The sequence below is a fragment of the Malaya genurostris genome, chromosome 2, assembly GCF_030247185.1.
Source record: "Malaya genurostris strain Urasoe2022 chromosome 2, Malgen_1.1, whole genome shotgun sequence".
NCBI lineage: Eukaryota > Metazoa > Arthropoda > Insecta > Diptera > Culicidae > Malaya > Malaya genurostris.
Genome location: NC_080571.1, coordinates 339727916 through 339872094, shown reverse-complemented (window position 1 = coordinate 339872094; position 144179 = coordinate 339727916). Strand labels below are relative to the sequence as shown.

The window sequence follows — 144179 nt, the reverse complement described above, 5'->3', positions numbered from 1 at the left end:
ATGGTGCGCGATTTTGCATTGGATACTTTTGAATAGGGTGTTGAACTAGTTTACTTGGAATTGGAGGTGGTATTATTAATTGGTTCTGCCTGTTTGGAATTCTTGCATGGTGATAATTTGCTTCTTCTAAACAAAGTCTTAGAGCGTCTTTTAGTGTTGAGGGTCTTTGTGCTCGTATTATCGGTCCTAGGGGCTCTTTTAATCCTCCTAAGAAAACTTTAAGGCCCATATCCTGATATAGTTTGATTTTAGCTAACTTTACCTGTTCGTTTACCGTGTTCAGGTTAAGTAAATTGATTAGAAGTGAAATAATGTGGGAGACTTTTCCGTAAAAGTCTTCTACTGTCGTTGTTTGCTCGAGGCGATATAGGTCTCGGCTCAAACATACTTCGTCGCGCCTATCGCTATAATGCGTGATTAAATTATTTTTAATTTCGTTCCAATCGAGGTTTGTTCCGTATAGCTCTAGCACGCTATCGGCCTCGCCTTGGATTTTACTTCGAATAGCCTGCAACCAGACATTGTAGATTGCAGTCCCTCTAGCGTTGTCAATGATCGGTAGCAATTGATCTATTGACTTTAAAAATGTATGTAATTTTATGGGGTTGCCATCAAACGATGGCAAATCTTTGATAATTTGAGGCGTTTGGAGGGATTTTAATATTTCCTCTACACGCGGTACTTGGTTTTGCGCAGCAGCGCTCGCTTGAGCAGCGAGTACTGCTTCTGCATCGCCGATTGCTTCCACTTGAAGCTGTGCGATTTGCTCGTCTTTTTCGTTTAACAGACGACGCAGCTCGCCAATTTGGTTTTGGTATTCCATTGTAAAATTTATTAAATTATGCACTTTTTGTTTCTTGAATTATTCACTTTTGTTTCTTCAATTATTCACTTTTTAAATTATTTAAAGATATAAAAATGCAGACTTACCTTTGATTTCACGATGTTCATTCGCGATCTTAGATGAGTTCTGGATTGCGATATTCACTCGCGGATGGGACTTCTTGGTTCGCGAATTTTCCCGGTTTTTAAACACAAATTCACAATATTCACTCGTGAATGCTCGATTGCGGTTTAAAAACTATTCGGTAAAATCCGCACGACTGCGCCAATTAAGTTTTAGATTATGTTAAGAGGGTTTTTAAAAAGTCAAGCGTATTGATCCAAGTCTAAATTAGAACTGATTTATTTTATGAAATGTTCGATACATCGAAGAGCCCTGTCTTTGTCCCTAAACTGCTGATTTGACGGCTAGCAACGATGGTCCTCCGGTCACGTACGGTGTTGGGTTGCGTTCGTTGGCGTTCCACTTCGGTGTTGCTGACTTCGCTGTATTGCTTGGAGCTTCTATCGATTGTCCGGTTAAGTTTGGTTGGGGAGTATCGCGTTTAACTTGCATTCTGCTCCGATTTTCACGTTTTCATAACAGAAGTATAGTTCATTTTCACACTAATTTTGATTGGGCTGCATTGGCGAAGTTGTTGGTTCCGAAAGCATCATATGTGTGCTGAAGACCTAGTAATCGGATAAATACTGTGATGTCCTGACTAATGAGACGACTAATGGTTCAACTGCCCTATATCATTTGAATTAGTCTAGATGGCAAAATGTAGGTGTGTGTCAAAATATTTGACAAATTTTTCACAATAATTGCTTGGCTAATTTGCATAAATTTCAATTCAAACGAAAAGTATTATAACAGTTTAACTGAAATTTCAATTGAATTTTAGCTGAATCTAACCACGGATTCCAGGATAATAGGGTGAAAAATGTTAAATATTTCAATTTCCATGAATATTTTATTTGAAATTTTCAGGTCTTGTTAGATCATGGCTAATTACAATTCGTTGAAATAGCTGTTGCGTTCTTTATTCTTTGGTTTCTGATAAATTGCCTTATCAAGAAGACTTCCGGAACCGGAAATATAGGGTAAAGTGTGTTAAAAATTGTAGATCATCACTAAAAAACGGGCGAAAAGCCGTAAAAATTCTAAATCGAGCTCAAATTTTCTCCAATTGAAAATTTTGTCAGTAGACGGTCAAACAAACCGTTTTTGGTTATTCTTTCAAGAATCGAAGAAAATTACAAAAGGAATACAGTAAAAATATCTGAAAATTTTTCAGTCCAAAAAAATCTTGTGATTTTACATCTTATAAGATGCACGTAAATGAAACGTCATGTTTCAAACAAATTTATACAATTTTACATTAAATGTAACATAAATTTAAAAAAAATCTATTCACATATTAATATTAAATTTGTTGTCTATTATTTTTTTTATGCAGAGTAAACTTTAAAATAGATAATTCTCATTTTTCTTTCTATCAGCTGTATTTTCCATCATGATTGATTGAATTCAACATGTTTAGGGCTCAAATTTCACTTACCGCTTCCACACGAGTAACTAGTACGACTGTATGAAGTTATATATACGATTTACCTGATCAGCAGATATGTGTTTCTGTGGCTTAATGAATAGACGGACACTCTGTAATCAAATGGTTCTTGGTTCAAATCCTAGTTGTTATCAATCGAGCTTTTATCCTTTTTATTTCGATTAATTTCCTGCATCATTTTTTTTTCAAATCCACACGAACATTTCTGTTATTTCTAATGGATACTTTTTGTTACATCTGATTCAATTCAATTTACAGGTTTCTTTCAAACTGCGAAGTGGTATCGGTGCAAAAAGTGTAGCACAGGTTTAGTGCAATTGGCAATTGGTTTCAGTACATCCTCCACTACACACGAGGCCTTTTACATTATCGATTATTTCATGTTCTAAATCAGTTTAGGTTACACGTTAAGCATGATTTAGTATTTTCAAGTATCATTTGGTGCAACATGGAATTTCAACTGGTTTTTGATTATTTTTACGTTTCGTCTTTGATTCATCAGTTCAAATTGAACTGCTTAGTGCTAAACTCGGCAGTTCAATTTGAACCGCTAAGCAGACGTAAAGTTTCTGCTACTTACAGAACACTTTTTGTTTTGCAACGAAGTGCAATGTCTTTTCTGACGTGCCGAACGAAAACGGTTTTTGATGATTCACGGCAAACACGTGCGGTTAACTAAATTAAGTTACATTGAAATAACATGAATATCTCAAACGCACGGTGTGTGGCACACATGACACAAACTGAAACTGATCGTGACCGATACTTCTTCTCTTCTATAATTCGTTTTTATTATTCAACATAATTGCCATCAGAGGCGATACAGCGATTATAGCGATCTTCCAACTTTTCGATACCATTTTTGTAGTACGATTTGTCCTTTGCCTCAAAATAGGCCTCAGTTTCAACGATTACCTCTTCATTGCTTCTAAATTTTTTTACCAGCGAGCATTCTCTTGAGGTCTGAGAACAGGAAAAAGTCACTGGGGGCTAAATTTGGAGAATACGGTGGATGAGGGAGCAATTCGAAGCCCAATTCGTTCAATTTCATCATGGTTTTCATCGACTTGTGACACGGTGCATTGTCTTGATGAAACAAAATTTTTTTCTTCTTCAAATGAGGCCGTTTTACCTATTTTTATATATATAAAAAATAGGTATAGAATTCGCTCAATTTTAGAAAATTTTTCCGAGGCCCGGAGGGCCGAATGTCATATACCAATCGATTCAGCTCGACGAACTGAGCAAATGTCTGTGTGTGTGTGTGTGTGTGTGTATGTGTGTGTGTCTGTATGTGTGTTGTCAACTAAGAGGTCGAGATCTCAGAGATGGCTGGACCGATTTTGATCAAACTAGTCGCAAATGAAAGGTCTCCCCGTCACCCAAAACGCTATTGAATGGTTTTGAGATCGGATGTTTACTTTTTGAGTTATACAAAGTTTTATGTCAAAATTTTCAGTTTTTTGACAGTATCTGTCACAATTGACCTTGAAAACAGAATATGTTTTCAGACTTAGATTCCGCACGGTAATACCTATCCAACAAGCCATAGATTGTTAAAATCCGTCGATTTTTAACGGAGATATCGAAATTTTTGCGTATGCGACTTTTCCCCCGTATTCCAGCAGTAGGAGTTTTGAGCGCTGTGTGACAAAGAAATGCTTGGGAGCAACGTAAAACACGATTTTTTAATACTGTTACATACTATTGTTTCTAAGTACCAAAAAGACTGTGTACAGCATCCTTTTTCATGACATTTAGCCTCGGACCGATTTTAGCACGGCTCGTTTTTGGCAACATAATCGTTCGAATATGGCATTTGTAAACCAGATGATGGCAAAATTTTTTTTAATTATTTTGTTTTAAACTACTTACAGCAATAAATGCTGGAACAACATAACATCCATATACCATTCGAATCAGTTCGTCGAGATCAGCAAATGCGTGTGTGACAAATAATTTCACTTAATTTTCTCGGAAAATTTCTTTTCTACAAATTCAGATTCATACGAAAAGTCGTATGCTCCCAAACAAAGTTCCTGCATTATGTTTGGTTCCGACCTCTGGTTCTGGAACTACAGGATGATATGTGAAACGAAATCAAAATTGTGTAACTCATTTTTCTCGTAGATGGCTAAACCGATCTAAGATTCAAATGAAATCTAAGAATCATCTAAGATTCAAATGGTTCAAGGTTCTATAAAACATCTTGCTTTTCAGTCAGATCCAACTTCCGGTTTCGGGGATAGCATAAAAATGTCTACTCCACATAAATTAATCAGGTTTATCGGGTTAGCAGATTTGGATAGTCGATAAAAAAGTTAACTTTTTTCAGTTTTAGTGGTATTCAGTTGTCGATCAGAAGGCACCTAAAAATTTAATTCGTGCTATGATCTCTCAAAGATGTCTTAACTGATTTTCAAATATTTTGAAACAAATGTAAACTATACAGCTACTCAGGTGAATTTATCTGACTTCGGCCATACCGCTTTTAGAATTCCGGTTCCAGTATAAAATCGTTTCTCAAAGCTCAATCGTTTTCTCAAAAAGAGCCTAATAAAATTTCAGAAACAAAAATTCAAATAGAAACAATCTTATATACAAAAATTAATTAATTTTATCCAATTATGACTTCCGGTTCTCGAATTACATGATGATGAATTTTTAAAATTCAACCGATATAGAAGATGACAATCCCGAAAAGCTTCAAAGTTGGACTCAAAACTGTTGTAATTTATTCGTCATATGGCCATACGAATCGGTTTGGGTTATGCTGGTTCCTGAATACCGGCTCTGGAAGTACCTTAAATTACCGTAAACTCTAGAGTGGAACTTACATATCATGGCATGTTTAATCGATTATCACACTTCTAGATTCAAATTCGATCCGATTTGCAGTTTCGACATTACAGAGTAATGAGTGATTAAAATCTCAAATTGTCGCTTAAAACGACGGTCATTAAAATAATGTCATGAAAACTGAAAAACAGAAGAATATTCATGCAAAAAACACAAGCGGATTGATAAAAATAGGTATCATCTCACTGCTAGGTGGATTAAACACGTTTTTTTTTAAATTTCGTCCTTCAAACGCTCTAATAACGCTATATAATAGTCACTGTTGATGGTTTTTCCCTTTTCAAGGTAGTCGATGAAAATTATACCATGCGAATCCCAAAATACAGACGCCATAACCTTACCGGCCGATTGTTGAGTCTTTCCACGCTTTGGGTTCGGTTCATCGCGTGCAGTCCACTCAGCTGACTGTCGATTGGACTCCGGAGGGAAGTGATGGAGCCATGTTTCGTCCATTGTTATATATCGACAAAAAAATCGGCTTTATTTCGATATAACAGCTCCAAACACTGCTCAGAATCATCAATTCGTTGTTGTTTTTGATCGATTGTGAGCTCACGCGGCACCCATTTTGCACAAAGCTTTCTCATATCCAAATATTCGTGAATAATATGTCCAACACGTTCCTTTGATATCTTTAGGGTGTCAGCTGTCTCGATCAACTTCACTTTACGGTCATTGAAAATCATTTTGTGGATTTTTTTCACGTTTTCATCGGTAACAGCCTCTTTTGGACGTCCACTGCGTTCATCGTCTTCGGTGCTCATATGACCAGTACGAAATTTTGCAAACCACTTACGAATTGCTGCTTCGCCCGGTGTAGAGTCTGGATAGCACTCATCAAGCCATTTTTTGGTATCGGCGGCACTTTTTTTCATCAAAAAGTAGTGTTTCATCAACACACGAAATTCCTTTTTTTCCATTTTTTTCACAATAACAAAAGTAGCTTCACTCAAATTGCAATATCTCACAAACTAATAATCAGACAGCTGTCAAATTTATACACGTATCTTTTGAAGGTTGGTACTAACTGAAAATGGTATGGATTTAATTCTAGTGGCGCCCTCTCATAGAAACGATACAAACTTTTCAGCCGATCCGTTATCTGTTGCAAATTAGTCTTCATGGTTGATTTGTGTGGCAATTATAGAGCTTCAGGAAACTTACAAAAGAGTTAAAAAGGAGTTGTTGAGGAAAATACGGCGCCCCGCTCGCAACAAATAGATCTGATACTAGAAGTCTAGAACTATATAACTGTTGTATATAAAAATACGAAGATGAAGAAACAACAAACCCCGTTATACAAATCTAACTTCAGTCAAATGCAATGCGCCCCTGTACCACGGAAATCAAGGCGCCGCATGCACAAAGTCAGCGACTAACCAATGAAATTTGAACAATTACGGCACTGACGACGACTGGCAAACTTGCATAGCAGCGAGATCTTAGGAAAAGATACTGTTAGTGATAAACATTTTTTTGTAGAAAAGTTTTGAATACCTAAAAAGGAAAGGGACATTTTGGCCAGCAGGGGCGCTTTATAACACTTTCCCCTTCTCTGTATAGACGAATAAACCTTTTCACAAAAACTTAGCAACACTTCTTTTTGTGACCGATACAGACGCCTACTGCGATTTCTTTCGAAATCGAATCATGTGTTGTTCTTAAAATTGCTTGAATAATGTTTTATCATGTTGTATTATCAAAGATAAATAATAAAGATATGTACGTGCATATAAACATTTTTAAAAAATGTGGTTCGTTCCCGGTACCTTCTGAAATGACCGCACTCACCGCTTGGTGGAGCGCGAGATTAATTGCATTGTTATCATTTCAACCAAAGTGTGCCATAAAATCTCAATGTACACAAATGAGCTACCGAATCGAAAGGGTTCTCACGGTTTGACATTTGCATTAGGAATGTATGATGGGAGCTCAACAGTGCAACCAATTTATCACCATTGGTGCCAGTTTCGCGGAGGACCGTAGATGTGCGCCAAAAAAAGATCGTGACTGTCATGTCTGGAAATTCGTTTGTGGTATTATGTTGAATAAATCGCTAGCAATAGTTTACCTAGAGGCCAGAATGTACAAAACTCCAGTGTAATCTATTGTTTCAAATCATTTTACGATAATATTCGTTTGCTTCGCCTTAATTTTACTTAAATCCTGCCGAATTAAATTTCTTAACATCCTCGGTGTGCTTTTCCATCGTCGGGTACCACTCCTTCGATCCGTAATCCAACGTCGGCATGGTTCCTCCGTAATTGGCCGGCAAACAAGTCGCATCAACGTGTTTGTGCAGCTTCTTCATGTCATCACCGTGGAAATACATCTGACGAAGAAAACGCACAACATGTTCTTAAATTCAAATGCTTAGAAATATAGTTTGAAACAAAACTCACCCGTCCCTTCAGTTTCTCCCGGACAAACGGTTTCATCAAAGTCCAGACCATGCTGAATAGCATCGGTTCCTTGACGAAGTGTACAGCCTTTATCCGTAGAGGAGCTGCATCCTGGATGAAGGTCAGCAGCCGTTTCGCCGCACCGGGTGACATTCCCTTGACCTGTTTCATGCCCAGGCCTTCGAAGTCATAAATTACGACCGCTCCCTTGATTTGCGTTTTCGGTTCCAGAATTGCCAACTTATGGACGGTATAAAGAAGGGAAAACACTTTGTCCTCACTGATGACCTTCGGATCCCAGACGTTACCCATCCGAACAATCATCAAACGACGGCCATGCTGGTCACAGTTCTTCAACACGGCCACAACGTCGGTGTTAAGAATTTCATTCTTCAGATCCACCGGCAGCAGATCCTTCAACAGGTCCGAGTGCGTCTTTTTGAACTCTGCCACGTTGCGCATCTACAGATTTTGATTCGTTCGTAGGATAAAAGATTTTTACTCGTGTTGTCAACTTACCAGTTTGATTGCACTATCCGGATAGAAGTGAGATGGCCGTAGAAACATTATCAGGAAATCGTCATCGTCCGGAAAATACAAATCCGTTGCGGCCTGAAGTAGCTTCCGCAGCTCGATCAGAGCCGCAGCCCTCACTTCTGGAGTTTCGCGTAATTCCTGACGAGCAACTTCCAACAGTTCGGCACTGGGCGGACTAAGATCGAGGTCGTACGGAGAAGCCATGATGACGAGTGCAGGGACTTCTTGCGGTCGAAGCGAATTTAGACGAACTAAGCTTTGACGTCGTGAACAATACGGTATAAGTAGTACACTAGAAGACTGCTTATCTTAGTAGCAGTGTTTTGAAGATAGATTTGTTTTGATTATATAATGTTAATTTCTGTGGCATTTGCCGTCTAGGGGGGGGGGTTTCGAAGTGCGATTAAAGACTGCTGGGCTTTCTATCGACATTTTATTTACGACAGTCTTATCGATGATTAAATCCTACTCGCAAAAAGCGAGTGCTTATCGTACTTTTTTTTCAACTGCTCAAGATATTTTTAAAAACGCAATGCACTTTGGTCGATTTCAAAGAGGATGACTTTGCTTAATGTTGTTGTCAATAAAAAAAAACAATCATTCTGGTTGCAATTGATAACAACGGAAGATTTACTTGAATCCCGTCGAGTTAAATTTCTTGATGAAATCGTTGCAACTTTCTAGCGCCGGGTACCACTCCTTGGAACCATAGTCCAGTTGTGGTTTGTTTCCACCATAATTAGCCGGTAAATGATCTGGATCAATGTGCTTCAGGAGCTTCTTCATATCGCTTCCATGGAAGTACATCTACCAGGAAAAATCACGAAGCTTAATGTCAAGTTGTTTAATCAAGTAGTGAACCTAACTTACCCTGCTCTTCAGTTTCTCCTTGACGAATGGTTTCATTAGGGTCCAAACCATACTAAACAGGGCCGGTTCCTTTACAAAATGTACCGCCTTCATCCGAAGTGGTGCTGCCTCCTGAATGAAAGTCAATAGTCGTTTCGTCGCACTAACCGATATTCCATTGACCTGCTTCATACCGAGACCCTCGAAGTCATAGATTACGACCACCCCGTTGATCTGAGTGATCGGTTCCAGGGCAGCCAGTTTTTGCATCGTGTACAGAATGGCGAAAATCTTGTCCTCGCTGACGGCTTTCGGATCCCAAATCTCACCCATTTTGACAATCACTACCCTGCGTCCTTTCTGATCGCGATTAGTCAACACCGTCACATAATCGTAGTTCAGAATTACGTCCTTCAAGTCGGATGGCATCAAATCCTTCAGTAAATCGGCATTGCTTTTCTGGAACTGAGCCACATTCCGCATCTAGGAAAATTCATCGTTAAAACGCATTCACCGCACTTAATTCCCCGGTCAAAACTTACCAACTTCAGGGCACTCTCCGGATAGAAATGCGTCGGACGCAGATAAAGCACCAGGAAATCATCGTCATCGGGAAACTGCAGGTCGGTAGCCGCTTTCAGCAGCTTTCGTAGTTCAGCGATGGCAGCAGCTTTGATTTCGGGAGTTTCGCGCAGTTCTTGGCGGGCAACTTCCATCACCTCCGCACTGGGCGGCGTTGTGTCAACTTCGAACGGACCTGGCATCACGATAGCTCTGAAGTATGAATTGGACGGTGCTTCAGGAAAATTTACTGCATTCCGGTTGCAACCATTCTCTTTAAATAGCCGATATTTGTTTGGAAAAGCTTATCTCTTTATTGGGGATTGATTTGTTGCGATTATGTAAGTTTACTGTTGTACCTAATCCAGAAATGATTAGGGCACAAACAGTCGCAGATATTTTTTTTTGTAAATTTCGTTAACGGGTGGCCTTATCAGAAGATTCCTTTTTATATCAGTGAAGTTTGACTACAGTAAGGTAAACTAGAGAATGATGGTTACTAGTAACATCAATAGAACAATTTCTAGAAAAATAAAAAAGAGGTGAAATCATGATCCGTTTGCTCCGATTTTGATGAAACTATGTATATGTTTTCAATATGACAAACCATTAATTCTAATCTCAATCTCAATCCCAATCCCAATCCCAATCCCAATCCCAATCCCAATCCCAATCCCAATCCCAATCCCAATCCCAATCCCAATCCCAATCCCAATCCCAATCCCAATCCCAATCCCAATCCCAATCCCAATCCCAATCCCAATCCCAATCCCAATCCCAATCCCAATCCCAATCCCAATCCCAATCCCAATCCCAATCCCAATCCCAATCCCAATCCCAATCCCAATCCCAATCCCAATCCCAATCCCAATCCCAATCCCAATCCCAATCCCAATCCCAATCCCAATCCCAATCCCAATCCCAATCCCAATCCCAATCCCAATCCCAATCCCAATCCCAATCCCAATCCCAATCCCAATCCCAATCCCAATCCCAATCCCAATCCCAATCCCAATCCCAATCCCAATCCCAATCCCAATCCCAATCCCAATCCCAATCCCAATCCCAATCCCAATCCCAATCCCAATCCCAATCCCAATCCCAATCCCAATCCCAATCCCAATCCCAATCCCAATCCCAATCCCAATCCCAATCCCAATCCCAATCCCAATCCCAATCCCAATCCCAATCCCAATCCCAATCCCAATCCCAATCCCAATCCCAATCCCAATCCCAATCCCAATCCCAATCCCAATCCCAATCCCAATCCCAATCCCAATCCCAATCCCAATCCCAATCCCAATCCCAATCCCAATCCCAATCCCAATCCCAATCCCAATCCCAATCCCAATCCCAATCCCAATCCCAATCCCAATCCCAATCCCAATCCCAATCCCAATCCCAATCCCAATCCCAATCCCAATCCCAATCCCAATCCCAATCCCAATCCCAATCCCAATCCCAATCCCAATCCCAATCCCAATCCCAATCCCAATCCCAATCCCAATCCCAATCCCAATCCCAATCCCAATCCCAATCCCAATCCCAATCCCAATCCCAATCCCAATCCCAATCCCAATCCCAATCCCAATCCCAATCCCAATCCCAATCCCAATCCCAATCCCAATCCCAATCCCAATCCCAATCCCAATCCCAATCCCAATCCCAATCCCAATCCCAATCCCAATCCCAATCCCAATCCCAATCCCAATCCCAATCCCAATCCCAATCCCAATCCCAATCCCAATCCCAATCCCAATCCCAATCCCAATCCCAATCCCAATCCCAATCCCAATCCCAATCCCAATCCCAATCCCAATCCCAATCCCAATCCCAATCCCAATCCCAATCCCAATCCCAATCCCAATCCCAATCCCAATCCCAATCCCAATCCCAATCCCAATCCCAATCCCAATCCCAATCCCAATCCCAATCCCAATCCCAATCCCAATCCCAATCCCAATCCCAATCCCAATCCCAATCCCAATCCCAATCCCAATCCCAATCCCAATCCCAATCCCAATCCCAATCCCAATCCCAATCCCAATCCCAATCCCAATCCCAATCCCAATCCCAATCCCAATCCCAATCCCAATCCCAATCCCAATCCCAATCCCAATCCCAATCCCAATCCCAATCCCAATCCCAATCCCAATCCCAATCCCAATCCCAATCCCAATCCCAATCCCAATCCCAATCCCAATCCCAATCCCAATCCCAATCCCAATCCCAATCCCAATCCCAATCCCAATCCCAATCCCAATCCCAATCCCAATCCCAATCCCAATCCCAATCCCAATCCCAATCCCAATCCCAATCCCAATCCCAATCCCAATCCCAATCCCAATCCCAATCCCAATCCCAATCCCAATCCCAATCCCAATCCCAATCCCAATCCCAATCCCAATCCCAATCCCAATCCCAATCCCAATCCCAATCCCAATCCCAATCCCAATCCCAATCCCAATCCCAATCCCAATCCCAATCCCAATCCCAATCCCAATCCCAATCCCAATCCCAATCCCAATCCCAATCCCAATCCCAATCCCAATCCCAATCCCAATCCCAATCCCAATCCCAATCCCAATCCCAATCCCAATCCCAATCCCAATCCCAATCCCAATCCCAATCCCAATCCCAATCCCAATCCCAATCCCAATCCCAATCCCAATCCCAATCCCAATCCCAATCCCAATCCCAATCCCAATCCCAATCCCAATCCCAATCCCAATCCCAATCCCAATCCCAATCCCAATCCCAATCCCAATCCCAATCCCAATCCCAATCCCAATCCCAATCCCAATCCCAATCCCAATCCCAATCCCAATCCCAATCCCAATCCCAATCCCAATCCCAATCCCAATCCCAATCCCAATCCCAATCCCAATCCCAATCCCAATCCCAATCCCAATCCCAATCCCAATCCCAATCCCAATCCCAATCCCAATCCCAATCCCAATCCCAATCCCAATCCCAATCCCAATCCCAATCCCAATCCCAATCCCAATCCCAATCCCAATCCCAATCCCAATCCCAATCCCAATCCCAATCCCAATCCCAATCCCAATCCCAATCCCAATCCCAATCCCAATCCCAATCCCAATCCCAATCCCAATCCCAATCCCAATCCCAATCCCAATCTCAGTGTCAATGTCAATCTCATTCTCAATCTCAACAAGTTTCGCGAATTTCAGTTTCCTCCGAGATTCTTATCTGATCTAAGGAGTGTATCGAAATAAGCTATCCACAAATTTTTCTTTCAAATTATGATAAAAAACGATATTTTATTCAAACTAAAAATTGATCCTTTATTGTACGAGGTTAAACTTGAGCATAAAGAAAACCATCCTTTTTCATGACAATTTGCCTCGGACCAATTTCAGCACGGTTTGTTTTTGGCAACATAATCTTTCGAATATGGCATATGTAAACCAGAAGATATCAGCATTTTCGAGTTGAAAGTAATTCCATAATTATTTTGATTTAAACTACTTACAGTAATTAATTCTGGAACAACATAACTCCCATATACCATTCGACTCAGTTCGTCGAGATCAGCAAATGCGTGTGTGACAAATAATTTCACTAAATTTTCTCGGAAATGGCTAAACCGTTTCCTACAAACTCAGATTCATACGAAAAGTAATATACTCCCAAATAAGGTTCCTGAATTACGTTTGGATGCGACTTCTGATTACGGAACCACAGGATGATATGTGAAACGTAATTAAAATAATGCAACTCATTTTTCTCATAGAACCGATCTAAGATTCAAATGAAATCTAAGAATCATCTATGATTCAAATGAGAGGTCTTAAAATCCTATCAAACATCTTACTTTTTAGTCAGATCCGACTTCTGGTTTGGGAGATACAGGGTGATTAGTAGGGTAAGACAAAATATTGATTTCAGCTCCACTAAACTTTTCGTGTTCCTTTTGGGTCCCATAATCACAGTGCAAAATTCTAGCTCGATAGGAGAAACTATATTTTCGCGCCCGCGGTTCAATATCTTCTAAACCATATGAGGCAGATGGTTCATGTCTTCAACAAAGTTATAGTATTTGAGTTTATCAACAATATTGTGGAAGACTTCAAAATTGTATTTCTTCAAATAAAAAAGTTAGTTTTTTGTGTGTCTTTACAGTGAGTTTTGGAACATGGTTTTTAAGTTTAAAAAAATCTTCAAACTACACCGAGCAACTATTGTGAAGACATCAAACAACTCAGATCAACCGTTGTAGCACAATAAAAGAAAGCAAACTCATATTACCACCACTAGCAGCAGTGGTGCTAGATATATTAAGGAATGAGCCATCGTTCGGACCTTGTGTCGGTTTTTCTTCAATAACATTTTTTACAGGTGTCGGATTATGTTGCAGTCTTCAAAGGTTTTCGTCCTAATTAAATTTCCTACAAAAATTACATGTCCGCAGATTTTTTGAGTATATAGGGTGACCTCCAGATGATTTTTTTGTTAAAAGTTAGTTTTCCCATACTAAATCCCATACAAACTTTGAACCGCGGGCGCGAAAATATAGTTTCTCCTATCGAGCTAAAATTTTGCATAGCTTCTATGGGACCCAAAAGAAACACGAAAAGTTTGGTGGAGCGAGAAAATAATTTTTCCCATACAACCTTGTCCCACCCTAGTGATTAGTATAAAAATGTCCATTTCACATAAATCAGGTTTATCGGGTTTGCAGATTTGGATAGTCGATTACCAAATAAATTTATTTCAGTTTAAGCGGTATTCAGTTTTCGATTCGGAAGGTACCCAGAATTTAATGCGCACTACAATTTCTCAAAGTGGTCTACACACTCCTCAGATGAATTTAACTGATTTCGGCTACACCGATTTTAGAATTCCGGTTCCAGTATCGAATCGTTTCTCAAAGCTCAATCATTTTCTCAAAAAAGCCCAAATCGAACTTCAAAAACAAAAATTACAGGACTTCAGTTCCCATACAAAAATGGTGAATTTTATCCGATTCTGGAATTACAGATGATGAGTTTCTTAAATTTATACCGATATAGAAGATGTAAATTGTTTGGCGTAATAATTTATGGCCATTCGAATCATTTTGGGCTATGCTATTTCCTGAATACCGGCTCTGGAAGTACCATGAATAATGACGAAAAACTCTAAAGTGGAACTTACTTCAACATCTCATGGAATGTTCAATCGATTGTCACACGTTAAGATTGAAATTCGATACGATTTGCAGTTTCGACATTACAGGGTAATGAGTGATTAAAATCTCAATTTGCCGTTTAAAACGACGATAATTAAAATAATGTCATGAGAACTAAAACACATTAGAATATCCATGCAAAAACACATACGGATTGATAAAAAAAATGTATCATCTCACTGCTAGGTGGATTAATCACGTTTTTACTTCTTACTTTACTTAAATTTAGGCAATCTGTATAAAATCTGCACTTTGATTCAAATCAGTATGCGAACGCAAAAATCTATACAATACAAATAAATCTGTATAAATGGCATCTCTGGCTCTACACTTTGTTTTAAGATTTGGTTTTTATTTAAAGTTCACCAAATTAACTTTACAGTAAAGTTTTAAATTCAAAGCGAAAGGTAACGGAAACGACCGAAAAAATTTTAGACGTTGAAATGATTTCAAACTGGTTCTAGAAATATTGTGTGTTGTCTCATAGTTTGCATTAGGCCGTTTTTAAGAAGAATTCTGACATTTTGAACCTGAGACTGTTATCGTGGAATATTTTGTTTTGATTGCTGTCGCCATTGCTAATTTATAGGATGAATAAAGGATCAACGATAGGATGGATAATAATCCATTGAGATGGAATTAGGATCAGCGTAGTGAACACATCATAAGTGTTTCTAGCTGTTTTATGAATATTAGTTAAATTTTCAAGAAATGTGAATCAATTCTCAACGTGGAGCAAGGCGAATGAAGCAGTAATATGAAATAATTATAGTGATTTTAGTGGCTCAATCGGGGTTTGAAAGCGACGTCCTTACAAATGAGATGAAATAGGGAGCCCTTACCCTACATCATTATTCACTGGAACAGTCTAATAATAATTATGCTCAGAAACAACGGTGAAAATATATAACAAAGTTTTCTTACAGGTTCATTGAAACCACCTTCTTGTGTTTTTCCATCTCCATCTAGAGTATCCTTCTGCATGATAGCAAGAAGAACTTTATCAAACTCCGAAAGCGTGTCTTTCTTTTTTTCAATAAGCCATTCTCCCCGCTTTGACGGTTTTGAATCGCCAACCACTTTGCCTGGGTTTTTTGTTTAAGATCCCGCCACGATAGCTCCGACTGATCTAGTGTCTTGGTAGCTCCTCCTATAGCGTTTAATATGTTGCTTAACGCAGTCCATTTTTGTTTTTGAAGATCTTTGCCTCGTGAAACTGAAATCGGTTATTGGCGAAGTCTAAATTTTCAGCCATGTAGCACCAAATGCTTCTTTTGCTCCATGGACAGGTATTTTTTAAGCCTGGAAACAACAATAAATCGAAAGATTTATTGCAATTTCACCCAATGTTATAAACTTACGCTGAGGAAGTAGCCATTATCAATATTTTGTTATCGAATAACACTTTCCCTTCGTGAACCCCCGTATTCGAACGGCATTCCAATGTTTACTGTTGAAGATTCCAAAATTAATATGGTTCACGGTTTCGGGATTTTATCGAAGCAGAAAAACGCGCGTGGGAATTTAAAATACGGACTATATTTTCACAATTAAATTGAACCTTATTTGTGAGACTAGCTTGTTAAAGTAAATTAAACTTTATTTGTGAGACTAGCTTGTCTTGCCTCCGTGATTGACTACTATCGACTCATTTGATCAGCCTTGATCGTGTTCTACTTATCCTAATGATAACGAGAGTAAGCGAATAGAGAAATAGATAAGCCGAAGTGAAGTTATATTCACCACAGCATCTTACGCTTCGTGTAGGTACCGAATCGATATCCCTTTCCGACCGCCTTGAAATGCCAGCAGTTTCAACTTAATAACTAATGACTAGCTAATACAATAATTATTTTTAACACCTAAACAACTACCTTTAAACAGTACATACTTTAACAACATGAATCTGAGGGTGGTTTGTGGTATAGATTTGAAGACGTTGCACGTTGATTCTGATGACGATGACGTCAACTCACGAATTCACTAAAATTCCTTCTTCGACGATCGATTTGTTGGATATTTTTGGTGGACTGTATGAATGATTCGAGCCAGGTTCAATCACAGGTCTACGTCGGATGAGATGGATTGTTTCTGAAATCAGATGAGAGGCAATGTTTTAAACCATAATGATGAAAAACAAAACGACTTCCCTGAAGCGGTGGCTTAGCGCCACCGCAGGCGCAAAATGCGCCGATGATGCAACGTTCTTACATTGCTTGGAAACGTTCCAGTGCGACCAATGTACATGCAAGAACGATGTTGCGATGGTGCCTCTCTTGTTGGATGGTTAGTTGATCCCGGAATGATACCCTCTATAATGGATGCTCGTATGGAATTCCTGCTGAGTAACGAGAATGTTGGTTTCTAGAACTATTACGAATGACGTCATAACATAAATGCGCGTGGAGGTCCCTCAACCTTCACTGGAAACAAGTCGCCTTGATTTCGATTTTACTGCTAATGATTTTTTGGTATTTCTAAACTAATGATTTTTTGGTATTTCGGTGACGCGATCAAATCCGTGTTGTTCAACTGGTTTGTATGTCCTGTTGCTGTCTTTCCATATGTTCATTCTTGACTGGCGTCTCGTTGTCCACACAAATTTTCGAAATAGCTCTAGTGTACAGGCCGTCCTTGGTTTTTACCTTAACCACTCGAACATTTCGTTCACCTCCGATGTGAACCTCAATGATGCGTCCCATAACCCATCGTAGTGGTGGCTGATTATCGTCCTTGACGAGCACCATCATCCCTTCAGTAAGATTTTGTTGTTGTACGGTCCACTTAGCACGGTTTTGTAAATTTGATAAATACGATGTGGACCACTTTTTTCAAATTGTTTGTATATATCTCTGGACTCGTTGCCATCTCGAAAGAGTGTTTTCTCGCAGCTCTTGTAAGGACGGTTCTAATATCGCTGACATTGGTCGGTGTATCAGAAAGTGAGCTGGTGTGAGGACGTCCAAATCAGATGGATCGTTACTGATCGGAACTAAAGGTCGACTGTTCAAGCTGGCTTCAATCTGCGTTAATAAGGTGTTGAACTCGTCTGGCGTGATGATATCTGTGCCAAGAGTTCGCTTGAGGTGATATTTCATAGACTTCACCGCTGCTTCCCACAGGCCGCCAAAGTTGGGAGCACGCGGCGGGATAAACTTAAAATTGATGCCTTCGTTTGCTGCTGCTTGTGGGATGGAGTTGGTGAATGTTTGTGAATTGAATAAGAGACGAAGTTGATCCAATTCCCTCTTTGCACCCACAAAATCGGGCAACTAAACGACGAAGTGAAGCGATAAACCCATCAGTAGTTTGATCCGACACCATTTCTAAATGAACCGCCTTTGTAACAAGACAGATAAATATTACCACATAGCAAATTCGAACATCAGTTTTGCGATGCGGGAAACGTATTCTGAAAGGACCACAATAGTCTACACCCACGCGTGTGAACGGTGGAGCTGGACAAACTCGCTCAGATGGTAAATTGCCCATGACTTGTTCTTGTGGTTTTGGATTTGCGCGAAAACAGCGCACACAGGTCCGTATAACCTGTCTACTCAAATTCCTCAATCGGAGTGGCCAAAACCGTTCTCGAATACTGCCTATTAAGAGTTGTTGGCCAGCATGCAGAAAAGTGCGATGATAGTGAGTTATTATTAGAAGTGTAAGTGGGTGATGGTTATCTAAGATCATAGGGTAATTCCTACTATAGGATATGTGAGCATTTTCAAGCCGACCACCTACAACAATGAGTCCATCAGTGAGAGTAGGACGCAGCGAGATTAGACGGGATGACGGATTCACTTCGCCTTTGAGCGTCAACTGAGATATGTCTTCAGCAAAGCTTTCTTGTTGAGCGATTTTCACGAGTTCAAATAAAGCTTCTTCACGTTCAGGATATGAAATGTATCCTACCCTCTTACTGTTGCGATTTCTACAATTAGAGACGAATCTCCGACATATCGCTGTAATGCGAACGAGAGCTGTCAATGTTGATCGCAGCATAAAAATTTCATTGGGTGGACGAGGTTAAACTAGAGTAGCTACAACAGCTTTTTCTTCCAGCAACGATTTATCATACTCTGATGTGTCCAGTAACGCTGTTTTGGGCCACGCATTTCGTGGTTTGTGTAACCATGCTGGTCCGTACCACCACATTTGATGTTCTGCTAACTGTTCAGGGGTCATTCCGCGTGATATGACGTCGGCCGGGTTTTCCGAACCGGCGATGTGATTCCAGCTAGTACGAGCAGAGATACAGCTGTCTCTCAGCATCGACCATCGTCAATTCCTGATTCTCAGTCAATTCCTGATTCTCAAGTAAGGGTTAAACTTGCAGAGCTAAAATTACCGACATTCAGTGGAAAACTAAGGGAGTGGATTCCATTTCGTGATTCTTTCGCCAGCTTCATTCACGATAACGAACATTTATCAACAATTGATAAATTCACCTATTTACGTACATCTTTGACCGGAGACGCCCTGCGGGAGATAGCATCCATCGAACTCTCAGCCGTAAATTATTCCATAGCCTGGAGTACACTGCAAGGAAGCTATGAAAATAAAAAGTTGATCGCCAAATCGTACCTAGATGCTTTATTTGCCGTCAAACCAATGGATAAGGAATCCTACGAACAACTAAATCGTATTGTAGGAGAATTCGAAACTAATTTGCTGATGTTACAAAAAATAGGTGAGGATATCGATGGAATGAGTACCATATTACAACATATGGTGTGTCAGCGACTTGATTCGAATATACTAAGAAGCTGGAAAAATCATCACAATTCAACGGAAATTCCTACATATAAAAATCTCATGGAGTTTCTGAAAGATCAGTGCATGGTACTTCGCAGCATTGTGTCTTTGAGATCGAATCAAGGAGAATCGAAAAAACCCATTCGCCTCTCTACATTCAGTCACACGAGCACTCAACAAGCGTTGCTATGCCCATTTTGTGGAAATCAGGCTCACTCCCCGTTTAAGTGTAACAATTTTACAAGGCTGAAGATCACGGATCGAGTTGACGAAGCAAAGCGTACGTCACTCTGTCTCAACTGCTTGTCACCCGGGCACATAGCGAGATTTTGTACAAAAGGAACTTGCCACACATGTGGAAGAGGTCATCATACCCTCCTGCACTCAGGTCATCTAACTTCACCGTCTAAAATAAATCAACAGTCACAACCAGCTAGGACAAATCACACTCCCGACCCGCTACCAGAACAGAAACAGTCTCAAGCTCATGAGACATCAGCATCCATTCAACAAGCTACGCGAAGTTCCGATACCGTTAGAAGCCACAATAAAGTTTCAAATGCAAATGTTAAGCCAACACACTCTCCTTGCACCACAGTATACCCGTCTACTAGCCATAATTCAGTCCTCTCGTCAAGTTCGCAACGCGTCACGACAACAGTCCTGTTATCTACTGTATCATCATTGCTCGAGCCTTGTTGGATTCAGGATCCCAACTTTGTTTCATGTCCGAGAATCTCGTCCAGAAACTCAACTTCAAGCGTCGTCGAGAATGCTTGCCAATTAAGGGCATTGGTCAAGCTAGTACCTGTTCCAAACAATCCGTAAGAACAAGCTTTTCAACACAAACATGGAAAAATATCGCGGGTTACTTTGATGCGTGTGCTGTTCAAATTTCGGTGCGGCTGGGAATAGAATCTCTTTCTCATCGATTGAACGGAATACGTTGAGAAGAACAGAAAATGGTTTTAAAGAGAAAGACATTCTACGATTTTCTTCTCTTCTCCCAATGGAATTCACCGTGGAAGTAAAACAAATAAAAAATAATCGGAACTATTGTTGTTGAAAAATCGATTATTTTCGATTTTCTTAAAAAAAATACATTTCTTTTAAATCTAATGTTTGCGTATGTTATCAATAAATGCCTACATTTTTTAGGAAAAATATGCAAATATTGTAAAGTTGAGGTTTTGTCAATTGTATACCCTTTTTACTTTTTTTAATTAATTTGATGCGTTACTGTCTAAAATCATTACTTCAGTGAATAAAAACCGTGTTTCTAGTCTATATTGCTATTATGTTGTTATCAGTTAACCTGAAAAGTCGTATTCGTTAAGAATTCTTATCTAATCGACAGCTGCACCGATGATCAGTATTTGATGGTAGTCAAAAAGAATAATTTTAAAAGTAGTTAAAGAAGAAAATCGCTCCATTGTAAACGATAATTCTGATCAACAGTTTCAATAATATCACTAACCGAAACAAGATTCCATCTGAACTCACCTTTTGTTGTTTCGGTGACGAAATCAGTGCTATTGTCGTTAAAATATGTATTTAATTGCATCACCTTAATAATTCCAATGGTAATCCGTGAAAGAGTGACTTCTTCTTTGCACTTATATTCTACCAAGAATGCATATAACGGTTCTTATGTTGTCAATTGTTTTTCCTTGCAAATTTATTTGTACTGTTAGGATCGAACCTTTCTATGAGGAGAAAAACAAATATGGCGTTTTTCATTTTAGGTAACATTTCATTTTAATGCTTACCTTACTTAATTGGTATATTGTAAATAATGATTGTTGACTTTTTAGAAAGTAACGCATCAAATTAATTATTTTCTATGATTGGTAACTGATTTGCGAAAAAACTAGTAGATCAGTTCAAAGTCTAATGAGATCCTATGTTCCCAAAATTTATTTTTGATTTTTAGTTTTCTGTAAATGATCACACTCATATCCTACCATCTGCTGCACCAATGATTATCTAAATGAGCACTTGAACTGATGCTCTTTCTCATAGTCAAGTATTATAGCCTTAACGCTTGACGATATATGGTATAGTTGGTTTATGGTATCCGTTCATGCGGGGAGTCACGGGGTGTTTTAAAAGGCAATTTTTCAAGCTTCGCCTCTTAAATTTTCTGTATCAAAATAATGTTTATTTACTTTATTCGTTTGGATCACCGTTTAACGATTCAATTTATTGTCGCTGCAATTGATAGCTGAAAATGCAACCAGCGACAATCGTTTTTATAATCCTAATGGACCGATCTATAACATCGCTACTAGTGCGCATTATAGTTTAGTATAGTACCCAATTACAATGGGCATGAATATTTCGATTTTCATCGATGCATAAGAAGTGTATATTCCAACCAAGTTTATTCACTAGGGAAAGCACTTAGCAATTTCAAACACTTTGCACACTTTTCAATTCTGTTCTTTACATGATTTGGTTACCATTTAAACATAATTTAATTCCGCAATTATTAGATTCCTTTTTGTAGGAATTTTGTAAACCTACTTGTCATATATGATGAGAATTTAGTAACAGATCATTAGACTTCAGGTAACAGACTGTATTTTGTCTGGAATCTAATCTTATATCTAATCAACTCCAAAGCAACAAAACAATTATGTCGGCGCATATAAATATGTAAACAATTAGAATTAACATTGAAAATATATTACCTGTTCCCTTGTCTATTTCATAAAGGGTGCAGGTATTAATGAGATACTAATCTGGGAAAGGGGAAAAAATTACAGTGAATGTTCAAAACACCTTACCTGTTTCCTTGTCTTATTATATCATAAGGAGTAATAATGAAATACTTACCTGGGAACATATATAAGAAAATGTTTGTCACATTTCGGTCTATACAAATCAAACAGTGAAAGCATTAACTAGTGCTCGTTTATTTGTGGTTAATTGAATTGCGTAAAGGATAAAGATTTTAGTGTTGAATATAGTTTTTACTATATTCCTGAAATGTTTACTTGTTTCTTATGCAAAAGAACGTTTCATTCGATACCAACTCTTATGAAGCATCTGTTGGATAAGAATGGTATACACAGGTTATATAGTTACCAAGAATTCGTTTGTTATCAGCCGCGATTTAATACATCTTCAGTGTTCATAAAACATTTGAAAACGCACGAATTAATTGATTCAAGCACACCTGCAAGTTCTTCATCTAGCAGTCATTTCATAGAACAATCTTTATTATCTAATAATTTATCGTCAACTGCAATTTCATGTAATCAATCCGAAGTAGACGAAACAGAAACAGTGAACATGGATAGTGAAAACAATTATTTGTCAAACTCCTTTGAGAATACCGACAGAATTGATAATGTACCATTGATCAATTTGACTACGCTCAATGAAATTGGATTGGAATTTTCTGCTAAATAAAGTGGACAGTCGCGATTCAATCGTCAAATGGTTTTTGACGTACAGAACGATATAATTGAAACGTTAATTCCAGGTATTATACATTATTTAACTGATCAACTTGAACCGTTAATATCAGAAAATTGCACTTCGAATACTAAATCTATTATAAACGATATCTCTAGAATATTTGAAGGATTCAATTCTGACAAAAAGTTTCTAACTACTTTGACCGCTTTGGGTGTGTACCAGGAACCTATAAAAATTCCAATTGAAAAAGAATTAGTCACTGTCATTTGTCAACCTCACCCAGAATCAAAAATTGAAACTTTATACAACATTTATATTCCATTAGGTAAAACTTTTAAAATGTTTTGTGAAAACGGAAATAACTTTACATTAATACGAGAATATGAAAAGCAGGCTATGAACAGTTCAGACGAGTATGCACATTTTGTGAAAGGAACGTTTTGGCAGTATAAATTAAAGCGATATGCAAATAAAAAATACATCCCATATTTTTTATACTTCGACGAATTTGAAGTAACAAACCCTTTAGGTGGAAATTCCGGTAAACAAGTTGTTGGTGGGTTTTATGTCACTGTTCCACTGCTTCCAAGACACCTTGTTGGTCGCATAAATAATATCTTTTTAGCTATGTTGTCTTATTCTAAAGAGTTAAGAGATTACAGTAATTGTAAAGTTTTGAAAAGGTTGGTTGATGAAATTATTGAGTTAGAATCAGTCCCTCTCACAATAAACACCGAGAGTGTTGCAGAGCAAATTTACTTTCTTTTGGGTGGAATACCCGTTCTGGAATGGTATGAGAATCACTTTAGAAGAAATAAAATACTTGTTATTTGGATTGATTCCCAAATTTATTCCAGTGTTGAGCTCTGTAATGTTAATAATGATGAAATAAACACTATAGTTACTAAATTATAGCACTCCAATGTGTACTCTGGAAAGCTTGCGTCGATCAAATACAACATCAATAAAAGAATACGAAGCGAACTACCAACTCTTAACAGAAGGAATGACATTGGAGAACAAACCGACACAGTATCAGGCATTAAATTGTTTTGCATATTGAATTCATTGTGAAATAAAAAATCATGTCTGCTTGATTTACATTTTTTAATTCTTGTATTGTTTGCTCACAGAAGAAGACATGTTAGCTGCAAAAGAATGATTACGTTATGGGCGGGAGCCTATAGATGAGGTCGTCAAATTTTGGAAAGCGAGCTACCGACTACGACGCAAAGAGTTTACAGCATTAAAGGGAGGAGCTGTACGTGATTTATTCAATGAAAATAGTTGGCCGATTCTACCGACAGGGTCTGAGTTGGTAAGTTGTCATTTTTAAAGTAGAACTGTATATTGCATATGTATATTTTTGCATTTTAGATCGAATACGACTATGAAATGACGTTCAAGAATAATGGGCATTTGTACGAAACATTGCCTATTTTCATCGAAAAGATTTTTATGTCGGCAAAAAAACATTTAAAAAGTCCTCGTCATATAAAAACATTGCAGGAATTCGAAGAACTTGGAAAAACCAACGAGGTTATCTTCGCATATTTGCTTTCAGGATTGCTTCGTCCTGGCCTCGTAAAACAAAAGTTTAAATCTTCTTTTCAACAGGTTGAAAAAGGTTTTGTTTTACTTGTTGAGGTAATAAACAATTAAATCAAACTATCAGTAAATATATTTTTATACCTTTTCAGAGTGAAAACGATATGTTGGGGGGGGTGGTCTTGAAAAACATCGCGAGCAGCTGATAGAGTTCAATATACCGTTACAACCAAGGGTTGTTGCCGTTGTGAACCAGCAAAAGAAAAGCTACTATGCGTACATTGATGCGGGCATTATATACAAAATGACTTCTTTGATTAGTGCCATCGATATAATTTTTAAGACATGCATGTTGACTGATGCGTCATATCCGCCGGAGGCGAGATCAGTTTGGACCTTTATACAAATATTTTATTATGAAATCACTTCTGTACATGACCGCCGGTTTCAGTGCGTAGAAGCACTACGCGCAGAACTACAACAACATTAACTTTTATTTATACCGTCATAATATAATTTATCATTTATATTAAATATTTCATAATTTTTTATACATCTTAACATACCGAATTTTCATTTAAAAAATCAATAATTTTGCTGAAGTTGAAATAACTAATCTTAATATCGAAAACAACTAAAACCGATTTGTTTTTCAATTCACATAACTGTTAAATCAAAAACAAGGTCGGTTGTTGCAACTAAAATATTTATTGAAATTGAAAGGTGTGTGTCTTGGCTAACTGACAGCAACTTTTTTTCAACCAAAAATGTTGTTATTTCAACCATCGTTTCTGTTGATCGAAAAACAGAAACGATGGTTGAAACAACTAATTTAACTGTTTAAAAAAAATGCTGTCAATTAGTGAGGATTTAGTTGGAATAACTGGTGTTGTTATTGAAACATAATTCTTTTAGTTGTTTTTGTTTTAGATATTGCAAATAGTTGAATCAACTCGAACAATGTGATTGATTTGCGAAAATAATCAAAATATACTTACTGATCTTACGTCATAATCTATTTGAAATAAGTTCGGTATGTTGAGATTCATGAAATAAATATCGTTATTAAAATGTAAACAGTATTTTATATTGACATGTCACCAAATATCATTATGGCTGGGACAACCACCGATCACTGCTGATTTCAAGTGATGTACACCAAGGAATAAATTATCATTACGAAATCAGAACTGATCTGATCTCTAAGTGATTTGGATTTTTGTATGATCATGATCATGTCAAGTCGAGATCAGTGAAGATCTAAATTCTAAAAAAATACTTCTGATTCGATCGGAAATGATTGATCTAGAAAAACGTTTTCAATCAGCAAAAGTGCCCGGAGGGGCGAGTAAATTAGCGAAATTATTAAATTTACCTAAAATGAGAATTGAAAGATGATGCCTTCAAACGGTTGAAATAAAGTTATGCACTGATTATTTTAGTCAATTTATATGAGCTTGGGTGCATCAACCGCTGGGAATTGGAATTTTGCGACGGCAATTTAATCGACCAATTAAATCGCAGCGCGTTCTATGTATTTGAAACCCTTCGCGGCTGTTACTTTTATAAATTAAATTCATGTCAAAAAGTGTTTTATTGCTAATGCATGAACATCATCATCGGTATCAAACAGCTGGAAGTAAAACAGTCTGCTGGAAGTAAATCAATGATCGAATTTGAAATATAAAATTTTTGCGCATACCAGAAAGATTACGAGATGATCATTCATTAACATTTTCCAATTTGTCACCAAATCTTTTTCAACTTAAACAAGGTTAATTTTATCACAACACCGCTGTCAGATAAACACTTGTTATCATAAATTCCTCAAATCGAATGAACACAATTTCACCAAATGCTTTAACCATCGATTTTGTTTTAATTGACATTTTGAAGCGACGCGAACAGATTTCAACTAAAAAAGTTGTCGATTTTGCAATGCGATTATTGTTTTGCTTTCAACTGTCTCCGGCATTTGACAGCATTCAAAACAACATATTTTTCAACTACTTGAATATATGCAAATCAAAACCCATTTTGGTTGAATCAAAAAGAAATTAGTTAAATCAACTATCGCAAAAATCAAAAACTGCGATATCGCGATTTTATGATCGAAGGGTTCTCCGTGCAGATTTCTCGGGAAACGAAAAGTTGTGAGTTGTGAAACAGTGGTCTAGCTTAAGTTTCAGCTGAATCGATAGTTGCACAAATGATTAGCTTCGGAAAAATCACCATCGAAATCAAACGACATTATCTTCATCGATTCGTTATTATTTCCAGCTTAAGTTAGTCCCCTTAGCCTAATCGATCTTAGAGAATAAATTATTAGTGTTTTATCAATTTTCGCACGTTTCCAATGAAACAATCAATCTACACTTCTAAGTAGCTTTGCTCTGCGTAAAAGTTAGTAGGTATTTTTTGGTTCCTGCCATCAGCACTTATCTGCTTCCCATAAATCAATTCTTCTAATATCATTAAAATCGTTTAACCTTGCTCGTAGTTGTTCGGTGAATTACGGCACAATCAAAGTGCGTTTGCGTGTCCGTACGTGTTCCATTTGCTGATGTGATCGACGTACTTCTCGATGCAAGGATACCATTCGCGTGAACCGTAGTCCAGCGGAGGCCGAGTGCCGCCATAGTTTTTCGGCAGGTCACTTGGATCGATGTACTGGTGCAGCTTTTTCGTGTCACTGCCGTGGAATTCGAGCTAAAATAAAATAAAACAAAACAAGTTGTTCGATTATTTTGTATCGCAGTAGGCGATCGTACGGTTTACCCTGTTTTTCAGCTTTTCTCCGATGAACGGCTTGAACAGTGTCCAGACCATTTTGAAAATGTACGGCTGATTGACAATGTGGACTTCTTTCATTCGCAGGGGGACGGCTTCCTGGATGAAGGTCAGCAGCAGCCGGGAGAAAGATGGCGACAGTGCACGCACCTGTTTCAGCGAGAGTCCCTCAAAGTCCATGATGATGACGACTCCGTTTATTTGCGTGGACGCTTCCAGCTGAGCGACGAGATGAACCAGGAACAGCATCCGGAACAGCTTCTCCGGGCTAACCTGCTTCGGATCCCACACTTTTCCCACGTTCAGAATCAGAATTCGACGTCCCTTGCGGTCACGGTTCGTCAACACGTTGACGATGCCGTGCTCGATGAACGACAGCTTTTCATCCTCCGGGTAGAGATTGTGCATCAGTGGGTGGTAGTTCTTCTTGAAATCGGCTATTCTTCGCATCTGCACATGTGGGGAAACAGTGGAAGAGGAAGAGAGAGAGAGCGAAAAATATACGATTAATAATCACAATGAACCTTGGACTGATTGATGCTTCTATCGCTGCTACCGAATCTGTAAATTGGTAGCCATATTTCATTTCACACGTGTTTTCTTGGTGTGGATTTGAAAAAAAAAACATTTTTCGATACGAGCTTATCAAACGAGCCGATCAATCATTCAATTATGACGATTTTTGTGACGCAAGCAAGTTGATTACCAGAAATAGCCTTGATTCAAGAAATTACTTATCGACTTCTGATTTTGAAAGGCATTTTAATTCTTCTCTCCTTGAATTAAAAAAAATCGATTTCTCAATTAGTAAAAATTTTCCGTCCAACACATTTTTGTGGGATTTGGCTCTTTTCAACAGACAGTTCAAATCAATGTTGAAAACCGAAATAAGCGAAGTGGCTTTTTGTGACAAAATGTCTGCATGTTCAGAAAGTTTCAGAGTTCCGCCAACGTTAGTTCGAGTTGTCACAAAACTCGTAACATAACCTAAATCGTAGCCTAACCTAACCGACAACCGATCGATTAATGAATTGAAAATAAGTGATAATGTTACATATAGAATCAGCGCAATATTTTGTTTTTTTTTTCTTTAGGATTTGGTCAATTGGTTGGATGTTGTGATTCCAAAGGTCACTGCTCATTCTCAGACACGAAATACATGCCACCGTCGGTTGTTCTTATCAGACTTTACTGTTTTTGTTTTTTTTTTTCATTGTTGTGACTGATTCGTTTGTTGTTTGTCTTTCGGTTACGCTCCATTTACCAACGAATCAATGATTTAGGATGCTTAATTCACCGTTTTCGGTAATAACAGCAAATTACTTAAAAATATCGAATCTCAGTACAAAGATCACACTAATTTGCTCAAACAGCACCGGAAAAGGCAAGCGCACGTGTACACAATCTTGTTTCAGTTCGTATTTCAGGGTGGCGTGTTTTGTGACATTTGGACCATTCGAATGGAAGTGAGTGATAAGGACTGCGACGATAATATTTTTGGCACTGAAAGTGATGGTTTATGAATATTGGTTGTATGAAAATAAAAACTAATCCTAGCACAGTTCTTACAATGAACTGTTTTATTTTGGTTTTTTGGGACTGGGGACCACTAGGAGATTGATAGTTCCTATTATATTCCTAAGGGCAGTGCCAGCCTAGATGTCGTGTGGAATCCGGCGGAAAAACTGAGCTTCCATGTCGACTTTTTAACCGAGGCCCGGAGGGCCGAATGTTATATACCATTCGACTCAGCTCGACGAACTGGGCAAATGTCTGTGTGTGTGTGTGTGTGTGTATGTGTGTGTGTATGTAACAAAAATATGCACTCACTTTTCTCAGAGATGGCCAAACCGATTTTCACAAACAAAGATTCAAATGAAAGGTCTCATAGTCCCATAGCCTGCTATTGAATTTCATTCCGATCCGACTTCCGGTTCCGGAGATATAGGATGATATGTACCAAAAAAGTGAAAAAAATATGCACTCACTTTTGTCAGAGATAGCTGAACCGATTTTCACAAACTAAGATTCAAATAAAAGGTATTATGGTCCCATAGATTGCTATTGAATTTCGTTTAAATGTGACTTCCGGTTCCGGAGTTATATGGTAATATGTAAATATTTGAGAAAAAGTTTACACTCAATTATCTCTGGAACAACTCAACCGATTTTCGCAAACTTAGATTCAAATGAAAGGTCCTATAATATCCTAAAAATTTGTGGAACATTTTATCTGGATCCGACTTCCGGTTCCGGAACTAAAGCGTGATAAGTGGAAAATTACCAATTTTATTAGTATTTTTCCACGAACGATGGTTAAAAACAGGTATAAATCCCATAAAACTGTCTGATAAATTCTTCTAGTTTGCAGAGCTTGTTAGTTTGTGGGCATAAAAACTTAATTCGGCACTACTGGTCCCCTCTTTTCCTGTTCCGAGAGCACCGACAGTGGAGAAGAAAAACTCCTAAAACTAAATTCACATCGATTTCTCTGCGATGCTTGAACCGATTTTCACAAATCTTGATTTGAATTAAAGTTCATACTGTCTTTAAACCTACTGTGAAATTTCATCTGGATCCGACTTCCGGTTCCGCAGTTACAGGGCGATGAGTGTCAAAGTTTTCAAATCCCCATATAGAGTGACAATATGTACAATACCGAAAGAAGAAGAAAACACAAAACGAACAAGGCGTGCTTGTTCTATTTCGTACACGTTGTGTAGTGATGTCAATAATAATAATAATAACAATCCTACTACATGTTTCATGCTGCTGATTCATGCTGTTTAGCACGCAGTAGTAACAGAAATGCAGGTTCGTTTCGTTAGATTTAGTTTAATTGGTTCAAACGAAATAGAGCATGAGATAGTAAGTATAAGTTTAACTACGTTCAAAACTGTTCCAATTTGTAGGTCATATTTGTTGGTAGCAAACGAACCAACTTTGGCTATTCCGTTCATCTGAATCCAGTTTCGAGAGAATTGGAAATAGTGATTAGAAACTGCAAAAAGGATCTCACTCACTTTTCTTGGAGATGGCCGAATAGATTTTCACAAACTTATAGGTTCAAAAGAAAAGTCTTACAGTTTCATACGGAATTCCTTAATTTGTTGTGGATACTACTTTCGGTTCCGGAACTACAGGTTAAACAGGATTTATAGAGTTTGTGAGATTAGATCCGAACAAATTATCCTATTCCTATTCAATAAACAGTTGTTTTTGCGAATTTCACGGTTATATTTATGATGTAATGAGTAATATGAGAAAGGCATCATTACACCACTAGGTGGATTAAAATAGGTTTTTTTAAATAACTATTTATTGGAATATGAGTTAAAATTAAATTATTAAGATTTAAATTGGGTGTTCAGCCACAAGTGGTGACTTTTCAGCCCTATTATATATATTTGTATATATTTGTATATTTGTATATTTGTATATTTGTATATTTGTATATTTGTATATTTGTATATTTGTATATTTGTATATTTGTATATTTGTATATTTGTATATTTGTATATTTGTATATTTGTATATTTGTATATTTGTATATTTGTATATTTGTATATTTGTATATTTGTATATTTGTATATTTGTATATTTGTATATTTGTATATTTGTATATTTGTATATTTGTATATTTGTATATTTGTATATTTGTATATTTGTATATTTGTATATTTGTATATTTGTATATTTGTATATTTGTATATTTGTATATTTGTATATTTGTATATTTGTATATTTGTATATTTGTATATTTGTATATTTGTATATTTGTATATTTGTATAACTTCATCTGACATATGTTGTCTTAATGAATAAAAACAAACAATTAAAACTTAAAAACTAAACCTAACTATCGCTATTCACTATGTGGAAATTGTCAAGTAAACGTTTATGAAACACGGTTGACGACACATTAAAATCGAATAGTTGAGAGAATTCGTTGAACCGCATACAAACTGTCCGAAAAGGCTCATGTTGTCCATACATTCTATTTCGTGGTTCAAGAGACAGGAAGTTCCGCTGGCGAAGTGATCTCTCAGATGCGTAGAGGTTTAGGCGCATGAGTAACGTTGGTCTATCTATGTCGCCCAAAAGTAGTTTGGCAGCGAAAGTTGCTTGAGCAGTTATGCGTCGTACCTCCAATGGCTCGAGATTCAACAAACGGCAGCGATCTTCGTATGATGGTAGGTTCATAGGGTCACGCCACGGTAACAGGCGCAGAGCGTACCTTACAAATTTATGTTGAACAGTCTTAATCCTAGCGGTCCAGTAAGCATGGTAGGGGCACCAAATCACAGCGTTTGACTCTAGTATTGAACGTACAAGTGAACAGTACAATGATCTTAAACAAAGTGGGTCTCGAAACTCTTTGGCTACCTTGAAGATGAAACCAAGTTAACGGTTTGCTTTGGCCAACATATCGTCATAGTGCAGTCTAAAGGTAATTTCACGATCTAGAGTCACACCAAGATCCTTTATACATTCTACTCGTGTCATGGACCTTTCTGAGATTTCATAGCCAAACAAGATAGGATCAGTTTTCCGATAGAAAGATATGACGCAGCATTTCTCGATACTCAGACACAAACAATTTTTTGAACACCAATCTACGAACTTTTGTATCATATGTTGTAGTACAAAACAGTCCGCGAGACGCTTGATAACCTTCATGATTTTTGCATCGTCTGCATAAAATAATCTGGATTCAGGTGATAATAGCTGTGAAACATCGTTCATGAAAAGCGAAAACAGCAACGGACCAAGATTGCTGCCTTGCGGAACTCCAGAAAAATTCGAGAAAACTTCAGATGTTGAAAAACCGATTTTAACCTGTACAGAACGGTTTGTCAGATACGATCTAAACCACTCTACGCTCATCGTTGAGACACCCAGTAGTTGAAGCTTGGACAGAAGTATTTTGTGATCTACTCGATCAAATGCCGCTTTAAGATCCATATACGCTGCATCGATTTGCCATCCAGAGTCCATGGTCTGCACGCATTTTGAGGTGAATATCATAAGATTCGATGTAACCGATCGTTTCGGGTAAAACCCGTGCTGTTCATTATCTATGTAGGTTCTGCTACTGGCAAACAAAATATCGTTTACGATAATTTCGAATAGCTTCGAACATGCACACAAAGACGTAATACCGCGATAGTTGGAAATGTCACGTTTATCGCCCTTTTTGTGAACCGGGAACATATAGGAAAACTTCCATCGTGAAGAAAACTCGCTTTGTAAAGTTGAAAGATTAAACAATTTCGATATTGGATAACTGAGTGCTCCTGCGCAACGTTTCAACACAGATGAAGGAATACCATCAGGACCAGCAGCGAATCAGCATCATTTTAGCATCATTTTCCCGATATATAAGAGGGAAGGATTGAAAGGAAATGGTAAGGGTTGGACTAGGAGGATGGGAAAAATTGACGACACAAAAACACATAAAAGCAGAAATAAATTCTGCACCCCTAAGGGATGCTGAACAATCTGCTGAGGATCACATTTAGTGGAAGCAGAAGGAAATTCTGAACCTCTACGAGGTCCAGAACAGTCTGCTGTTCATAAAACCTCCAACCCCCGAGAGGATTTAGAGATCTTACAAAAGCGACACCATTCTGCACTCCCGGAAGAATGCAGAACGACTCGCAGTATGTAAGAGCAGAAGTGAATTCGGTACCCCCCAAAGGATGCCAAACAATCTGCTAAACCCTATTTAAGGTGAATACAGAAGGGATTCATTCACTCCAGGAAGAACGATGAACCCTTCTGACTATAGCTCCTTACCACATTGGGTGAGAAATGAGAGAATATCCTTCAATTTTAGCTCCGCATACACAGACTCAACCATGTATGGAGAACCAAAAACCCGGATACGTAGCTGCGTCAATGCGGGACAGTTACATATCAGATGATATGAAGTACCGTAATCGCATTCACACAAATCACACGAATAATACTCAGCACGTTGAATAGTAGCCATGTGATAATTGAGTTTGCAATGTCCAGTCAGAGCTCTGACCAGAATACTTCAATGATACTTGGAGAAATGCAGTAGACACTTTGACATTTTTAGATTTAAATCTGGTAGAAATGCTTTTGTCTGAGCGCAAGTTTGCAAGCTGCGCCAGTAGCTGGCATGTTTGGATGCAGCCCAAGAACGTATCTTGTGCTTTATCCAACTAGTTGAAAGTGGTAAAGCTGGTTCAGGACCAACGAAATCATTCGTTGCACCAGCTCTAGCCAACTCATCAGCCCATTCATTTCCAGTAATACCAGAATGGCCGGGTGCCCATACGAAGTAAACAGCATTTGAAATGCTGAGGTCTTCAATTTGAGTTCGACATGCGATCACTAGATTCGACCGTGAGTCATTCGAACTGAGTGCTTTTAAGGCTGCCTGACTGTCGGAACAAAAATAAATACGTTTACCACAGATCCTCTGCTGAAGTGCCGATTGTACTCCACACAGAATTGCGTAGATTTCTGCTTGGAACACAGTACAGTATCTACCAAGTGAATGAGACTGCTCCAGCCTCATTTCACGACAGTAGACACCAGCACCAGCACGACCATTCAACAGAGAACCGTCCGTATAACAAACTATGTGTTCATCAAGTTGTCGTTCCAGACAACCAGACAACCATTCCTCACGAAGAGGATAGCTCACATGGAATGTTTTGAAAGGAAAACTGCATGTGAGAGTTAGGTCACTAGAAGCGAGTAAATACTTGCTTTGTAAAGTAAATACTCGTTTCAACACAGATGAAGGAATACCATCAGGACCAGCAGCGAACGATAGCTTTAATTTTCGAATTGCTGTCTCGACCATTTGCTCAGTTATGAGAGGAATATGGAAATTAAATATATCACGTGGTACACCAGCAGTTGCCTCGTCAATTTGAATCTGTGTTGCAGAATTGTCATGAAATGCATCCTTGAAGTGATGCGCAAATGAATCACACTTTTCCTTCTCGTTGCAGGCTGTTTGATTTCCGAAAAACATCGAGTGCGGAAGACCAGTCTCTCTTCTTTTTGAATTCACAAAAGACCAAAAAAGTTTAGGGTTTCGACGGAGATTGAGTCCAGTACGTCTTATATAGCGCCGATATAGGAACATATTGTAACGGCGGTATTGACTACGAAGATCGGAAACTACAAAATTTTCGAAGAACTGATGATCGCGTCCGTTTAAGAGCGCGTAAGCGCCTATTTGTCCACGGTGGTTTTTTAGGAGGGCGACTGACGGGAACAGTACGGTAAACAACATTTTCCACCGCATCGCAAAAATATTCTACGGCGTCATTGATATTAGTTGCACTGGAAAGTGGGAAAATGTCAGGTACCGCGGGTTCTTGTAACACATTATACTCGCCTGGAGTAGCATGTCGGAAGCCTCCACTACCATCACCGACCACAGGACCGGGACGATGACGATGGTGGATATCAGCGGCGAGCACGACTGGGTGGAGTAGTAGGGAGACTTCCTTAGTGCTTATTGCTGGGTGTCCCGGATCCGAGGTTGCGTCAACGAAGGTTGAGGAGTGCCACTGTCTAAAGGGACGGTAGGTGCACCTTTTCCTTGAGAACGTTTTACAGAATTTTCAACAAACTCTCTGAACAGAAGTCCATTCGGCCATGTTGAAGCATCTAATGATTGACTCTTCAGACCAGGATCAAGTCCGATTTTAAATGAAATAAATGTCATTTTTGAAACATCTGCCTCCTTTGGAACTAACCGTACAACATCAATATCATCGGTCACATCCATACAGCGTGAAACGATTTTTTTAACATCCGCAACACTTACTAAAGTTTGCCCATTGTTTCCACGTCGCCGTTTCACACCTAATTTAGGCCATCCGGAAGCATTTGTAAATTCACTAGTAGAACGATCAGATGCAATATTTTCAACTTGCTTACTGAGTGTCTCAATCAAGTTGAAAAGTTGATTAACTTGAGCAGATAGATCAGTCAGTTGTGTAGGTTGGGGTTGCTTTGATGCCATTAGGTCCTTGATGTAGGAGAATACATTTCTACCATCAAGTTCTTCCTTACATTTGACACAAACAAATATAACCTTTCCTTGCGAGAAAAGATCACGATTTGTGCGGTTATTGAATCCACAGCACTGCTGGCTGATATGGAAATACGAATCGCAAAAACCACATCGTACTGGTTCCAATTCGTTTCTTGGCAAGTGGCATTCTCCGCATTGTTTTTTCTCCATACTTGCTTTGCTCAAATTCGCTGGTGTTACGCACACTGTAAGGAGAAGCTGGTGATATCGCTCGCACAATTGATATAAACAAATGAACAACAGATGTTGGTTCCAGTTGATACGTTCAAATCGAGGTGTACTCCAGATGCTGGTCACAAAGTAGCGATTGACGGTTCAGTTTAATATCCAACAATAACGATAGAATATAAAATAACAGAGGAAATTCGTAATTTTATCACAACGGTAAAAACACTGTACTATTAGGTTGACGTGTTGCCAGAATGATTTGGTTATTACCATGAGGACATCATTTGCTTCCGCAATTCTGAGATTTTGTGTAGGGAAAATTCTAAAAATACTTGTATTGTGTAATGGGGAAAAGGAACTTATATACTAACTTACTAACTAATACAGAGAGCGAATCGATTCAATTGAAGATTGCATCGATTTTTGTCGGAATTTGCTTATAATATTATGTGACATTACATCTAATGGTTCTACATTTGTGAGTCTGTGTAACTGATTTGTACTAAACAAGGGAGGACGCTTCAAAATCATTTTCTGAATTTTATTCTGAATCCTTTGAAGCGTTTTCTTCCTGGTGGAACAACAGCTTGACCAAATTGGTACCGCATAAAGCATGGCTGGTCTGAAAATTTGTTTATAAATTTACAATTTTTTTTTTAGACAGAGTTTAGAATTTCTGTTTATAAGAGTATATAAACATTTAATATATTTATTACACTTTGCCTGGATTCTTTCAATGTGATCCTTGAAAGTGAGTTTTTTGTCATACGTTAAACCTAAGTATTTAGCTTGACCAGACCATGTCAATTCCAAGCCATTCAATTTGAGAATGTGATTATTGTTTGGTTTAAGAAAAGAAGCTCTTGGCCTATGAGGAAAGATAATTAATTGCGTTTTTGCTGCATTTAGTTTAATTTTCCATTTTGACAGATAATCACTGAAAATATTTAAACTTCTTTGTAGGCGACTGCAGATCACTCTTAGATTTCTACCCGTGGCTAACAGACTTGTGTCGTCACAGAATAGCGATTTCTGACAACCAACGGGTAGATTTGGAAGATCAGAAGTGAAAATATTATACAAGATTGGAGCTACGCTCGAACCCTGCGGAACACCGCCTCGTACGGACCTGAAGAGTACGATCAGTTAAATAATTTTGAATCATTTTCATCAAATAAATAGGAAACTGGAAATCAGACATTTTTGCTATTAAACCTTTGTGCCAAACACTGTCGAATACTTTTTCTATATCTAGAAGAGCAACTCCAGTGGAAAACCCAGAAGATTTATTATATATCGTTTATTATTATATCGTTTAGAAGATTTATTTGCTTTTATCATGTTCGTTACTCTGACAAGTTGATGAGTAGTTGAATGTTCATGACGAAATCCAAACTGCTCTGGTAAAAAAAAATGAATTTTCATTTATATGAGACATCATTCTCAACAAGATAATTTTTTCAAAAAGTTTACTGATAGAAGAAAGTAAGCTAATTGGTCGATAACTTGATGTTTCTGCTGGATTTTTATCAGGTTTCAGGATAGGAATTACTTTGGCGTTTTTCCATCTTTTTGGGAAGTAAGCTAATGAAAAACACTTGTTGAAAATTTTAACCAGGAGTCTCAAGGCAACATCGGGAAGATTTTTAAATAGAATATTAATAATTTCATCATTACCAGGAGTATTCATGTTTTTGAGTTTCCTAATAATTGATTTAATTTCATCAAAATTCGTCTCAATAATGTTGTCACACACTTGAGTTGAAATATGCTCATATTTCAGTGAGACTTCATTTTCAATAGGACTCAGTGCAGGAATTGGTTTCGGAGGTTTCTTAAGAACCTTAGAATGTTTCCAGAAAGGTTTAGAATATGGTTTAATTTGTTCAACTTCTTTAGCGAAATTTTCATTTCGCAAAAGAGTAAATCTATGTTTTGTTTTCCTTTGTAAATCCTTAACTATGTTTTTCATAGCAAGATCACGGGAACGTTGATATTATCGTCGACGAACCACCAGATCCAGATCAATTGTAGACGGGGTTTTCAAGGAAGAGAAACAAGTCGGATTACTGGGGTGAAGAACTGTGAAGTAACCAGCTGAGAGTTGATTATGAAGTATTTTACCATTACTGTTATTTTGCCTACAATTCCACTGGACATGCTTAGCATTTAAGTCCCGTATTACGAAAAATTTCGATCGATATCTTGTAAGTTTTTGCAAATCGCCTTTAAAGAAATTTAATTGTTCGCCGGTGCATTGGAATGGCAAATATGCTCCAGCGATGAAATAAATTCCATGAATGGTTTCAAATTCGATTCCCAAGCTTTCAATAACTTTAGTATTGAAAGAAGATAAAATTCGATGTTTAATTTGCCGTTGGACAACAATGTCAACTCCACCACCCATTCCAGTAAACCTGTCAAATCGATGAACCACATAATGTGGATTACTTTTCAATTTGACATTTGGTTTAAGAAAAGTTTCTGTCACAATGGCAATATGAATTTTGTGAACTTTGAGAAAATTATAAAATTCATCTTCACTCGATTTTAAAGATCGAACATTCCAATTTAAAATATTTAAATAATTATTTAACATCACTGTTAAATTTTAAATTCATTATAATATTATTTGCAAATTGCCATCAGATTTGAAATGCTTCAAAAAGTGATGAAGTCGAATTCATTCGGATGATCATTTGAAAAAGTTGATCTTGTAGGTAGATCATTTTATTTTCAGTTATATTGCCTAAATCAACTTCATTTAAAGAAGCGAATGGCATTGAAGGAATATTTGTAGGTGCCATTAGAAGAAGATTATTTCTCCGATCTACCTATTAATAAATTGTTTTCGTTAAAAGATGAACTGCAAGGCGGTCTTGTGTTTAGATTATTTACATTAGTAGAATTAAGTGGTAAATTTCTACCTGTTATACTAGCATAACTGATATTAGAAGAAGATGATGACGAGGTCGATCTACCTGTCAATAAATTGTTTTCGTTAGAAGACGAATTGGAAGGCGTACCTGTTTTTTGTTTTAAATTCAAAGAAATAAGTGCCTTAGAAGAATTAGGCGTGCAAGCCACGGCTTGGAGAACGAATGAACCTAAATATGAAAAGCTCTTTTTTGTTTCCCTTTCACATTCGGTGTATATTGATCAAACTTCGCTCGCATTCGCACTTTTGTTTGAGCTTTAATAGTATCAGGATTGTTGTGATGTCTATGGCTACAAAAAGCAAAAATCGTTCCGCAAAAGGACCAACATTGAAGTAAAAAGTGCTCAGTATGATAAGAGAGCCAATGAGAGATTATAAATAATATCAATCCCACTGCCGCTAATTTTAGTTTTAAGTACTGCTAAATGTTCATACGGCAGATAAATTATTTTTAATTCTGATTCATGAATGTCCACCAGTGCTTGCAAGTGCTTGCTGCTTGCTTTAAACAGCACACGCATTGAAGCAAACCGTATTGCGCAACATTATCGATCAAGCTTATCATCTTCCGAAATGAGAGAAATATGCTTCAGTGCAGTGCCCATTCATTACGAAACTTTCCTTATTCCGTACACTTGAAGGAACACAAGCTCTAACTGACTCAAAAACATGAATTATAGCTACTGGTAGTGAAAGATAACGTGGACAGTCTATTCTACAGCAGCGTGAAACCTTCTAAATTTAACTTTTTTATGCTTAAATACTTTAATGATATAAATTATTTTTACATTCAAATTCAACAGTATTCTTTGATGATGAATGGTTCACCAGCGATAGTGTGCTTGAATCACTTATACTACCGATGAATTATTTGAACGAATTGCCTAAATTTGAGAGAAAAGAGAAAGCATACTCTTTTTCATAAAGGTTCAATAGTATTAAACGTAATACGGCACGCTCGTCGGCAAGTAGGTATGGAATGGTTCGTTCTCCAATCTGTTCGCTCGTGTATATTTCCTGCATCGAAGCCGGTAACTCAGGCTGTGGGTATGAGTGCTGTAGCTGCGCTGAACCTTTGAAATGAATGGTGAAAGCTCTGCTTGTTGTCTAAGCGAACGAGCGTTTAAATTTTTTTCCCTGACAGGACATTTCAAATAATTGGATTTATGATTTCCATCGCAATTTGAACATGAAAATTTACCAGTGGTATCATTCATTGGAAAAACGTCTTTCGAATGCGATTTACCACAATTCAAACACCGTATATCCATATGACAATTTTTGGATCCATGGCCGAAGTCTTGGCAACGACGACATTGCGTTAAGTTTGCAATACGATTATGCCGTTTATAATGTTCCCAATGAATTTTAATGTGGGAAATGAAACGTACTTTTTCTAAAGTTTTCAATTGTTTACATCACTTCGATATATATATATATATATATATATATATATATGTATATATATATATATATATATATATATATATATATATATATATATATATATATATATATATATATATATATATATATATATATATATATATATATATATATATATAAAAGGTGATTTTTTTGAGGTTAGGATTTTCATGCATTAGTATTTGCTCAGATTTTTTGAGGTTATGATTTTCATGCATTATTATTTGCTCAGTATGCTCTGACATTTCATCATGAATAGACTTACTAACGAGCAACGCTTGCAAATCAGTGAATGGGCCCTAGAAAAGTTGGCAGAAAATCCGCTTTTTTATCGACAAATTTTGTTCAGCGATGAGGCTCATTTCTGGTTGAATGGCTACGTAAATAAGCAAAATTGCCGCATTTGGAGTGAAGAGCAACCAGAAGCCGTTCAAGAACTGCCCATGCATCCCGAAAAATGCACTGTTTGGTGTGGTTTGTACGCTGGTGGAATCATTGGACCGTATTTTTTCAAAGATGCTGTTGGACGCAACGTTACAGTGAATGGCGATCGCTATCGTTCGATGCTAACAAACTTTTTGTTGCCAAAAATGGAAGAACTGAACTTGGTAGACATGTGGTTTCAACAAGATGGCGCTACATGCCACACAGCTCGCGATTCTATGGCCATTTTGAGGGAAAACTTCGGAGAACAATTCATCTCAAGAAATGGACCGGTAAGTTGGCCACCAAGATCATGCGATTTGACGCCTTTAGACTATTTTTTGTGGGGCTACGTCAAGTCTAAAGTCTACAGAAATAAGCCAGTAACTATTCCAGCTTTGGAAAACAACATTTCCGAAGAAATTCGGGCTATTCCGGCCGAAATGCTCGAAAAAGTTGCCCAAAATTGGACTTTCCGAATGGACCACCTAAGACGCAGCCGCGGTCAACATTTAAATGAAATTATCTTCAAAAAGTAAATGTCATGTACCAATCTAACGTTTAAAATAAAGAACCGATGAGATTTTGCAAATTTTATGCGTTTTATTGTTTAAAAAAGTTCTCAAGCTCTTAAAAAATCACCCGTTATAATGGCAGTCTCGTTCCGTTATGAACATTAATCTGATTGCCACTTATTATGTGCGCTTAGTCTAATCGAAATCATTAGAAAGCAAAATGCAAGGAATATTTCTTTTCATTGATTCATTCAAAAGTTTTATGAATTGTTAAACTCACGCCCGCGATGACCAATACTATTCATCTGACTCCATTCAACACAATTCATCAACTGGTAAATATCAAAACTTTTTCTCCTGCCTACAGTGGCTTTTTAAGAACAGTCATATGCATTCCGTCATTGAGTCATTTGGCAAGCAATAATTTTGATACACAATTAAGCACGTGGCTCGTAATAAAGAATGGATCAAGTATGCATGGGAAATCTCCACACAAAACTACTCGCTTCCCGCCAAACGATTTTTTCAGCGATCTAGTATTCTTTTCTTCGACGGTCAAACACTTATGCAACTCGTTGCGCGCCAAACACCAATCGTAGATCTAGCAAGCATTGGTGACTTTTACAACGGAAAATTCCATTGTCCATACAAAACAGTTTTATGGATTTTTCACACTTTTTCCGGTAAGTTTCCCCGGTGGGGGTAAAAACTGTTCAAACAAAAAAAAAAAAAACATGTAAATCCGCCCATCCGTTCTTACGTGATGCAATTACAAAGAATGATCTCTTCATTTTAATATATATAGATATTACAATAAATTTTGAAACGCATGAATTTTGAGGTATAAATATTTGTTTTACTTAGAATTTAAAAATGTCTTCAACGTTATTAGTATCACAAATACATTTCAACAAAGTTAGGATCGTTTTAATGCTAAAGACTGTTCCAGAAAGTATGGACGCACTTTGATTTCGCTGTAAATAATTCACAAGTGTTAGATGTCCAGTTTAAATTTCCAGCAAGAGTCGTATTGTACAGCTTTCGAACCCTCGGCCTGATCGATGCTTCTTGTTTTGGACTACGTTTTGGTTGTTTCTGCTTCTTACAGGTTCGAAGATTCAAACGTTCTTTAGCACGAAGAACATTAGACTTCGAAGTGCCCACTTTTTTGGCCACATCCCGAACTGAAACCTCCTTCTTTTGCTCGAACGCCTTCAGTATACGTTTATCCAACTGAGGGGTAGCAGGACCTTTTTTTCGACCCGTTTTCGGTTTATCCTCAAAGGTGTTATCCTCCCCGAACTTCCTGATTGCATTTCGCACGGCTTTTTCACTTACTCCTTCCATTTTTGCTATCTTTCTCAGTGACAGTCCGCGTTCTGTGCACCATTTGTACACAATTTTTCGACGTTGTTCTGCTGAAAGTCCACGCATTTCGAAACAAACTAATGAAAACGAATAAACAACTGACAGATTCTGAACCATTGCGAAATGACAGCAGTTTTTGGTTGCGTCCATACTTTCTGGGACAGTCTTTACTACGTGTTCATTAAAGTTCAAGTGGCTGTCAAAACTGATTACCGCTCAATTTTCTCAGATATGGATTATTCGATATCAAGAATTTTATGCTCGTTATTTGAGCTTATTTCATCGGTCGCATCGAAACTCTATGCTTCGTGATGTATTTCAAATTTATTCGGTAATGGTGGTGTAATATTATAAAAAAACAGCTAGTAATATTAACATACATCCTGCGATGAATAATAATTATAATGATAAGAAAAATCCAAGCGTTGTATTGGGTTTAATCTAAATAGTGCATGAACATTATCATCAGCATCAACCAGCTGGAAGTAAAACAAAGTCTTTGGCCGCTGTAATCACTATTTGGTGTGGTATATATTTTACTAATTTTGCATTGCGTATTTTTATTACGCAGTAAAAACTGAAAAAAAAATACATTATGGGGCGGGTAGGGCTTAACACTTTTGAAAAATCATTTATTATTTTCTTTGTATTTTGTTATAGTGAAACATTTCAAGAATATTCTGTGAAATTTTTCAAGCCTGTCGGAACAAAATTCAGCAAGTGATGGGCCTTTATCTTTACTTATCTCATACTGCGAAAAAGTAAGAACTCGGCGCACAGGCCCAAGATTTCTGCTTCGATTGACTTGAAAACTTGACAAAACCCTCTTGAAATGTTTCATTTAAATAAACTAAATGGAGTAATAAATTGTTTCCATTGATTTTATACACAAAAAACTTTAAACGCGTTTTTCTCGAAAGCAGGTTTTGAAACTCCGTTTCCATCGTCTTTCAAACTACTACTGCACTAATTTTTTTTTTCAAATTTTACACACTTTCTACATATAAAAAACCAGACCCCAATGTTTTTTTTTGTTGTTTGTTATTTTGGGGAGGTTTAACAGTTACAGAATGGTGGATTTTTTCGTGAAAAATCGTAGTTTTTATTTTGAACAACCACCAAAAATAAAAATAAAATAATCTGAAACGTTGGGGTCTAGAAAAACTTCTACTCTAACTTTTCTGTCTTGATTTGTTCACTTCTGATTAGTCTGCGCTGAGATACAGTGGACACCGCAAATCATGATTTTTAAGAAGCGTCCTCAAAGATACCTCTTCACAGAATGATGCTTTTTAGCATGCAAACAATTGAGTTTATTTGCAAAGATGATGATTTTTTTCATCGTTTAGACCCATAACTAAACTTCTCAAAGATACAAAATTACAATTTTTCCACGATTTTAAAAGTCTCATTGACACGCGTTATCCTTAGTTAAAAATTCCAGTAGAATTACTGTTGTCACTAATTTTCCCGCCCCTCATTGGAATCAACTAATTTTCCCGCCTCTCATGAGAAAGATCGGCACTCATGTCTGATCTTTCTCATGAATGATTTTCTTCCACAATGCTCAAAGCTGATCGAATCGTCTCGTGATTTGAACTCACAGGAATCAGTGTTAATGATAGCTCAAAATCACTATCGATTTTGTGTGATGGAAGATCAATATTGATTTTGATCGATGTGATTCAAAGATCACTGATCAACTGATCTTAACAAGATCAGATCATTAGTGATCTTTATTGGAAAAGATCACAAGCGATCACCTTCGCTAGTGATTACAATTTGATGATATTTTGATCTTGATTTTATTTTTGCGTCATATTTCTGGAATTACAGAATCGGAAATTTGGATCTTTATGAAATTCTATTCATAATAACTTTCTTTTGAATCCAAATTCGTGAAAATCGCGCGAACGAGTTTTTGTGAGAGCATCCAAAGCTGGTTGTCTTCTGAGAATGAGAACAAATTTGTCCTAGAGCAATAAAAAGAGCGCGTATGCATAAGGTCTACTGCTACTCTGTGTAATATACAGTTCACACAATTTTAACAAATAATCGTAATTTTAGTTTTGTTACCCATTTTTTTTTAATTCGTGGTGCTCGGTTTTTCGATTCACAATCGGAAATCTTGATTCACATTTTCGTGCGCAAAATAGGCTTATTTCCACCTCTGGTACAAACTATACCTGACCTTAACACGAAAAACTGGAGTTCGAAATGCTCCTTGTTTGGCAAGCAACTTGAAGCTGTAGATCAACTAGTGGCACTTTGTTTGTTTCTAAAATTATGAACCAGGAACTAAAGCTAAAGTGGAGTGCATTGATTTTTCAATGAATAAAACTCTATTTTCAAGTTAGTGCTTAGGTATATTGAAGAATGAAGAATTGTGAGGTAAATTTATATCCAAATTCCTTACTCAAAATATGTGTATAAATAAGCTTCAAATTTACGAAATATTTTCAACTGTATATGAACCATTCGAGGATGTTGTTAATGGCAAACTGAGCCAGAATGACTCGAAGGACGAAAAAGCAGCCAAGCAAAAATAGAGTTTGGCTACTGGAAAAGTGCTTTCGAAATTGTTGGCTTGCTCAAGGAAAAAAAACCAAGGAATTGTCAATCGGTGGTGGATACATTTCTAGCATTAATCTTACTGTGAATTAATATCTAATTCTAACTCACCATTTTCAGGGCACTCTCCGGATAGAAATGGCACGGTCTGAGAAAAACAAGCAGAAAATCATCGTCATCCCGGTAGTGCAGATCGGTGGCATTGTGAAGCAGCTTCCGGAGTTCAACGGTGGCAGTTTCACGTACTTCCGGAGTTTCCCGTAATTCTCGGCGAGCGACTTCGAGTAGGGCCGCCGATGGGGGCGATGTGTCTATATCGAACGGGGCGAGGTCCATTTCGTTCCGAGGGGGGGGGGGGGGGAGTCTGTGGAGGAGACTTCACTTTAGACTTTGGCGATTCAAGCCGTGAAATTCCAACCGTTTCGCGACGCACCGAATCTAAGACTGATTGTGGTCACATTACAACCGTATCAATAAGAGCCAGTGTCAGCACCACGAAACATTGAAAGGAGCTCCTATCAGCTTGAAGAAATACTTCTTTGATAATGATAGGTGAGTGATTCACTGTAAAAATCGTCAGACGGAGCGTGTCAGGCCGGTGCGAGTCAACCTGACGCGATTAGCGAACCAGGACTCGATGAGGTCGTAGATGGATGTTTACCAATCAGGTCGGTTGGGTTCAAGATATTTGTGTGAAATACTCCCAACAGTTCTACGCTGAGCTTTGCTCGAACAAACTCTCGTGGCCGGGAATAACCGTGTGTGAATAAATATCAGCTGATAGCAATTTGATACGGCAAAAGTGTTTCTTATCAATATAGCTTTTGGGTTTCACTTTTCGCTTGAACTTGAAATTACACCACCCACTATTTGTACGTGGTATGATTGGTAATCTTCTTAGCAACAAATTCAGAAAACAATTCTCATTTCACCTGTTGTTGAGCTGACGTATTTTTAGATGCCAGTAAATGCACTACTAAATAACCATTAATCGCACTTTTGTTTTGCTTATTCAGAAGTCAAGAGTCTTGTTATCAGTTTGCCGATTGATAATCTTGAAACTCAAAGGTGCTTGGCGTTTGGAAATCAATATCACTCAAACGTTGACAACGAAGTGATGAAAGCAACCGGTTACAAATTCGTGTACAGTAGAGATGCGATTTAGCAAGCCCTTAATTGTATCAAACTAAGTGCTTGCTAAATCGTGCTCTCTCTTTTGAAAAAATTTTTTTTTTCTCTGGAGCATCTTTTTGAGATCAGCAAAGGAGCAAAGTAGTCGCTGGGGGCCAGATTATTGAGAATATGGTGGGTGAGGAAACATCCCGGAGTCTAGTTTGTTCAATTTTGCCATTGTTTCATTGATTTCATTGATCGAAATTCGGCTACATCTTTATTCTCAAATTTTGATTTAACAAGCTTCGCTTAGTGCGGGCACTATCGAAACCAGTGGCAGCTCGAAATAACGGGAGAAATGCTTATGTCGAGACTAAATAATGGTTGCGGCAGAATTATTATGCAAATAGTTTTTCACCGATGTCCCAACGTTGTCATGAAGAAAATTCACGCACTCGGGCCAGCACAAAAAATCAAAAAAAATTAGAAATAGAGTTTGAATCGCCTTTCCTCAACATGCCAATTTTCCATATGAAATTGACATGCAAGAATTTTACTATTACAATTCATGCTCGGTTATCTGTTTTTTTTTAAATCGAAAATTTGCCGCATCTGGAGTGAAGACCAGCCAGAAGCATTGCAAAAGCTCTACCAATGCATCCAAAAAAGTTATTTTTTGGTGCGGATTATTGGCATCATCGGGCCGTAATTCTTTGCTACCGTGTGATGATAGAGGATTTTTATCCCAAAATGGAAGAATTGGTCATGCCTGACATGTGGTACCCACAAGACGGTGCCACATCCCACACGGCACGCGAAACAATGATCAACTTGTGAGCCACCTTCGGTGAACAGTTTATCTCACAATTTGGGCGCGTCAATTGGCCGCCTAGATCGTGTGATTTAACGCCTTTGGGCTGTTTCTTGTTAAAGCTCAATGCTACAAGGATAAACCAGCAACGATTGACGCACTGGAAGCCAATATTGGAGCATTTTTTCGTGAAATATCGGCCGATATGTTGGAGAGAGTGTGCCAAAATTGGACCTTGCGCATGGGCCACCTAAAGAGGAGCCGCGGCTAACATTCATCATCAAACATGAAATTATATTGATCGTACCATCGATTCCAATTGAAATTTCATCAATTTTCTCAATTTTGTTGCTTATTTTTTTTTGAAAATCCTAAAAACCACCCTTTACTATATGGAATGAGAAGTCCCGGACCTAACGAAGAAAATGTCCATTTTTACCGTAAAAACTGTTTTATTCTTCAGTATAATCTCCATCTAGCGCGATACACTTGATCCATTTCTTTTGTTTCAAATATAGAGGTTTTAACCTTAAGGTCATTCGCTTCTTCAAGCCAGATAAGCTTTCTGACTTTATGTGCGGGAGTTGGTGATCGAACCCAGGAGGGCTGCGTGAAAGGCATCGACTAACCCATCACGCTATACTCGTCCCCCCTCCAACATTTTGATGCTCTATGAACAAAGAAAACATTTTCCAAGGGCTTCAAAATAGGTTTCCGTTTCTGCAATGACCTCAGCATTTGACGAAAATTTATTTCTCTGGAGAAACCTTTTCTGTTTTGGAAATAGATAACAGTCGTTGGGGGCCAGGTCTGGAGAATACGGTGGATGGTGAACCAATCTGTACCCCAAATCATTCAATTTCACCGTTGCTTTCATGCCTGAATGCGTTGGTTCGTCTTTTTCCATAGCTTCATGAAAACTAGAACTCGTCTGACACGATCAGCTGTTGTTCAAACACTAGTGGATAAATTGTGATAAAATTTGGTATTGAGCCGTCTAGAGGCTTGTTGTCAACAAAAATATACACGGTTCGAAACTATGCACGTTTTTTGCTTGTTTTTGTAAATCAGCATTAGGTTTTTAAAATCGACTCAATTTGAAATTTTCTCAGTATTTTTTTCCGAAAATTTGATTGATTTGGGGAAATACCTTACCACAACACGTTTTAATAGGATATATAATTTTTCGGCTATGAAAAAAGTAGTTTTGCCATTTTCAACAAAAAATCATACACACTTCAAGACTTGAACTGAGAACCATTGGATCGCAAAGTACGTCTTTAAATCAACTTAGCCACAGAAGCACATGTGCTTGGCTTGTAAAAGGTGCATTTAAATTCAATTTTCAGAAAAAATTCATGCTAATCTAACATTAAGTCATTAAAAATAAAATTTACCATCATTTGCCAAATTTGGTCTTTATGAATTACATCGTATGAGGAATTAAGTCACCCGTAAAATTTAAAACTTTTTGGTGTGTAGATTATTTTTGGAATAACAAATAATACAAAGTTGTTTTGTGTAACAAAGCTCACATGTCCAGAAAGTTTAGTTGATACAGAAGAGTGAATGTTGCCAACATAGGTTTAGGTCTTGCTTAAAGAAATTTTTTCTTCCTCATATGAGACTGTTTGTTCGATTTCGTTCTTCAATACTCATCTCTCTTTTTTCATACTCGTTTTAGTTTTTTGTTTCTCCCTTCTTTCGTTCTCTTTATTATCTATAAATTTATTTTTCCATCTCGTTCTTATTTTAACCGTTTAATTTTTGTTGCTTTTACTTTTTGTTTCGTTGTGGTTATTTTTGTGCGCAGCCTTTTTGCTTATACTTTTCATCGTTTTGCTTCACACTTATTGGCATATTTTTTTTATTCATGTGCAAATTTTGTGTCATATTCTTTATTCGTGTAGAACTCTCGCTTTTCACTTGTTTGTTCTTCATTTTTATGCTCCTGGTTCTCTTTTTCCTTTTGTCTCTGTAGAAAGGTCTAGAAATTTTTGGAAAAAACCAACCCCGAGATGTATGGCTGTGTTTTTGTATATGCACCTTTCAAAGGTTTAGTCGTTTTTACCGTTTCTTCGTTTTTTTATTCTTTTGCTCGCTTCTTCTTTCTAGTTATCTTTATTGTCTTTAAATTGATTGATCTTTTTTATTCTTAGTTTTTCAATTAATTTTTTGTGCTGCTTTTTTCTTGTACATTTTATAGTTAGTTTCAGTTTTGATTAACACTTAATTGCATTTTTTTAATCATTTGCAAATTTTATGTCATTTCCCGTTTTCGTGGAAAAATCTTCGTTTACACTATTATGTTTTCCAATTTTTTTCCTTTCTTTTTTTGTCGTTTCTCATGTTCGTTTTTTGTTTTGATTTAGTTTCTTTTATTTTATTTCCTTGATGTTTTAGTAACCATTTTATGTATAATTATTGTTATTCATTTTACCCCGGTTTCATCTGTTACGCTTCGTCAGACCTGCCGCTGCGTGCTTTATCGGCAGTGGAATTTTGACCATCACGAAACTCTCAAAACCTCTATCTCACGGTGTAATCTACAGGATCAACAACCCCATAATATTTCTCAAACTTTTTTTGGTTTCAGTTTCTGATTTCGGAATCATTTCATAATTTCCAGTAAATTTTGCAAATAAGTAATTTCAGCATGTTAAAATTGGGATGCCAAAACTTATGTATCGCTTTTTAATACCCATAACTTACAAAAAGTAACACATATAACGCTTCGTAACACCCAAAACTTATTTAAAAAATAAATGTAACGCTTCGTAACGACTATAACTTACACAGGGTAACGTTTCGGAATGCCTAAAACTTAATAAGAAACAACGCATGTAACGCATCGTAACGCTTGCACTTTACAAACGAGTAACGTTTGTAACGCTTCATAACGTCTATAACACATAAAAAATAACGCATGTAACGCTTCGTAATTATAGTGATTCACAAAAATGTAACCCATGTAACGCTTTGTAACGCCTGTAACTTACAAAAACGTAAAACTTCGTAACGCTCCGTAACGCCTAAAATTTGATAAAAGTAACGCATGTAAAGCTTAGCAACAACTATTACTCACAAAAAGTAACGCATGAATCACTTCGTAACGTCTATAACTTACACAAAAGTGACGAATGCACCGCTTCATAATTATTATGATTCACAAAAAAGTAACGATTGTAACGCTTTGTAACGCCTATAACTTAGAAAAAAGTAACGCTTCGAAACGCCTATAACTTACAAAAATTTAACGCATGTAACGCTTCGTAACGTTTTCAACTAACAAAATTGAAAAGCTTCGTAACGCTATAACTCATTAAACCTACTAAAAGTAACGCATGTAACGCTTTGTAATTATTATGGTACTCAAAAAAATAACGCATGAAACGTTTCTTAATGCCAAAAACTTATACAAAGTAACACATAACACGTTTCGTAACGCCTGTAACTTACAAAAAGTAACGTATGTTGTGCTTCGTTCATTAACTCAATGTTATGATCACTTTTGATGGTACTGTCCTTTCTCTAATAGTCGATGTTAATTATACTCGAGCATCAAAAGGCTAACGCCATAATTGTTCCAGCTACCTGTCGCGGTTTTGGATGACTTTCCCCGCAAGAATGCGAATATGACACCGGAGAAAAATGTTCGATCCATGTTTCGTCCATTGTTTCATAAAAAGGAAAAAATCCTTTTTATTGCGACTAAACAGTGCAGAACAGCTCTCTGGATCGTTGATGCGAACATGGCACCCATTTGGAAATGTTTTTGAACAACTGTTTATTAATTTGTTTCGTGCGCCGCACAGTGGGCTAAAACTGGAAAAAAGATGGTCAAAAGTCTGTACTGACTTTCACTGATTTTTAATAGCTAACGTGTCTTCGAAGAAGTTTTACAAGATTATTTTTAATGTGGTACACATTTTTGTTTTCTATATAGGGGTGCAAATTAGAAACTCAAGAAAAATACACGTAGAAATGTAGTCAGGTTTTGAACAATTACAGCTCAGTCAATTTTGTATCAATTATTAATATTATGTCACCATTTGATTGGAAATATTTCTACGTATTGATTTGAATGATCATAGCCATGTATTTTTAATTGTATATCATTGAAATGTTGATTAATAGCTAGCAGTGTCCTATTTTGTCTGCAAAAAATCTCCGGCATACCGGATTTCCCTGCCATAGTCGACGCTTTTGAAGGAGTGAGCGATATATCACAGGGAAAGCATCGCTCTGATTGGTCAATCGAAGCAAAAGCGAAACTGTTGGAAGCACGCGAAGCTATAAATATAAGCCAAATTATAGCTAACGTTTCAGTCCTACGCGTGGCATGTTAGAGGTAGGTAGTTGCTAGACAGGAAGACAAAAAGTTCCATAAAACGATTTGAAGCTGTAATTGGTATGCTCTGATCTTATGTCATGCAAGATCGGATGAAATTCCATGTTATGTCGTTTCGCCTGAGAAATTGACAACTACCCCAGGGTAAATTTTGAGTGTATAAGATTAATTTCTAATTTATATAAGATGAACTCGTAGAATGGTAGTAATGGTAGAGAAGCGCTATAAAGATAACTGCTTGCATACAAAACTTGAACACAAGCTAGGCGAAGAGAAGCTTAAATATTTATATCCGTATCGCAAGCATGTACAAACATATAATTGCATACATTTGGGCTATTGATGTAATTTCGTCGGATACAAAACAAATATAAATCACGACAAATAGGGTCTATATTCTGGGTTCGCGCGTTAGGTGTTGGTTCCTAATAAAGATCAATCTAAGCAGACTCTTGTGCATTTGCGGATTCAAAAGTGTGACGATTAATTGAAAATGTCGATCATTAGAAATTTTGGTTGCCTTGTTCCACATCAAAAGCTCGAACAACCCCATGGGGCTGATCCTTGTATGTCATCTCGGGTTCTCTTAAATCCAGCTCTCAGCTGTCGATGAATTGAGTGTTGCATGAGTCTTCCAGATGGCGTTCGTAAATATCTATGCTGGCCGCATCGTTCGGTCCGTGTTGGTCCGCGGGAAACACCTCCAGGCTACGAAGGCCCGGCGGGTGGCCCGCATGCTGGTTTTCGACTGGAGCGGTCTTTCGTGGGCGGTGATGGTGATGTTACGGAAGAGAATGAAAAAGAAAGTTAATATTGTGGAAACGGGGTAAAAAGGGAATGTGGGAACAAAATGTCTGAAAACGACAGAGATCTAATTAGGGGTTGTCCATAAAAGACGTCACGCCGCAAGGGGGAGGGGGGTGTTTCATAAAACGTGACCTTTTGTGACAGGGGGGAGGGCGGAGGTTTTCGGAATATGATGTTCAATATTTTCAATGAGCGCATTTTTGAAATACCTAATTATATTACTGCTTTGCCCTATTTCCTGAAAAAATCTCCACAATAAACGTTTACATTCTATAGGAAAACGTGTATTTGTTGATGTAAAAGCTTCTTCTTGTAAATTCGGAAATGACGGAAGATCAGTACCGATGTTGATCGATGTGATTTTAAATTCACTGATCAACTGATCATGAAAAGATTCTCCGGCAGTGATCTCGTTTTGATGAGGTTTTGGTTTTTATTTTCGCAGCCCTCTATGCTACATTAAAGAAATATTATTCTTTACCTAAAACAATAATATATCTTTGTACCTCTTGGAGGAATAAAACAGATGATTTAAATGTTTCATCAATTTCAACCGAATACTTTTGTTAATTTATATAAATGATATTAATAAAATTATTCCGATGATTTTGTAGTTTTAGGGATATTTTTTAATCTAATGACAGCATGTAATAAATCGATTTTTCCCTCATATTTGTATGGTTTATCATACATATTGAGAATGTATTGAGATGAATTTTATTTATTTTGAATTCGTGACATGTGACATAGGGGGGGGTGGGGGGTCTTTACTTCTGTGACAATTTGTGACAAAGGGGGGATGAGAAGTCAAAAATCGTCAAAAAAAGCGTGACGTCTTTTATGGACAGCTAATCCAATATTGCAAAAAATGAAATGAAAATTTGTACTGAATGGGACTGATAACTCGCATACTTTACATACAGACATGAGTTGATATTTTTTCACAGTTTTACTGAACAAACCCTCAACTTTTATTGCAATTTCTGAGAGTATATTGAGGATAGTTTGCATTCCTCAAGCTACCTCAAAAATGGCGGAAATCGATATGGGACTGATATGCGAGTATGGGCAGTGTATGAGACATTGTAATCTTGAGTTTATCTTTGAGTTTACTACATTTGATCAAAGCAAACCTGTCAGAGTGAACGCGTTGCGGTAAAAGTGCACCGCATCAAAACGCTTCGCATCGCTTCGCAAATCCCGTTCTCTTTGACAGCAACCCTAGGTTGATGTCCGAGTGAGCGCGGAACGCGGACCGAAGCGAAGCGATTCAATGCGATGTACTGTTTTCGCATCGCATTCACTTTGACAGGTTTGCTTTTATCAAATGCAATCAGCTCGCACGCGCGCTTGTCACTCTGACAGCAACCTTATGAAGAATTGTCCGCTTGGCTGGAATATGATCTTAAAATGGTTTTCAGTAGACTTTTGCGGAGTTTAAAGTTTTAATGCGAGATTTATGATGTGGCACTCAAAACTGTTACAAGTATTTTAAAAAAAATTATAAATGTTACTAAATAAAATAATTCGTCTTATTGGTGTTGGTTAAAAAATTGGTGGGGACGAATATTTTTGAGTTCGCCTCGGGCGCCTGAAAGGATCATTACGGCTGTTTGTGACGATGCAGTTCATTTTTTCACCATTTAATATTCTACGGAATTCGTTTTATGTGACAATCAGTTGATATTGGAACAATCTACAAAAGAAATCGATTAGTAAGGTATTAAGATGTCCAAGAAATTGTCAAAGGAATGATTCCAATTTTTCTCCTTCTACTAGAAATAGTGAAATACAGTAAATTACAATTGAAAACATGGTAACTTTATTATGAGTATACAATTTAATACACGAGCAAAAACAAACGATTCTTTAAAATTCCATGTTGAAATGATAACAATAAAAAAAACTAAATGTTGGTGTTGTAACAAAAACAATTCGATTAATTTGCAGATACAAATCCATTTGTACCGGTTCGATTAGTGATTTGGATCGAGCTTTTTTTCTGACCAGATTTCATATCTCAAACCCGCTACTCAGTCTTCGGTGCAAAGCCACACTCGTTGTATCGGCGGATGTGGTCCACGTATTTGTCCACGCATGGGTACCAATCCTTACCGGAGTAGTCAATCTCCGGCAGCTCGCCGCCGTAATTCTTCGGTAGCACTTCCGGGCTGAGGTACTGGTGGAACTTTTTCATGTCGTTCCCATGGAAGAACATCTGCAACAGAAGGAATGTGATTGGATTAGCGAAAATCAGTTTCAGTTCAATGGACAATGATGGTTTCAAAAGGCTCGGGTGATTGATGGAAAAATAACAAAACCCAAGAAGACGCAATTCCCTTTTTAAGGGGGCGGCCTACTGCGTGTGATGCGTAAATTGAATGGCAACAATCTGCTCTGACGCTTGTGTCGAAAATGTCAATCATTCGCAATAGGTCACCGATTGTGAGCAAATAGTAAACAAGAGTGACGTTTCATCTGATTGTGGTTTATTTTTAGAAGAAGGAAGTATGTCTGGAATCGTTATAAATTCGCATCTTTCACTATGAACATGGTCATTGAATAGTAGAGCGGCATCGCGATCACTTCACTAGAAGCTGTTGCAAAATAGGTCACTAAAAAAAGTGAACAGAAACAATAAAAAAGTTCAAACCGAATTGATACAAGTTCCGTTCCGTTCGTGTTTTGACCGATGCGTTTTCAAGGTCAAGTGAAGGGAGATAAAGAAATGTTCATCGACGTTCTTTGTATGTATTTGTTTGAATACAATGACTATCGAGACTATCGCTTTTAATGCAGCCTACTTGGATCCTCGACAATCAAAATTTTTATCGTCCCAACAAACATTTTTTTTTAAATCAAAAACTAATTCATCCAATGAATTTCTCCGATCCAAGAGACTACAGTAAGATAAGTCTGTCGTTTCCTTCCCTGACTACTAAGTCAATTGAAACGTCATTGGACACTATTACAAATAATAACAGCCCTTAATGGTTTCTAAAAATGTTTATTCAGACAAAATATTTTGACTACAAATTAGCTAGCACTTAAGTGGATTTTAAAATACTTCAGTCATTGGGATATTCGAGAAAAAGTTTAAGTTTGGATATTCCGAAATAATTTTGAGCTTCTTCGGAGAACGAAATTCAAGCCAAAAGCTTTAAGTGTTACAATTTCTTTTCGAAATATTTCTGCAATCCGGGATCACTGACCAGACCGAACGTGTTCCACTCGTTGATGTGGTCGATATAGCGGAACACACAGGGATACCAATCGCGGCCCCCGTAGTCCATCATCGGCAGTGTGCCACCGTAGTTCCCGGGCAGCCGGTCCGGGTCGATAAACCGGTGAATCTTACGCATGTCGCTACCGTGGAAAAAGATCTACGACGAGATGAAAAAGAGTGTGAAGATTTTTTCAGCTTAATTTGCCAAATTTCCTTCATGTCTCACCTTTCATACTTGCCAAAAAGAAAATTTTTGAATTTTGGTTTTTTGTCCAGTTTTGAAAACCAACGGGATTGCAGTTTTTGATTTAGTAATTATACTTTCTCACTTCAAATATTGCTGATTAGACTCATATTTCAGATGGTTTAAATGATTAGGGATTCAAAATTGAATTAAACACCGGCCGGGCAAAGTCTGACCGAGCGACCGAGGGTCTGTTCAATTGGGTTACCTTCTGAGTTGTGTTTTATCACATCCAGAGTAGTTCAATTGGTGAAATGGTTTCTCCGAAAAGCAAAAAATTGCGAGTCTCGAGTCAACAATGGAGTAGTTTTTTTAATAAGTTCATTCTTGTTAATTTCTCAATCAGTCTATTTTTCGTTGGTATAGATAAGATAACCTAACAATCAGTTTGCTTTCAGGCGAAAAAAGGACTACGGCCGACAAGACAAAATCTAGAAACAACGTTCACAATGAAGTTTTCAGTAACATCTGCGACGAGGACGTGTCCTTGCGTCCAATCAAAAATGTGAAGCAAAGTGAGACCTGTAACTTTCTCCTGAGAACATTTAGCCCAGAATAGAGATGGGCTAAACCGTTCATTTGAAAGATCTGCTCAGAACTTGATAGTTTTACCGAAAATACGTATTTAATGGAAGAAAAGTGCAGCTAAAGCGCATCAAACGCTTGTGGATGTTTATGGTGATAATGCTCCAACTGATAAATCATGTGGGAAATGGTATCGACGTTTCCAGAATGATTATTTCAGCGTTGAAGACAGGCCTCGCTCTGAACCACCAACAACAACAAAAAAATCGAAAACAAACAGTTCGAGGCATTACTCGATGAAGATCCGAGTCGAACACAAGAAGAGCTTGCAGAATTATTGAAAGTTTCTGATACGATTCTGTTCCATGGGAATGATTGAAAAGCAAGGTAGTTGGGTGCCTTATGAACTAAGTCGAGAGACATTGAAATTGCGATTTTTCACTTGCGAGCAGCTGATTCAAAGGCAAGAAAAAAAGGGTATTTTAAAATCGAATTGCTACTGGCGATGACAAATGGATATTCTATGATGATCCCAAGAAAAAACATATACTACGCTATGCCCAGTTAAGTGTTGCCATCGATCTCAACATCAACACCAAAGCAGAATATTCAGCAGACGCTCACAAAAGTCTTAAAAAAATAGTTGGAAACGCCACAGTGGGACATTTTGCCACACCCGCCGTATTCTCCTGACATTGCTCCTTCCGATTGCAGGTTGTTCCGAAGGATGCAGCATGATCTGGCAGGTCATTGGTTTGCTTTTTTCGTAGATATCGCAAATTGGCTTCGAACTTGGATCACCACAAAAGACGAGACATTTTTTCGAGATGGAATTCGAAAATTGCCTAATAGGTGGGAAAAAGTAGTAGTAGTAGTAATTGATTAATCTTTAATTTCATTTTACTTTGAAATGTATGAATTTTTTACTTTAAATAAACGGAAATACGGCAATCCGTATCTAGAATTCCCAAATTTTAATGGTTTTTAAAGAATATCAGAAGTCCTCATCTTGGATTATGAAACGACCTCAAACATTATTTTACTCTTCACATCCGTTCTGAAAATATTTGCCCGACATGATAAACATTAGGTTTGATTCAAAATAAATTTATTTGTAAGAGTTTATATTTACTTTTGTCTTTCGAATCTGTTCTCAGGTGCCAAAAAATCCCCATCAAACGTTTCAACAAGACCAAATTGATTGTAGAAGTATATTACAGAGAAACAAAGAGATTTTCAAGGACGGAAGCATCGGCTGAAGGAGAAGAAAGACGTCTTTTCTTATGTAAAAAATGCGAACGGAGGAAAAGAAACCCTATTCTGAGTTCACCTAGTGATGTGATAATGCCTTTCGTTTTCATCGATACAATCGAATTATGTTTTCCTTTTTGCCTTTCTCTATAGAAAGGTTATATACCATTCGACTCAGTTCGACGAGATCGGAAAATGTCTGTGTGTGTGAACTTTTCGAAGATATTTGAACGCGCTCAATTTTCTCAGAGATTGCTGAACTGATTTTAACAAACTTGGGCTCGTTTGAAAGCTACTGTCGGGCCATTAATCAAGTTCGAAGACCAAATGGCTGTGACTTTTGGTTCCGGAGACACGTAACCGACAAAACACGTTCATTTTTACCGCTCTTATACATATAAGGGTGCCAAAATTTTGGGATCACCTCTATTTTCGTTAAGCTCTAGTGCTCAAAAGTTTAAGCACCTCGAAAAAAGGCTTCATGCAAAATTTGACCTAAATCGGACATGCGTAAGGGGTGCTGCCCGGTGGTAAAGGTTTGACAATTTTCGATCTTGAAAAAGCACCGATCTTGAAATTTCCAAAATCAAAATTTTTTTTTGATGCCGAAACTCTCAAAACTGCATGAAACATCGAAATTTAGTGTCATCTAAAAAAAAATTTTTTTTTTTAAATCAACTTTCTGGGACTTGATATTTTTTTCTAAGTCCCAAAAAGTCGATTTTTTCCACAAATTTTTTTTCGAGATGACACTAAATCTCGACGTGTGAACTACTCGAATCAATCTGAATCAATTGGTGTCAAAATTAGTATCCGAAATTATTTAATAAAAGTATGAAATATATTTTCATGAGGCTGTTATGAAGGAACAGAAAGGCATTATCACACCATTAGGTGGATTAAGAAGGTTTTTTTTGTTAAGTTAGTTTAGTTGATGATTCTGAGCAGTGTTTGGCCATGTTTAAACGTAACAAACCGGAATCGATATGTGACACTGGATGAAACATGGATTCATCAATGCACTCCGGAATCAAAACGATCGTCATCTGAGTGGACAGTAACTGATGAATCTCGTCCAAAGCGTCCGAAAGCACAACAATCGGCTGGAAGGGTTAAGGCATCGGTGTTTCGGGATGTAGTGCATGGTGTAATATTTATCGACTATCTTGAGAATGGAACTACCATTAACAGTGAACATTATATAGCGTTATTGGAGCGTTTGAAGGTTGAAATTGTAAAGAAACGACCGCATATGACAAAGAAAAAATGTTGTTCCATCAAGACAACGCACCGTGTCACAAGTCAATCAAAATAATAGCAAAAATGCATGAATTGAACTTCTAATTGCTCCTACTTTCACCGTATTCGAGAGTTTTGGTTCCCAGCGGCTACTGGCAGTTCGCAGGTCTGAAAAAATGCTCGCCGGTTAAAGATAAATCGTTATACAAAAGTGATATTGAAATGTTAGAGCGGCGCTGAAATGATTGCGTTGCTCTTGATGGAGATTACGTTGATGAATAAAGTTAATTTTGAACCCAAAACATCGTGTTCTCTTTTTTAGGCCCGGGACTTTCCAGCCCATGTGTTACTACTATATTTGAATTTCAGTTAGTGAAAATCGATTCAACCACACTGTTATAAAAAAGTGAGCTCCATTTTAATGATTTTAAACACTGTTTCCGAAATTTCCGAAACCGAAAACTGGATACCGGTACAGTGAAATTCAGATCGTTGAACCATTAGATAATATTATCTACGAACTGAAACAGTTTTAAGTCCCATTCAAAATGATTTCCTCGATTTTCTGCACCTTCGATTTAAATGGCGTTTTTTTAAATAAATAACGGATCCAGTATAACCAAAACCATTTCGTATGGCCATAACTTATTAGAATATTTTACGATTTTCTAAGATGATTTGATTCTTTAAACATTTTACCTTGTAATGTTAGAACTTAAATTTTTTTATGGGGCTATCAGAGCTGCTAATTTGAGTTTTCTATCACAAAAATCTCATATGAGTCTATTTGGCTTTAGACTATCTTGATCTGTAAAATAGGGAAATTTATTAGTCAATTTAAAGATTTCGCTACTCTTCACATGGTTACTTATGAAAGAAAGAAAACTCTTGAAATTGATGTTTTAACTCTAAGCACCCTGTCTCCTGAGCCGGAAGTTTAATCTGAATAAAAATAGGGATATTCTCATGGTATCCGACGCTATTTCCATTTTTTGGTACATGTTATTCCGTAACCGGAAGTCGGATACAAATTAAATTTGAGAACTTTGTATGAGATCACAAGTGAAATGTGAACCTTCAAGACTAAATCTCCTAACACATCCCAGACCACACGCACTTAACAAAAACCCGTAAAAGCATCCTTCCACGAAAACCTAGAAACCTACATAAAAAAAAGGCGGGTGGGTAATGTCAGAGATATAATTGGATGTCGTGAATACAAAAAACAACTGACATGTTCCTTAACACTTTCGAATATCAATTAGTTGATCAATTGTATGAATTATGCAAGCATTCACCTTTTTCAAATTTTTCGCAAAAACAAAGAAGGCTTCACTTGATCTCGATTACTATGAATTTCACACAGCGAAAAGTGCACAAATCTAACCAAACTGTTCTAGATTTGCACTAAATTGAGGATATTTATCTTCGATTTGCGAGCAAGAAATCCTAATAGTTCTTTAGAAAACTTTTAAAGCCATTAGAACGGCTGATTTTGAGTGATGCTCTCCACCGTTGTTTTTTCATCAATGCAAATGACAGGCAGCTGTGACGTAATCGTTCTTGTCGGAAGCGAAACTAGCTTTGCAAACGACACAAAATACATCTGCTCGCAGTGGCGATAGAATCCAAACTGATCCAATTTTTGTTAAGAGGTTTCTTTTTACGTGATTTCGTTTGTAGCTTTTTGACTAATGGGCGGTCCTAACGGCTATAAAAATAGCAGCATATAGAATTTTAATTTCGATTATTTCATTTTGGATTCGCATTTCATTGAAAGAAACTATCCGGATGCTGTACGGTATTCATTCCTGTCTTTCAGAAAGACCAAATTGTGCAACTCACTACGATATTAAGCACTGGTCGGAACATTTTTCTACAGCAGCAGATATTTTGTACAGCAGCAGATATTTTGTTCTCTTCCTGAGAAAGCGTTCTGATTGGCTGGTGTTGACATGGGTCAAATGAGACAGGTTTTTAAATAGTGTACTATTGGAATACTTAAATACTGTTGCTATTCACGTTTAATCTGAAAAATCTCGATCCTATTGGTAGTTGGATTGTATATATCCTTTCACAGATCAGCTTAGAGCTTTAAAAATACGAGAAAGGCAAACGCGCCTTATGAATTATCCTCTTTGATACTCGTGTATACCAAACATTTCAACAAACTTATGTCGTTTTCGTTTTTAAATTGCACTACACTGGTGTAGCGAAAGCTGCACTGAAACCGTTCGTTTTTACCAATTGCACTACACCAGTGCTACACTTTTTCTGCACCGATACCACTGGTGTAGCACTCATCAAAAGTTTGGTGTAGCTCTGTGCAATGGAATCGTGTATTGTAGTCAATGGTTACTGTTTATGTTTTCGTCATTTTTGTTCGTTTATTCATGCCTCAGTGTAGCACTGCACCGGTGTAGTGCAAATTAAAAACGAAAACGCCATTAGGTTCTTTTAAAAGCTTCTGTCGGGCCATTCATCTAGTTCGTAAACCAAATGGCTGGGATTTCTGGTTCCAGAGATATGATGGTATAAATGACGTAACCGTCAAAACATATTGTTTTTCATCGCTCTAATATTTACAAGCTTGCCACCTATTTTTGGGCCGGATCAGGGTCATTTCGCCGAAAGCCATTTCGCCGAAAGCCATTTCGCCGAAAGCCATTTCGCCGAATGCCACCTCGCCGAAAGCTATTTCGCCGAAAGGGTCATTTCGCCGAATCCTGAAATCGTCTTAAAATCGTAATTAGAATTGATTTAAAATAAAGACAGATGAAAGATGATAGCGTTTACGCCCGTTTCGTTGACCTACAATTGTACTTCTTGAATAAAGATTGATTCATGTACCTTAGAACGGAGTTCCCAATAAAATTTGTTGACTATTAGCTACTAAGCATCGAAGCAATTGCATAGGTGTATCTACCAGGCAAATGTATGTGGTATTTTCCGTTTATTAAGTGAAAATGAAAAAAAAATTTATGCGGCTGCGCCACATCGTTTTGGTTCATGTGCTGTCCGACCTCGCTAACTCTCGTTCGGACCTAACTAAAGCAAAGGAACCTAGCTTTGAGTAGACCGGGCAAACCAGGATTGACCTCTCCATCGGTTCAAAACTTATGGTTTGCCATACTGAAGCCATGTACAAAGTTTCATCCAAATCGGAGAAGGTCGAGTCCGATGATCTGCTAAGCATTTCTGAAATTGCTCAGTAGTGTTTCGCCCATCACAACCATTTGAACCATTTGGCCTGATGATGCCACCGACCCATAATCCACACAAAACAGTGACTGTTTTGGGATGCATTGGTACACAGTTCGAAAAAATCTAGTGATTTTACATCTTATAACATGCACATAAATGTCGCGTCGTATTTCACTCAAATTTATATTCAAGAACATGTAAAATTATGTGATTTGAAAATCACATGGCTTGAAATCGAATGAAATAAAAAACAAAAGATCGATAGGAACAGCGCGACTCGAACCGAGAAACATTAGCTCGCAAAGCACGGCAGTAATCGACTGGGCCATATAAGCACATATCGGCTCAATGGATTATTGATGCATATAAGTCCACATAGCGAATAATGGTAGCCGAATGCAAATTACACTCGGAGTCTGTAAAGTTCTATGAGAATGGAATATTTAGTCTTTGACAAGTTAAATTGTTATGAATTGTGTCGGTTGTAGAATTACATCACCTGTAAAATTCATAATATATTTCTGTGTAGCTCTTCACTTCAGAAGCGGAAATTTTGCTTGTTGACGTAATTATTCAACCAGAAATGAGCTTCGTCACTGAAGACAATTTTTCGATAAAAAAAAAGTGGATCTTCCTCCAACTTTGCCAGCGCTCACTCATGATTAAATCATAGACCAAACGGAACAAGTTTGACAATGACACAAGACACGATTCACGCGTGATCTGTCGGAAACAGTGTTGCTAATAAGATACCAGCAAAAAATCACCCTTTGTAATAGAGTAACTGATTTGATGACCTGGTTGTAGAATTCGACCGACTCTCCGAAGCTATGAATCATTCGAGGATGTTATTAAGGGCAAATTTGAACCAAAATGACTCGTTATGTTGTCTATATATAAAAATGGATGTAAGTTTATATGTTTGTAACGCCATAACTTCCTAACAACTGAACGGATTGCCACCAAACTTAGCACAAGTACTTCTTGCATTTCAGAGATGGTTTAAGGAGTATATTTATAGGGGAGGGAGCATAGCAAGTGTCGTAAACAAGGAAAATGGAAATGTCATGGAAAAAATCATATAACTTGACACGAATCGATACGTTTTGAAGACCATAGAAACATTTTGCATACCATAGATATGACTATACTGGGGGTGGATGTAGCAAGTGCCATTAAAAAGGGGGGTTGTAATGTTTAAAACAGCATAACTCCGAAACAACTGAACGGATTGCCACCAAACTTGGCACAGATACTTTCTGCTCTTCTGAGAAGGTCATAAGATTATTTTAATGGGGTAGGGAGCGTAGTAAGTGTCCTTAACAGGGGAGTCATGAAAAAATTTGTCTGATTTGACGAGAATCGATACTTTTTTAAGACCATAAACACAGTTTGCATATATTAGATATGATTATATGGGTGGTGGATGTAGCAAGTACCTTTAAAAGGGAAAGGGGGGGGGGGGGGTTTAATGTTTGTAACGGCATAACTCCGGAACTACTGAATGGATTGCTATCAAATTTGGCACAGGTACTTCTTGCTCTTCAGAGATGATGATTAGAACATTTTCAGAAGGGAAAGTATGTATGTAGTGTCCTTAATATGTGGGGAGGGAGTCAATTACGAAATTTATATAATTTGAAGAGAATCGACATTTAGACTAGAAGGAGGGGTTTTTGAAAATAAATTTTCATCTTCCATTTTTTGCAAACAAGAGAGTTGCAAGAATTTCAAAGTCGTAATACATATTATTGCTGTTGTTAATTCGAATGCAACGCAATTTTCTTAAAATAATTTTAAAGGATTTGGTTCCATTTTGCCGGTAAATTCAAAGAACTAAGGGAAAATAATCCTAATCTGCCTATGAACTCAAGTGTATTCAAGTCTCAGCATAATTACGAAACAACCATACGGATCGCCACTAAGTTTGGCACATGTACTAAAAGTGAGACTTGATATTTTTTGAAAAGAACAGATACTTCCTACACTCCTCAGAGTAATCATGGAGGAGATCTGTAGTAAGTTCACTGACAAAAAGGAAGTTAAATCAAAATAGATCCTAAGGTTATTTTGAGGATGAGGGAGTGTAGCTCAAGTTTCACGAAAAATTGGTACTTTTTTACGATTACAGTATTTTTCGAGCAACTAAGTGAGGTTCACCAAAATATTCACAAGAGGGAGAGGGAATAAGTATTCTCAAAATTTATCTGAATTGACGAAATCATACAATCAATGTGCATTTTTTTATATAAATTGTGAAAACTGTCGACTCAAGGTGATTGAAATAAGATTACAACAACATTTGTATTAACTGAATCATTTCCTCTCCGATGAACGATCAAAATGGTTAAAGCCTTGGTAGAATAAATTATATAAAAACTTTATTCTATTGCACGAATGTAGTTATGATGTTAAACAGCATTTCGTTATAAAATAATCATTATCATATGGAAAATTTTTAGCAAATAAATGTCATAAAAATTTTTATAAAGAGGAGGAAGTAGCAAGTGTTCATAGCCATTGATGCCAATAGTATTGTAATTCGAATGTGACGAGGAAATACGGAAGTACGTTACAAGCACATATACATATGAAACTCGGAGGTTACTAAGAAGGTATTTATAGAAAGAAAGGTGTTTTAAATGTCTCTAACAAAAGGGTTCAAATATTAAACTGACCCAATTTGTCGAGAATATCGGAACATGAACAGAGTATTGTTCAATCGGGTTATGTTTCACTACAATTAGAGTATTTCACTAAGCAGGACAACTTCGAGAATTTTTTTCGGTCTTCCCTTCACGAAACATTTCCGAGCAACGCCGGGTAATTCAGCTAGTATGTAATATTAATGGAATTCAGTACTTTCAGCTGTCACTATGCAACTCTAATTTGAGAGATATTTTATATATTTTTTTCAGGTAAACAAACTGACTGTATCGTATGGGATTTACATACGATATTCTGCAATGGCCGACTGTAGAGCAAAACATCCGATTCAGATGGTATAGAATAGGATGCCCGTATTCGTATCGCGACAATCTCTAACCGAAGGAAGGATGACGAAAATTATTCTGGTGCGGGATGTGGTTGATGACTATAGGTACAGTTCCCCTACATGTTCGAAACATTATCAGATGCATTGCTCCCACGTTGTCCGATAGCAACGAGTCGCAGCAACCATGTGGTCAACAAACTTCAGTGCCTACTGGGCGAACGTCAAACGGAAAAGATCAATGGGTCATCGTCGTCTTCGTAGACAAGATTAAGCTTTACAAACACATGATGTTTACAAACACACTGACTTGTCTACACCGAAGTCTGTACATACGAAACAGTGATTGGACCAAAGTGCGTTGCTTGTGTACTTTCGATTACGAACTCGTCGGTGCTCCACAATTGCATTTGAAATTTATATTCTCATACAAAACAAAGTACACACACTGAACAGTATTGATAACGTTATCGCTATCAAAGGATTTTGTCAACTGTCGACTCGGTTGGACTTTGATTGTTGGTATGTTTGGTACTATCACTATGTACTAATGCTCAAACCAATTGACCGCTTATCGTCACTTACTCGTTTGTTGAGCTTCTCCTTGATGAAAGGCTTAAACAGGGCCCACACCATTTTGAAGATGAACGGCTGCTTGATGATGTGAACTTCCTTCAGTCGCAACGGCAGGGCCTCCTGGATGAAGGTCAACAGCAGCATGGAAAAGGACGGCGAGAGAGCCCGGACCTGTTTGAGCGAAAGACCATCGAAATCCATCACGACCACAGCGCCGTTGATTTGCGTCGCCGGTTCCAACTGGGCGATCAGGTGAATGATGTAGAACAATCGGAACAGCTGTTCGGAGCTGACCTGTTTCGGATCCCACAGGGCACCGACATTCACCAGTAGCACTCGGCGTCCCTTCTGGTCCCGGTTGGCCATCACGTTAACCACGTTGTGTTCGGTGAAGGCGCGCTTCTCGTCCTCCGGCATCAGATTATGCAACAGATTGTGGTAGTTCTTCTTGAATTCGGCTATGCGGCGCATCTAGAAATAGAACAAAAAAGATGGGGCGAATGAAAAGTAAACTTTTATATTTAACTGAAACTGATACAGTTTTGAAGTTTAAAACATAATAATAATAAGAACTTCCCACATAGATTCACTACAAGTAACGCCCGATTTTTAACGGCAAATTTGTTAGCTTATTTCAAGGATCCCGTATCAAATTACAAGAGTGATTTTCTTAGAATGAAACTCGATATGTTCATTGAATTAAATAATTATTATGCTATTATTTTGAAGAAATGTGACCTGTGTAATTTTATAGGTTAGTGCCAATATCGCAAATCGCAAGTATACCTAATCGAATAATTATTCGCATATTATTAGTCACTCAATTTTTCCATTCTATTTCATTTTGAATTCAGTTTTTGTTTGTCCTCCACACAACTCCCAAACCAAAAAAGCTTCAATTTGGAGCCCCCTGGTAGTGGACGCAACTACTCTCAGTGGAGAACGAGAAAAACAAATACACTGACAAATATAACACATGACATACAAATTTAATTTTGATACAAAGTTCGCTGAGATTCTATTTATTCTTGCTTTGATGTGCAATTTATTATTAAGATAAAGTGGAGTCCCAGTGGAAAAGTTTTCATCCATAATTTAATCACCACGCTATGTCGGAAGGGAAGTACAAATATATTAGGAAATTCGTTATTTATGGTAGTCCATTATAGTTAGTTGGACCAACAAAAAGAATCCGTCTTTGACCAAGGCTGGTAACTGCTCGAACTCGAAGTTACTACGGCGATTATGGTGAACTGTGGAGTTATGCAGATTATCATGGACGAATAGCAAAGTTTGGACATCACATACCTTATGATCAAAAAAGAACCGGAATTTTCATTTTAAAATTCCCGCGCTTGTCCAATCGGTAAACTTTTATTCTCTCAATGTTGGCAACACTGTGTATAAACATTCTGTCAAATTTTGACGCATATCGTACGATTAGTTTTTGTTTGGCGTCTATACAAAGAAGTTGAAAAATTTTCGTGTGGCGATTTTTATATTGGATGGAAATTTAGAACAACGTGCGTGCATCAAATTTTGTGTTGCAAATGGATGTAAGTGTTCCGAAACGTTGAAAATGTTAGAAAAGGCCTTTGGTGAATCGTGTCTAGGAAAAACACAGGCATACGAGTGGTATAAACGCTTCAAAGGTGGTCGTACAAGCTTGGATCATGATGAGATCCCTGGCCGCCCAACAACATCTGTTACTGATGAAAACATTGAATCGGCGAAGCAAATCGTGTTGCAAAATCGTTCTTTACCGATTAGAGAGATTGCTGTGTTGTTGGGCATCTCTTATGGATCAGCCGAACACATTTTAACTGATGTTTTGGGTTTGAAATGCGTCTCTTCTCGGCTGGTGCCAAAAAAGCTGAATTTCAAGTAATGCGCTGGCTCACACAGCGTTGGTTGTGTCGCAGTTTTTGGCCAAAAACTCAACCAATATCATCAACCAAGCACCGTACTCTCCAGATATGGCCCCGTGTGACTTTTTCTTCTTCCCCAGACTCAAATTGCCATTGCGGGGAACGCGTTTTGAGACCATGGAGACCATAAAATAGAATTCGCTGCGTGAACTAAAGGCCATACCTTCGGCGACCTACAAAACTTGTATGGAAATTTGGACCAAGTGTTGGCATGCATGTATTGCCGCAAGAGGAGAGTACTTTGATGGCGATAATAAAGAAATTTATTAAAAATTGAAATTTTGCGTTTTGCCTTTCTCATATAGAAAGGTTATGCAATCACTGTGAAAACCGACTTTTGAACCGAGGGCCGGAGGGCCGAGTGTCATATACCATTCGACTTAGTTCTTCGAGTACGCAAAATGTCTGTGTGTGTGTGTGTATGTGTGTGTGTGTGTGTGTGTATGTGCGTATGTGTGTATGTAACGTTTTTTTGCACTAACTTTTCTCGGAGATGGCTGAACCGATTTTCACAAACTTAGATTCAAATGAAAGGTCTTGTGGTCCCATACAAAATTCCTGAACATTATTTGGATCCGACTTCCGGTTCCGGAATTATGGGGTAAAATGTGTAAAAAATAGTGAAAATAACTGCACTAACTTTTCTCAGAGATGGCTGAACCGATTTTCACAAACTTAGGTTCAAATGAAAGGTCTTGAAGTCCCATATAAAATTCCTGAATATTATTTGGATCCGACTTCCGGTTCGGGAGTTATGGGGTAAAATGTGCAAAAAAAAAGAAAATATGTGTTCTAACTTTTCTCATAGATGGCGCGACCGATTTTCACAAACTTAGATTCAAATGAAAGGTCTTGTGGTCCCATACAAAATTCCTTAATATTATTTGGATCCGACTTCCGGTTTCGGAATTATGGGGTAAAATGTGCAAAAAAAAGTGAAAATAAGTGCACTAACTTTTCTCAGAGATGGCTGATGAAACCGATTTTCACAAAATTAGGTTCAAATGAAAGGTCTTGAAGTCTTATACAAAATTCCTGAATATTATTTGGATCCGACTTCCGGTTCGGGAGTTATGGGGTAAAATGTGCAAAAAAAAAGAAAAAATGTGTTCTAACTTTTCTCATAGATGGCGCGACCGATTTTCCCAAACTTAGATTCAAATGAAAGGTCGTGTGGTCCCATACGTAATTCCAGACTTTCATACGGATCCGACTTCCGGATCCGGAAATATAGGGTAAAGTGGGTTAAAAATTGTATACCATCACTGAAAATGGGGAAAAACCTAAAAAATTCTCTAAATCGACCTCAAATCTTTTCCAATTGATAGTTTTTATCAGTAGACGCCCGAGTATAATAGAATAACAAACCGGATGCAGAAAAATATTTTATTTTGTTACAAGAAACAGAAAAAAAACTAGTTTTGGTTCCAAATCCTGAAAAAAGTAGAAGGTAACAAATTTTGATATCCACTTGTTATCAATAATCGGAATGGTAAACATAAAAATTTGTTACTCATTTGATAGTTGCCATCAACGGAAAATATAAAGAAATAACTGAGTTCACATTATGGGCTATCTTTTAAATTTTATTATGTTAGTTTTTATTCTTACCAAAAAATATAACCGACAAATAAAAAGGATAATTTTGTTTTATTCCATTACTATCACAAACTCTTTTATCTGAAACTTAAAAAAACATTTGGAGATTTATGCTAGTCTCTAAAGTTTTAAATTTTTCCGTATGTCTCTTACAATTATTGATTGATATGCTGCTAATATCTGTAGTTATTTGTACTTTTTAGTCAACTTGAGTGCGAAACTTACAAGAGATGAAATTTAGTATTTCGTTTACCTGCCTTATTGTCATGTTCACACATTGTCTTATTGTATTGTTTATCTTGATGATTCGACATAAGGAGCTGAACTCGTATAGAAATAAATTATTAAAAACACGCTCTGAATTCAATTCCTGTCCTACAATGTATATGTTATCATACTCATCGGTTAGAATATTCTGTATTTGAAAGAAACAATTGTTTAAAAATATGAAAGAATCATCATATTTGAATTTTTCACATGTTAATTTGGTGCAATATCTGATTCCTTTGAAGGAAAACTTACTGTGATATGAAAAATTAGTAGCAACAATATCTTTATCAAGTATTTCTCTGTCTGCAACGAACTTAAATCTTGAATCATATCGCAAACGAGGAAGTTTTCGTGGCTCCCATAGATTATACACCCAATTCTTGATCGGTGAGTTAATAGGCATTGGTGTATAATGACAAAAACGTTTTAAACAATATTTCTTAGTTACTTGAACGACAGGATGGTTATGACCTGTTTTTAAATCCAATAACATTCCATTTCCAGACTCATACGGAAAAAGTGTACTATTCCACAAAGCTCCCAGATTCCTAACGACATCTGATAAATGTGTTTGTAAATGAACATTGTAAACCTCTTGATCAGTGCCATAAAGATGTGCAAATTCTTGAGCAAATTCCACTTACATTGTTTCACATGTTTTTACAGTTTCAACTGAAATGTTTGTTTCAAGCAATTGAAATAAACTCGATGAAAACTTCTTGAAATGTTCCATGTTGATTTTTGGTATTAAACCATAAAAAAAGGGTAAAAACAGTATAATGCGATGCACTCCCATTCACTAGCTTTAAATTTTGCTACCTCGTCAAGTTTTCGCGGATGTCGTGGGAAAACGCTAGGAAATCTTATGCTGATTAGTCTTTCCTCAACTACGTTTCGATTGATTCCTAGGTCACTTGTCACAATCTGATTCCACATTTGTTTGGTCACTCCTAGGAGCGAAGCATGCATATAATCAACACCAAATCCTCGAATAATGTCAAAGTTCGGTAGAATTACCGGTAAACCCTTTATACCTGAAAAATAAAATTTCTGTACATACGATTAAAATATTACCATTTCTGCCTACCAAACAGTTCTTTGGCGGTATCCTGTGCAATTATCATATGTTGTTTAGTACTACTGTGATCCCTTTTTTGGCATTTTCGGTATGGATAGCGAACTTGTTTACCGATTGCTACTCCTGGATGAAGACATAAACTACATCCGAAATAGCCGTTGAATTGTTTCATGTTTTGGATTTTACATCGACAAACTGAATCGACACAACACTGGAGAACTACAATCTTGTATAAAATATTGTCTATGAACATTCCTTCACGAAGTTTCCTCATTTCTAAACAAAAATTTTGAAAGAAAAGTGGCATGTTCGGTTCACCATTAGAAATCCATAATGCAGCCAGAATTAAATAAAGGATACATAGGTGTTTTCATTGAACACTCAAACACTTCTACACCATCCGTATTCACTGATAGAGTTATAAATCTTCCGTCTTCATTATCGATAATCTCTTTTGCAACATATCCGTTTCTTATATCACTGAGGTTATATTTTAATATTTCTTTGGAATATTGTTGTATTTCTTTCTCATACCTTTGGACTGTTTCACGGATTTGACATTCGATCGGGAATGTTTGAAGTAGTCAAATTCTTGACTATAACATTGATTCATAAAGCAACGGAAATTTTTAACAGGTTTTTTAGTCCCAAGATTGGATTGACAATTCTTACAAAAATATACCCTTGTTGCGTCAAATTTATCGGGAAATGCAGATGTAAAACTTGAAAAGGTTTCTGAAAAATTTTCTTGCCGACGATGACGTTCATCATTGACAGTAGATCTTCCAATGCTTGTTGGGTCAATTGATGTCTTATATAGAAGTTCAGCAACATAAACATAACATCGAAAGTTTGCAAGCTATTCGTCAGTTTTAAAACTTCATTGAATTTTCCAGACACTTCCTGTAATAGAAATGCTTCGTTTTATTATTGAAACCTCTGAAATGAGTATTAGGTATTTTTAATATTCCTGAGTTCAAATGTGCTTTCCAATTTTGTGTTCATGCAAATTTGGGAAAAATAATTGATAATCACCTCTCCAAAGAAATAATTCAAGTGTGAAGTTTCACCGGTTGAGCTAAGTTCTTCGGACACCTCTGATTCCCCAAACGATGTGTGTTGTGATAAAATCACTCCGTCTTTTTGATTTTGAATCTTGATTTTGCTACTAGGTGTACCGATGCATATTACTTGAGATGCTGTAAAAATTGGATTAGCACACATAATCATTATACTTATTTTTCGACTGTATTTTAAATCAAATAGAACGTATGGATCTTCTGTGCGTACTCGCATTTTGTTCCCAACTAAGTTCATCCGAAGTAATGTCACTCAATGACAAATTTGGAATCCTCGATGTGTATGGATGACTTTCTACGTCATTGATAAAACACATGTTTCGTGTGCGCCTCTGCGGAAGATCAAAATAATCATAAATTGATTGAGTTTTCAAAGTCACTTTGCTAGATTTTATGAGAAAAAATAACTGGTCAACCAGAAGCCTGCTATGTAGAAGGAAGCAACATTTGAAAATATTTTCCGGATAGATATGTTTGACGATTTTGTTTGCATATCAATGAATTTATAAATTGTTTACGCACGTACACTAAGGTTTTTATTTTCAGGCACATCACTCAATCAAAGTGCATTGTACATTGTAACTTACACACCTTTTTTACATATTTCTTGCCGTACCACGGAAAACTGAGAAAATTATGTTTAGGACGACGATTGCTCATGCCTACGAGTAATTGAATGCCTTTATTAGAACTTATTATTACATAGTGTTCCACAAATGGTAGAAAACGAATATGAATCAGTCCTCTGACGGGTGATCATGAAATTGGGGTTGGAACCGGCATATTCTTGTCAACGAGCTCATATAAATAAATAGTGTGAGCCAGGGAAGCCATGTCATGTTGTACCAATATCTGTGAAGGTAAAGGAGGCTTTAAATTTTGCTTGCTAAATCGATTTTGCCGAGCTAAAGGTTTCACGAATGTGCACCATCATATAATCTGTTCAAATTGGTGTTAAATAACCAAAATATGTGTTTAACAATTCTATGTGTCTCATAGAAATCTGTGCAACAATTCAAAAATTTGTGTTGCACAGATTAATCTATGATACTGGCATCTCTGGTGCATGCATATATGCAAAGACATCATATTAACAAGATATCCAGCTTTCACATTTCCCGAACAAATCATTGGCAACAACATTTTTTGCGAGCATGGCGCCCTCAGGCGAGTTCGCATCGAATCTCGTACACAGAAGTAGGGAAGAGAAATGTCAAATTCGTGCGCGCCAAAATAGTAGCACTGCGCACCCATACAATTGACATGATATGTTGAATGTGACACCGTGCGATGGCGTTGCTGAACTGAAGATTGATTTCGCTCCAAGCTGACAGGGTCTTATATATGCCAATTCAGAATACACGCTAACTGAAAATATTCATATTATGAGTAGTTTATTAATTATAGCCAGAGAAAATGAGTTCAGTCAGAATTAAGATATGAATTAGATAAGTTATTTCGATCTTTTTAATGTGTGGATATGTGAGCTAGCTCTGGAAAACTACACGAAAGTGACCCTGTACAAGAATGGGCAGAACTTTATCACGAATATCTCTTGATGTACTTAACCCAACAACATATTTTTTCTACAAGTTATCGGAAATGTGATCAGGAATTTGTGATAAAATTTGGCAATTGAGTTTTTGAGTTTTGTTTAGCTCTTGAATTGTGGTCCAGTTTCTGAATTCTAAAAACCGGTTCTTTTTAGAACTATTAATATATTCCCAAAGAGCTATACGAAGCTTTCCTACTATGTAAATCTATCATTCCAGTTGGTTCAGGTCCAGAGCTCAGTTCCAGTTACAGTATCAATAATTCAGTTCAGTATTGAATCAATTGCGGGACGTTTGCAGAACCAGTATCCCTTCAACGAAAATCGATTGCGTCATTCAGCTGCAGGTCGTTTGCATTGGAGCAAAATACAACAAAAAGCGGACAACAATGGGGAACATTATGCAAAATCAGCCCTTTTAATGGCTCCAAATGTTATCTAAAGATTGTTTCTTTGCAAATCGGAGATTAAAATATCAGTGTAGTGCAAATCTAGAAGATTTTATTAGCTTTATGGAATTTTCTAAAGCAAAATTTGCAACAGTGTTTGCTGTCGTTTATATCCGAACAGTGTTTAAGATTATAGAGAACTACACAACTTGGCCCTTCTGTCTGGGTGTCAGAGGTTCCGTACAGTATTTTGATCATTTTTGTACTGAAATATGCAAATCCGAAATGGAATAATCGGCATCAAAATTCCGTATGTTGCTATTTTTGACTTCATTCGTTCCGCATTGTTTAATTGTATGATAGAAAATATTTGTTGCCAATAACTCAATCTTTAGTAGAAATGCACCGCTTCAATTCTGGAAGTAGTAAAAGTTGCGAAATTCACACAATCAACTAATACGAACGATTAATATTTTTATTCGTATTCACGTCCTCCAATTATGTCTGTCATATTACTCATCTCCCATCTGGAAGGTACGCATCGCAAAACTTCGGAAATATGCATAAAAGCAAATAAAAATCTCAGTGTGCCTCTTTTTTGCAGAAAATTACGACACTTCGATTGTGCATATCATATTTTAAACTCCTTTTGGTGGATAACTAATCGTTAGCAAATATTGTTGAAATTCGGAAGTTCAAGGAGAAGAGTACATTTCACTAAAAATTCTATATATTTAATTTAACGTGCATAATTAAAATTGTCGGAAAAACAACGGTCACGTTTTCCTATCGAGGTCAGTTTTTCAACTGGTACAGCATGAAGAAGAAAAAGACAAGAGTTGTGAAGCAAAATACAAGCCTGCGTTTGAAATCGAACCGTGACAACATTGCATTTGTCGCTGATATAGTTCGATCTGAGCAAGAGGTAAAAATATTTATTTTTTTCGAAAAACTTTCAACTATATATAACCTCATTTTTTCGCAGAATGTTCATCAGCACAATGTTTCAGATGCAACGGGAAAGTGCGATTCCCCTCAGGTTCGTAACAAAATTATTGTTGTACGTCTTCGTTATACTAAGTATTGTTAATTTGTACAGAAATTTCCAAGAAAAACGGCCATAAAATCTGATTGTAGTAAACGGTCTCCGAAACCAAAACAAACAGAAAGTCAACATCCTATACCAGCTACCGGCTCCCGATCAGGTGGAGCTCGCTTGCAACAACCTGATTTGAATAGCTCAAAGGAAAGTGTATGTTCACCAAAAAAGAGGTCGAAGTTGGACAAACTACAGGGTGATTTTTTAAGAGCTTGAGAACTTTTTTAAACAATAAAACGCATAAAATTTGCAAAATCTCATCGGTTCTTTATTTTAAACGTTAGATTGGTACATGACATTTACTTTTTGAAGATAATTTCATTTAAATGTTGACCGCGGCTGCGTCTTAGGTGGTCCATTCGGAAAGTCCAATTTTGGGCAACTTTTTCGAGCATTTCGGCCGAAATAGCCCGAATTTCTTCGGAAATGTTGTCTTCCAAAGCTGGAATAGTTACTGGCTTATTTCTGTAGACTTTAGACTTGACGTAGCCCCACAAAAAATAGTCTAAAGGCGTCAAATCGCATGATCTTGGTGGCCAACTTACCGGTCCATTTCTTGAGATGAATTGTTCTCCGAAGTTTTCCCTCAAAATGGCCATAGAATCGCGAGCTGTGTGGCATGTAGCGCCATCTTGTTGAAACCACATGTCAACCAAGTTCAGTTCTTCCATTTTTGGCAACAAAAAGTTTGTTAGCATCGAACGATAGCGATCGCCATTCACTGTAACGTTGCGTCCAACAGCATCTTTGAAAAAATACGGTCCAATGATTCCACCAGCGTACAAACCACACCAAACAGTGCATTTTTCGGGATGCATGGGCAGTTCTTGAACGGCTTCTGGTTGCTCTTCACTCCAAATGCGGCAATTTTGCTTATTTACGTAGCCATTCAACCAGAAATGAGCCTCATCGCTGAACAAAATTTGTCGATAAAAAAGCGGATTTTCCGAATGGACCACCTAAGACGCAGCCGCGGTCAACATTTAAATGAAATTATCTTCAAAAAGTAAATGTCATGTACCAATCTAACGTTTAAAATAAAGAACCGATGAGATTTTGCAAATTTTATGCGTTTTATTGTTTAAAAAAGTTCTCAAGCTCTTAAAAAATCACCCTGTATATCTCGATAACCATTCAGAATCTGATGAAGAATGCGAAATGGAAGAACGGAGAACGCAAAATTGTAATACACTTGGCATAAAGAGGTCTTGCAGAGTACGGCTACGAAAGAAAAGACAAATTTGTTCATGCACACCATGCATTGCAAATCAAAATTCGGAATTTAATCGAAATTCTAAAATTACGAAAACCTTGATTCGCTGTTCTTCAGTGGAGGTATGTAAAAAAACTTTCCATACATAACATTTACAACAGTTGTTTTGTTCAGAGTTTTTCTAAAAGCGCTTCGGTGAGGCTTCAAGATTTTGATTCTACTGATATTTCAATTGAAGCAACACCAACGAATAAATCTGTAAATAAAAATATTACAGTAAAATCAGATAAACTGCGTCAACGATATCTGAACTCTGATTATCCCAGCAACATAAAAGAGACGGCCGTGACGAATTTAGAGGCAAATCAACAGTTTGAAGGCATATTTGCTGGAAAATCCAAACTGAACACAGTTAATTCGCGACGATCAGCTATTACGAATTCGATATGTGACTCAGATCTATTGAGAGAAACGAAGACAGCTAACGTAGTTGGAAAACATCCACCGGTAAATTTACTTAAGTGAAAAATAGTTATAGTTTTTTAAGTTTCATGTAGAATATTTGCAGATTAACAACTCTTCTGTCACCAATAATGCGAAAGTTGTTACAAGAATAGAATCAAAATTAATAAAATCTTCGGATACAGACTTTATTTCATTGGATGATGTCAACGGCGAATATTTCGTTTCTCGTTCTAAATTACCTATGTCTAAAACAATTCGAACAATCATTAGAGATACCACAAAGAAAAAAAATCGTATGCAGTCTATATTGACCCCCTTAAGTAATAGGGTATCTCCAGCAACCAACAGCTTTACAGATTCCTCAACTGACGATATGGCTAACGTTGGCGATTACTCTTCAAAAGGTTATTAAACCCATTTTTTATAGTATCATTGGTTAATTTTTTGATTATTCACTTAATCGATTTCAGGTTGCGTCAATTGTAAGATACTTAGTAAAAGAATTCTAAGTTTAACAAAACGTTTAACAAAGATTACGACAGTATATCGTGATTTACGCATTAAATCAAACCGTTTAGCATGTGCATTAACATCTCGTCTATTGCCAAGTAAAGACAATTTCAATTTTAAGACAGTTCCCGGGTATCCATCTGCGGAAAAATTAACTCAGCTCTCGAATCACGCTGGAGATAGTGATTTCATTTTCATTAAACTTGTAATGAAAGAACTCTGGCCACAGGGATTTCACGGCAGAACTGTAACTGGTAGAGCATCTAATAATCCTTCAGGTCGACCGATTGATGTCAGCAATGCTAATTCATCAGTTCATATGCCCTTGGCAAACGATAGTTCTGAGAAAGAACCACTTGAGAAAGAAAAGGTCAACTATGTTAAAGGTAAAATTTTTGAAGTGTGCATGAGAAAATCATTTATGTTTTTACCTGTTTTAGAACGCCTTTATGAAAGGAAAATACTGACTGGAATGGATCCAACGACTGCTGCACAAGAATCTGCGAGACAATCCGGAAGACATATGGCAATAGTAATTGCATATTATGCCAAAATGGGACATTTTTGAAGTTGAATTATAACAAATAATATGCGTTGAAATATTACTTTAATAAATGGATTGAAATACAAAATTATATTGTTTGACTTGAAACAAAATTTGACATATTAAACCAAAAACAAAATAAGTTATATTTCTGTTACTGATCATAGCATAAAGTAACAAGTTTCTAGCAAAATTTGTTATCACACGCAAATCTGAAATTGTTCTTATTTTGTTACAGATGTATTAACTTTTGTTATTTTCTTGATAAGTTTCATGAGTTTTTTGTTATCAGTTATGTTATTTAAGCAACTAACGGATCCTTAATTATAACAAACTGTGTTACTGAAACAAAGTAGCAAAACATGTTATTATTTTGCTACTTTATTTTGCTCGGGCGGTCAAACAAACCGATTTCGGTTATTCTTTCAAGAATCGCAGTATTATATATGATAGTATGATCGATATGAGAAAGGCATCATTACACATCTAGGTGGATTAAAACAGGTTTTTTAATAAAATTCCGGTTTGTTTTTCTATCATAAGGAGTAGGGTAAGGGCTCCCTATTTCATCTCATTTGTAAGAGCGTCGCCTCAAAACCCCGATTTAGCCACTAAAATCACTATAACTTTTCCATACTACTGCTTCATTCGCCTTGCTCCACGTTGAGAATTAATTCACAATTCTTGAAAATTTATCTAATATTCAAGAAACAGCTAAAAACACTTATGATGTGTTCACTACTCTGCTCCTTATTCCATCTCAATGGATTTTTATCCATCCTATCGTTGATCCTTTATTCATCCTGTAAATTAGCAAAGGCGACAGCAATCAAAACAAAACATTCCACTATTACACTCTCAGGTTCAAAATGTCAGAATTCTTCTTAAAAAGGGCCTAATGCCAACTATGAGATAATACACGATATTTTTAGAACCAGTTTGAAATCATTTCAACGTTTAAAAAATTTTCGGTCGTTTCCGTTACCTTTCGTTTTAAGGTAGCGCTTCGCCGTGGTCAGGTCGAAGCGAGACAACTCACTGCTTCCTCTTGTTTTGTCGCCGAAATTCACCCTAAATTGCAAATTTCTCCAATACTAACCCGTTTCACGAAAAATCAAAAACATACGATTGTAGGTAAATGATTTTACTATGCATGTTTTTCTTTCGCGAGATTTCGTGCGAGTTTTGTTAAACATTTTGTTTTCTTTTTTCCTTTTCTCGCTATAAACAACTCGCATATGTGGGGATAAGCTACGTTTTCAACACAGCGTCAAAGCTAGTAGCGATGAAAATCATTACTGATTTCTGGTTCTACTGAAACATGAATAGAAATTATTTTACAAAGTAGTAACACTTACTTACATTTTCTACTCATCTATATTCAACGTTTACGCAGAGAGAACGGACAACGAAAACAAAAGAAATGTTGTTAGCGTCTACCGCATGTGGCATTTTGCACACCCCAATGCATGCGTTGACATTGTGTGCGTGCGAAAGAATAAGGAAAAACTCATTTATTTTTATAACTCGCACGAAATCTTTCGATAAATATGTTTATCAGGCACAATTTATATACGAATCGATAGAAAAATTAATTATCTAGAATCGTATGTTCTTGGAATATTCGTTTTCTTCCCCGTTTTCTCACAATGTTGCGTAAAGTGCGTGAAACCCCGGGATAGGCAGCGAACTCCCGTGACCACGGCGAAACGCTACCTTTAAATTTAAAATTTTATTGCAAAGTTAGTTTGGTGGACTTTAAATAAAACCAAAAACGGAATTGTTACTATTTAGGCATTAGCCCTTCTTAAAACAAAGCCCAGAGCCAGAGATGCCATTTATACAGATTTATCTGTATTGCATAGATTTTTTCGTTCGCATACTGATTTAAATCAATGGACAGATTTTATACAGATTTCCTAAATTTAATACAGATTTGTACAGGTTCATAAAAAGTGAGAAGTAAAAAATTAGATTTTTCTCTCTGAGTATCTATTAGTGTTTGATTGCAGTGATTTTTTAAAGTTTATCAATCAACGGACAAATCACATGTTAAAGTGGAAATCTTTTGTGCAGCTAATTGATTATGATTAACACCATTTTATTAGTGAAAACAGATAGAGCAGATATAGACTTTCTATGCAAAGTAATATATATTTTCTTTCATCTCATATTTTTGAAGACTTTTATTGCATGTCGGGTAATTTTTGAAGTTTTTAATCGTTAACTAAACAAGTGGCAAGTGAACATTACTAATTATGTTTTTTACTAATCATGTTTTGAGACGATTCGATTAGTAGATATTCAGAAACATGACGAACTGTAAATCTTGAGACAAAAATGTGTCCTAAATTGAAAAGTGAGTTTATTTTATATGAAAAAAAAAAACGATCACCGAAGAATTTAAAACCATTTCTTTCAATGGAAAAGTGTGACAATAGCTTTTATAATCATTTTGAAACATTTCACAGTTTGGTTCAGGTAGGTTGTAAAATATTATTCATGTTTATTTTTTGTTTATTTGTTTATGTTGAGAGCAGGGAAAAGCCCGATGGAGATGAAATTTGGCAATCTCTCTCTCCAGCCGGCATAAAACCTCCTCATCTGTCGTATTAACAGATTACAATGATCCAACAGATACAATAAGGCTTAACACTAACAATAAAAACTTATAATTAAAACTAAACCTATAACCCTATATCTAGTTGATGACACCAAGCACTACAGGGTAGCAATAGTGTTCTTGCTTCAACTGGCAGAGAAAAAGGGATAGGTAAATGGATGATGAAGGTAGGTGGAGGGGAGGGAAAGTAATCGTGGTCGAACAACGGGGTTAGAATCGGCATGTAGATCTAACTAGTGGTCGAAAAGATGGTGGAAGACGGAGGAAAGAAGGAAGTGCGAGCGGGTTAGTATTTGCAAGCGAATCTGATTAGTTTCCAATAGAAAAAAAGAGGACGAAGAAAATGAGAGGGGAAGCGAAATGGTTAGTATCATCGGGCGAATCTGATTAGTTTCCAACGGTGATAAGAGAAATTTTTGTATTTTTGTTCAACCATCACTAGGTTGAACAAAAATACAAACGGTTACAGACAAATCCTGATCCAAAGTTAATCTGACAAGTGGCAATGAAACAATCGTTTGATCATATTTCGAGATAGATGAAAGTCGAAAACATTGGAGCAGCTATTGAATGTCCTGCACATACTGGAAAATGGTTCATTGGAACCATAATTTGTTCGTGCAATGGGTAAACTCAAGAAACGATGAGAGCGTAGATTACGTCGATGAATGTCCAGATTAATCAATTGCAGAAGTTCGGGATAATCGATAAGTGATTGTAATAAATCAGCAACAAAAACGGCTTTGGAGACATTCCTAAGAACAGATAGCAGATCCAGGGCTTGTTGACATTACAACGATCTTTGTAGCTAGGAAGATTAGTGGGATCCCTCCAAGGTAAATTGCGCAGAGCGAATCTAACAAATTTACGCTGGATAGCTTCGATGCGTGCAATGTCGATTTGATAGTGAGGTGCCCAGACAACAGCTGCATATTCTAGCGTCGAACGGATAAGAGCACAATATAATGCCTTAATACAGTATACATTAGTAAAGCTCTTGGTAACACGAAAGACGAAACCCAAGAGATACATCGGCTTTATTTCCCTTCTTGAAAACTGGGAAAATAAATGATTTTTCCAAATATTTGGAAATGTTCCTGATCTAAGAGAAATATTGAACAACATCGACAGTGGAATAAGAAAACTCTTTGAGCACTTTTTTAATACTAATGAAGGAATACCATCCGGTCCAGCTTTGGAAGATGATTTCATCTTAATACACGCTTTTTAAATCATAGCAGTTGTTATGAAAGGGTGAGAACTAGTTGGAGAGCGGCTAGGACCATTGATGATATCTTTGGAGATCTGATCACTCGAAAGAATTTCATTGGAGAATACACTGCTGAAACCGCGACTGAAATTTTTTTCGGTAATAGTGTGCCATCTAGTGGCTAGTAGTCATTACGGTGTTAGCGTTATTTCAGTGACAGAGCGCCATATAGCTGCAAATGACAGAAACCAATTCAACCATTTATGTTGGTTAAAAACAACGTTTTATTTCTCTAATTCAACTAAAAAATTAGTTGAATGGATATGAAGTGTGCCTTAGCTAAGAAATGACAATTGGTGAATTCAACAAAAAAAAATAGCCATTTCAACAAATATTTTATTCTTATCAAGGGAATTAGAATTAAAAAATCTAAATTAGCAAAAGTAAGATTTTTTTAGTTGTCTCAAAAAATAACTAACTAAAATCAGAAAATCAACTAATATTTTCGCCAAAATGCTGATATCGGCCTTTCCGTGTTCTTATTATCCATACTTGTATTCACAGTATCACTTCATTTATAGATGAAGGACGTAAAAAATAGAAAAATCACAAACACGACGAACAATTCTTATGGGACAAAGAGATGAGTTTACAGGAATAACTTTAGCAATTACCGATATTTGAATAGCATTTGTTGAAAATATCACAAACTTCCTTGTTGTCATTATTTTGTTGCCCCTATCGATCAAGTATAGTATAGTTAGTCCGAACGTAGATTTAATTTTATGTGCATGCTATAATATTTACAAAAAAATTCTCTGTTGCTTCAAATTTTAGGGAAAGTTATCGTATTCTGTGACAGTAAAAACGTTGGAACTCATATTAAAAAAAAAACGCCTGTCCTGCACGGAGAAACACAAGACTTGCGATTGGGTAAAAACAAATCTCTCGGATGATGCAACTCGGATGATGCAAGCATTCGAGTGAAGCGGGGCTTGGTTAGGAAACAGTACCGATTTCGCTCAGCACACTGTCACTCATCTGGTAAATCTGAAGGTTTAGAAGTGCTTTCTAGAGCGGGGCTTTGAAACTTGAAAATCAAGCACGAGACCCACTTTCATATGTCGTTTTCGCTTGATGCCAAACCTAACCCAGTTTCCACCCTAACTGCTGTCAAACCGTTTGTTTGAAGCTAGTTTCGAACCTAGTTTTAACGTTGTTGAATTGAAAATCGAGTCAGTTTCGAACCTGGTTGTTATATCAGATTTGCTCAAACCCCCGTTGCTAAGTGTGAAATCAACACAGTTTCGTGAAAAGTGTTTGTATGATGAAACTACCCTGGGTCAGTTTCAGTTTTCTCAAGCAAAAACGACAATAGCGAATTGACGAAGGGAACTGACAACGCCTGCTTTGACTGTCACTAACAACATCCCAACGCAAACCGTATCTGATCATGTCTGAGTTATCATAATGCAAGCCTGTTTACCATTTGAGATGGCTTGTAAACAAAAAGCTTTGATATAATTTGTTCCCTCACAAAAGTTTTCAATGAAAATCATTCGATGAAATTACAATTACATCTTGCTTTTAAGATTTGGATGTCCAAAACAAAAATCAACTGGCGTTTGTGAACATCATTTAGTAAATTGTATAGCTTTTCCATGACTGCGTTTACCATATAATTTCGTAACAAGTACTTTTAGGATAAATCTTGGGAGCATTTGATCGTCATAAACCGCTTTACGAAAAATTTGTAAGGCTTGTTTGTGACAAAATCCGCACACCCCTAAATACGTATATTTATAGAAATCTGTATAAAATGTTCAAAACGACGTATGTAACAATGAGAGATTCTCTTTGTTTACTTTCTCTTCCGATTATTGCGAAGTATTCCTGCTTTTTTCGGTAATTTCTCCAGAGCAGATGAAAAGATGATAGCTTTAGTTATTGTTATCTGTAAATGATTGGAGAGAAGGATTGCTAAGAATGCCGTAATAATCAAAAGAGGAAGTAAACAAAGAGAATCTCTCATTGTTACATACGTCGTTTTGAACATTTTATACAGAAATACTTTATCAACGCGTGACATGTTTCGCAGACTGATGACGTATGTCTGTTCATTGTGTAAAATCTGCACCTGTCAGGAAGAAAACTTGTGGAAATCCTTCTTAATCCTCCATCCTCGACCATATTGGTATTGCGAGCTAATCAAACAACCTACTAGTAGCTATCAAACGAGTGTGTCTTTCAAAATCGTTCCTTTTATCTCTTTTATCTTTATTTGTTGCGTTGAAAAAGACTGGGATACGTCACATGTATCAGTGCATTTTTCGAGACGAAAATGTTCGCCATAACTCTTTCAAATTTGAATGACATTGTTAGCTTTCAAATAAGCCTAAGTTTTTCGAAATTTGTTTAGTCATCTTCGCGAAAACTCAGCCGATGAAAAGTATGTAGTATGGCTAGTCGTTTACGTTACTTATACCATTATATGTCCGGAACCAGAAGTGACAGCCATTTTGTCTTAGAATTTGGTCCATAATTCAATAGTGACTTTCAAATGAGCCTAGAATTGTTAAAAATCGGCTAAGTCATCTCTGAGAAAATTGAGCGGTAAAAAACAACGTGTTTTGTCGCTTACGTCACGTATTCCATTATATTTCCGGTTTGGCAGGCAATATGCAGATGTGGCCGAGTAAGCCAAAGCTTTATCCCTACCGAAATGGTAAACAAGTAAATGTGAAGTGATTGTAACTATTCCTACACCGTCATGATACTTTTTCGCTATTCTGCCATGAGTTGGTATCTTGTCACTACACACCAAAGATGTTTCGGAATGGTATAAAGCGAATGGAGTTCGGGTTGTTCCGAAAGAGGCAAATCTACCTAACTGTTCGCAGTTGGGTGTTGGGCTCTGACAAAGATAGAACTTTCACAATATAAACAACAAGAAAAGAAACAGTTTCAATCCACCTAGTGGTGTAATGATGCCTTTCTCGTATTACTCATAACATCAAAAATATTACTGTGGAATTCGCAAAAACAACTGTTCATTGAATAGCAATAGGAAAGTTTCTTCGGACAAGTCTAACAAAATCTACAAATTCTGTTTAGTCTGTAGTTTTGAAACCAAAAGTAGTATCCACAACAAATTTAGGAACTACATATGAAGCTGTAAGACTTTTCTTTTGAACCTATGTGAAAATCGATTTGACCATCTTGAAGAAAAGTGAGTGAGATCCTTTTTGCAGTTTTTGATCTCTATTTCCAATTCTTCCGAAACCGGATTCAGACGACCGAAATAGCCGAAGTTAGTTCGTTTACCAGCAACAAATATGACCTACAAATAAGAACAGTATAAAACCTATACTAACTATCTCATGCTTTATTTCGATTAAACCAATTAAACGAACTTTAACAAACGAAGCGAACCTGCGTTTTTGATACTTCTGCATGTGTAAGTCAAGCTAAGCAGCGTGAGTCAGCAGCATAAAACATGTAGTAGGATTATTATTATTATTATTATTATTATTAATATTATTATTATTATTATTATTATTATTATTATTATTATTATTATTATTATTATTATTATTATTATTATTATTATTATTATTATTATTATTATTATTATTATTATTATTATTATTATTATTATTATTATTATTATTATTATTATTACTATTATTATTATTATTATTATTATTATTATTATTATTATTGACATCTCTGCACTACCGGCTGTGAAAATTGCATATATTTTAAAATAAATTTCAATTAATTGACATTCTTTTTCATTCTTTCGGTCGCACTTATCATAAAATAGCTAAAAATTTTATCAACCGCAACACTGTCTTTTGCCAATATCACATACTAGTAGCAGACCTCCGTAACCGTTTCGTTTTCTTTATATCATGTAAATAATTTTATATATAAATTTCTTGGGATGCCGGAAACCGAACACCTTTTTGGAAATGGCCAAAATTTATCACTTTACTTACTTGATAATGAAGATTTTTTCAATCAAATGAATCAACTTAGTTGCTTAGCTAGGGACTTTAGCTTACCATTGATGTATATATGTCCGCATAATATGCACTTAGTCAGAAGTTATAAGGTTAAAAGAAAAGGGTGTCGGTAACCGAACACTCTCCCCTATAACTGTTTTTGACTTTCGTTTGAGAAAAAACTCATGAAATGGGTAATTTTCCACTTATCACGCTTTAGTTCCGAAACTGGATGTCGGATTCGGATAAAATGTTCGACAAGTTTTTGGGAAACTATAAAACCCTTTCATTTGAATCTAAGTTTGTGAAAATCCTAACTCTGGAATCGGAAGTCAGATCTGAATATGACATTCGGCACTCCGGGCCTTGGTTAAAAAGTCGGTTTGCACAGTGCGCTATGGTCCAAAACGGGTAATTAGCGTGACAAAAATATTTTCACAATTAAATATTAGATTTTTGTAGTTGGTGCCTTCACAAAAGTTATTTGTGATCGAATTGCGCTCCTTTTGATGAACAATGTTACTGGGGTGGTCCTCATTTAGATTGAAATCTGAAATCTAACTTTCTTAATTGAACTCAAAAATGATTTTGTTGTACAATAAAGTTGTAGGTAATTTTATTATGAGCAACTTTGCTGGGAAAACCACCTTTCTACTTTTTATTTGATCGAGTTACATAAATTTTTCCGAATAAAAGTAGGGTTAAAAATTCACTTTTTTTGTTGTAACTTTTTTGTGAAACGTTCTACGGAAAAGTTGTCGTCAGAAGAGTTGTTAAACCAATCATTGCGCACAATTTTGCTCAACCAAGGATTTTCATATGAGCTAACAGTAAAAAGTTTTGATTATTTTTTCATCAAAAACTAGTCAAGCTTCAAATATCAATATTCATTAGATGTCAGATCGATAAATATGTATCTTATATAGTATAGTTTTTGTGTGTCTCATTTCTCGAACGGACAATGTATGGAACACTTGTAGAACTAATTTGATACTATCATTTTGTTGAAGGAAGTGTGTTAATACGTTAAGGCATTTAAGAGTTATGCAATGTTTTTGGGGTTTTTGAAGGTATTTTTAAAACTAATTTAAATAAATTAAAAAAATAATACCCTTCCAATTTTTCTTAAATTTTTACTTATTTTATGACCTTTCAGGAACCGCATAGGATACATTTTTATCGATCTGGCATCTAATGAATATTGATATTTGAAGCTTGACTAGTTTTTGATGAAAAAAATCATAACTTTTTACTGGTAGCTCATATGAAAAACTGTGACTGTGAAAAAAAATTGTCTGCGAATCATCTAATAGTATGAAATTCCTTTATCAGAGAAAAATTTCACCTCATTTTTTTTTTATTTCTGGTGAAATAATTTGTAACATTGTGCATAGTTTTGTCGTCGATCGTAGGTTCAATTCTATAGCGCATTATACTTCTCCACCGGAAAAGAGAGTAATTCCATCATTCGTTAATTTACCAGTTTTAAGTAAAAAAAAATCTATCAACGATCAAATTTAGAAAAACCCAATCTTAATCTAATCATGCAGCTCACAATGGAAACTAAGCGATATTCAATTACTGATAGATTATGGTCGCTTCCCGAAGTCTGGTGGCGATTAAAAAAGCATATATCAACATACAACAAAAAAAATGAAATCCCGGATCAACTCGTATCAAAGTCCATCGCATCGCATTACTCCGATCGACAAAAGCTGATAAATCATCGCAAAAATGTTATTGTTTAAAGTACGTATTACGTCAGTGCGGTTTCATTCAACCGGTAACAGACCGGCCGATAGTTCACTGAATTGAATGAGCAGGGAAGCCAAGGGGGGCGACGAAATTGAGCAGAACCAAGTCAAGTCGTCTGTGGTGCAAAATCACGTACGTGTGGAGATTTGGTGAGCGAAACGTATCGCCTTGGTAACATGTGGCACTGCTGTGACATGTATGACAACTGTATCGCAGTAAGCGCTGATAAGACAAACCAATCAATCGGGTTTTTTTCTCTCGGAGAGATTAAGGAATAGTGACCATTGACTTTACCGAATTCGATTCCGTTTCACCTTTGGACTTACCATTTTGATAGCACTTTCCGGGTAGAAATGGCACGGGCGCAGAAAAATCAACAGGAATTCGTCGTCATCCTTGTAGTGCAGATCGGTCGCTTCCTTTAGCAGGCTGCGCAGTTCTTTGATAGCCGCTTCGCGTACTTCCGGTGTTTCACGAAGTTCCTTGCGGGCTACCTCGAGTAGTTCGGGCGTTGGTGGTTCGGTGTCGATGTCGAATTTTAACGGCATTTTAAAACCAATAGCAATAACTGTCAAAACTACTAAACACTAATCTCGTTCAGAGCACCAAGTCCTGAGCAGGACCACTAAAAAGCGTTTTTTTTTCTACGGCGATCCGTTCAGAGGGAAGCCAGATTAGCAACTGCTTAACCAACTCCCGACGTTAATCACTTACTAGTCGAAGACACATTGAGTTCCTATCTCATCCAATCTGAACAGTAGAAAAGGAAAAACTTTTCACTTAGAATATGTAAATATAAAAACACACACACAAACACAAGAAAGCTCGGACCGTTCGTGGTTTATCAGTTCCAAATCCCCTCGCCAGCACCAGGATGGTGTTGACCAATCGGACCTCCAAAGTTCAGTGGAAGAAAGTACGCTTATCCTTATCGCATGCAGCGCGAACCAGCTATTGAACGCTTCGGCGGAACGTTCTTATCTGTCTGCCCCCCAACACTTACACTCTTTCCCTTGTTGTCTGAATGCGCCAGACCTCGGTCCTATTGGTAAATGTTCCGAGTAGCTCAAAGAAGGTGATAAGCGCAACTGACGAGGAAACAAAGTGCGTCCAAAAGCCGAAGCCATCCGCCACATTCGAGAAGGCGCTAAGGCGGAAACTCCGGAACAAAGAACGCAGCCAGCTCATCGATTTGCGATCCTTTGTTGTGAAGGAATACCGCCCTGGAATCCAATTACACTTTCTTTCAGGTCGACCGATCGATCGATCGATGGATCGATGTTTTATTAATGCATAAAAAGCGTTGAAGGTTTTGTAACTGCTCGGCTTACGGATGATTCAGTCGTTAAACCCGAGCAGTGGCTGATAATGATTTGCACATATCTGATGAACCGATCGCTAATCAGTTTGTTCTGTTTCGTTATGACTGTCGCATTCTGGATCTATCTTTGTTCCGGTAAATCGAAGTGTCAATCGAAGTTTTGTTTCGATCGTTTCTTTTTTGTGCGTATGTCGTAGCACTCAGTTAATCATTTTAGTATGAAAAAAAGATGAAGACTTCGGGATGGATCAGTTGCTAAAAATATCTCTTTTTCCCGATTTGTAGGAATTTCTTTTAGGTTGGTTCTGGCCCTAAAGGCGAATGACCACAAGGTTAAAGTTTTTATAATCTAAGCTAAAACAATCCTGACTGTAAAATCAGTTTCGGCTTGTTCAGTTCAACCGGGACTTACCAGCTATCGGAATTTTCTTCTGTTCAATTAAAAGAAAACTGTCGAATTCAATGGAAATCAGTTCATTTCATCTTGACTGGTACAAGTTGAATAATAATCTAGGCCTGCTGTGATATTTGAATTTTTCACCTCAACCCAGGCAGCTTTGAGAAGAGAACATGTTTTTATATGCGAGGATCGCAGTAGGCGTTCGCGTCGGGAGTGAAAATTTTTCGCTCAAGTCAAAGTTTTCTCGTAAAAAATAGTTTTCGTCGGTTATTAATATCGAAAGAAGTGAAATCCGAACGGATCAAATTTCCACGCTCTCCGGTTTTCGAGATGTTTTGCAGGTTTACACCGGTTAAACGGATCGAGAAACGAAACAACCATTTAACAAATACGCAATGACGGGAATTAATATCCGTAGGAAGAGTTTATCTAACGGTTTGTATCAGCCTGGAACCACAACCAGGAATATCCGCTACTGAACAGCAAGATTGCTCATGTCAAAAACATCATGTGCACAACGTGCACAACGCACAAATCCATTTCGTTACGTAAAATCCAGCTGCGTATGGGGATCAAGCACAATACATAGTCGCTGCCATAAAACATTATGGGTACCGGTGAGATCGCTTAATAATTTTTCATTTTTGTGTTTGTACACGCTATTATATAAATATTTCAACTTGAAGTTTCAATAACTTCAAGTTTAAATATATAATAGTCCGCAAATATTTTTATAAGGGGCTGGGGTCCACTAGGAGATTGATAGTACTTATTAGCTCTCTCCGGACAGTAGATGCCGTGCGGAATCTGACGGAAAAGAATGAACCAAGAATAGATCCACTGGGTTCCTGCTTCCATGTCGTAAAAGGCGACAATTACAGGAGTTTCCTTTTCCTTTCAGTTATCAGATATTTTGAATGTTTCACTTCTGATTACTCTATTTCACTAAATTATCTCTTCATTCAACCTATCAATTTCCGTCTAGCTTTGGAGAAAAGTTTTATTTGGAATGTTTTCTTCTTTCATGTTATTGATTGCCTTTCAGGATTATAAATTGAATGATAAAAATCAACTATTGCGCAAATCCGTTTATATTACAAAGTTAATAACAGAGATAACATATATCGGTATATTGAATACATACTTAAAAAAATATTTGATATTAATATTTCAAACAATAAATTAATATTTTTCTCGGTAAAATCTGTTGATCTTTATTTGGTGATTTAAAATGATTTTTTAAAAACTGTTTAGAATATGTCAATGCAATGATTCAACTATTTTTTCTAAATCCTCGATTATTTTGTATCACGTAATTTCATTCATAAAACCTATTTTAATCCACCTAGTGGTGTAATGATGCCTTTCTCATATTACTCATTACATCAAATATAAAATATAACCGTGAAATTCGCAAAAACAACTGTTTATTGAATAGAAATAGGAAAATTTGTTCGGACCTAATCTCACAAAATATAAATCCTGTTTACCCTGTAGTTCCGGAACCGAAAGTAGTATTCACAACAAATTAAGGAATTCCGTATGAAACTGTGAGACATTTCTTTTGAACCTATAAGTTAGTGAAAATCGATTTGGCCATCTCCAAGAAAAGTGAGGGAGATCCTTTTTGCAGTTTTCAATCACCATTTCCAATTCTTCCGAAACCGGATTCAGATAAACGGAATAGCCGAAGTTGGTTCGTTTGCTACCAACAAGTATGACCTACAAATTGGAACAGTTTTGAACGTAGTTAAACCTATACTTACTATCTCATGCTCTATTTCGATTAAACCAATTGCACGAAATCTAACAAACGAAACGAACCTGCGTTTCTGTTACTTCTGCATATGTAAGTCAAGCTAAACAGCATGAATCAGCAGCATAAAACATGTAGTAGGAGTATTATATTCTTCTTTCGGTGTTGTACATATTGTCACTCTATATGGCGGTTTGATAACTTTGACACTCATCGCCCTGTAACTGCGGAACCGAAAGTCGGATCCGGATGAAATTTCACAGTAGGTTTAAAGACAGTATGAACTTTAATTCAAATCAAGATTTGTGAAAATCAGTTCAAGCATCGCAGAGAAATCGATGTGAATTTAGTTTTAGGAGTTTTTCTTCGCCACTTTCGGTGCTCTCGGAACGGGAAAAGACGGGACCAGTAGTGCCGAATTAAGTTTTCATGCCCACAAACTAACAAGATCTGCAAACTAGAAGAATTTATCAGACAGTTTTATGGGATTTGTACCTGTTTTTAACCATCGTTCGTGGGAAAATTATAAAAAATTTGGTAATTTTCCACTTATCTTTAGTTCCGGAGCGAGAAGTCGGATCCAGATGAAATGTTCAACAAATTTTTAGGATATTATAAGACCTTTCATTTGAATCTTAGTTTGCGAAAATCGGTTGAGCTGTTCCATAGATAATTGAGTGTAAACTTTTTCTTAAATTTTCACATATTACCATATAACTCCGGAACCGGAAGTCACATTCAAATGCAATTCAATAGCAAACTATGGGACCATAATACCTTTTATTTGAATCTTAGTTTGTGAAAATCGGTTCAGCCATCTCTGAAAAAAGTGAGTGCATATTTTTTCATTTTTTTGGTACATATCATCCTATATCTCCGGAACCGGAAGTCGGATCGGAATGAAATTCAATAGCAGGCTATGGGATTATGAAACCTTTCATTTGAATCTTTGTTTGTGAAAATCGGTTTAGCCATCTCTGAGAAAAGTGAGTGCATATTTTTGTTACATACACACACACACATACACACACACACACACACACACACACACACATACACACACACACACGGACGGACACACACACACATACATTTGCTCAGTTCGTCGAGCTGAGTCGAATGGTATATGACATTCGGCCCTCCGGGCCTCGGTTAAAAAGTCGATTTTCACAGTGATTGCATAGCCTTTCTATATGAGAAAGGCAAAAATAGGGAAGTTTTTATTCTTTACGCGATAGTATTGCAAATTTTTCTTCAGTTTCCTCGAATAAGAGCTGTGAATCAAGACTTCCCGGGACTTCAATATAGGATATTGTTGAAACGGTCACTCGGGAAGTCAGTGAGTTTAGTGGTGCATCCGAGCATCTTGAAACCGGAACAAACTAAGTCGCGCGCGAATCATACCAATACTGAAATTTTTACTAACGAATATCAGACCCTGTCAGCTTAGAGCGACATCAATCTTCAGTTCAGCAACGCCATAGCACGGCATCACATTCAACATATCATGTAAATTTTATGGGTGCGCAGCCCTGCTATTTTGGCGCGCACGAATTTGACACTTCTCTCCCCTACTTCTATGTATCAGGTTCGATGCGGACTCACCTGAGGGCGACATGCTCGCAAAAAAGGATGTTGTCAATGATTTGTTCGGGAAATGTGAGAGCTGGATATCTTGTTAATATGATGTCTTTGCAAATATCCTTCTCCCGTGTCACTTGTGGAGTGCGCAGTAGTATATACGGCCTCTAGTAACAACAAGTGTGGGACTAACATCCCTTCCCATTCCTTAGACGATCTACGTTCAGGACTGGCCGGTGCCGGTACTGATCAATGAATTTTGGGATTACCAGAAGATGTACATTGAAAGATGATTTACCAGTCCCAGGTTGTATCATCTAGAAATTCCCTGTACAATTTCGGCAAATCCCGATCAGTAACGGAGTAGCAACCAGGGGTGGTCACTCAAGCTCAAGCTCAAGCTCAGCCCAGGCAGCTGTGAAAAGATGATGGGCCGTACGAATGAAACAAATTTAAATTTCGGTGGTGAATGTCTAACAGCAGACCTTCATTCAGCCTTCATTGCACTTCATTTCTTCAGCTTAGCCATACTGAAAATATTTCAATTGCTGGGTCGTTTACAGTGATATCAGGCGACACGCCACAGGCCGAAATGTGCAGAGATACCAGTGGTAACCTTCTCACGAACGAACGTGAGGTGATCGACAGGTGGAAGCAGTACTATGACGAGCATCTGAATGGCGAAGCACAGGATACAGAAAACGGTACAGGAATCAATCTGGGTGCACGTTCAGCCGACGACAGATTCCCAGCACCTGATCTGACGGAGATAAGTGAGGAGATCGGCAAGCTGAGGAACAACAAAGCCGCGTGCAATGACCAGTTGCCAGGCGAGCTGCTCAAACATGGAGGAGAAGCACTGGCTAGAGCGCTGCACTGGACGATTTCTAGGATTTAGGAGGAGGAGATTCTACCGCAGGAATGGTTGGATGGAGTGGTATGTCCCGTCTACAAAAAGGGCGATAAGCTAGATTGTTGCAATTACCGCGCAATCACATTGCTCAACGGCGCCTACAAGGTACTCTCCCAAATCCTTTGCCGTCGACTGTCACCAATAGCTAAGGAATTCGTAGGGCCGTACCAAGCGGGATTTACTGGAGCCAGCGCCACTACGGATCACATATTCGCGATAAGCCAAGTACTCCAGAAGTGTCGTGAATACAACGTACCCACGCATCACCTATCCATTGACTTCGAAGCGGCATACGACACAATCGATCGAGAACAGCTATGGCAGATCATGCACGAATACGGTTTCCCGGATAAACTGACGCGATTGGTCAAAGCAACGATGGATAGAGTGATGTGCTACGTCCGAGTATCTGGGACGCTCTCGAGTCCCTTAGAATCTCGGAGAGAGCTACGTCAAGGTGATGGACTTTCTTGTATCTTGTTCAATATTGCCCTGGAAGGTGTGATTCGAAGAGCGAGGATCGACACGAATGGCACGATCTTCCGAAAGCCCGTACAACTTTTTGGCTTCGCTGACGATATTGATATTGTGACACGTAACCTTGAGAAGATGACGGAAACCTACATCGGACTGAAAGCTGAAGCTAGGCGTATCGGACTGGTCATAAATGCGTCGAAAACAAAATACATGAGAGGAAGAGGCTCTAGAGAAGAAACACTACGCCTCCCACCACGAATATTGATAGACGGTGACGATATCGAGGTGGTTGACGAGTTCGTGTATTTGGGCTCACTGGTGACCGCCGATAATGACACCAGCAGAGAAATTCATAGACGTATTTTGGCAGGGAATCGTGCGTACTTTGGACTCAGAAAAACCCTCCGATCGCGAAAAGTATGCCACCGCACGAAATGGACCATCGACAAAACGCTCATTAGACCGGTTGTTCTCTATGGCCACGAAAGATACTGAGGACCATCTATGCCGGAGTGCAGATGGAAGACGGAATGTGGAGACGACGTATGAATCACGAATTGTAACAGTTGCTAGGAGAACCACCCATCGTACGGACAGCTAAATCGGATGTCTACGATGGGCTGGGCATGTCATAAGAATGTCGGACGACAGCCCAGTGAAAATGGTTCTTGAATCTAATCCGACTGGTACAAGAAGAAGAGGAGCGCAGCGAGCAAGGTGGATCGATCAAGTGGAGGGTGATCTCAGAAGCATCCGTGCCTTGAGTGGCTGGCGACGAGCAGCCATGGACCGAGTTATGTGGAGACGTATGCTTGATACAGCAAATGACACTCCAGGCCTATAGCTGTTAGGTAAGGTAAGGTATGTTAACATATTGTGGAAACAAAATTGAGGTGTGCGGATACGTCAACGTGAAGGTTCAGTATAAAGGCCGTGAAAGCGTATTGCGCATATTCGTCGTAAATATACAGAAGCATCCACTTTTGGGACGGGAATGGATGCGGGAGTTAAATTTTGATTGGAATAAGGTCATACGCAATTATCATTTGATTGTCAATACTATTGCGGTCCGAACATCTGCCGCAGGTTCATACTCTTCCGCTGTTAGAGTGCTGCTAGAAAGATTTCCAAGGGTTTTTGAGGACTCAACAGGTACGATGAATAACGTACAAGCGTCGTTGAGCCTTGAACAGAATTACAGTCCAATATTTCTAAAAGCGCTTACCTTGCCCTTTTCCATCCGTAAATCAGTAGAGCAAGAGATTGTAAATCTGGTAAACAACGGAATTTTAAAAAAAAGTAAATCATAGTGTCTGGGCTACCCCGGTTGTACCTGTCATGAAATCTTCAGGCCGTGTTCGTTTGTGGCGATTATAAAATTACAATTAATAAACAGTTGAACATTGATGAACATCCATTACCTACGATAGACGAGCTGTTCGCGAATATGGCAGGCGGAAATGGAAGTGCGTCCTGAAGATCGCGAAATTCTATCATTGAACACACATCTCGGTTTATACCAACACGATTAATGTATGGCGTAGCATCGGCACCAGCAATTTTTCAACTTGAAATCGCCCAGGTGCTTGGAAACGTACCTGGTGTTTCAGTATTTTTAGATGATACTAGCTGACCCATCGAACTACGTCTCGACCAAAATAGTTTTCTTGAATTCTCTGTAAATTTTTCAAATGGTCGTAACTTTATCTTCTCTTCTGTTGAATACGAAGCCGTTCCTAAGTTTACAGGATCGGAATAACGGTTTCTCTTATTCAAATTGATTTCGGCTGCCCTCGTGACTGGGTCGTCATTGCATTTGTAGACGCAATAGGACTTTTCAACTCGAATGTTAAATCGTTTTAGATCACCAGGAGGAAAATGCATTTTTTTAATTCTCTTCTCTCTCACCGCTAGTTTTTTTTTTTTTAAATAACTATGTATTGGAATATGAGTTAAAATTAAATTATTAAGATTTAAATTGGGTGTTCAGCCACAAGTGGTGACTTTTCAGCCCTGTTATATATATATATGATTTGGTTATTACCATGAAGACATCATTTGCTTCCGCAATTCTGAGATTTTTGTGTAGGGAAAATTCTAAACCTACTTGTATTGTGTAATGGGGAAAAGGAACTTATATACTAACTTACTAACTAATACAGAGAGCGAATCGATTCAATTGAAGATTGCATCGATTTTTGTCGGAATTTGCTTATAATATTATGTGACATTACATCTAATGGTTCTATATTTGTGAGTCTGTGTAACTCATCTGTGCTAAACCAGAGAGGACGCTTCAAAATCATTTTCAGAATTTTATTCTGAATCCTTTGAAGCGTTTTCTTCCTGGTGGAACAACAACTTGACCAAATTGGTACTGCATAAAGCATGGCTGGTCTGAAAATTTGTTTATAAATTAACAATTTGTTTTTTAGACAAAGCTTAGAATTTCTGTTTATAAGAGGATATAAACATTTAATATATTTATTACACTTTGCCTGGATTCCTTCAATTATATCGTTAAACCTAAGTATTTAGCTTGATCAGACCATGTCAATTCCAAGCCATTCAATTTGAGAATGTGATTATTGTTTGGTTTAAGAAAAGAAGCTCTTGGCTTGTGAGGAAAGATAATTAATTGCGTTTTTGCTGCATTTGGTTTAATTTTCCATTTTGACAGATAATCACTGAAAATATTTAAACTTCTTTGTAGGCGACTGCAGATCACTCTTAGATTTCTACCTGTGGCTAACAGACTTGTGTCGTCACAGAATAGCGATTTCTGACAACCAACGGGTAGATTTGGAAGATCAGAAGTGAAAATATTATACAAGATTGGAGCTACACTCGAACCCTGCGGAACACCGGCTCGTACGGCAGGTGCAATTCAGATTTACAATTCTGATAGCTAATCTGAAGAGTACGATCAGTTAAATAATTTTGAATCATTTTGATCAAATAAATGGGAAACTGGAAATCAGACATTTTGGCTATTAAACCTTTGTGCCAAACACTGTCGAATGCTTTTTCTATGTCTAGAAGAGCAACTCCAGAAGATTTATTTTATTTTATCATGTTCGTTACTCTGACAAGTTGATGAGTAGTTGAATGTTCATGACGAAATCCAAACTGCTCTGGTAAAAAAATTGAATTCTCATTTATATGAGTCATCATTCTCAACAAGATAATTTTTTCAAAAAGTTTACTGATAGAAGAAAGTAAGCTAATTGGGCGATAACTTGATGTTTCTGCTGGGTTTTTATCAGGTTTTAGGATAGGAATTACTTTAGCGTTTTTCCATCTTTTTGGGAAGTAAGCTAATGAAAAACACTTGTTGAAAATTTTAACCAGGAGTCTCAAGGCAACATCGGGAAGATTTTTAATAAGAATATTAAAAATTCCATCATTACCAGGAGTCTTCATGTTTTTGAGTTTCCTAATAATTGATTTAATTTCATCAAAATTCGTCTCAATAATGTTGTCACACACTTGAGTTGAAATATGCTCATATTTCAGTGAGACTTCATTTTCAATAGGACTCAGTGCAGGAATTGGTTTCGGAGGTTTCTTAAGAACCTTAGAATGTTTCCAGAAAGGTTTAGAATATGGTTTAATTTGTTCAACTTCTTTAGCGAAATTTTCATTTCGCAAAAGAGTAAATCTATGTTTTGTTTTCCTTTGTAAATCCTTAACTATGTTTTTCATAGCAAGATCACGGGAACGTTGATATTATCGTCGACGAACCACCAGATCCAGATCAATTGTAGACGGGTTTTTCACTGAAGAGAAACAAGTCGGATTACTAGGATGAAGAACTGTGAAGTAACCAACTGAGAGTTGATTATGAAGTATTTTACCATTACTGTTATTTTGCCTACAATTCCACTGGACATGCTTAGCATTTAAGTCCCCTATTACGAAAAATTTTGATCGATATCTTGTGAGTTTTTGCAAATCGCCTTTAAAGAAATTTAATTCTTCGCCGGTGCATTGGAATGGCAAATATGCTCCAGCGATAAAATCAATTCCATGAATGGTTTCAACTTCGATTCCCAAGCTTTCAATAACTTTAGTATTGAAAGAAGGTAAAATTCGATGTTTAATTTGCCTTTGGACAAAAATGGCAACTCCACCACCCATTCCAGTAAACCTGTCAAATCGATGAACCACATAATGTGGATTGCTTTTCAATTTGACATTTGGTTTAAGAAAAGTTTCTGTCACAATGGCAATATGATTTTTGTGAACTTTGAGAAAATTATTAAATTCATCTTCACTCGATTTTAGAGATCGAGCATTCCAGTTTAAAATATTCAAATAATTATTTAACATCACTGTTAAATTTTAAATTCATTATAATATTATTTGCAAATTTCCATCCGATTTGAAATGCTTCAAAAAGTGATGAAGTAGAATTCATTTGGATGATCATTTGAAAAAGTTGATCTTGTAAATAGATCATTTTATTTTCAGTTATAACGCCTAAATCGACTTCATTTAAAGAAGCGAATGGCATTGAAGGAATATTTGTAGGTAGACTGGCATTAGAAGAAGATGATTTGGCCGGTCTACCTATTAATAAATTGTTTTCGTTAGAAGAAGAACTGCAAGGCGGTCCTGTGTTTTGATTATTTACATTAGAAGAAATAGGTTGTAGATTTCTACCTAATATACCAGCATAACTGACATTAGAAGAAGATGATGACGAGGTCGATCTACCTGTCAATAAATTGTTTTCGTTAGAAGACGAATTGGCAGGCGTACCTGTTTTTTGTTTCGAAGAAATCAGTGCCTTAGAAGAATTAGGCGTGGCATTTGTAACGGTTTTTTGATTTTCAGGTATGTTCTGTAAATTTAAGGTCGTTGATTTGACTTGTTGTCGAAGCGAACGAGCGTTTAAAATTTTTTCCCTGACAGGACATTTCAAATAATTAGATTTATGATTTCCATTGCAATTTGAACATGAAAATTTATCAGTGGTTTCATTCATTGGACAAACGTCTTTCGAATGCGATTTACCACAATTCAAACACCGTACATCCATATGACAATTTTTGGTTCCATGACCGAAGCCTTGGCAACGACGACATTGCGTTAAGTTTGCAATACGATTATGCCGTTTATAATGTTCCCAATGAATTTTAATGTGGGAAACGAAACGTACTTTTCCTAAAGTTTTCAAATTGTTTACATCACTTCGATTGAGGTGTATTAAGTAAAGTTCATGGGAAATTCGAGAGCGTGGTTTAGAAGTACCATTCGCTCTTATTTTTCCTAAGTATTACTTGGGAAGGGGCAAAACCAAGCAATTCTTTTAGTTCATTTTTAATTTCATCAGTACTTTGATCATTTGATAAGCCTCTCAAGACAGTCTTGAAGGGTCTGTTGTTTCTTCCCAGAATGACAAGCGTCCATTTTGGGAATTTTTGACGAATTTTCTTCTATGTCGCTACAATCGGATTCAGGAAGAATCTCGTAAAGATTGTTAGAATTAGCATAGAATCAACGGAAGGGAAATCCGTCCGTTGTCTTTTATTTTTACATTCAGATTCTATAAGATCGTGAATGTTATTAGAAAAATGTTGAATAACGGATTGTGATTTATTCCGTATTGAATTATTTTTAGCCTTAGGCTTGTTGCCTTTCCGGTTGGACGCAGGCATTTTTGAAATTAATGAAATTTTAAATTAAATTAACTAGGCTAAATTAGTCTTCGATTAGACTCCTAGCTAGCCTTAAAAAAGGCTGATTAATTTCTTAGTCACTCTAATATCACTCTTTGTATCACTTAGTTAGTGATTCAGGTAGCCTTGAAAAAGACTAAAGCCTTGAATCAATGAAACTCTAGGTAGCCAGAAAAAAAATCCAGGAGCCACGAGCTATACGCGTGCGGTGCGAACGACTGTTCAACACCGACTGTGTTCTCACCGCTAGTCGAATACCATAACAATATCGTAGTGAATCGATGTTCCTTATTTTGTAATTTTTTCGTGGAAAAATATTGAGAAATAAGTCGGTGAAGAGGTATTTTTGATAACGCTTCATGAAAATCATAATTTGCGGTGTCCACTGTATCTCAGCGCAGACTAATCAGAAGTCAACAAATCAAAGCAGCATAGTTAGAGTAGAAGTTTTTCTGGACCCCAACTTTTCTGTTTTTATTTTTTTTGAAAAAAATCGGTGCAGTAGTTTTTGAATGACGATGGACATGGACTTTCAAAACCTGCTTTCGAGAAAAACGCGTTTTTTGTCTATAAAATCAATGGAAACAATTTGTTACTCAAGGGAGCCCGTAGTGTCTAACATTTTCAAAAAATCATATTTTCTCTTATATAATTTGTTATAACGAAATGTTAGAATGTTTTGTTAGGTTTTTAAGTCAATCGAAGCAGAAAACATGGGCCGGTGCGCTAGCTCTTACTTCTTCGCAGGATGAGATAAGCAAAGATAAGGGCCCATAACTTGCTGAGTTTTGTTCCGAAAGGCTTGGAAATTTCACAGAATATTCTTGAAATGTTTTACTATAAAAAAATACAAAGAAAAAAATAAATGATTTTTCAAAAGTGTTAGAGCCTACCCGCCCCTTAATGCTGGATGAGACTGAATTTTACTGGTTCCGAATGATATTTCTATTCGGCTAGCAAGTGCAACACATAATGTAAGAAGAGCTGATGCGTGCTTCCATGGCTTAGTCGATTAATGGACGTACTTTGCGATCCAATGATTCTCGGATCAAGTCGGCGCACTCACTGTAAGTATTTTTCTTTTATTTCATTAAATTTCATGTACATGTTCTCGAACGTATATTTATAAGGTATATCTTATATCTTATAAGATGTAAAATCACATGGTTTTTTCACAGTGGGTAAGGCATACGCAGCAATTAGTCAAGGAACAACATCATTTCGCCGAGCACTCACCCTACAATCAACGAATCGCGATGAGAGACCAGAGAATCAATGTGCATAGAGTGCAATACTTCTGTTACAGTGAAGCGAAAATAAGCAGTCAGTGTACCAGTACTCGTATTATCATTTGTGCCAATGTATTGAACAGGAACAGCAGATTTAATAAATAATGGTTTTAAAGTATCTGTATACAGACTCTTCTCGATAGATTCGTAGCAATGGAAAAACGTTTAAGTCATAGAACGAATCTTAAGTTAAACTCAAAAACAGTTCTGATGTCTTGTTACTAATATTCACTACCTGTTGCTCCCGCTATTGAAAAGATAAGCCCGAGTTTCTTATTGGTAAAATTAACACAATGTTGAAGAGGAATATATTTACGATATGCACTTATGATTATGAGACTCTGCATCTGCACTCATGGCAATGAAACTTAAGTCCTGTAACCTGACAGTAGTATCTAATTAGCACTCATAATACGCGCCTTAATAAATTAACTCATGTGAAAGATAAATTCTTTATTTTGGCGTTAAAACTTGCAAAGTAAGTCCATTCGTCAATTTATTCAACAATTTGCTGATTTGTTGACTGGTATACGATATTAGATTTTTTTTTCTTACCGACTGGTTTTAATACAACATTTATTTGGTTAGTATTACGCAATCATGTCATTTGTTCAATTATTTTGATACACCTTTAAGCACGTGGTTCGAAATGACGAATCAATCAAGTATGCATGAGAATTCTCCACACAAAACATTTCGTTGCGCGCCAAACGATTTTTTCAGCGATCTAGTATTCTTTTCTTCGACGGTCAAACACTTATGCAACTCGTTGCGCGCCAAACATCAACCGTAGATCTAGCAAGCATTGGCGACTTTTTCAGTGGAAAATTCCATTGTCCATACAAAATAACTTTATTGGTTTTTCCCACTTTTCCGGTAAGTTTTCCTAATTTTTTTGATGTACGAACCCGGTGGGGGTAAAAACTGATCAAACAAAAAAAAGCATCTCAATCCGTCCAACCGTTCTTACGTGATGCGATTACAAAGAATGATCTCTGCATTTTTATATATATATAGACTAGCTGACCCATCGAACTTCGTTTCGCTCAACAATTATTTATTCGAATTTATGTTTTCGGACATCAGAGTTGTCAAACGACTAAATGGTTAACGTTTCTCTCCATTATTTTTCTGATTAACCTACAATCAATGAAATTCGACACACATTCGCTTTAGCTCGAAAAAAAAATATCACCAAAAATTAATGCGAAAATGTGAAATACTTCTGTTAAGCAAAAATTGAGCAAATGTACAGATTATCATCTCATCCTTTGAATCAAAATACTGAACAGAGATCCCTCACTAATGGCTTCGACATAAAGGATATAAGGTGCCACGTTTTCTCTTCCAGATGTGATTCTTGCTTTCGGTAATCGATTAAAAAGCTCACTAACCAGAATTTTGTATTGATAAACCTAACAAAATGCAGAAGAGTTTCTCTTCTAGAGTTGTTCATTCGGTAGAGTAGGATATGTTTACAGTTTGTATTTAGCCCAAGTAACAAAAAGTTCGTAAAAAAGATTTCTGAAGAGCATTCTGAACAATCCGTTTTTAAGGAATTTTTCATACTTGAATGTTCACCCGACGGAACAGAACAAATTTTGAAGCTTTTACAGCAGTGAGAAAGTTTTATTAGAACTTGTTCTGTACGTTCAAGTTGCCAAAAAGTGCCACGCGTACTTCAGAGCTCTAATAAAGTGGATATTTTTCAGGTACTGTGGAACTTCTGGTTGTTTGGAGAGACGATGCTTAAATTTTAATTTGATATTCATCTTACCAATTTGAACATTCTTCACAGAATATGAAATATAAAATGACGGTCCCGTTCCATTATGGTAATCATCTTGAACATTGTTCTAAATGCATCTTATTATGTGCGCTTAGTGTAATCTAAATCATTAGAAAGCAAAATGATGTGGAAATCTCTTAGGTTGACATTCGCGCTTCTACAGTACAATCTTTTCATTGATTCACTCAAAAATATTCTGATCAGTTGAACTCGCGATGACCAATACTATTCATCTGACTCCATTGAACACAATTCAACAACTGGTAAATGATATCAAAACTTTTTCTCCTGACTGAGCATTCCGTCATTAAGTCATTGGCAAGAAATAATTTCGATACCCAATTAAGCACGTGGTTCGAAAAGAACCACATGAATCATGAAACGTTGCGCGCCGAACAATTTTTCCAACGATCTAGTATTCTTTTCTTCGACGGCCCAACACTTATGCAACTCGTTATGCGCCAAACACCTCTCGATGATCTAGCAATCATTGGCGACTTTTTCAGTGGAAAATTCCATTGTTCATACAAAACAACTTTATGGATATTTCCCACTTTTCCTACAAGTTTTCCTAATTTTTTTGATGTACGAACCCGGTGGGGGTAAAAACTGTTCAAACAAAAAAAGAATCATGTAAATCTGTCCATCCGTTCTTACGTGATGCGATTACAAAAAATGATCTCTGCATTTTTATATATACGAGGTCTGTTCAAAAAGTTCCCGGAATTTTTTAATTGCGCGCGTCTAGAGAGTCCGGTGGTCAAATTTTTTTTTATTGTGTTGGTACATATGTCCCTAATGTATGGTGAAATTTTCAGCTGTATTCATTGTTTACATTCTGTCTTGTAGCGGCTGGTGTAGACGTGTTTTTTTGAGCTCGGCGATTTTTGTCTTGGTGACGTTGGGTGCTTCCACGTGGCCGATTGTGCTTTTGTTTCGACATCATAACCGTACACCCATGTTTCATCACCAGTTATGACCCTTTCAAGTAAATTTGGATCGTCGTTGACGTCGTTTAACAGCTCCTGAGCGATGGTAATGCGTTTGTTTTTTTTTTTATCAAAATTCAGCAGTTTTGGAACGAATTTTGCTGCACTCGTTTCATGCCCAAAACATTTGAAAAAATATGATGGCATGAGCCAACTGATATGCCAACTTAATCAGCAACTTCTCTAATAGTGATTCGGCGATCATCCATAATCATTTTTTCCACTTTTCCCACATTCTCATCGATTATTGACGTGCTGGGTCGACCGGAGCGTTCGTCGTCTTCAACGTCTTCGCAGCCATCTTGGAAACGCTTATACCACTCGTAAACACTTGTTTTTTTTTTCATAGCAGACTCACCGTAGGCTCTCTGTAACATTTCGCACACTTGGTTACACTTTATTTCATTTTTCACGCAAAATTTAATACAAATTCTTTGACGTCTACACCAGCCGCTACAAGACAGAATGTAAACAATGAACACAGCTGAAAATTTCACCATACATTAGGGACATATGTCCCAACACAATAAAAAAAAAATTTGACCACCGGACTCTCCAGACGCGCGCAATTAAAAAATTCCGGGAACTTTTTGAACAAACCTCGTATAGATTAAGGTCTCGGGACCCGATGATGAAACTCATTTCAAAAGACTGGAAATGGTTCTTCAAAGACTTGATGAATATGGTATGCGAGTTAATGTAGACAAATGTGACTTTTTTGCCGAATGTATCGAATATTGTGGTTTTGTTATCGATCGGGATGGAATTAGAAAGATGAAAAAGAAAGTTGAAGCAATTCAAGATATGCAAAGGCCACGTAATCGAGAACAAGTTCGCGAATTTGTCGGTCTTGTTAATTACTACGGAAGATTTTTGAGTAATTTGAGCACAAATATTTAACCGATTTAGCCTCCCGCGCATGGTTTGTCGATTATCAACCCCATCTCAGTTTTGAATAGAAGTTGAATTTGAATTTTTCGTTTGATCAACTTTTCGCGATCAGTTCCACGTGCTTGCCATGATTTGATTTCTAATCGATATGAAATGTGAAGAAAATACTCCATGAACCTTATCCATGCATGTAATGTTGATAAACCAAACTAAAATGTATCCGTATTAATCGTGCGTGTTTTGATTTCCACAATATTGTTCATCACTTTTGGAGTAGCTTGACATATGTAACATTTTTGAGATGACTTAGTAGCCGTTAATGCTTTACAAATTTTACCGTCAACCATTGTTAGCACCATTTTATAATGAATTTTGATTCTTCTAGTCTCATTTAATATAATCGTTGGTTTCAAATTTTCTATCTGTTGATTAAAATAATTTCTCTCACGCATTGAAATTTCTGTGGTTTCCTTGAAAAATTGTATTCGAAGCGGTCTACAGTAACGGGTTGAAGAAGGCCGGGGGTTTTGAAATAGAATTTTTTCATTACTCGCGGCTACTATTGGAACAATAGAGGTCAAAAATATGTTTCCATCATTTTTTGAGCCATCATCCTTCAGAAATTTTTAATTGTATTCTGAATGGCCAGTGCTTCCATCGAATCCCCACTTAACGGTTAGTTCAATGGATAGCAGTTCATCATCTGTGAAATGTGCATAACTGCACTGCATTTTGTAAGGTTACACTCAATAATCAAAGACAATGCCTCAACAGCTGTATATCGAACTAAACTATGCTTCTGAGTTTCCTTCCATGACTTCAACAGTTTTGAACCACGAGTTGGAGTTGTTTGTGCTATTTCTCTAACAACTGAAGCTGCTGGTAAATTTCCTGACTGTCGAAGTTTCATTTGTGTCGCGAACGCTTTTTCTTCAGTTGAATAGTTTGCTCTTAGAATTGCAGTTTTAGAACGCTCCATTTTATTTGAACTATTCCCAAATGATAAAGCCTTTCTTCCGCGACTAACATGTACAGAATATGATGCAATTTTATTTAAAATATGGTTAGGCAATTTGAATGACTTGTCAAAATTAATTACAGCTAAAAACTCGAGATTCTATTCGATGAAATCTATTCCATAACTTATTGAAGTATTTGCACATTGCAGAAATATTTTTTTTCGATTTCTATAACAATGTCAGGCATATCCTTTGAACAAATACCGTAAGCCTTCAGAACCGTTTGATTCACTTCATGCAACTTTTTACCTTGATCGCCCTCGGTTTTCCGCCAAACCATGAACATCACGCGTTTATCAATTTCAACTATAAAACAAAAGGAAAACTGCTATTGATTGAAAAAGCTTACATAAGTCATTCGAGCACATCGTTACCTGGCATTATCGATGGGTGACAGTGCGTGATTAGAATTTCTAATCCAGTACTGAAATTTCTTTTTGTATTCAATGTCGTCTACCGTTTTCGTTTTATCACTTTTACAAAAAAAAATGAATAATTACTGTGCATTAAGAACGAGCTCACGTATTCTACTAATTGAGGTTTGTTGGGACAATAAAAAGAATGATTTCACGACCGGTTGCTTTGATTTTTACCCCGCACGGAAAGACCGAAATCAGCATTTTGGCGAAAAAATTAGTTGATTTTCTGATTTTAGTTAGTTATTTTTTGAGACAACTAAAAAAGTCTTACTTTTGCTAATTTAGATTTTTTATTTCTGATTCCCTTAATAATAATAAAATATTTATTGAAATGGCTATTTTTTTAGTTGAATTCACCAATTCAACGTGCTGTCATTTCTTAGCTAAGGCACACTTTATTTCCATTCAACTAATTTTTTAGTTGAATTAGAGAATTAAAACGTTGTTTTCAACCAACATAAATGGCTGAATTGGCTTCTGCAATTTGCAGCTATGTGGCGCACTGTCACAGAAACAAACGTTAACACCGTAATGACTACTAGCCACTAGATGGCACACTACTACCGAAAAAAATTTCTGTCGCGGTTATCTTTTCTATATTGGCAGGTATAAATACGATGTTGTATTGGAGAAAAAGACATGAGCGAAACATAAACTTCTTTTTGAAAAATTTTTTTCTAAATCGCTGCTTTCTTCATTCGACTTCGCGAAATCGACTCTCTCACTGAAAACTTTGAGCACTCTGAAAACAAAAACCGTATACAAGTAAAACATCGGACGGCGTAGCCCGGAAGGTTGGAAGATACAAAAAACATCATTTGACATATACAATTAGAGTGAAACATTCGAAACTCACTTCACTGTTCCGCGCAAAAACATTATTTCGCACAATCGCTTCAAAAGCGCACAAATTCTGAATAAATACACTTTCCACTAAGAGTTTACGTCATTTTTACAAATCGAATCAGAAATTCATCTATGGATATATCGTAACACATACGAAAAACATCAAAACAATTTTCAAGCAGTTTCAATAAGACTGTCCTTTTTAGCTTTTTAATGGATTGTTTTGCTTTGACACTTCACATGGGTTTTTGGCTAATAAACTTGTTAATTAAGCCAATTTCATTTTTGTGTTCTTTGTGCTGTCCTTCAGTAATGATGGTGATAGATAAATAGAAACAAATTTTCTGATTTTAATAACAAATTAGTTGTCAATGAGAATTTCGTGTTGGATTGAAATATTGCTGGTTTTTGTCCAGAATATTCACCAACTAAACACATTCTCTAAAAATAAGAATTTTTTCAGCAAAGTAAATTCTCAATTTTATCTAATTTTATAGTTATTTTGGAAATTTTGTTGTTAAAATCAACTAATTCAAAAACAGTAATACGAATTAGGCACAGAGCTAATTTCGGTCGTTCCGTGCGTTTACACTTCCGCTGGCTGCCAGCATGCTGGTGCCAGTATACCAGCATAATGTAAATGCTTGCCAGCTGCTGGTTGTTGCCAGCATGAATATTTTTGATCGTTCCAAATTTCATGCTGGCAAGCGATGCTGGTGGAGAAATTCAAGATGGCGACGGAATGAAATTGATGTATGGGGAACGGGTATAGCGTGATGGATAAGTCGATGCCTTTCACGCAGCCCACCTGGGTTCGATTCCCAACCCCACACATAGGATCAGAAAACTTTTCTGGTCCGAAGAGGTGAATGACAACAATGTCACTCGCTCGTTCCTACTGTTGTATCGACCGTGATATCGAAGATCTCTCATGTGCAAATGTACGCAGAAACCCCCCGCCAGTAACAACCGTTGGGGAAACCCTGCCGAACCATTTCATCGAATTCATAAAGACTTCTTGGATTGAATTTTCTCGTCATCGTAGATGCCTTCATAAAATGTTGCATGGCATTCCCGAAGTAGTCGTTAGCGATAGAGGCGTTCAATTTACTTCCGACCAATTCAAATCATTTTTAACCAAAAATGGCGTTAGTCACAGAATGGGCGCATCATACCATCCAGCCACAAATGGGCTTGCAGAGAGATTCGTACAGACATTCAAGGATAAATTAAAAACATGGAAATGCGAACGAAAAGATATTCAATTGGAGCTTTATAGAATTCTAATGTCATACAGACGAACAATACATCCTGCAACGGGAAAGTCACCATCAATGATGGATTTTGGTCGACAAATTAAATCACGTATCGATCTGATTGTGCCTAAGAATGAACAAGGAGTAACAAAACGTGTGGATGTTGGTGAGGTTCGATGCTTCGCGGTAAATGACAAAATAGCTGCCCGAGATTTTCTGTGTTCTCCAAGGTTGAGAAAATTACATTATATAGTTGAATTAGAAGATGGACGTATTTGGAAAAGACACATTGACCAGTTGAGGCCAGGCCCTTTACCCTGATCCCTATCCCATCAACATCGAAATGTACAATCGTTATCCCTGTGATTATCCAATGCAACAATGCGCGAAAGAACAAACGAATATTCACCACGAACAAAGAAATCGAACGATTCCGACAACTCCAGATACCGTTTCGGGGAGTCGAGATGCTATCGAATCGAACGAAAACAATCAGGAGATCACTAAATCTAAACACAGTTTTTTAGATACACAAGGACGACCCACTAGAGTCAGGAATCCCCCAAAAAGGCTCAACCTTTGAATTTATATGAACAAAAATTAACGATCACTTTTATATCTATACCAAATATTACTTTTTGATCAGATTCATATTTTTTTCAAGAGGGGAAAAGATGTTAAGAATGACTTAGATTTGCCTGCTTTGGTCCTATATATTAGCAAACCTACCTGTACACCTATACATATAACTTCATGGAAACGAATACAACGCTGATCACAGCAAGACCAGAATACAAATTTTCAATAAGTGAAAAAAAAAACCTTCAAAATAACGTTAAATTTTAGTTCGTGTTCGCATCTCACCCGACACAGTCGAAAATCGTTTACGGTCGAAACAACAGAAAAAAAGACAATACAGTGCAGCGAACAATAGACTTTACGGAATGGTCAAATACGATTTAACAAAGCCTGCAACTTTTCCTACAAGACCAAATTCAATTTGTATAGATTTCAAGCGTTGTAAAGTTAGACCAGCAGCAAATGAAATTGAAATCTTACTTAAAGAACGAATGCATCCAAGACGCTAATAATGTAACTGAGATTCAATTTAACAAGGCGTCTAACCGTGTGTACATTATGTTCAAGCGTGAAAGTGATGCAATTGTATTTGTTTCGGTTAATAACGGGGTGCACAGTGTTGATTATGACAATGTCAAATATAAAATCCCTGTGTACATGGTGGACAATGCCATAGAAGTACGCGTGCATGACCTTGCCCCGCAGGCCAGCGATAAGTTCGTTCGGGACAATATGTCGCAGTACGGTGAAATCCTTTCCATCGAAATTTTTCCCCCGGCATCCGGAATGGCGTGCGAGTGGTACGTATGCAACTAGTACAACTTGTGGTCAAGGTGGGATACATCAGTGTAAAACGCTGATTACCTATGAAAATCAGCTGGTTACATGTCAGTTTTGTGAACAACCTGCACACTACGGTAAACCTTGCACTGAAACATTTTTTTTTTGCATAAATATCTGTTTATTAATCTTATTTTTGTGTATTACATCAACATTTTACAGTACAAGTGTTTTGACCCTTTGGCCTTTCATCTTTGTTGTTCATACGATTCGTTATTAATAATAGGTGTTTTAGTTACTCTTGTTTTACATACTAATGTTTAATCATAATATTTATTTTAATTATTTATAAAATGTCTACCTACTTATAACTATCCCTAACCTAATACGTACAAATTTTGAATTATTTGTATTTCAGAGATTGAGCACCTCTCTTCAAATTTCGTGCAGTATTGTTCGTATTTTTGTTCTAGTATATCCAGGGAGGCCATCTCATGTACTTCACTAGTCCTTGTCCAAGGGGGTAGATTTAGAATCATCTTTAAGATCTTACTTTGAATGCGCTGAAGCCTAAGTTTGTGTGTTCGTGCACAGCCCCGCCAAACAGGGACTGCGTATTCAATTGCGGGGTAGATGATTTGTTTATAGACAGCCATCTGATTCTTCAGGCATAGTTTAGATGTTCTACAAATCAGCGGATACAGAGACCTAATGAGTATGTTGCATTTTTGAACGATTTTGTCAACATGTGACCTGAATATCAGATGTCTGTCAAAGGTGAGTCCAAGATAGATAACTTCATCGGACCATTGAATGACCTCATCACCGAATCGTATTCTGCATTCGTCTGATGGAACAAGTTTTGGAGATCTTGAATGTGGAAACAAGATGACCTGAGTTTTTGCTGCATTGATCACAATTTTCCAGCTTGTAAAATATTCCGTTAAAGCGTCCAGACCTGTCTGTAGTTTATTCTTCAGAGCATTAATGACACGACCTTTGTAAAGAATGGCAGTGTCATCAGCAAATTGTGACAGAACACCACCACCTGGAAGAGGTGGGATGTCTGATGTGAAAATGTTGTATAGAATGGGACCTAGGATACTTCCCTGGGGTACACCAGCAGGAATAGTAAATCTTTCTGAAAGTGCATTATTCAGAGAAACCTGGAATGCTCTATCTGCAAGATAATTTTTGATAATTTTAATAAGATACATGGGAAAATTATACCGATGCAGTTTGAACACCAGTCCATCGTGCCACACATTATCGAATGCCTTTTCAATATCCAATATTGCCATGGCAGTCGTTTTGGACACTGATTTGTTTTGCTGGATGACGTTGTTAACCCTTGTGAGTTGGTGGATGGTGGATCTTCCTTTCCGGAACCCAAACTGTTCTTCCAGAAATATATCCTGTTCATCTGCAAAAGCAAGAATTCGCCTTTGTATTGACTTTTCAAACAGCTTGGATAGGGCAGAGAGTAAGCTGATGGGCCGATAGCTCTTGGAAAAGGAAGGATCTTTCCCCGGTTTCAAAACTGGGATAACTTTAGCTAACTTCCACATTGAAGGGAAGTAACCAAGCTCCCAGCACCTGTTAAAAAGTTTAGCTAAGAAGACAAATGAGCGAATACTCAAATGTTTCAGCTCAATGTTGAATGTGTTGTCGAAACCGGGGGCCTTCATATTTTTGGATTTTTTCACAAAAGCCATCAGCTCATTCGCAGTGACTCTACTTTCTTCAGGAACCAAGCTGTCTGATTGGTCAACCTCAGCTACGCTATCAGCAACGGCTCTTTCATATGGACTAACAATGTTGAGTCCTAAATTGTGAGAACACACAAACTGTTGGCCTAGCGCATTTGCCTTCTCTACTGGTGTGATTAAAGGTATTCCTTCAGCTGCGTCCTGGGGTGACATCAGAGGAGGAACATGCTTCTGTTTTTTCTTAAGCACCAGAAGGGCTTTGAATGTGGGAGAATTTCTCGAAGCTTTTGCTGGAAGTTCCTGTTGCGAAGCTCAGATATCCTTTCCTGGATTATCCTAGTTAAGTTGTTATAAGAAGTCTTCCTATCTAGGATGCCAGTTCGTTGATACTGCCTCCGGTAGATATTTCGAAGTCGGATGAGTTTCTTGGTGACACTGTCGATTTGAAGAGAGGAACTCGGCATATGTTGTACTGGAACCGTCCTATCACGAGCGACTGTGATTGAATGCTGGAAGGAAGATAGGGCCGCATCGATTTCCATCGGGGAATCAAGTGGCAGATCGATATTAATATGTTGGTCGGCGATTTGTTGAAATTGGACCCAATCGGTGCGATAATAGTTCCTCCGAGGTTGAATAGGCACTGTTTCTGGTGAAGATCCCAACGTCAATATTACTGGAAAGTGGTCGGAAGAGAGCTCGTAGAAGACAACCGGAGAGCTGTCTATGGCGATGTTGCTGATGAATATATCCAAAATGGAATGAACTCCCGATCTGGAAAGTCGCGTTGGTTGATCCGGAGCGAAGATGTTGTCTTGTCCAGCTTCGTAATCTTCGGCAAGTACGAATCCGTTTCGATTCTGTCTTCTATTTCCCCACAGCTCATGCCGTGCGTTCAGGTCCCCAGCAATGATGAATTTGTTCTGTCGTCGAGTGAGCATAGCCAGATCTCGCTTCAATGATGCACACGTACCATCTCGAAGATTGGTTTGTTTGGGGCAGTACGCTGCAATGATGATGATGGATCCCATCGTCGTTGTAATCTCAATTCCGATGGCTTCTATGAGTTGCAATTTAAATGCTGACAGAAGCCTGTGCTGAATGGATCGTTTAATGGCAATGGCAACTCCCCCTCCTCTGGTAGTTGTCCTGTCGAGCCTGTGAATCCTGTAATTGGAAATAAAAATAGAAATTTCAGGTTTAAGATGAGTTTCAGTTAAAATAGCAATATCGGCATTCTTCTCTTGAAGAAAGTCGGACAATTCAGCAGTTTTGCTCCTGAGTGAGCAAGCATTCCAATTTACTATAATCAACTCATTATATTGCATATTCGATGATGAATTTGCCTAAGGCGTTGATTTGATCTAACCGCGTTCTGCAGTTTCGTAGTTTTGTTGTCATTGTTTCAAAAATGACGATCAGTTGTTCAGCAGAGAATAAATCACCAGAGTCATCCTTTGCTTGTGGTTGATTATTGCCCCATCCAGGAGGGATTTTTGAGGAAGATTCTTTTTGTGATCCAGCGGCTGTATCTTTTGGATTGCTGCGAGGAAGTGGCGGCAAATTCGGAATATCCCTCTTCGGTGGGAGCCGTGGGAAATTAATTTCATCCTTCTGTGGAACATTATTGCGCGTTGAATGTTTACGGGACGCCTGTTGTCGAATTTTTGTGAACTCAGCACGTTTGGGACACGATTTGCTAGTAGATGGATGGTCGCCATCACAGTTCACACATTTTACAGCGATGTCATCTAGTAGGCAATCGTTGGTATTGTGTGGTTCGGCACATTTCCCGCACCGACTTTTCATGTGGCAATTCCTCGCTCCATGGCCGTAGTTCAAACAGTTCGTGCACTGTGTGACATCCCGATGTACCGGTTTATACTTTTGCCATTCGATGATTATGTGAAATAACGATTTAATCGTTTTCAGTTGACTCATGGTGATGGAGCCCTTCTCCAGATGAATCAGGTACAGTTGATCTCTAAACTTTTTGTCCGTATTATGTCGCTTCATTTTAAACACCATCAAAGGCTTTAGTCCAGCCTCCGACAGTGCCTGCTTTAGTTCGGCTTCCATCATATCGGGTAGTCCTCGAAGTACAACCTTCATAGGTTTGTTGGCGGCAATATCGTGTGTGAAGTATTCCGCTTTTGTCTGCTTCAGATAGCATTCCACTCCTTTGTAGTGGTTCAAAGCCGGAACAGTTATTTTGTAGCCTTCAGTACATAAACGGATTGTTGCCTGTAGTCCTTTGCTGATCAGTGTGTTGAAATCCGAGCGTAGAGTTGGTGGGAAGCCCTTCAGGTAGAAAGGCGGCATTTTTTCCTTCTTCTGCAGTTCCTCTTCGACATCTACTGGCAGATCAGCATATTGGTTTTTACTCAGCAAACGGTCGTTTACCTGTACATCACTTGGCTTCAGACGCTTAGCATCCTTTGGATCCTTCTCGGATCTATGGCGGTTTTTACCCATAGCTTGGGTAGGTAGACAACTGCGAATAAAAATAAAACAAAATCGAGATTAGTCGTAGTAGGTTATTCGTCTATCCACATCGAGTGTTAGATGACGAATTGATTGCACTGAAACTGCGAAAAGGACATCTTCAACCAAAGACAAGGTCAACCGTTCAACAAGGAAAACTAGTGAGCGCAGTACTCCTGTTTCACCATCAAACCAACCAGCAACTGCAACCAATGTACAACAAGGGGCATCTACAGCAACTAGCAACGAGCTCAAGACTGCGAATAACAAGGAAAACGAAAAGAAGACGGAATTCAACACCACCGATGCGGCAATGGATGACGAGACGAGCCACGAACAAAGTGCCCCTCAACCCTCGCAGGAGGGAAATGGAAGCTCTTCTCTTCCTAGAAAAAGAGTGACAACAAGATCCACTTCAAAAATGCTTTATTTAAGAAATCGACCAGTTCGGCCATGTAAAGCCTGTACGCAAATAGGCCCGAATAAAAAATATCTTGAAAAAAACTTTCAATTTATTCTTATTTTTGAATTATTTATATCAACAAAAATTGCCACAAAAGCAATCGAAAAACTGCTTTAACACTCCTAATACCAAGCCTCAAAAAAAGTTGGAACGGTAACTTTGATCTATCATAGCTCAGTTTTTACTTGACCAATTTCGATAAATTTTACACCCTCAAATTTTGTGAAGTTTGTAGATTATTTTAAGTATATCATTATTGACGATCGTTTAGGAAAAACTAATCTGATTTTTCTCGTTCCAAGTTTTTTTTTCAAGCTCAAAATGTGCCCTATCTGCATTCATGCCGCACCTGCATCGCGAATCGTATATTGAGAACCTCAACTTTACCGAGTCATAACTTTGTTGTTAGTCAACCGATCTTCAAAATTTGTTCATCATTGGAAAGGTACTACTTCCAGAACTAAAATGCACTGAAAAAAAAAAGAAAAATAGAGTTATCTACCCAAAGTTATAATGAAAACTGTAGATAGATGACCTAAGAAAAGATGAGACTTTTTACAATGATCGTAAATATCTCGAAATTCAAAGCGATGACCTATATATTTTTATACATCATTCGATTGCTAGTGATACCAGCTACAATTTTCGCTCAACTACCATTCCTGCACAATCAAAAGAAAACATTAAACAATCAATAAATTTAAAAATATATATGAATTTTTCATTTTTTTCACATGTTTGTATATAACTCAAACATTAAAGCGATGACATGTACATTTTTTTGATTCAAAATATTGGAATCATTACCAGAAACAATGTATTGATGACCAAAATTATATATCAGTTCAAAGAATCTCAAGGTATTTGGTACAAATACAGAGAATTTCTATTATTGGGAAAATTTTGAGAAACAAAATCAAATCAAAACTTTGAAATTTTATGACATATATTTTTGTTATTATTTTAGTTTGATATTTATTATGAACAAAATTTACAAAAAACTGAAACTTGGATTTCACTGAAAATCTTAAAAATTTTGGTAAATATACCTAAACTCTAAAAATAATTATATTTTTGTATTGGACAAAAGATCTAACCAATTTTTATGCACAACCCAAACGGAATTGATAACTACTAAAATTAGTTTTTTTTTGTTTTAGGTTTACCGTAAAAACTCAAAAAATCGGTAGAAGATCGGAAATTTCAAAATTTCCGAGTTAAATTGCATTGCATTTGTGGCTTAACCTTATACTTTAGAGCTATGATGTCTTCAAAATGAATAAAAGTGAAGATAAGCCATATGTCGATGTTCATTGTATTAGGGTGGCTCTTATTATTAAGGTGATCCAAAACTTATTTTCCGGATGTGTTGAGATAGACGACTGCATTCTTCGGCAAAATTGTAGATAAACTTATATCGAGCAGCTTTGCTGAGGACACCATAGTAGTATCTGCAACGGTTTTAATGTTACAGCTATTTTTGAAGAGTAACTTGGGGTGTTCCTCACAAAATCATATTTTTTGCTCTAGCATTTATATTTTTCTCTTTTCGTATAGGTATCTTTGAACATCTTTTAGAGTTTGCTAAAACCAATTTTTTTAATGACTGGCGCATTCAGGTAGCGTTTTCTGAACAGAAGTTATGAGCAAAACTAGTTCAAAACAGGTTAATTATAAACTGCTATATCTAACATTGAGGCAAACGAAAAAAAATCCGTTTCTTGTATTTGACAGAAAATATTTTTGAGCATGTTTATAAAAAAAGGCGGCGGAGATATTATTTTTTAATTTTTTTAAATTATGTTCAAACATTGGGTTTTTTCATTGAAAAATATTCGAATACATGATTTATTAGCTATATATGAAAATAAGGTCTTCTAAAGTGTCAAATTAATTCAAGTGCCTATTCGTGAAGAAATCGTTCTGCATTCTTCGGGGAATGCAGAATGGTGTCGCTTTTGTAAAATCTCTAAGGCCTCTCGGTGGTTCAAGGTTTTATCAACCGTGCATTTTGACACCAGCAGATCGTTCAGCATCCTTTCGGGGATGCAGGACGATTTATTTCTTTATGTTTTGTGCTGTTTTCCAACCTCAACCAAATTCCAATTCTCTTCCATGTTCCTTTTATCCTTCCCTTCCCATCAGGAAGTTGATGAGAAGCTACGGCAAGGCACGAATCTCCAAATAACTAAGGGGACATGTCACTTGAGCCATTTAGTTCTGATAACATAGGTGCAGGGTTTTATTCAGTAAAAAGCATTCAAACGAAGAGGTTGTTTTTCGAGACGAAGACAACTGTAAGCTGCAAATAGATTGGTTGGTTGGTGCTCATCGCAAAGACTGCTGCAAAGCCAATATTCGGAGCGATTCCAGTTTCATAAGTACCTGAAATCGTGGAACTCACTTTACTGAGAAAGATGGCCTAACCGATTTGAGAACTGTTTCATTTTGTAGGTTACACTAGTTCATGCACTAGCTTTCATGTTTTTCAAAAATCAAACAAAACTGTTTGAAGAATACATTTTTATATGAGAATAAGAGAGATATGAGAAAGGCATCCTTACACCACTAGGTGGATAAAAACAGGTTTTACTTAATTTCGTGTGATTTTTTGAGCTAAATTCAGAATTCTACTTTTTCTGAATTGTTTACTTAATTCAAATAATTTTCAAATTCTGTACATTTCGAAATAATTCTAAGTTTGTGATATTTGAATTTCATTATTCTATCGATTATAAGGATAGCGATGTTGTTTAGGATAGCGGAAAATTTAAGATATATGTTTTTGTTCTTAATAGATTGTAAAACAAAAATCAAGCAATAATTTATTCTAGAATTGTAGTTGGTTTCTTTTGCCATGGGTTAGTATATGAAATTCATATAATTTTACGTTCTATTTCTTATTGTACAAAGCCATTGAAATAATTCAAAATTTTTGTGTTGTCACAAAATTTAGTTTATTAATAGAAACAAATTCTACGTCTCTTTGAAACAGATGACATCAGAACGGATTCCAATATTTTCACTTTGATTTGCAGAAACGTTGGAACGCAATATATATCAGAAATTTTGAAATTTCCGGTCTTCTACCGATTATTTGAGATTTTACGGAAAACCTAAAACAAAATAAAACTAATTTTAGTAGTTATCAATTCCGTTAGGGTTGTGCATAAAAATTGGTTAGATCTTTTGTCCAATACAGAAATATAATTATTTTTAGAGTTTAGGTATATTTACCAAAATTTTTAAGATTTTCAGTGAAATCCAAACTTTAGCTTTTTTGTAAATTTTGTTCATAATAAATTTTCAACTAAAATAATAAAAAAATATATGTCATAAAATTTCAAAGTTTTGATTGTTTTTTTTTTGGCAAAATTTTCCCAATAATAGAAATTCTCTGTATTTGTACCAAATTTCTTGAGATTCTTTGAACGGATATATAATTTTGGTCATCAATACATTGTTTCTGGTAATGATTTCAATATTTTGAATAAAAAAAAATGTACATGTCATCGCTTTAATGTGCAAACATGTGAAAAAAAATGAAAAATTCATATATATTTATAAATTCATCGATTGTTTAATGTTTTCGTTTGATTGTGCAGGAATGGTAGTTGAGCAAAAATTGTAGCTGGTATCACTAGCAATCGAATGATGTATAAAAAACTATAGGTCATCGCTTTGAATTTCGAGATATTTACGATCATTGTAAAAAGTCTCATCTCTTCTTAGGTCATCTATCTACAGTTTTCATTATAACTTTGGGTAGACAACCATATTTTCAGTTTTTTTCAGTGCATTTTATTTGTGGAAGTAGTACCTTTCCGATGGTGAACAAATTTTGAAGATCGGTTGACTAACAACAAAGTTATGACTCGGTAAAGTTGAAGTATTCAATATTTTCTATGCGACGTTTATGCCAAAGGAAAGAAAATTAGAAAGCAGATAGGGCATATTGGGCGCGTGAAAAAAACTTGGAACGGGAAAAATCAAATTTTCATTGGTTTTCCTTTACCAATCGTCTGCTACAAAGTTTTGGAATCAATCTACGAACTTCACAAAATTCGAGGGTGTAAAATTTATTGAGATTCGTTGAAAAACGCCTGAGCTATGACAGCTCAAAGTTACCGTTCCAACTATTTTTGAGGCTTGGTATTTGGAGTGTTAAAAAACAACGAGCCCATAAGAATTCGTAGCTTAGGTTTAAAACAAACAAATCGTTGGATTTAATTCCTTGCCAACCTGTGACCAATATTACCCATCGCAAAGAATGATTTCCTTTATAATCAAAACAGATAGTAAAGACGTTAATTTTGAGACCGGTAATGTATTTTATACACGATAGTATCGCAAAACCTTTTCGTCGTTTTCATTGAAATACTTGTAATACTTCAGCATAAAATCGAAACAGCTTGCAGCCAAAGATGATTGTCCAAAATTCATCGCACCCAAACAATCTAATTATGCACAACCGTCTGGCACCTCGACGTTTTTTTTTTCGGCAATATTTTCCCGTCCGGGGTCAATCAGCAAGATCAACAGCCGACCTATATCGGGCGATGCGCCCAAAAAACTACCCCCACACCCACCACCACCACGAGGGCTGCTGCATCGACGACGGTGGGATGACTGCGGGTCTAGAATTGAATTCTTTCATTCTGCATGCGCATCGGGGGTCGTTGGACTTTTGCTGTTGCTGTTGCTTCTCCTGGAGATTGGAGCCAAAAAAAAAACGTAATTCTGGAACGAAAATAACCGAACTTAGGTCGTCAATTAAAGATCTACAGCGCATTCGGTTAACATCGATGCACTTCCATTTCCACTAGCTTTGTCCGCCTTTGCCCGTGAAGGCTTTTGAACTGCATCAATGCCATTTTGATTGAACCAATCAACTCGTCTCCGAAGACGACACCAGCGAGAGAGAAAAAGAGACAGAATTGCATTTCTGGCCCGGGACGGCACCCGAGTAGGCGATGTGAGGGAACCTGTGATACATTGTTTTTATTGGCAATTGATGCCTACTGTGATTGGGTGCGTGTTTTTGTATGTGTGTGTGAGGATCTTTGCGTTTTTATTATCGTGGGTCGTGCTTTCATACAGGGAAAATCTTTTCATACGGCGCTAACGCCAGCACTTCGTTTGCAATGTGCTGAAGCCGAGAACTGAGCTGCATTCGGAGGTCCTTCTCGATTAGCTTGACGAATTCCGGTCGTGGAATGCTGTTGAAATGTCGATTCACCCGGGGAATGTGTGTGCTGTGATCCAGATCATTGATCACGTACGGACCCATCGCCAGATCGACGTCGGTTACGTTCAACCGGAGGAATTCCATACGAGCTGTCGATTTGTAGAGTTCACCTTTCACGCGGAATTTGACCGTTGAACTTCCTGGAATTAGTGAATTGATCACCAACCCGATCGACAACGAATGCAAAAAAAGAATACTTACGAATGGAAATCGTTAGGATTGAGTTCTCGGTGGCTTCCTGATCATCGAGCGATTCGCCTGAATACATGCCCAGTAGCTCCAGTGCGGGCATCATAAAAGTTGAACTAAGTTCCAAATTGTCCAGATCAACGCTGTCGGGGTAAACACAAACGATCAAACCTAAATGTCTAATGACCTAGATTTGCAAACAGTACCTCGTATTGTAAACAAAACTATTCTTCAAACCCAATAAATACCGGTTGACGTAAATGGCGTTAAAGTTCTGCGTCTGATGGCTGATCGTCATGTTCGGTAGTAGCAGCGGATCGAACGTCGTAATCGCCACTTTCGGCGTTAATTTCCCACTAGCCATAAAGTTTATGAAATACTGAATGGAGTTTTCCACACATTCGTTCAGATCCGGTAAGCTTCTCGAGCAACCTTCCGTGTCTTGGCGTCGTCCTGCAAACAACAAATCATTTCGATCAGGTCGGTGATTTTTCGTCGATTCCAAAAACGGAAAAACTTACGATCCCGATTTGGAGCAGTCAGGGCCAGCTGAATACCAGCCAGCAGCAAAAGATACACGTTGAAAGAGACCATTTCACCAAAAAATCACAGCCAAGTCACAGAAAAGGAGGACTAGAACTCCGCACGACACCAACGGTCAATCGAGACTGTAGTCGAGTCAATCAATCGCTCCAGCCCACATTGTCACAGCTCTAATATGTTGCAAAAATTATCAGTTGCCAAAAAAGATCTGCCTGAACCGGATAAGTATCGTGTCGTTACAGTCCGATCGACTAGCCGACAAGTCACGATCACGTTAGAACATTCCATTCCGACTGCGAACCGGGCGACCAATTGAAATTCGCGTTGATTTAATTAAACGGTGGCGCTTCAACGGGCGCGGACAGCACAGGCCATCTCGTTCTGGCGCACTCAGCTCTAATGGTCCTGAACTGCAACTGCAGAAATGGACCAAACGCTCGATGCTCTCAATTTGCTCGAGGCTGTCATCACATGCTCATTCATTGCGTGATCGTGTTTCCCTGCTGAACTGCAAGTCTTGTTCTATTTTTATGCGAACACATCCAGCCAGTGTCCAGTCACCGGGACACTGTCCGTGGCCCAGACACTAACTCTAACTCAAGGGGGCGCAGACTGCCGCGAACGCTCTACAAATCATTTTTGGCCAACAGTCCACTTTCATTGAGAGAAACGTTCGTAAATTTGCGTCAATGAACTGCTGATGAACCGAACCGCGCGATGAGGGCCCGATCGCAAAGCGCGTGGCCAATCGGCCGGTTTTTTATTCTGCTGGTCTAGGTGCTATCGAATCTAATATGGAACAGAAAAAAAATCGTTTTCAAAAGTAGTCGTGTGTTTTCAGGGGCCTATTTCTTCTTCATTCATATCTTTTCACCAACCGCGCTGTGTTCGACTTCGCTCTTGGCTAAGGACGAGGAAGCAACGATTGAAAGCAACGGGGATGCTGGTCTGTGTCGAGCGACGACGGTAACGAAAGGTGGCGTCTTCTACGAATTGGTTTTTATGCAAAGCATATTGACCTAGGTCCAGGGCGAAGCAAAACTTGCACACGATCGACTAAGGTTTCCTTCAAATCGAAGCATGCCACATTTCGAGCAGTTTCCAGTTGGGTGCAAAGTTGCGCGCAAGCGTGTTTTTCAACTGATCAAAGCAGGTCAGGTGTGTTTCTTCGCTACTAGAACGAGTGCTGCCAAATGCATGACAATGAAGAAAAATGCTACAACACTGGAAAAATTTATGTTTAGCAAACGGTAGTGATGGGCGAAACGCACTGAAAGAATTTACCGGCTAGAAGCTGAATGGTTTTTGCTTCTTCCGATCCCCATAACGATTTTCAGATGGTTTTAATAAGTCGGCCATTCAATTTCTTCTCTGTCGAAAACAAATTGATTTGTATGAATATCATTGAAAGTTTGTTTGAAGCACATACACTAATAAATTGAATGAATCCAAAATGTAGATGGTTTTCGTTTCAAAATTAATCATCACAGCAGCCATATAGGAAATACTACTCATTTTGTAGTGCGTATGATGTTCGTACCTATAATCGCATAGCATAAACCGAATAAATTTTATCTAAACGGAGTCCTTATAATACAGATGATATTAAGATGAATTAATATTTAAATTATACAGCTGGAAATGAAAAAAGGCGGGTGGGTAATGTCAGAGACATAACTGGAACTTTTCGAAGTGTTCAGGAACAACTGACATGTTCCTGAACACTTCCGAATATCAATTAGTTGATCAATTGTATGAATTATGCAAGCATTCCTTTTTTCCACATTTTTCGCAAAAACAAAAAAACTTCACTTGATCTAGATTACTGTGAAGTTCACACAGCAAAAAGTGTAAAAATCAAATCAAACAGTTCTAGATTTGCACTAAACTGAGGATATTTCCCTTCGATTTGCGAGCAAGAAATCCTAATATTTCTTTAGAAAACTTTTAGAGCCATTAGAACGGCTGATTTTGTGTAATGCTCTCCACCGTTGCTTTTTCACCAATGCAAATGACTGGCAGCTGTGGCGTAATCGCTCTTGTCGGAAGCGAAACTAGCTTTGCAAACGACACAAAATACATCTGCTCGCAGTGGTGACAGAATCCAAACTGATCCAATTTTCCAATTTTTGTTAAGAGGTTTCTTTTTACGTGATTTCGCTTGTAGCTTTTTCACTAATGGGCGGTCCTAACGGTTATGAGCTTTAAAAATACGAGCAAGGGAAACGCGCCTTATGGATTATCCCCTTTGATACTCGTTTCCCAAGTAGCAAATGTAACTTATCGAAATTTCAAGATGTTCTACAATTGTTTTGGAATTATTATTTATGTTATCCATGTTCAGAAAGATTTTTAAACATATTAAAATTGATTGTGCAATTTATCCTTGTAAAGTTTCACAATACTACCGAAAAAATCACTGTAGAACTACTTCCAGTACGTTCAAATCAACTATGTAGCAGATCACCAACTTGTCCATATGACACTAACAGTTCTAGAAGTAGCTACACCAATTGTGCAATTTATAAACAAATTTTCAAATTGTATTGGACACAAAATATGTCGAAATGATTATAAATCTCTTGTGGAAGAGAAATCAACAAAATGATGCTCTCCTGAAGATAAAAATTGATACGCCGAATTATAACATTACTGTGAAAAAAAGTTTCTGTTGAGTTTACATAATTTTGGCTGCCTCATAAAATTGTAGGTCAGTGTGAGTTGTTTTCTTCATTTTTAGAAAACAATGATATGATATCCAAAACTTACAAGATCGTTATGCAAAATTTATCTATTTGAAATAAAAACAAAACTTACAAAGATGAGAATATTATCATAAATGTTGCGGAAACACAACATTACCTACGCAATGGAATCAAAACTCAATCAGATCAATTGTGTTTGGTTTTCATCTTGCTGAAATAATGAGCAGATCTGACATCATGAGCAGATGAGCAGATCTGACAAGGGGAACGTGCCATTTGAGCCAATTTGTTCTGATACTCTCATGATACTGTTTGTGCAACTTGTTTGTACAACTCCAACACATGGGCTTGCCAAAATAATACCCACAGTGCGTATCACAAATGTCGGGCCCGTTAAGAATCTTTATACTGTATTGTTACTTAATTCAACTAGTTTGTTTAAAATAAAAACAAAACGTATAATATTTCTCTCTGAAATATTCTCATGTTAATGTATACCGTTGTTTAAATAATATAAATCATTACGTTGCGTGAACCATTTTCTATTCAACTCACTGTTACCATCGATGCCATATTAGAAAAAATTGAAGAAAAATTCATTTCGAGATTTTTCAGGTTCAATAAAACATTAGTTCGATCAAAACCATCTGGAAATTTTAAGTATGCTTGAATATATGTATTTTAAACACCATTCCGATAATTCTCTTTAGAAATAATAGATTGTTATTTTCACAGAAGTTGGTGTCCAATCATCAAAACACGTTAATTCAAAGGCGCTTGAAAATTTCATGCGTACGAATACATGTTTCACCATAAAAAAGGAGTTCGTTGTCGATTTTTCATTTACAAAAACACAAAAGATCAATTCTACAATATGTAGCATTATCGTTTTTCATGTGCAGGTTATTTTACATGTTTGTGTTAAGAACAATTGTATTGAAAATCAAATGTGAAACTTATTGATTAGAACTTATGGTTTGTTATGTTTTTGTAAACGTCACAATTGTTTTTTCGCTGATTTCATGACTCTGTGATAGGATCGACGCATGAGTTTTGTATCAGTTGCACAATAATTGTGAATAAATGTTCGTAATAACGGAAGAACTTAAAGATATGTTGCACAACACAGAAAATTGCGCTTTTTCCATAACATAACAGGTACAAGAATAGTAATATAAACTTACTTGATAAATTGCACAATCAGTAGAAAAATACAGGACAACAACTTAACATGCTACTTGGGTTATACCAAACATTTCAGAAAAGTTTAATTTTGAATTATTTGAGATTATGTCACACAACTGATAATTTTATCATAAAATTGTGATCATATTTCCGATGGCGTGTAGCAAAAATTATGTTAATTCGTTAGATACAACAAGAGATATTCACGATCAAAAACTTATCACTCTCTCAGAGGGTAAATTTTGAAAAGGCACCCCATAGTAAAGTAAGTCGTATTCACGACAAAATTAAAATGACCTACAATTAACAAAAAGTTTTAATTATGCTCCACTTCTCCACTCCACATTTCTATGACAGTTGATTTTTTTTACAATTGGAGTTCAATGAGTATGAATAAGAACTGGTCAAAGTGTCAACAAGGTATCACAGTATATGAGTATTTTTCAATCGATGAACTGATATGTAAGTGCTCCTAACAAAGGTGGAAATGATCAGATTCGATGACAAAAATATGACGAAGAATGTCCCACACACTTTCGTCAACCAATATGTTAGAACGGATGTTGGCGTAAACTATAGTTTACAAAAATTGATAAGATTATTCGCAAGAGTGTTTTGGGCTGGAACCGCAGGATACCTAATAAAACTATGAAATATTGTACGAATAATTAAGTTTGGGCAATTTCAATTTATTTTATTTAAATAGTAACAAAATCATAACAAAGTTAATTTAATGAATAGAATTGGTTGAAGCTGCAATTTGTTTTCCTTTAATGGATTTAGATTTTTTTAAATACATTTTCACTGAATTAATAAAAACAATAATATTGAAAGATACAAATAACACTGAAGATAAAAATCATTTATTTAACAAAAATAAAAATATATTTGTTCCCATTTAAATTTGATTTATTTTCGCATACGTGTTGTTATAATTATAATTAATATATTTTAAACCGATCAGCACTATCACCCGATTAATCTCGAAGGCTTTGCTTCTAACCATTACGACGACAGTTTTTTCAAGTTTTTATCTGCTTTTCGAAGTTGGTCGTATTTTTGCTGTTGATAAAACGGTTCATAATAATCGAATGATTTATTGCCGAATTTATGTAAATCCACTTACACTGATTACACCAGAAATTACCAAGCGTGCCAACCACCAACCGACTAAAGTAATTCATAACCTCCAACTTCTTGAAATGCTTCCTATAGGTAGACAAACTTATCACAGAAACCGCTGCTCCACAGTCAATCTTCATATCGCTTTGAGTGCCTTCTATTAAAGCGCCTACATTTTCAGTTCCTGCATTAATAATCATACATGGATAGTCGTTATCTGAATCCTCGGAATCGTGAATATTTAACCGCTTAAAATCATAGCCCTCTTCTTTTTCAGAATGTTTCTGCTCTACAAAATTAACGATTTTAGTTTAAAACAGTTACGTTTAATATGATCTCGTTTTTGGCATTAAAAATGCCTTACTCTTCACTATATGAGGCCGGGTGTCAATTTTCAAAAATAGTCGCGTAACCTTTTTGTGTCATAATTTTGAACGTTAATAACTCGGTCATTTGTTGATGGATTGTTATAATTTAACAACCAATCGATTCGGAAACTTTTAACTTAAATATATATGACGACGTCGTTTCAGTATTTCAATGGCATAGTATTGAAAAAATGGTTGGAATCGACCTATGTTTTCATCCACCAATCCCAGTTGTGCAAAATGACGTCAACTTCTTGTTCGGCATAGGAGGCTTTGCGTCATGCATAAAAAACACCGCATCGTTATGCGTAGTATGAAGAGAAATCTATAAATATAGGCTGCAAAATATTTCTTTGCCTAGTTGATGTTTGACTGTGAATGAAACAAGTAGCTTGTCCAGTGAGCTGATGACTGGATTGTATATGCGTTCGCTCGCTGGATTGTCGCTTTTGCTTTATGTGTTGGTGAAATTTCCTGTTGTCTGTGCAACACCGTGTTCGCTTGAGTATCTTACATATCATCTAGCTATTGAAGAACCGAATCAGCGTGGTAACCGATTCTTTTGAAATATCCCATGTATTTAGCAAATTTTTGGTCGATTTTGCCATTAAAAATGCCTTACACTTCGCTTCCCGAGGCTGGGTGTCAATTTAAAACATGCAAAACTTATCGCGTAGCATTCTTCTGTCATAATTTTGAACGCTTTTAACTCAGTCATTTGTTGATGGATTTATTTAATTCAACAACTAATCGATTTGGAAACATTTAACTCATACTTATGAGATAACGTCATTTGAATATTTCAATTGCATACCATTGAAAAATTGGTTTGAATTGAGTATTTTATTTTGGTTCTCTGGTAACTATCAGGCCAATTTAGAATTATTGGCGATAGATTTTTCGGATCTAATTTGCAGCGCTTGTTCCTCGATAATTTGTTAATGGATTTTCCTAATTTAAATGATTCCAAAGCTTCAATACTGTAAGCTTAAAAATGTTTTACTTTGTCAATCTTCATTCCCACTTAAATCTTCATTCCCATACGAACAAAACGTGACAATGTGACTGAACAAGCTGTTGTCCAACCAGGAACTAAACGCTTTAAAAGATTCAAAATTTAATTCTGAAATTTATCTAGAAGCGGCCTCCTCGATTTAGTAGTATAAATGAGTTCCACAGTTGTATTTATTATGTATTTATTATGAAGACACTAGAAACGATCCATTTTTAATGTTATTGTGCTCGGTCGTGTCTTGAATACAACCCTCTAATTTTTATTTAAAAGATATTTTCATTCAGGCCTATTTGCGTACAAGCTTTACGTGGCTGATTGAGCCGATTTTTGAAATAATTTTTTTTTTGAGCTGGATCTCGTTGTCACCCTTTTTCTAGGGGGACAGGAGCTTCCATTTCCCTCCTGCGAGGATTGAGGGGCACTTCGTTCGTGGTTCGTCTCGTCATCCATTGCCGCATCGATGGTATTGTTGTCGATTTCCGTCTTCTTTTCGTTGCTAATTGCTGTAGATGCACCTGGTATATTGGTTGCAATTGCTGATTGGTTGGAGGGTAAGTTGTTAACTGCAGTCGGTGTACTTTGTTCTATAGAGGATACTGATGGTTTCGTTGAAGGGGATGCTTCATTGTTGTTGGTGGCTGTCACAGGTGTACTGGGGTTGCTTGGGGTTGGTGTGAAGGAAGCACCGTTGTCCTTTGGTGTAGTTGTCTCCTTGTCCAGTTTATCACATGGCTTACCGTAGTGAACAGCTTTCTGGCAATATTGCCATGTGGCCATCTGATTCTCATGGGTAACAAGTGATTTGTACGGGATTCTTGTACCCTGACCGAATGTCACATAAGAAGGTATAGGCCTCCTCAAGCGCATGCATAATAAACGTACGCCATTTAGAATACCGGGGAAAAAATTCGTCCACTTTTCTTTTTCGATACAGAGAATCTCTCCGTATTGGGACATAGTTTTGCGAATATAAGAATCGGTGACGCTTGAGGGCAGATGATGCACACGCACTTTTATAGGGATCAGGGTCATTTCGCCGAACGCCATTTTGCCGAAAGCCGTTTCGCCGAAAGTCTTTTCGTCGAAAGGGTTATTTCGCCGAATGACATTTCGCCGAAAGGGTAATTTCGCCGAATACTGAAATCGTAATTAGAATTGATTTAAATTAAAGACAAACGAAAGATGATAGCGTTAACGCCCGTTTTGTTGACCTACCATTGTATTTCTTGAATAATGATTGATTCATGAACCTCAGAAAGTAGTTCCCAAGATAACTTGTTGACTATTAGCTACTAAGCATCAAAGCAATTGGATAGGTGTATCTACCAACCAAATGTAGGTGGTATTTTCCGTTTATTAAGTGAAAATGAAAATATCTAATGCGGCTACACCACATCGTTTTGATTCTTGTGCTGTCCGACCTCGCTGCCGCTCGTTCGGACCTAACTAAAGCAATGAAACCTAGCTTTGAGTAGACCGGGCAAACGAGGCGGTTACAGGTTTGTATGCAAGAGGCCGCCGCTTCCAACGGCGGGTCGGCGGCCGACTCAGCTGGCTTCGGTTATGCAGGAGACATAACATGCAGGAGATATGAAACCTTACGGCGAAATGACCCTTTCGGCGATATGACCCGCTCCCCTTCTATAGCACTATCTTCCATATATACTGGAATGTTGTACTTAATGTTCTCGTGTTCCACATAGTGCACATTGTTATTGATTATGCAGTTCAAATTTCCAGCAAGAATCGTATTGTACAGCTTTCGAACCATCGGCCTGATCGATGCTTCTTGTTTCGGACTACGTTTTTTTTTGTTTCTGCTTCTTATAGGTTCGAAGATTCAAACGTTCTTTAGCACGAAGAACATTTGACTTCGAAGTGCCCACTGTTTTGGCCACATTCCGAACTGAAACCTCCTTCTTTTGCTCGAACGCCGTCAGTATACGTTTATCCTCAAAGGTGTTATCCTCACCGAACTTCCTGATTGCATTTCGCACGGCTTTTTGACTTACTCCTTCCATTTTTGCTACCTTTCTCAGTCACAGTCCGCGTTCTGTGCACCATTTGTACACAATTTTTCGACGTTGTTCTGCTGAAAGTCCACGTATTTCGAAACAAACTAATGAAAACGTATAAACAACTGCACAAGTGGTTAGAGAAGAGTGTAAACAACAGGATGCAGTCACAAAAATTGACAGATTCTCAACCATTGCGAAATGGCAGCGGTTTTTGGTTGCGTCCATACTTTCTGGGACAGTCTTTATATATGATCTGATCTGTTTACTATAATACTAATACATTGCACTCTTAATTTAATTCCGAAAGGGGTTCAACCCATTAGTCCGACACAACAGTAATATTTTAAATTTCAATGTGAATATGCCTCTATTGAGATGTTCCATTTCTGAGCATTTTTAGATCATTAAAATAACAGGTTCGAGCTGTGCGGTTCTATGACTGTATCGAACAAGACACGAAAGTCTCACACATAAAAAAACCCTGTGATATTACATCTTATTAGATGCACATAAATGGAGCGTCGCAGTTCACGCAGAGTTACGTGGAAGAACATTTAATATTGTGTCTAAAACTCCATGACATGGAGTTGGTTGAAATAAAAAAAAGAATACTGATAGCAACCGCCGTGACTTGAACCGAGAACCATTGGATCGCAAAGCACGTCTGTTAATCGACTGAGCCACAGAAGCACACAACTGCTTGCCTGGTAAAAGGTGCATTTGAATTCATGCAGTCGCACCTGCTAGCAGAAAGCAAGTCACAGTCGAAACCAGTAAAATTCAAGCTAATATTAATTTGGGACACTTTCGACTGGATTCTATTTGAATGTAGATTTGTTTATCGGCTATGCAGTCAATAATGGATTAAAACGATTATTTTTGTTTCAAAACCCAACGTTTCGACGCTACTGGTTTGCGTCTTCTTCAGGGGAACTGTATTGAAAAATAGACGTTACAAACTATGTTCGACTAATCACAATTATGAAAAGACTTACAAAAACAGGTTATCGTTCCTCGTCAAAAACACTCTTGTAAGTGTCAATAGTCATACGGTGGAGATTCAGCTTCTGGTACAACTACAAAAACACATATAACAAATATTCACAAGAAATGTACAAACAGGGCTACTTACAAGAATTAGAATAAAATTACTCATTAAAATTTGTCTAGAAACACAAATTAAAAAACTTTGGCTATGGTCACTATCTTTTGTTTTGGCGGATTTTTTTTTCTTCTCTCTGATTTCTATCTATGGTACAAAATGAAATATTTCGTTGCTTGGATTATTAAGGGGTAAAAAAGGGTTATGATATCTTGGAAATATTTCTTGTGAAACAATTCCTAATTGTATGCAATATTGCTGCGTATACCACACTAAGACCATCTGTGTCTGTACGATTGTTAACAGTATGTGATGTATTGGTTATATGACACATTTCTAGATATGGGAGAGCTGAGGAACGGAAAGTGCGATCTACTACTGTGGTCTTATCTATTGCGAATCTGTGTTCGTGATCAATGCCATGTTCTATTAGCGCAGTTTGTGCTCTAAGAGATGTGATCTGATTATCTGTGTGAGTATGATCTTGTATGATATGTTCTAATTTGTTTACATTTGATTTATGCCCTGCTAGCCTGACTTTTAGAGAATTTTTGGTCATGCCGATATAGCAACTTTCGCAGTTGTTACATGGTATTTTGTATATAACATTATGTTGTTGCATTATAGGAACGGGATCTTTAACTTTACTATGGAGTGAACCTACGGTATGTATCTGCCTGCAGGCGCATCTTACGGAACTGTAGTCTTTCTTCAAAACACGGATGAATCGTGATGTTAGTCCATTGATGTTTGCTATGGATCGGTAGGTAGTTTCAGATAACGATGGTGCTGCTATCATGTACACGAAAGACTATGAAGAGAAAATGTATGCATTAGTAGCAGACTCAAAAACTTATCAAGAGATTAAAAGAGATCCAACAACGACCTTCCAAACAAAAAATAACCAGCTAGTTACAAGAATTGCGAATCTTAAACTGATTGATAACAAAACATCAGGACAACTTCGAACTTATAATGCCATCTGTCCTAGAATATACGGCCAACCAAAAGCACACAAAAACAGTCTTCCGTTGAGACCGGTTGTACTGCACCTACATGCAAACTATCCAAATACATATCAAACATACTAAAAGAAGCTACCTCCAGTAAATATGACATAAAAAACTCATTCGAATACATACCGATACAGCTCGTAAATAGAAACATCATCGAACGCTGGCCAGAAATAAGAGAGAAAACAAACATAAACCTGGATTTATTTCTCGAAATAGTGAACTTCCTCATAGAATCCAGTTATTTTTGCTATAAAAACAAATTCTACCGTCAAAAGTTGGCACTGCGATGGGAAGCCCTCTTTCACCGATTTTAGCTGACATCGTACTGGACAACCTCATACACAAAACTGTAAAAACATTTAATTTCGAAATCCCCGTGCTAGGAAAATATGTTGACGACCTTTTTCTTGCCGTACCAAGAGATAAAGCTCAATTTGTTCTCAAACAGTTCAATGAACAAGAAGCACATCTACAATTCACAATAGAAATAGAACAAAACAACAGATTACCATATCTCGACATGGCAATTATTCGTAAAGCAGACCAAACACTCAAAACCGAATGGTACTCTAAACCAATCTCATCAGGCCGTCTGCTAAATTTCTATTCGTTTCACCAGTTCAATAACAAAATTAACGTAGCCAAAAATTTCATCCACCGAGTATACGCTCTCTCAACCAACCTTGATCCGGAAACATTAAAAAGGATAATTTTCAATAACTTGCAAGAAAACAACTACCCCCGAACTTTCATCAACAGTCTACTGCAACACCACTACGCTAAACATAAAAAAGTACGGGTGTGTAATGTCAGAGACATAACTGGATGTCGTGAATACGAATATGACACGCTTTATTTATGCTTCCGAATTCGAATTGGTAGTTCATCGATTGTTTGAATTGTGCAACTTTCCCCTCTTTCATTACTAGAAATTTAAACGATGCGCCTAGACTAAATTACAGATTAGTTACATTAAACATTCTGAAACGCAATTAAATATTATGAAATAAGCAGTATAGTTCTTTATAATAAAAAAATGGTGACGATTTGAGTTAGTTCAGCACGCAGACTAAATTCTAAACCCATATTCCAGAACTAAGCTCTAAAACATGAAGACGATTTTTCGCCATGACTACCAGAATGGGTTTTATAGAGTACAGTAAAGTAAATTTCCGCATAATTCTTTAGGAGTATTATTATGGTTCTAAAAAGAACCGAATAGAAAAAGTCTGGAATAAAGAACTGGATCCTGAGTTCAAGAACTAAATTCAGAATCCAGTTTCAATTCTAGAATTGCAATTTCGAAACTCAAATTAGTTCCGGAATCTTTTTCCAGAATCCAGTTTCAGCACGCAGGCTCTGAATTCTAAACCTATATTGCGGAACTAAAATCTGAAAATTGAACTTCTCGTTACGACTACCGAAAGCCAAATGATGGCAGGTGTTCTCTCCGTCGCTGCTGGTTTGACTCCCGCGATAGCAGTCTTCTCGCCTTGATGGCCAGCAAGCGAATGAAAGTTGCTACCTGAGCGTTTGAGGTTTTAACCACACAGAAGGCGCTCTCTCCGTCGCTGCTGGTTGATGGTTTAACTCCCACGACGTCTGCTTCCATCGAACGCACGAAAAGAAATGATCGATTTTCACCATGGTTCCCCTTTTATACGCATTCAGTTGAAGATATGTGCCTGACTATCTCAAAATCGTCGTCCTTGCGCGAAAAACCCAAGCGAAAGTAAAGAGTTTTCCACATTATTTTGAAATTATGAGAAAACTTAATTTTTGAGTTGTTTGTGGTTATCTCACACTGTTCAAAATATTATCCTAAATTCCTGATCATATTTTTGATGAAATGGTGAAAGAATTATGTTGCTACCATTAATACAAGTCGAGATATTCACGATTAAGTTCTGCTCATTCTTCCATATGGCTAATTTTGAAAAGGCACCCCATAGTAAAGTAAGTCGTATTCACGACAAAATAGCTCACACACAGCATACAGCGGTTCACTTCATACATCACCAGCATCATCGTCGTCAACAGCCTCATCATCAATAGCATCGTCATCAGCAGCACCATCGTTATCTGAAACTACCTACCGATCCATAGCAAACATCAATGGACTAACATCACGATTCATCCGTGTTTTGAAGAAAGACTACAGTTCCGTAAGATGCGCCTGCAGGCAGATACATACCGTAGGTTCACTCCATAGTAAAGTTAAAGATCCCGTTCCTATAATGCAACAACATAATGTTATATACAAAATACCATGTAACAACTGCGAAAGTTGCTATATCGGCATGACCAAAAATTCTCTAAAAGTCAGGCTAGCAGGGCATAAATCAAATGTAAACAAATTAGAACATATCATACAAGATCATACTCACACAGATAATCAGATCACATCTCTTAGAGCACAAACTGCGCTAATAGAACATGGCATTGATCACGAACACAGATTCGCAATAGATAAGACCACAGTAGTAGATCGCACTTTCCGTTCCTCAGCTCTCCCATATCTAGAAATGTGTCATATAACCAATACATCACATACTGTTAACAATCGTACAGACACAGATGGTCTTAGTGTGGTATACGCAGCAATATTGCATACAATTAGGAATTGTTTCACAAGAAATATTTCCAAGATATCATAACCCTTTTTTACCCCTTAATAATCCAAGCAACGAAATATTTCATTTTGTACCATAGATAGAAATCAGAGAGAAGAAAAAAAAATCCGCCAAAACAAAAGATAGTGACCATAGCCAAAGTTTTTTAATTTGTGTTTCTAGACAAATTTTAATGAGTAATTTTATTCTAATTCTTGTAAGTAGCCCTGTTTGTACATTTCTTGTGAATATTTGTTATATGTGTTTTTGTAGTTGTACCAGAAGCTGAATCTCCACCGTATGACTATTGACACTTACAAGAGTGTTTTTGACGAGGAACGATAACCTGTTTTTGTAAGTCTTTTCATAATTGTGATTAGTCGAACATAGTTTGTAACGTCTATTTTTCAATACAGTTCCCCTGAAGAAGACGCAAACCAGTAGCGTCGAAACGTTGGGTTTTGAAACAAAAATAATCGTTTTAATCCATTATTGACTGCATAGCCGATAAACAAATCTACATTCAAGCTAATCTAACATTAAGTCATTACGAATAAAATTTTGCGTCATTTGACAAATTAGGTCTTTATGAATTACATCTTATGAAGGATTAAGTCACCTGTAAAATTCAAATTTTTTTGTAGTGATGTTATAATTGAAGAGCTTAGCAGGGTGTTACTTTAGAATGATATAGCACTCCGATCGACAAGCAATAAAGAGTTTATAACAATCAGTGATTTCCATAACAACGTCTGATAAATGTCGGGTTTAGTTATGTCGTTTTCGCTTGATACCAAACCTAACCCAGTTTCCACCATAACTGCTGTCAAACCGTTTGTTTGAAGCTAGTTTCGAACCTAGTTTTAACGTTGTTGAACTGAAAATCGAACTAGTTTCGAACCTGTTTGTTATATCAGGTTTCCTCAAACCCCCGTTGCTAAGTGCGAATTCAACACATTTTCGTGAAAAGTGTTTGTTTGATGAAACTATCCTAGGTCAGTTTCAGTTTTCTCAAGCGAAAACGACATTAGTGATTAAAATAACATGTATCAATAATGATTATGTAATTCTGTTATGATCTGCTGATCGGAAATGTTTCACGATCCATTCTCACTGCTTGATTTCCAATAAATAAATAAAGAACAGCTGTCACTGTCCAATAAGGCCTTTTGGAAAATGCAATTATTCTCTGGTCAGAGTTATTTGATCAAATGCGAGAATGACGGAATACAATGATTACTCAAGTGTAACAATATTTTTATCATGAATGATTTCGGAAGCTGAAAATGAAGTCTGACGTGTTTCGTACAAAAATAAATATCGTTTATTGTTACAAATAAAGCTATATTTACATTCCCCTTTGCCGGTTGCGTCACTGATAACGGCCTCCGGGTGGCGGCACTTCTACTGACTGGGAAAGAATCGCTCGAATGGGGCCAATCGTAGAATTTCATTCAGCACCATTTGAAACTTTTGCTGGAAACTTTGCGCGAACTCGTTCTCCACGATCGACAGAATGTTGCGGCCCCGTTCGAGATCGAAGTTCTGGCTGTGTTCGGAGTAGTTTCCGCTCATGGTGAACCAACCGAAGCCCACGGTGTGATCGCCGATCGTCAGATCAAAATCGGTGATGTTCACCCGAACGTATATCCGGTCTTCGCTTTCGTACGTTGTTCCCTTGAGGTGTATCCGAAGTGTTGAGTTGCCTGAAAAAAAACATCGGAATTCTTAATCGGAATCCAGCATGTTACGGAAGTGGATAATTCTTACGGATCGAGGAAAACATTTTGGCCCATTCAGCGATCTGTCGTTCGTGTACCAGTTCGGCCCTGTACGACCCGTGCACGTCCAAGGCTGGCATGTGAACCTGCAGCAAAAATTCCAGCTTGTTGAGATCTGCCCTGAAAAAAATGACCGTTTGATGAACTAAGCACAGCTAAGGGGTTCAAGGGGTAGATATTCATTACTTGACATCGGTGACAAAAGAATTCTTGAATCCTCTCATCTCTCTACCGAGGAAGTACGTTTGGATGTTCCGATTTCGGACCAGGGTGGTGTTTGGGAACGTCAGTGGATCAATCGACATCACATAGTACCGGTCGGAGATCTTCCCGTTGGACATGTAGGTGATGTAGTACTGAACGGACCGCTCGATGCACTTGTTGAGGGTTGGGGAATGCCGTACACAGCCATTGCTTTCCACCCCTGAAAGCAGATAATAAATCACTTCAAATTTTCATATCTGAAACAAAAAAGATTTAATAAAATTAATCCAACGGACGCACCGCGCCCGCTAATACCTGTGCTTATGCTCATCGATCTACTTAAAGCCCGCAATCAGAGGATCTTGTTAGAGGTTTGACTTATACGCACAAGCCACAGTATTTAGACAAGCTACCGATCGGTAGCACCTTTGCGCGCTGACGCGTTGACCTGCCAAAAGTAGCTCACCTTGCGTTGACTTTAAACATCTAGTAGGCGCATGGTGACCACGAGTTTTGTCGCGAATATTATCATGGCAACGACAGGTAATGGGTTCGATTGTAATTGTTTTCCTACAAACATTGTATAACTGCGACTGTGATACGAATAATTCAACATTCTCAATAGAGGAATTGATCACCGATTTCCAACCTGATCAACACTCCCAATTCTAATTCGGAAAACAGTCAAGTGCAGAGTGCAGAATGGTAAAATTACGATACGAATCGGAGAAGTTGAATGATCGGAAACTTCTACCTAGAACGGTTACCAAGAATTGTTCTAACGGGAGAATGGGGTGAAATTGTTTCCCAGGCGTCACTTAGACCCTGGCGTCGCGTCGGCATCGTTCGGCACAGTTCAAAGCGGAATTCCATCGTTCGTGGTCAACCTTGGGTCAGCTTTTCGAGTAAACTACCGTGACCAAATGCCGCTTGAAACGAGTTAGCACACTAGCGACGATTTGTAATTACTAAGTTGAAGTTAATTTTATTGTGACCAATTTTCACCATATGTTCCAAGGATATGCTTAAAAAAATAAGGCTAATGATAGTGAATGTTTTTTTTTTCTTCTGAACAACTACGAGACTCAACTTCGGAGAACTCGCTCAATCGAGCCGTTCTTGAACTCTGCTAGACTAGAGGTGCGGAAAATAATGTCAGATAGAAGGGTTTCGGAGACTGTCTGACGTTTGCAGTGTGAGGTGAATTGAATCTCTTCTGATCGTTGATCGTTACGAATCAGAATTCAACTTGTTACCAATGTATTATTTAAGAAATGATTCTTAACTCATACATTTGTTTGGAAGGTTCTTATATTTTAAAAGACTTTGATGCGAATGAGACAGAAAAAAATCGAAGAAGTACCAATAATTTGATAAACAGGACACTGAAACAAAACCGAAAGGTCAAAACACGAACTCGACAGTTATGTCGAAAGGTTTTCACGAGGAACCCGGGATTTTGTGAACAAAAAAAAACTTTTGATTTGGCAAGCGACTTGCAGTTGCAGTTTATGATTCGAATGAGTATGTTCACTGTTACTAGAATTAATTCCTGAAAAGCACATCCTATCGTTCATCAAAGCCGGCAAACACCTTGTAAAGTTTTGGCCTGATTTGGCCTTCGAGAGTCATTTAAGTTGTATCATGACACCAGAATGTATTCCATCGAAAATGATCTCAATCAACCAATAGCCCTCAATTTCGCTAGAACTGTAAATATTGGGTTATTGTATAGAGCGCAAGCCGGAAACGACTTTGAAAGTGACGAGAAAAACTCTGCTATAGGAAAGCTCATCATTTCATCAAAACCAAGGGAAAAATATAGTAAATTTCTCAATTCATCGATAGAATCTCGGAATCTAATCTCTTTTTTCCCAGATGTGAGAACTGTACATAAGGCAAAAAAAATTCGAAAATATTGACTTTCTGAGACTTTTGATTTTTTTTTTGTAAGTCCCAAAAAGTCGATATTTTCAAAAAAAATTTTTTTCGAGATGACACTAAATCTCGACGTTTCATGCAATTTTAAGCCTTTTGGCATCAATTTTTTTTTTGATTTCGGAAATTTCATGTACGGGGAGTGGTGATTTTTCAAGTTCTATGAAAATTCCACTAAGTGGACTAAGAAGGGTTTTTTTTCAGATTAGCATCACTGTTCTCATACAAATAGGCAACGCAAATGTCAAGCTTTAGTTTGGAAAAATGATGCTGACTGTGTGACATAAACACTGAAGCGTGCTTTTGTGAACTACTCGAATCAATCTGAATCAATTGGTGTCAAAATTAGTATCCGAAATTATATAATAAAAGTTTGAAATATAATTTCATGAGACTGTTATGAAAGAGAAGGAAGGCATTATCACACCACTAGGTGGTTCAAAAAGGGTTTTCAAATAAAGCCAGATTCTTTGGACTTATGCTTTATAATGCTCTAAATGCTCGGCCAAAGAAATTTTTTAATATTGTGTTGCTTTAATTTCTCGCACTGCGATAAATTCCAGTATTCCACTCGAAAACTTGGACAACGTTTGAAAATTGAATATTAGTAATTTTTTGTCAGCACTGCAAACAATATGAAATTTACTGGTGACACTCTATTAATTAGAACGTAATTCATAAAATGACGCAATTTTACAATAATCGTTCAAATATGTGTCAAACATACTCAACCTTTTAGGCTGGCGTGTGAAATTACATGTGTCAGTACTTAAAAGAAAAGTCAGAATGCTCGAATATATCGGTCTCAGAAAACGTAGATTTGCATTTTCAATTACCTCTCTTTGGTAGTGGCAACATGCTAAATCTTACCATCTGTGGCAACATGCTAAATCAGACAATCTTTTAAAGACGATTAAGAGGAATCCTAATCAGTCGGACCGTGATTTGGCCAGAAAATTCGGTGCTGCCCATAGTACCGTGAGGAGAACTCGACTCCGGGAAGGAATCAAGTCGTATCGAGCTAGCAAACAGCCAAATCGGACCATAAAACAGAACAGTGTGGTCAAAATTCGTGCTCGGAAACTATATGACCAGGTGCTGACCAAGTTCGACGGGTGTCTTCTGATGGATGATGAAACCTATGTCAAGGCTGACTTCGGGCAAATCCCAGGTCAAAAAATTTACTTGGCAACGGCTCGGGGGGATGTTCCAGTCAAATTTTAATTTGTTTTTGCCGACAAATTTGCAAGAAAATTTATGATTTGGCGAAACCTTCGAAACCGTGACGAATTATTTTATCCGTATTGTTTCTTAAAAGTATGAAGAAAACCCTACATTTGTATAAAAAAAGATCTTGAATTCAATAATAAATAACTGAAATACAGGCAATTGTCTTTGTTCCAATTCTATCTGAAGCAAGCTTTAGATTGAAAAAAATTTGGATTCCGCTCAAAACAGTTGGCCACTGTTTCGGGCATATTTGCGGCTTCCGACTTCTGATATTTCCTGGATTTAACTTCGTTGCCAAGAAGAAAATGTCTAAATCAAACGGTATACATGATGCTAAAACAAATAAAGTGGCTGCTGCTTTTTTTTTTTTAAATAAAGAGATGAACAGAAAGTTTTCAAGTACGATGCTAAAAAAATCGTCAGTGGTAAGTTGATCAGCTTTTGATCCTAATATCTTGCTTAAGCAATTCCAAATCTTCTTTCTCAGCTGGAAATGTATGAAAATTTTAAATGTTTTGGAAATTTTCTAGGATAGAGAGCACAACCCCATCATTGTAGACATTATACAAACAAATTACCATTATTTTATTGCCATTCGTCTTCTACATGTCAGTGCACAGCAGTTCAACTTAAGATACTAAGCAGACGTAAACGTTCAATCCTATTTTAGTGTTATTCTTATGATAAACTTCCATTTGTAAGCAAATATCCAATCCATTCTATTCAGGAAAAAAAAACCGAATGAGTCATTCAGTAAAAGCTAATTTTCGAGTGCGAAATCATTCATCAAATTTTGAACATGTTCAACTCAACTAATTTTGTTTCTATGAGCGATGCTTTTAAAACTAATGATTGCATATCATTATCACATCGATTCGATGAACAAAATAATATGAAATTTTCTTAAATTTTCTGAACATTTCGTCTTCGAATCAGCAGTTCATTAGCAGTTCAGGAATGGCTGCCATTGTCACTTAGCAGTAGAAAGAAATGTTATTTTGGCAACAGCATTACTTTTAAAAATATAAAAGTTTCGTTATATTACACAGAGAAAAACTAAAATTCACAACAAAGCCTTCCATGTTGCCATGTGGTCCCATCGGAAATTTCGAAATTTCATTTGGAAATGGCTGGACCGGATTTTAAAACTTAGGCTCAAATGAAGGGGTATAAGACAGCATGCGAAATTTTAGAAGTTTATTTGGATTCGACTTTTGATAGATATAAATAAAGTTTTATAATGTATTTATCGTCAACAGTATTTCATTTAAGTAATTAATTTCCCAATATATTTGTACTTCCTTTCCAACATAGCGTAGTAATTAAATTGTGGATCTCCTAGAAGGAAATCTTTTCCACTGGGAAGATTTTTGGGAAATGAATTTTCATAGCCGTTGATCTCAATCCACACGAATAGTACTCAGGATATTCTCATTGGAAAATAAATTGCATTATGAATATATTTTCCTAAAACTATTGTAAAAGTTTGCTGCATTAAGGTGCATATTTCGCATCAGTACAAGGTTTCCTAGGTAAAAATAGGTAAAATGATTTATAACTTCTCCAGAAAAGAATGAACCTATGCATTACCTTCTACAAAAATATGGGATTTTATATTTTCTACAACTATTCCAAACAGAGTAAGGATTAAAAATAACTTGAAATAAGTTATAATTAGAAATCTAGTTTCAAGGGGGTTGTCATATTACAATAACTAAAACTAACTTCGAAAAGGCCTAAAAAAAGTTCTATCGAGTTCCACTTAGATTTTTTTTTATAGTATTGAGCATATCTTTTCCTATAAATTTTGTAAAAAAAGCTGCATAAAGTTGCAAATTGCTTCGGTGTAAGGTTTTATCATAGGATGTATAACTTGGCCAGGAAACAACAAACCTATGCACTACCTTCAACAAAAATATGGTATTTTTTATTTTCTTCAATTATTCCGAACAAAGTATGCATAAAAACCTGTTTCAACCCACCTAGTGGTGTAATGATGCCTTTCTCATGTACATATAATATTGTGGTATTCCATTCAAAATTTATCTCTTCGATTTTTGAAACAAACCAAGAGATTGTTTGTGCATTAACTAGTATAACATACAGAATAAAACAATGCTTTGATTGCGTGAGTCATCCACATTTCCACAAACCAAAGAACCGATCACCAACTAACATGACACACAAACTCTTCTAGTACGCACTCTAAATTACGATTTAAATGTTTGTTGTATTTGAAAATATTTCAAGTGACGGTGTACAATATTGAACACACTTTACCCTATAATTCCGGAACCGGAAGTCGGATCCGGATGAAATTCAGGAATTCCGTATGGGACCACGAGACCTTTCATTTGAATCCAAGTTTGTCAAAATCGGTTTAGCCATCTCCGAGAAAACCTAGTGAGATCATTTGACACATACACACACACACAGACATTGCTCAGCTCGATGAACTGAGTCGAATGGTTTATGACACTTGGCCCTCCGGGCCAATTTTCACTAGTCGGTTTTTCAAGTGATTGCATAACCTTTCTATATGAGAAAGGCAAAAATAACTCGAAACAAGTTATGAATAAAAAACTGATTTTAAGGGGGTTGCCACAAAAACGCTTTGTATATCCGAAACGGTGCGACCTAGACTTTTGGTATATTTGACAAAGTAAATTATTTTCATTAGTTCTAAAACTTTGTTGTAGAAAAAAATTTCTATCTCTTCAGAAAAAAAGTTATGGTTAAATTTTTTGTCAGAGTAGGCCATGAACATTAAAAGAACGGTTTGGCAGCTACTGATTCATGTCCACGTTTTTATTGATTCGAATCACTGTGCGGACTTGAACCGGACGAAGCCGTAGCAGACCTCGACGCGTACCGAAATTATTTGTCCAGTGAGCGGACTCGTCACTTACAACAAGTACGGCAAAAGTTCAACCGCATGAAAAGCCCGGCCAAAATGAAAGAAATTCATCAAAATTTAATAACCTCCTCTTTCGACGTAATCCTTGGAACTGAAAGCAGCTGGGATGAAAGTGTTAGAAGCGAAGAAGTATTTGGAAATAATTTTAACGTATTCCGGCACGACCGAAATTTATCTCTCTGTCAGAAAAAATCTGGAGGTGGAGTCCTCATAGCCATTAACTCTTGCTTTATTATTATTACTCCTAATATAAAAAATTTAAGCATGTATGGACCAAAGCCTCAATATTGGGAGAAGAACATATTTACTGCTCTCTCTACTTCCCACCCGAAAATGCGAACAAAAATTATCTTTTGAATTATTCTTTCAATCTTTAGACACAATTATTTCGAATATGGAACCTGAAGTAAAGCTTCATATATTTGGTCGTAGGAGAAAACGAAACATTACACCACTTTTTCGACAAAATTTCTAATTTTGGCCTACATCAAGTAAACTCCGTAAAAATTCAACAAAACGCATATTTAGACCTTCTTTTCACAAATTGCACAGAAGACTTTTGTGTGAATGCATCAAACCTGCCATTATGGAAAAATGAAGCATTTCACACCGCAATTGAACTACACTATGCTGGGCTTTATCAAACACTTTAGTCATAATTTTCATGACCCATATACTATAAAATTGCTATATAGTACATATGTCAGACCCATTTTGGAATAGTGCAGCCTAGTTTGGAATCAAAATAACATTATTCACGAAGAACGCATTGAATCGATACAAAAACAATTTTTTTTATATGCTCTTCGTAAACTAAACTGGACAGCATTTCCTCTACCATCATATGAAGCACGCTGCATGCTCATCAATATACAAACACTTAAAGAACGCCGCAATTCTGCAATGCTTTATTTTATCAGCGACATTATTTCTCAACGCATTCAATCAGCTCCATTATTATCACAATGAAATTTTTATATACCTACTAGTTGTTGTAATGCGACTACTCTACGTCGCGCAATCTAAGATAACGTTCCCACGCATCAAAGACTACCGTTATCGAAACACTAAAAAAACATGCAGAACTATACCCGCTCATCGAAATTAAACAGACAACCTAAAAAGCGACATTTTCCCAAACACCCTTGTTAGCATGTATCACTTACCACTTGTAAACAACCTTCTTGACACACAAAATAAATACGGACATAAAACAGATATAACGGTTTTGGGTGTCAACCAAGAAATGCTGCCCTAAGCATAACAAAACATGTACCGTAAGACAGTAACTCACCGATTCAGGTCAAGTGCGAGCGTACACTCACGACAAGACACTCATTCGCTCTTTAGAACAGATTAAGAACAAACTTAAAATTACTCGCTTCTGATTCTCACACTCTTCTCTTGCGCTCTCCCTCCGTCATCAAACATGGCCTCGCGAAGCAACGATAATCCTTATGTACTGTTACTTCCCCTACCAAACATGTAAACTAGAGAATAAGTTAGAACAGGAGAAAAGAGGCTAGATATAAAAGGTAGAGTTAACTTAAAATAAAGCAGATTTTTATGATTCATGATTCGTGATTCAAATCGAATAATGCGTCATTACAATCAATACTGCGAACATCTTGACTTTACTATGTCAAAAAATCAAATATAACCTCAACTTTGTCGTAGAAATAAGTAGTATGTAAGTGAACATTGTAAACAATTTATATATGATATAAATAAATTTATATTTATAGCATTGCGGAAGTGCAAATTTGAGCTAAATACAACTCAGGGGCAGAACTAGAGTCTTTCTAGTAAAATGGTTCCTTTAAATCTCTTCACGAAGAAAGCCCATTTTGTTCCCTATTGTTCATTTCGTAAAGACGTTTGAGAATCACTGTATCTTATTGCCGCTTACGTATCTATAATAACTGAGAATTAATGGCACGACCGGTGAACGACATTCAAAGTTAAAAACGATATGTAACGAAAATAAGCTAGCCACATACATTTGTGTTGTACGCATGTATTTGTTTGGTTTTTCATGCTCAGATCACAGCATGCTGTGCGTTTGACTGTCAGCTTTCGATTCTTTACTTGTTTGTGCGGTTGAAATTCTGCGTTTTCAAAATGTCGCGTATTGAAAAGGAAGTGGAAATTAAAGTTCTGGACACATGGCTAAGTGAGAAGGATGCGAAAATTAGCGAAGCGGTTTGGAATTCATCATGCCAGTGTTAAAAACATCATTAATAAGTTTGGGGAACATTATTCTTAGGATGAGCTACCAGGAAGAGGCAGAAAACCCGGTTCTTCCAACCCGAAACTGGACCAGAAAGTGGTATCTCTAATCATGAAGAACAAATCAATATCAATACGTGATTTTGCTAAAACAGCAGGAACGAGTGTCGGAATGGTCCAGCGTATCAAGAGGCGAAATCACCTAAAGACCTGCACGAAGCAGAAAATCTCGGAGCAAAGTGTAAAACAGAAGAAGCAAGCAGCAATAAGGGCCCGGAAATTGTATTCGCGTCTTTTGCAGGGTCCGGATGCATGCGTTTTGATGGACGATGAGACTTTTGTAAAAGAGGACTCAAAAACCCTTACTAACTAAACTAACTTTCAACACAAATGGTACACTGTTTTGCTCGCTTTGGGACTTGTGGTGCCATCTTGTTGAAAAACAAAATTTATCTGGACCACTTATTAAGTATTTTTAGTAACACTAAGGCCGTGGACCATCTCACGAATGATTTTAGCTTTCAGTTAAAATTTGACAGTCGAGTAGCTAGCAGTTTTCCGTTAACAAAAATAACCCTGCTCGAGAGTATAATTATTGTTGGAAGTTCGACAGTTTGAATCTTGAGCACAAAATAAATCCGTCAAACTTTGAATTGGGCCGTAGTTTCAGTTAAACTTGACTACTCGATAAGAATAATTCGATAGTTGTTTTGTTATATTTTAATCAGTAGTTAAAATCTATCGCGAAATGGTTCACAGCCCAAGTGCACAAACATGAGAATGAACGGGTAAAAAACCGTCGGAAAAGTCTACAAAAGTCTACGAGAGGAGGGATAAAAAGGTTTCAAGTTTTGGTCTACGGTATTCTTGAAGCGGTCCCTTTGCTCGCTGAAACTGAAACTGTGCCCTTATAATGCACGATGTTTTCTGGGATTCTGTGAACAGTAAAAAATGTTCAGTTATTTTTAAGTATATTTTACCAAAACGAATCGTCATGAATAAATACGTGCAGTAATTTCCCATATAAAATGTTGTAGATTTGATTCCTTATTCGCACAAATATTCAAATATCCATCAGATGAGTCTAGAGCTTGGCATCTCATTTCACGTTCATCTGATGTATGTCTTGCTATTTCTATCAGTGATCCTTGTGAAAGCGAAATGACTTTTCTATTTACAAAGCTATCAATACTTTACGCTTCTTATTAATTTGTAGAATATTCGACTGAGATCTTTTGAATGTTGATTTATTAAGAGGTTCATCAATCGATGGAGGATTAAAACGAATATTTTTTTAGACCAACGTTTCGACGCTATCGGTTGGAAGCTTCTTTAGGGAATGAATCAAATATAGGCATGTTGCAGAAGAAGACCTCATAAGTGTACACTTGACACTGACAACCGACTGTTGAATTTCGATTTTACTATTTTATTTTTAAAGTTGCATCTTTTTTCAAAGCACTATTATGGTGCCCGAAAACCTGTCTCAATGCGTTACTTCTCATTGTATTGAGAATAAAAGTAAATATTTTTTCAGCCCCTAGGATCACAAAAAATAATAAAAATTCCCACTACATGCCATTTCTTGAACGAACTTCCGATTTGCCCTATGCTGAGCTGCGGCTTTCATAC

The 144179-nt window shown here is 37.2% G+C and overlaps 6 protein-coding genes and 1 long non-coding RNA gene across 9 annotated transcripts in view; 1 reads left to right on the top strand and 6 right to left on the bottom strand.

Annotated features, from left to right (window-relative positions):
• Positions 1 to 7314: 7314 nt before the first annotated feature.
• Positions 7315 to 8432, bottom strand: LOC131427983 (retinaldehyde-binding protein 1-like). The gene is made up of 3 exons (XM_058591601.1): positions 8177 to 8432; positions 7658 to 8119; positions 7315 to 7587 (listed from the first exon to the last, which is right to left on the bottom strand). The coding sequence occupies exons 1-3, from the start codon at positions 8396 to 8398 to the stop codon at positions 7411 to 7413; spliced, it is 861 nt and encodes a 286-aa protein (XP_058447584.1). The 5' UTR covers positions 8399 to 8432; the 3' UTR covers positions 7315 to 7410.
• A 181-nt stretch (positions 8433 to 8613) lies between these two features.
• LOC131427982 (alpha-tocopherol transfer protein-like) lies at positions 8614 to 9965 on the bottom strand. The gene is made up of 3 exons (XM_058591600.1): positions 9586 to 9965; positions 9065 to 9526; positions 8614 to 9001 (listed from the first exon to the last, which is right to left on the bottom strand). Exons 1-3 carry the CDS (start codon positions 9805 to 9807, stop codon positions 8825 to 8827), a joined length of 861 nt encoding a protein of 286 aa, XP_058447583.1. The 5' UTR covers positions 9808 to 9965; the 3' UTR covers positions 8614 to 8824.
• A 16837-nt stretch (positions 9966 to 26802) lies between these two features.
• Positions 26803 to 45263, bottom strand: LOC131431770 (clavesin-1-like). Its single transcript, XM_058597647.1, has 3 exons — positions 44932 to 45263; positions 27309 to 27770; positions 26803 to 27239 (listed from the first exon to the last, which is right to left on the bottom strand). The coding sequence occupies exons 1-3, from the start codon at positions 45154 to 45156 to the stop codon at positions 27054 to 27056; spliced, it is 873 nt and encodes a 290-aa protein (XP_058453630.1). The 5' UTR covers positions 45157 to 45263; the 3' UTR covers positions 26803 to 27053.
• An 8438-nt stretch (positions 45264 to 53701) lies between these two features.
• On the bottom strand, positions 53702 to 87539 carry LOC131431767 (retinaldehyde-binding protein 1-like). 3 transcript variants are annotated; one of them, XM_058597644.1, is made up of 4 exons: positions 87296 to 87539; positions 86807 to 87230; positions 65169 to 65630; positions 54127 to 55285 (listed from the first exon to the last, which is right to left on the bottom strand). In XM_058597644.1, exons 2-4 carry the CDS (start codon positions 87026 to 87028, stop codon positions 55070 to 55072), a joined length of 900 nt encoding a protein of 299 aa, XP_058453627.1. In that variant the 5' UTR covers positions 87029 to 87230; positions 87296 to 87539; the 3' UTR covers positions 54127 to 55069. The 3 variants fall into 3 exon arrangements, with proteins under 3 accessions (XP_058453628.1, XP_058453627.1, XP_058453626.1); XM_058597645.1 differs by lacking the exon at positions 54127 to 55285 and adding an exon at positions 53702 to 54120 and having other exon boundaries at positions 86807 to 87526; XM_058597643.1 differs by having other exon boundaries at positions 86807 to 87539.
• LOC131431768 (uncharacterized) lies at positions 75574 to 76731 on the top strand. Its single transcript, XR_009229722.1, has 3 exons — positions 75574 to 75873; positions 75935 to 76235; positions 76302 to 76731. It is a non-coding gene; the product is annotated as an uncharacterized LOC131431768 (long non-coding RNA).
• A 30624-nt stretch (positions 87540 to 118163) lies between the features above and the next one.
• LOC131427980 (uncharacterized) lies at positions 118164 to 119345 on the bottom strand. The gene is made up of 4 exons (XM_058591598.1): positions 119084 to 119345; positions 118769 to 119015; positions 118575 to 118705; positions 118164 to 118513 (listed from the first exon to the last, which is right to left on the bottom strand). Exons 1-4 carry the CDS (start codon positions 119154 to 119156, stop codon positions 118218 to 118220), a joined length of 747 nt encoding a protein of 248 aa, XP_058447581.1. The 5' UTR covers positions 119157 to 119345; the 3' UTR covers positions 118164 to 118217.
• Positions 119346 to 133555: 14210 nt separating this feature from the next.
• Positions 133556 to 144179, bottom strand: part of LOC131431764 (uncharacterized) — an 11306-nt gene continuing 682 nt past the window's right edge. Inside the window, exons 2-4 of the mRNA XM_058597639.1 lie at positions 134216 to 134453; positions 134019 to 134149; positions 133556 to 133954 (exon numbers count right to left, since the gene is read on the bottom strand). Coding sequence (XP_058453622.1) covers positions 133653 to 133954; positions 134019 to 134149; positions 134216 to 134453 — 671 coding nt within the window. The 3' untranslated portion in view covers positions 133556 to 133652. The remainder of the gene's footprint in view (positions 133955 to 134018; positions 134150 to 134215; positions 134454 to 144179) is intronic.

What these genes read in the sequence shown, in the direction of transcription:
- LOC131427983 (XM_058591601.1), bottom strand. Translation starts at nt 8,398, where the DNA reads ATGGCTTCTCCGTACGACCTCGATCTTAGTCCGCCCAGTGCCGAACTG. An exon ending in CGGATAGTGCAATCAAACTG is followed by an intron (nt 8,120 to 8,176) that starts GTAAGTTGACAA and finishes CAAAATCTGTAG; the next exon opens with ATGCGCAACGTGGCAGAGTT. An exon ending in GGGAGAAACTGAAGGGACGG is followed by an intron (nt 7,588 to 7,657) that starts GTGAGTTTTGTT and finishes TTTCTTCGTCAG; the next exon opens with ATGTATTTCCACGGTGATGA.
- LOC131427982 (XM_058591600.1), bottom strand. Translation starts at nt 9,807, where the DNA reads ATGCCAGGTCCGTTCGAAGTTGACACAACGCCGCCCAGTGCGGAGGTG. An exon ending in CGGAGAGTGCCCTGAAGTTG is followed by an intron (nt 9,527 to 9,585) that starts GTAAGTTTTGAC and finishes GAATTTTCCTAG; the next exon opens with ATGCGGAATGTGGCTCAGTT. An exon ending in AGGAGAAACTGAAGAGCAGG is followed by an intron (nt 9,002 to 9,064) that starts GTAAGTTAGGTT and finishes TTTTCCTGGTAG; the next exon opens with ATGTACTTCCATGGAAGCGA.
- LOC131431770 (XM_058597647.1), bottom strand. Translation starts at nt 45,156, where the DNA reads ATGGACCTCGCCCCGTTCGATATAGACACATCGCCCCCATCGGCGGCC. An exon ending in CGGAGAGTGCCCTGAAAATG is followed by an intron (nt 27,771 to 44,931) that starts GTGAGTTAGAAT and finishes CCACATGTGCAG; the next exon opens with ATGCGAAGAATAGCCGATTT. An exon ending in GAGAAAAGCTGAAAAACAGG is followed by an intron (nt 27,240 to 27,308) that starts GTAAACCGTACG and finishes ATTTTATTTTAG; the next exon opens with CTCGAATTCCACGGCAGTGA.
- LOC131431767 (XM_058597643.1), bottom strand. Translation starts at nt 87,028, where the DNA reads ATGCCGTTAAAATTCGACATCGACACCGAACCACCAACGCCCGAACTA. An exon ending in CGGAAAGTGCTATCAAAATG is followed by an intron (nt 65,631 to 86,806) that starts GTAAGTCCAAAG and finishes TTCTATTTCTAG; the next exon opens with ATGCGCCGCATAGCCGAATT. An exon ending in AGGAGAAGCTCAACAAACGA is followed by an intron (nt 55,286 to 65,168) that starts GTAAGTGACGAT and finishes ATCTCGTCGTAG; the next exon opens with ATCTTTTTCCACGGTAGCGA.
- LOC131427980 (XM_058591598.1), bottom strand. Translation starts at nt 119,156, where the DNA reads ATGGTCTCTTTCAACGTGTATCTTTTGCTGCTGGCTGGTATTCAGCTG. An exon ending in AGTTTTGTTTACAATACGAG is followed by an intron (nt 118,706 to 118,768) that starts GTACTGTTTGCA and finishes TTACCCCGACAG; the next exon opens with CGTTGATCTGGACAATTTGG. An exon ending in AATCCTAACGATTTCCATTC is followed by an intron (nt 118,514 to 118,574) that starts GTAAGTATTCTT and finishes CACTAATTCCAG; the next exon opens with GAAGTTCAACGGTCAAATTC.